We start from the raw sequence: 110,708 nt of genomic DNA on the forward strand, positions 1-110,708 counted from the left end.
GCTGCTCCAAAGGACCTTCCACACAGCCAAGATCCCAATTCCCCCCTGCCCTCCACAGTTCCTTCACATTGAGAGATAAAGAATAACCTGCCAGGGAGTAGTTGGATGTAAAAACTGCTCCAGAAATTCTGCGCTTGATCTCCTGAGTCTGAAAATTTCGGATGAAAACTGCTTCATGCTTTATAATCCTTGTTAAATTTTCTTATTTAATTATAAGCAAACCTTATTTGAAGACTGCTTTTGAAGATTACTATTTCATTTGTACTTTAATGTAGTGAGAAGCAGTGGGTCTGCTGGGCTGAGCAACAGGCATCGTATTGACCCAAAATTTAACATGACAGTGCAAGCGTAATGAGTGCTTGTGACAGAAGCCAAAAACAACTGGGGAGTGGGTGGAGATGCCAGAAAAAAACAGGGAAAGGGGCAGACGGACAAGTGAAGATATACTTTAAAATATTTAATTATTCCAATGCTTTTCACACACACCTTATTCATCACTGTATGTATACTGGGTTTTGAACAATTGTTTTCCTTTGAAATTAATCACTCAAACTTTTGCACTTACACTTTCCATCTTAAGTATCTAGGGGTTTTCCAAGCTACCAAATAGGTTGCTGAGTTCAACATAACACACCTTCAGGAATCAGCGTGCAGTTTTGCAATTTAACGGTGGCTTTCATTGGGAGCAGGACCTGCACACGGCTTATATCAGAGAGGAAATCCAGGGCTCCTCTGCACACAGGGTGTCTAGAAGACCCTCCCATGTAATTTATACTCCTTATGTAAGTCTTTTTATGTAACAGGTAGAAAAACTTCCTTAAAACAAACATCAGATACATCAGTGATATTTTAAGTGTTGTAGGATCTGTAGCTTAAAATGCCACTGTCACTGAAATGAAGAAAAGTTCCTGTTTATTGCAGGACTGAATACAGTATGTTCTATTAATAAATATATATCTTGAGGTAATAGGGAAAAAAGAAGACTTTTTGCTATGTGCAGTAACTTTTAGACAAAGATTGTTTGGTGCAGCTCTTCAACATTTGTACTTTGTAAGAACTTTCCAAGTCATCACTACAACAAATCACAACACAAACACATTTGCAGGTCCACGTGTTTGGGCCAGTTAGTCAACAGACTATCATTGTCTTGCCCCCAAACTCTCCTCACCAACAGATGTTAATAAGCATCACCTATAAAACCACCTCAGACCTGACATTTGGAAAAGCACCGTGAACCCAGCAGTTGCACAACACATTTTTCTCACCAAGGCCCCTGTTCTTTTTTTGTTCTTTCCCCTTGCAGGAAATCTGAAAGATTCAAGGCCAGCCGTGATGAATCAAATGTGTTTCTGAAGCCATGCTCACCTCACAGCCACATCCAGGCCTGTCCCATGTCCATTCTCATAGTGCCCTGCAGAGGAATTAGAAGCAGCAGATCTAATACATCCAGGGAACCAAGATGGTCTCAGTTTCCAAGCGAGGCATGTTTGGCATCTCAGACAAGTGCAGCACACCTGGCAGCAGGTACCAAGTTCATGACTGCAGCCCCCCAGGCCTGCCCCAGGCTCAGCCCACCAGCACCACATCAGAGCATGGGGCAGGCTGAGTTCTCCCGCAGCACCAGTGAGCCCACAGGATGACCCCATCAGCTGTTACTAGTGCAGAACCACCAGCAGCTCAGGAACACTCATGTGATTCCCTCAAGACAGATCGTGACACTTTTTAGTTTGTTTTGCTTAAAAAAGCCTCCACCACAGACTAAGGTGGGGGGGGTGGGGAAAAACAGAGAGAGGTGAAGGAAGCAGTGATACCTCGCATCATGAAACTCCTTCCCTTCTGCATTTTCATTGACGGTTTAAAACATCTAGTGATGATCTCGTACAGTTTGACAGAGTGAACCCCACCAACTTCAGAACAGCTCTAACCTGAACCAGGCTGAGAAAACTACCTTCTGCATTTGTCAGCTTCAAAACAGCAATTTGTCAAAGCAGAATTTAGCAGTTACTAACACGCAGGTCAGAAGAATAAGCCGGTCTCTGGCTAGAGCTGACAAAGGAGATGGCAGCTCCCTCAACCACAGGAAAAACAGGGCACATGGAAGATGAGCTCTTTTTTGCAGACAGTGGGCTAGTAAGGAATGGCAGCAACCATACACCACCGGGAAAGCGGCATTCAGCTTTCTTACCTGTTCCTGTCATTGTACGTGCAGAGGAACCACAGAATCAGTGACTGAGGTTGGAAGGGACCTTTGAAGGCCCCTCTTGTCCAACCCACCTGCTGACGGAAGTGAGTAAAACTTACTTGGTCTCCCTGTTTCTCACACAACTGACATACAAGACTTGTGGACATAGGCAATGAAAAGGCTACAAAAGCATACCTGCAAAGGAGTTGCACTCACATTTATTTACTACTCCACTCAAGCCTAAAAGCTAGATTTAATATACAGTAAGGTAGGCAGACCCAGTTTCAAGGCGAGATAAGCAGAATGGTATCTAATGAACCATGATTACACAGAGCTCCACTACATCAGTATGTACTTCGAATCATTCCAAAATGGAGGGGGAAGGAACTGTACTTCTGCCTCTGTGCCAGTACAATCCCTCCATCCAGTAATTCCTCCTCTGGGACTACCTGTCAAGTTAGATCTTACCTGGGGTAAAAATGGGGTAAAAAAAGAAGGAAGCAGGCAATATAGGCAATAATGCTTGGGCACACGTGTGCTACAGATGTTGTCAGAATCTCAGAGGTGGAGGACTGCTGTATTTTCACTTAACCTTGTATTTGAAGTATCAGACAGTTACATTTCCAACAGTTCCTGCTTCTCTGAATGGATCCTCTCACATAAAGGCCAAGTACATGGTACATACAGGTGACTAACTATTTTTCAGACCACAAAATTTAAAGACTTTCACTAAATTTGGTTATTAGGACCAAAAGTTGTTCTAAGGTAGGACAAAAAGCTAATAGAAATGTCAGCATGTGTGTGTGTGTACTCACAGATGCTTCCCAAGATCCACGTTAATCCATTTGCCTTCCTGTTCTCCCCATCCCCTGATTCCTGAGTCTCTTCTGCTGATGGCAGACTGACCGACAACCGCTCATGAGAAGGTGCAGGGAGAGAAGCACAGACCAGATACAAAACTGTACAAAAAGAGTGTCCTGAAATTGGACACTAAAGTGTCATACCTACCTGCGGTCAGGCAAAGGAGTTGATTAGCCAAATTATGACAAAAGGCTTTAGAAAATAGCACATAAATGCTATTTTTCATGTTAGAAGACAAATTTTATTGCAATTCAGCAAATGAGCTACACCTGTAAAACTGTTTTGTATATCCAGTTCACATTTAATCTCAAATGGATTGAAATGTCACAGGAAAAATAAAAAAGGAAAACAGTACCTGGTTTAGTCATTATAATGTAAACTTCAAGGCCCATCCTTTAAAAATAAAAAAAAGCCAGTGATTTCCCCACATAGTAAAATATATAGTTTATAAGGTAATGATGCTTTATCTTAGTTTAACAGCCAATCTCTAGGTATAAAATAAAGAACTACAAATATGTGAAGTACATGTACAATATCTGCAAGTTTTTTCAAGTATCCCATAGTATCTTGCACTACAGACAAAAACCATTTGACAATATACAGAAAAAGTTCTCTCTGAATAGTTTCTCTGCAGAAATCTTAACATATTCATTAATTCAAAACAGATAAAAATATGGATCATCCAGCCAGTAGGTCCCATTTGAAAAATACTCTTTGTAATGGAAAAAGTTGTGGAATAGTCTTCAATTCACGAATATGTTTTCAGCTACAGAATGTCAGATAGTTAAAGTTTATGGCAGGTAAAGGCTTTTTTTTTTTTGTATAAACTTTTTGTAATAGTATTTCATTACATTTAAACTAAGTCTTTATTAATTTGCATTTTCTTTTTGTATAAAGTATCATTGTATCAATTCTGACAGTGTTAATCAATGAAGCATAAATAATTGATAGGTGAGAGCCTGTTCGTTTTTTTTTTTTCCCCAAATTGAGTATCAGCCTGCAAACATATTTGGCCAACTTAGCACTATATATTTAAGACATTATGCACTACTTACTTTTTATCATTGTATTTCTCTCTACAGAATGTGTGTGTGTGGTTTAAAAAAAAAAAAAATAAAATATATATATATATATATATATATCTTTTCCCATTAACTGTTACCAAAAAATCCAAACAAGAAAAGAGCATAGCCACATTAACCTGCACCTACCAAACCTGCTCCCTCACTTTAGAAAAGTAACAGAAAAAGGTTACCATAGCTCATTTCTGAACACAAAACACAAGGCAAGTTTTAAAAAGGGAGATGGTTTTACAAGCTCTAAAGAGTAAAAGATGCCGACTATACATTTGTTCTTGCACAGAATCATCCAATTCAGCAGAATGGCATAGGAGGAGCAAATGCTGGATCCTAACGTGATTCTGCGGGACCAGTGCTCGCTGCATCAGTGACACAAGTAGGCTGGTTCGTGGTAGGGATCACGGCTGCTACTGCAAACCAAACTGATCTCAGATGTGCCAGCCAGATCTCTTCCCAAAACCCTAGCACAGGCTACCACACAGCTATATTTGATAATCCAGTCTTCCTTGGTGGCCTCTGGATAAAACAAAACCATCTTTTTTTCCTGCTGCATTTCAGAACCTTCTACTGGTCTCTCAGTGGAGCAAATCCTTCCAGACTTGGAAGTCCATAGCAAAAAGCGCTTTGAATCCTAACGGGGTTAAGCACAGACCCCTGTGAGAGAAGCAGGAAGGGTCTGCCATGGAGAGGTCTTTCCTGTGAAAACAAAGCAAGCAAGGAACTGGGAAGATGAACTCTGCATCCTCCTTTTGCAGCCCGACAGCCAGCACACAGGCTGCTGTCACTGCTGGGCAGCTCCGTCCTCATGTGCTGCTCAACAAACCCACCACTGGGGAACCAGCAAACCCTGGCCTGTGTCCATCCCAGGCACCACCAACTGTCAGAATTGAGGCCAAAGAGATCCACATCAAAGCAAGCCATGAAACCAATGGTATTGTTCCACACTAAGTGAACTTGTGTAAAAAGAATAAAGTAAAAAACAAAAGAAAAAGAACCATAATTCAGGGTTAATTACCTCATGCAAGATAAAATTAATCTATACTTAATACTATGAAAGATACAATTTTAACACAGTCAAGTAGTCTGTTAAGGTCAAAATAATGAATCCAACCCTCCGTTCTTACATAGACATATCCCCTGTGTAATACACAGGCCTAGTAAGGTCATTTTAAATGTAGCTGAAAGCACTGTAAAATGGTTGGGGGGGTTACTATTATTAATACATAAATAAGCAATTCAGGGAAAGCATATAAAGATTATCCCAACACATTAAGTTGAATATGTGAAATTCTCAGAATAAAGTGTATCTGTTCTCTTTTTGCTCTTCCAAAGCTGGGAGGAAAAGAACAAAACAAAACAAAACAAACCAACCAAAAATAAAAACAATAACCCAAACCAAAAAAAACAACCAACAATAACAACAAACCACCACCAACCTGCACACACAAAATAGTGTGAAATGCTCCTGTAAGCTCCAGACTGTGAAGCAATTCACACCTACCCGGCATGAGAAGTGGCTTGGACACTGTCCTTGCATCTTCCTAATGCTACTGTGAAATCAAAAAAGAATCTTGCTCTGACAAGTAGTGACAAAGGAACATCTCAGTTTAATAATGAAATAAATAGGACAAAAGTTAAAATAGTCAAAAATTTAATACATGTGCTATACTCATAAATTATGGAAATAAGACTATCACAAGATATGGCTAAGCTGTAGGTAAAGAAAAGGTGCTATAACATTGGATGAACTGAAGAACTTGGACTCTGCTTCTCAAAAGAGGGACAATACTGAGATAAGTTTATACAGTGGAGACCTCTTAAACACATAGCCCTGAATTTCTGTACAGTAATTTGCGATGCTGTTCTTAAGTCACGTATTAATTCCAAAGAGATTTTTATCAGAGGATTCAAATGAACAGAGATGTCCTTAGGCATTTGCCAAGTTCCAGATCTCCAATAAATTAAACTTCCAAAATGTTTGTGTTTTATTGTAGAAGTGGACTAAAGCTTTCTCTGCTAAAAATAAAAGCATCCCAAATGAAGCAGACTGTGACAACAGGACCCAAGACATATTCATTAAAAGGAAGAGAAAAAACCTGACTACTCACTGTCTTAGCAGAAAAATTAAGAAATCCTTATATTTGTTAGTAAGGTATACCATTATTATTTTATGGGGGCGTAAACATCTTTATTTAGTCATCTGGCTTTTGGGGAACTCATGTCCCTCTTTATTAGCAGTTAAGAGAATTACCAGCAGCAACCCCGTCCCAAACTTCAAAAGGCTGGTTCAAGCGGAAACATCTTTGAGTTATGAACAATTATTCCAGGTTTTTAATTTAAGTGGACTGCACTGTAAATTCTGAATTGCAACATAATACAGCTAGTTGTATCACAGAAGATTTTTTTTTTTTAAAGACAAACTTACAAAACACAATGAAGGTTAAATAAATAAAAAGCATCTGTTAAAAACACCCTTAATGTCTTCTGTGCAATTACGTACCAATATGAAAAATATTACTTTGATCTCTGCACATTTCATGGTTCAGTCTCCCGGATTTCACTAAAAATAATACTGACAACAAAAATAAAGGAAAAAATGATTTGTTGACAAATCAGTGCTTTGGAGCCATTAAAAAGCACACATCAGATTTGTAGTTCCCCTGCAGCAGAACATGACCCAATACATTAAAAATCAAACATTGGTAATAATGTTAATATATAAAATATTAGTTTAAAAACTATAGAATGACCTTCTCAGCAGAAATGGAGTGTATACATTGGGGTCTATGACACACAGCATATCTGAAGGCAAGTTCACAGAATGCTGAAAGGCTCACTGCACATTTTCTATGGCAAGGAAATACTGCAGCTTTAAAATAAGCTGCACAATACTCATCTCTATCTCTTTCACATGAAAGTGTGTAAAAAGCAAATCAGCAAATAAACTCTAAAATAGATTTATACCAAAATCCTCTTTTTTACATTGAGTTTACAGCTTCTATCCATTTGCCTGTACTATTTTTTGGAGTTTCCTTGAAGAAAAGTCAAACTTGCATTCTAGGGCCATGAACAAGTTCACGATACAATGTACTGGCAGACAGAACTTTTGCATACTAACGAGATTCACTCCTTGTTGCTTTTTTTTTTTGGAAGATAGTTTTTTTTTTCTGTGGGACAAGCAGTCAAATATCTATTCCTTTGACTAGAGATGCCTCCAGCGTAATGTTGAACTCCTGCAAGGTCTGCAGCACTCGAATCAAAGAATTCACAAGGGTATGATCCTTGATCAGTGCTATGTCTTCATACATCTGTGCTGTGATCGGGCAGTCTGCGAGCAGGGCGATCCAGTGATGCAGAAGGTGGTCTCTGACAAAGTGGCCATTTGCAATTTGGAAATAAAAATAAAGCTAAGTTAATTTCTCATTTTCACTTAAATTATTTTTCTTCTTTGCCTTCTAAACAGACCTCTTCCACATGCTTTTACAAGGTGGGAAAGAGGAGTAAGTTTAAATAGAGAGCATCCATGAGAGACGTGTTTCTAGGCTTTCCACCCCTCACGTCAAAAGATACAGTTCCCAGGAGGCCTGCAAGTCCCAAGCAGGCCCAAAGTCACAAGTCTCCTCCATTCCCTTGGTGTCAAGAGGCTTCCTAAGTGGTCCCAGCTTCCCTCGTACCATGAGAAGGGAAGGGGAATTAATCCAGCCACAAACTGGAGAGGCCTTACTGATGGATGGGTTTCTATCTTCCCACCTTAGCTGTACATGAGAGGGAAGTCACTCACAACAGCCTACTACCCTCCTCTGTCAATTCAGCTGCTCAGCTCTTTGGGATAATGGGGTTTGTATCTCAGATTTCCCACATTTCACATGCCTAAGAACTCAGCCAGGGCATGGTTCACTTCATCCTTCTTTAGTTATATCAAAGAACTGTGTAATTAACAATCAAACTGCACAACCCAGCAATTGTTTGGCTTTATCTTACTAATGGGCAACATCTTTTTATAATAATAATAATAATAATAATAATAATAATAATAATAATAATGGTTCTTTATACCTGGCTCCAAGACACACCAGCATCTGAAACTTGCCATCCTTCCCAATGTTTCTAGGGGTGTTGTTGATAGCAGTGATAAAGCGACAGAAATTCCTGGCTCTTGTCTGCCAGTTCTCTTCTGGGACCAGTTCATTCTGCTCCAGGGTCTCATAGTATGTTTGTGCTTTTTCTTAAAAGAACGGTGGGAGATAATGAAGCTTCATCAGTGCACATAGCAGTCCTAAAATATCTGAAATATCATTCTTCTGTGCTTGGAATAAAATAGTTAGGCACTACAACCTTCACATTTAGATGACTAAATTTAATACCACCTCAGTATAATGCTCTCCCCATAAGCATGCTTACAAATCCATATGGCTGTCTGATGCATGTAGTGGACAGTTGGTAAATCAACAAAAGTGTCTGTGTTATGGAGGGGGCAGTTGAAGTTGAAAGGCCTAGATTCAAAGCTCATCCATGAATTTCCCAAATGATTACATCTAGGCATTTTCTCTTTGATTCAGTCCTGTGTTCCCTGTATGTAAAACTGGGATTCTGCTTCCTTCCCTCTGAACAGTGCTAAAGAGGTTTTAGTATCTACTGATTTTTGAGATATTACAATAAAATGATGGTATAAGGAAGAGAGTGATGTCAAAGTGCCTAATTAAAACACAAACACTATTAAAACCAATTCATTTTCTAAAAGGTGTTTGTGTACCCAGTTGATTTATTCAGCTCTATGTCCAAGGACCTAGACCATTGTGTTAAAAAATTATGCTTATAACCCGTTTATTACAGTGTCCATTAAGTACCAATAGCAGTAGATACATCTGTTGTGCTTTATAAGGCAGTGCAGCCTCTTAAAAATGTGATCTAGTGCTTTCACTATGCTCAGTTAAGAACAAGGTTACTATATGCCAGTTTACCACCTTATTTAACTAATTCTTCTTCACTAATAAAGTTTGTTTTACACTATTACTGCCAGAAGCACAAATTCCAGTTACTGTATTAAGTACAGTGACAACTTTGTCAGAAGACAGATGTTCTTTCTTTCACCAGTACAAGGAGGTAAGAGCTCTCATGGCAATTCAGCTGCCAAGATGCCTCCAAGAAGAATGCTCTTCACACCAGCTGAGATACAGCAGCAAAGATAAGGAACTTGGATGGATATGCTTTGACATCACAAACAGGCTCTGGTACGTCTTCCTCACACTTACCTAAAAAGTCCCAAATAAAGACGTTTTTGAAGAGTCTCGGTGATTTAAATCCATGCTGAAAGACTTGCTCAAGAGCTGAAACAAGTCCACTTTCTCCACACAGCAACAGCGTCAGACTGCCTCTCTGTTGAGCACGCACAGAAAACATGCACAATTACTATCTCTGTTTGGAAGCCTGGGACACAAGTGTCTCATGCTTCTATTACTGAAATCAGCTTTCAAATAAATAGATGCCCAAAGTTACAGTCTACCGTCAAAGCGGCTCCAGACAGAATGACCCAGTTCTCACAAGTCAAAACTTTCTTGGACTTGCTAAGAACAAGGCTGAAGAAAGCAGTTTCAGGGTCTTGTCATCACCAAATGAAGCCACCAGAAAGGCCAGGATAAAGATCATGAGCATCTTTTACCTATAATAATGACCACTGTCCAGAAAATTAAGAAAATATTTTCCTCTTTTACTGAATAATAAAGATCACAGGTCCACTGTAGCAGGTGCCTCAGATTGTTTGCTTATCAATAAAAACAACATTTAATGCCATTTCTAAACCTCAGGAAAAAAAGCCAAGTTTCTATTTAGAACATGAACAGGCATAAAAACCTACCCAGTACTTCATGTAGATACAAAACGTCAGTTAATCCAGAACAACTAAACAGGAGGTAACACCCTTGACAGTGGTGTGCGTAGAATTCTCAGTAGAATTTGACTAATAACACAGTTTCCAAGAATGTTAACATGTAAATTAACAGAATGCTCCACTTAGAAGCAAAACAGAGATACCTGAGGATGTACTATTCCAACGGGGTAGTCTCAGTGTCTCATTTTTGCTGCACATAAGGAATGTTCAAACAAATGGCGGTTCATTCAGTTTAGTTATTTCTGTTATACATTTTCCAATGCTTACTAATAGGAGTTTTAAGACAGGAGTGCCACTATACAGACAACACAATTCCTCACCTCCTTCTCTGGCTTGTGGAAATGCTTGACAATGCCATTGACAGCTTCACCAATAGCTTCTTGTATCTGACCAGTATTTAACTCTGCAAAATACAACAATATATCCAGTAACTTTGCAATGGCTTTCAAAAATGTACCTGTGCATGAGCAATAAGGTATACCACAAAAAAAGAAAAGGGCATGAACCAGTATAACCTACGCTGTTAGTGAAAAGGTGCTGGACAATGGATAATAAAAATCCAATTCTACTTTTATATACAGTGGAGGAGGTAGAAATTGAAATGGATTGTTTTTATATTGAAGTTAACACTGTGACATTTCAACACAACAACAGCTGGAAAGGGTTTTTTTGCGTATCATGTGACTTTTCAGACTGGGGCCCAAAGCTAAGAAAAGATGTGCTTTGTTTAGGACCACCAAACCTGGGCACCCTGGAAATACTTCCTGTGGTAGTTTCACTGTAAACCCAGGCATGCTTGAGAGCAAAGTAACCACCTGATTTATCTGGAATAAGACAACCGCAGACCAGTGATCTCAACAGAGAAATGAAGTCCGTGACCAGAAACCACTAGCAAGCTTTTTCATTCCTGAAGGATAGAGACAGGACCAGCAGATTTCTACCTTCCTCCACAGCATTCATTCCACAGATGAAAGACACAAATACAGAAAACTAGGGAAGCTAAGCACTGGACCAGGAGACCAAAGACATCTTCCTTCCGTCCTTGGAGACTTTCAAAACTTGAGTAGACTGAACAGGTAGCTCAGGATTGTAACGCAGAAGTTAGCTGGGCTTTGAGCAGGGGTTTTCACAGGTCCTCTCCAAGCTACAGTTTTAAAACACAAGAAAACCTACAGTGCTGTTTGCAAGCAGTTCTCCTCAGGTGATAATGCAGAACAGTATGAGCCAGGACATCCCCCACCACTCACTTGGCTTATTGTTTGGTGATATAGTGACAAATCTTCTGATCATGCTTGGTGACTGCTGCAAAGGAGGGGTTCGGCACTGCCGCTCATCAGCTTCCGTGTGGGAAGTCAGCAACTCTCCCACCAGGATCCTCTCCAAGCTGCCATCATCCATTCCCTTGCCAAGCCACCTTCCACAGGGAAACCTAAGAACATAAAGGAGATATTCGAATCAAGACCTTCAACTCAGATTCAATTCCATTCCACAGACTTTAAACTGCAGTTGCATAAAACCCAAATCCTGCTAGTATAGTTATAAGAAATACTTCACTCATCTAGCAACAAAGTCTTGGTTTTGGCATTTGCCAGCAGAGGGAGCAAAAGTAAAACAGCTTTGCAGTTCTAAGTTTTGTGCTAAGTGTCACACTGGATGATCCGCAAAGCAAACAGTGGCAGATTTTGTCTCGTGTCCCGCACGTAGCACATGATTTGAGGGCTGAAGAGAAAAAAGAGGTAGAAGGGGAAGACCTACAACACACTATGGATGGGTTGTGAAATACACTTTTGCTTTCATTGCAGGCCGGCCAAAAAAAGCCTCCAAACATAACCTTAAGTGGCAAAACACCAATACATCTATTGAAATTGGGATATTAAATCAGACGTGTGCTCACTTGCTCATTGTCACTTTCTATGAACCAATGTTGATGCCAGTTTAAACAGCTTAATCAGAAAACTGAACAGCATTCAAAAATAGAATCTTGTCTCTTAATTTAATTACAAACAGTCATGGAGAACTGAGTGGACTTACCAGTTTGTCATCAACATGAGCCTGACAGTTTCTTTAAACAAAGGACAAGGCATCAAACTACGCTGTACCTAACAAATAAATTTAATTCATTCATTTTCTTTCACTATGCAAACACAGGTTTCTAACACTCATAAGTCCTTGTGTTCCAGCTTCTGTCCAAAGGTCTCTCCTATAACACATAGAACACTCAACCTTAACACAAAATACCACCCATATTTGGTAAGCACCAAGCTCTAACTTGCTATTTCTTCCTTGGGCTCAAGGCAGATTATTTTTAAGATGCACAACGGTCAATTCATCTTCTTCACCAATGTTTTGAGGCTAGACATGAGCATCTGCAAACTGAAAGCTCTGTTTAATTTTGTAAGGATCATGACTTGTTTAATGCCAGAAGCCAAATGACCTTTCTATGCCTTCAGGTAACGGCAGCTGTAGACACAGCGTCCCAGGAGGTAAGACCTTTCTAATCAAACAAGTCCTACTGTGCCAGCTCCCTGCAGAAATTCTACTTACCCAACAGGAAATGTCAGGATGATACTTACTTGTAAGTATGCCCTGTTATTTCATTTCTGACCATAACATATTCCACTAGCCACTTGGCGTACAGCCCTGAATTATCATGTCCTATTTGCACTGTGGTCAGTTTTCCCAGGTTCTGGCACTGCAAATTAAACAAAGAGTTTGTCAGAGTAAACTGAGAGAGACAGGGAATCAGAAACATAGTTTTGCTTTTCTGACTGCATGATTGATTCTGGGCTTTTTAGTGGTAGATTGCTTTGTTTTGTTAAATACTATTCTGATCAGCAGAGATAATATCAGTTGAACTACATTTTTCCATTAAATTTTACCCAACGTGCACACACATAAAAAAATCAGAGCAGAATGACTTCTTTGTTTTCAACAGAAGAGGATATGACACCTCCAGCCATTACAACAGAAAGTTATACTATAAAGACAGTCTTGTCCATCCTTGCACTAAGGATCTGTCAGTCATTTTGCTTTGCATGTTATTAAACATAGATCAAATTTGCTATGTACAGGCACAGGAAGAATTTGTAATTCACCACATAGACTAAAGATATGAAATGTATGGCAAGATGGTACAGCTAGAGAAGAACTTAAAACTGAACAAACAGAACATCCAAAGCATTTTTTTGTATCAAGCAATACAAACCTCAAAAGTCATTTCTAATATATTCCTGGGAATCTGCAGGACTCCTGTTTCGCCCAGTTCTCCCGAGATACAGATCCAAGGATTGGCTGTAAACATTGAGCCACCAAGTTTCTTGCTAGGAACAATCAATATATGGTATGGTATCACTGCAAACACAAGAAATAACACTTCAAAAATGAAGAAGGGTAATTGTGTAACCTCTTTAATTGAAGAGAGGCAGGGAAAGATAAGTCATAAAATAATTCTGCAGTACCATGAAATGTTAAAACAACATCAGCGCTGCTATTTTAGTCATGCTAACACTTGTACACCAAGCACTGATTGACAATCAAGAAGTGCACACACAGCAGTCATTAAGAAGCAGAGCTGACAGAGAAACACTCAAGTGAAAAAAGAAATAAGCATGGAATAATGTCTTCATATGAGTATAATAATTTTTCATTCACCAGCCTCAAAACATGTAATGAAGATGGTTACTTGTCCCCAGCTGCAAGACAAAGACAGAATATTCAGGTGTCCAGGACTACACTGTAACTCAGCACGCAACTCAACGCTCCACTCCGAACTGCCTGCATTTGCGTGTGCAGGCGTGCACACTACGCAACTAACACTGATTCCCACCCAATTACTAAGCAAAGCCTTTGTTTGCAGGGTTTGCTTGCAGCTAAACAAATTCAGTGAAAATATGTTAGTTATAATGCTGCAAGCTTCTCTGTACCATGTTGCTCTCGGTTATATGCTAAGACTTCTTGATTTTAAAAATAATAAAAACTTTCCCCCCTCAACTGGCACCACACATGCTCAAACGCCTTCTGGTCCCCTGGTTTTCCAGAGACTAGTCCAACACGGTATCACCGGAGCTACAGCCCTTCCTTGACTCAGGAGGCACGTGCTCCTGAGGAAGTGCGTGTGCTCTTCCATCACCTAGTGCCGCAGGCACAACCCCCTATTAACCAAACTTTTATAACAAAATCCAATTATCTGCATGGTCACTGTGTTTCTTGGCAATCTGCCCTTCTTTTATAGTGCATAAATAGATTACAGTCACGGCTTTTCCACTGAGGTGTTTAATACATTTTTCCCTCAATGTCTCCTCAGCTGTCAGTGCCCTCAAGAAAGCATTTGGTGGTTGGATTTTCTTAAAAGCTTGATGCTTGTAGCATTTAAGAATGAATTAAAATGTTTCCCTTTTTATTTTCTGTGCTGATAGTCTTAAAGTGACAATTTAACTGCATCCAGCAGACCAGATTTTAGCATTGTCCAGAACTTGCCCACGAAATGAAAACCCATTTTGCTCAGACATCTGCCTGCTTTGTCTTTCATATACACATATATGGATCATAACATACCACCAAGGGTAACTCTTACCCTGGGGCCAGAGGGCTCCTTTCACAAACCCCCACCCCCAGTTTTACATGAGAATTCTGTAACGCATTTAAGCATCAGCAACAACAGGTTAAAAGTTTCTCTAGGGCATCTGTTTTTTTTTTAATTAAAAAAAAAGTACTTAAATGTGTTGCAGAGTTCTGATGCAGCCCTTATTTTTATCCCAAACTCAGACACAAGCATATTGAAAAGTAGGCTAAGCATGGAAAAGGGCAAGTTTTTTTGTTTTCTTTTTAACTCCTAGCATGTGTTAAGTTAATATTTTTACCTTGATAATGAATAATCCATACTGTTTTGTTCAGTACGGTGCAAACAAAATTGCCACAAAATTTTCAGTTGAGAACTCTTGCCCAATTAAAAGGATTCAAGCTATATGTTTTACCAAATTAGAAACAAAAGCCTTTACTGATGCACAGAGACACTACTGCCCACCAGGGAGGATTGCAGAAATAGCCATACAACATACACAGATGGACATCAGGAAGAAAGCAGAACAATTACGTTTTACATTAAGGCGTGTTGGTCAGAGCTGCTTAGAATTTTGGATAAGGACTCCACCAAATCTGGAAATCAGAGTTCCAGGGAAAGCAAATACTCACAGATTGTTGTGAAAACATTGGTAAAGCAAAAGTAATCAACAGCGTTGAATGACAGGAGATGATACAAGAATTGTTCTTTCTCATCATCACAGCGCAGGAATGCATAACGCTTGTAGAGTTTTCTGACAAAGCAAAACAAATAATCTGTCATAGTAACAAGATCCATTCAGTGAAATGTTTTCTATTGTGCATATTTATTAGGTAAACTATGAAGAATGTGCAAGTGATTACAAATGACAAGCGATACTGGTAGAGCCAACAGTATTTAATGTGCCAAGATACGTCAACACTCTGCAAGTCTGAATTCTCCCAAGTGCATCAGTCCAGTACTTCACACTATTTTCTACCCCCCAAAAGCAAGGTTTGGGATGGCCTTAGGGTCTTCTCCTGCCTCCTGTTCCTAGGGAACAGCTTCACTGCACACAGCTCCTGACATAAGTAAAATCAGAAATATGCAAAGGTGGCCCTGCTACTGGGTTGCAAACTCTTTGCTAGGACTGGAACACCACACAGAACTGTGGCTTCTTTTAAGTGGGAATATCAAAAGATGTCTCTCAGTATCTGTCTCTCACTAGTGGAGACACTAACACCTCTGCACACTGTAAATGGAAACAATCTTATATACTTATTGCAATGACTCAAACACATTAGAGAATTTAACACTGCAAGACTTGGAATTGAGAAACCTTGAAAAGAATTTACAATCTCAACCTTTCCAAGTGCAAATTTTGACTGGAAAATACTCCTAAATTTACTCATTTGTACATAGCAACCTCCACTATTTTTGTTAATTATGCAAAAAATAAATAATGCTAGTGTTGGTGAGCATGCCAAGATACATCAAAATCGAACTGACGCTATAGGAATATTGAAGACATCATGAATGCATGAATGAGGTGTTAGAAATGCTGACACAGCCATGGATAGGTTGTTCCTGCCAGGAGGGCATCCTGACAACTCCCCTCCATTTCAGGTATCAGTTACCAAAAAAGTCAGCAAGTGACTCACAAGCCAGAAATTTGCAAAACAAATCAATGATGATTCACACACACACATATTCTCACTTACATAACAAACATAACACTAGAGACTGACAGGAGATGTTCAATGGAAATAAAGACACTGATGAGCCTGTAGCCACGAGAGCAACAAACCCAAAAGGTCTCATGAGTGACTGTGTCCATGTTTCATTCGAACAATCCGAATCACATATTTAGACAGCCTGTCCACAACGGTATGTGCTGTCCTGCCTTTTCAAAATGTAAGATTTCTCAGTCTACTTGTGCACATACAGGTCTCAAGGGAAGTGAAGCTATGGGATTTCCTTCTGTTTTCTAACTCTAGTCCCTTTGCAGACTAGAAAGAAACCAAACTTGTTTCAGTTTTCTTATTTTTTTAGCAAATACCAAATGAAGAGTTTAATCAAAATATTTGCTTCAGAAACAGTTGCTTCAGAAAAGAACAATACGCAATCATGTTAATCGTACAACGGCAGAAGTCGCACAATGACTTTGAGTACATCACTGAATGTGGCACTGCTTCCTCTAAAAACAAATGAAGAATACTTTAAACCCCTACTGCCTAGAATACCTTTCTTCAAGTAGGATATCTAAATATGCAACACAAAGCACATAGGATTACAAAGAATTGATGTCATTCCTGTGTAAGCTGCTCCTTTGCTTGTCACCTTTATTTTAAACATATTTTTGCTGCTGTCTCACTCTGTTCTAGGGAATCAGAATGTGTGATAGATGAACAGTGCATTGGCCAATGGTAAGAAAGTGCTTGTTCTCCAAGGCACAAGCACTGCTAAATTTAACCTGATCTGGACTGTTGACTTCACTGGAGAGGCCTAACCTAAATGTAGAGACACAGGTAGATTTATTAGCTGTTCTCACTCTGTCCTTCAGCTTTTTATTGCTCATTCTTGGAAGGCCGCAGCTTCATCAGAAAGTCCAACACAATTCAATATGAGGCAAATCTCAAATAATTCACAGTTGGGGTTCAGGGAACTGGGGGAGGGATGTAATTTCTTAGAAGGTGGTGTGAGTGGGAGGAGAGGAAAAGAACAATAGACAGCAGAGGTTAAGCTTTCTCCAGAAAGAAGTCTTAATTAAAGCTGATGACAATTAGTACAGCCCATACAAAAGAACTTTTAATTTCCACAGAGCTAACTGTATATACAACCTTATCAGCAATACATTTTTTTTTCTGCACAGGTTATGCTAAATAAACCTCAAATTGTTACTCCTCATACAATCAGTATTAAATATGGCCTGTACTCTGACTTGTGCCACTATTTACAAAATAATTCTTTATGTTTACAAAGATAATAAAATGCATATGTGCTGTGGACATCACTAAGTAAATAGGCCCTTGTGCTGACCATTTCTCCTTTTGTATTTCAAAATGTGTACTTACAAGAAGCACTACCACTTGTGACAGAGTTTAAGCCGGCAATATTTGGAACTCTCTCCAGGTTTAAGTCCAGTTTTCACTCACATGCCCCTCCCCACCCACTTCACATACTTCTCCCATTTTCTTCCTATAGGACAATTACTCTTCAAATAGTGTTCTGGGTCTCAATGGTTGCATTTTCTCATAATTTATTTATGACTTCATACACAAGGAATTGAAAGTCACATATTTTGAAATGTTCAGGAGAAGTAATAAAAAAGAAAAAGTTGATCACAATAGCAAACATTTTAGTATTAGAACGCAATTCACCTTATGTTCTTAAGCAGGCTATAAATGCGAAAACTTTACTGTGTAGAAAGGACAAAGAAAGCTGAGACACACTCATTTTGATCTAAGTATGTAGACAATCATGCTCAGAGAGATTTAGATGGAAGATTTCAAAAGATCACCAGATCTCGTCTTGAGCTTTCTGCCCCAAAATGAAATGCAAGAACCGATCATCACAGCCCTCCTAGTCACCTTCAAGGTACTGCATGTACCCCATTCATCTACTCTCTTAAACCACACCAGAAGTTTCTTTCAACTGCATTATTTCACTTGGCACTGAAAGGAGTTACAAGAAAGTTTCAGATCTGGAGAGTGAAGTGAGAAACTAAGGAACAGTCACTTTGAGTCACACTAACAACAACCACAGAAGCACACCTGGTTGTGCCTTCACACCCTTCATATCATGACAGAACTGCATACAAGGACTTAAGCTTGACTTTGTCATGCGTTGCAAAAACATACAAACAATCAAAGGAAAAGAAAATATCCCACACGGTTACAAAAAGGGGGCCAAGATAAAACTTGACTCAGCAAAGGAGTGGTGTTTGGACTTACACCTTATTTCATTTAATCCCTAGTAAATTTTGAAGATTTCACCTCAAAGTCGCACATAGTCTACACTGACAAAACTTATTCTGTATCTGAAAAATCCCAGCATTGAACCACAACTCCCAAATAGCTCATACACAGGCAGACACACGCACAGAAGGCTGGTTTGTTCTATACCTTTTGCACACTGCTGAGCAGATGGAAGAATAGGCACTTCTTGGTTTTTGAAGTCAAACAACTAAACAGGCTTAATTTTTAAAAGCTTTGCCCAAGATAAACCATCTTACTTTGTGAGTTCATGATCTGAAAGCAGCTGTTTTAAATGCCTAGAGAGCAACTTCTTTTCCATGGAGAGGCGAACCCAGGCTCTGGCCTTGCCAACATCTGTTTTGATCTCACTAATGTTCTGGATATGCCTGAAAAGAAACAAAAATAAAACAAAGACAATGCTCAGTATTTTCAAAGTGTGACAGTTCTGTTGAACCAACGTAGGCGAAAGAAGGAATTTTGCCAAGAATGAAAAATATCGGACAAACTACTGGAAAAAAGGGGCATAATCACCTTAATGTTCAGCAGTATCTTAATTCTTTGCATATCTAGCTGAAAAAGAATAAGAGCCTGAAAAGGAAAAATCTGCAATGCAGTGCCCTATTTACAAAATTCTAAACCAGGCCCATTGCATCATATGATGTAAGAATCATTCTGAACCTTATCACTACAATAGTTATGGCTGAGTGCTCTGGAAAATTAAATGCTGTCTTTGCATGCTCAGTAGTAGCTTTTCTTGCATACAAGACACAAATGATACGTTTTGAAAGAACAAGCATGTCCCTTGAAAATCCTCAGTTCATTCCTCCCCACTGAAGAAATTAGATGTTGGTAAGGAAAACGGAGGAAAGAAAAATCCTTTCAAAGTTAATGTACAAGTTCTGTATATTGTTCTTGGATGTATTGAAAAGAGGGCATTGAGAAGTTACAGTTTTATTCATACTACAGTGCTCCATGCTAGATAAACCCATTCTTTAGATTAAACAAGTTATTGAAGCTGCTTTCTTCACTGAGAAGCAAGAATGAGCTCAGAGCTACGCAACCAACTTGGTGATGACTGAAAAAATACATATGCTACACCTACATCTCTGTGGAAACAAAACAATACAGAACACTTACAAAAAGATGAAAACTGTGTCAGGGTATTTCCATAAGCTAGTAGCTGTGACAACATAAAATCTCCTCAGTATGAAACATGTTTTTGTAAAGGTCAATGAAAAGGTTGCAGTATACACTTTTAAAGAGGGCAGCAGGTTCCTTCCCACATACCCCTCCTGACACATGAAACAGACTTTTCCACATGGTAAACACTACACACAGCAACAAGTATGCAAATCTCACAGGTTTTCTGTGTTGGTTATAACAGTTTAAACTCACCTCATATCCTGGATGAGAGAGATTCTAAGAGGTGACATGGCTGGACTGGTATCAGATTTTCTCCTTTCTGAATCAAGAAGGATTCCTAGACTCAGAAGAACAGAATTTCTTGTTAGTAGAAATCCATCTAAAGGTTTTTAAATCAATAGTAAAAAAGATGAATTAACACCAACTTGCACTCTTGCATTATTGACTGCTCACCACTTAGTGAAGATATTGTGGCATATTTCCACTTCAAATGACACAAAAAACTAATATGCTACACAGACAGTAATGCAGCTCAGCACTCATTGAGCATTAACAGATCAATGAGCTTAGATTCAGCTTAAATTGGGATGACATCAAATGGCTTGAGACATACACTAATCAAGTATTCTTTTCTAAAGACTATTTTATTTCTACATAGTAAAACTGACTGGCACTGTTGACACCAGAAAACAGTGTTCAAGATGTTTTACTCAGTACACCACGTCATATGTTTAACTGATCTATCACTTTGCAAACTCTTGTAACACCACTACTTTTTAAAATAGCGTATTTTGGAGTTGTTTAAACAATAGTATTACTCCTATTTTTCAAATACACTCTAGAATCAAGTTGTATATTAAATACAGTCCCTGTCATCAATCCTAAGTTAGAAAGCATAAAAATGATGGCAACTTCAGTCTGATATGCAAAAACACTACAGACCAAGTAATATTCAGGAGACCTTAACACTTCCCAAATTTTTTTTTTTTTTTGATGCTTACAGGACCATGTGCATGTTAGTAACGCTCAGCTCTTTGCCTACAGAGGTTCTCCGCCCCCTCTACTCTGTCCTGGTGAGACCACATCTGGAATATTGTGCCCAGTTCTGGGTCCCTCAGTTCCAGAAGGACAGGGAACTGCTGGAGAGAGTCCAGCACAGGGCAACAAAGATGATCAAGGGAGTGGAGCATCTCCCTTATGAAGAAAGGCTGAGGGAGCTGGGTCTCTTTAGCTTGGAGAAGAGGAGACTGAGGGGTGACCTTATTAATGTTTACAGATATATAAATGGTGAGTGTCAGGAGGATGGAGCCAGGCTCTTCTCAGTGACAATCAGTGATAAGACACGGGGAAATGGGTTCAAACTGGAACACAGGAGGTTCCACTTAAATTTGAGAAGAAACTTCTCCTCAGTAAGGGTAACAGAACAGGCTGCCCAGGGGGGTTGTGGAGTCTCCTACTCTGGAGACATTCAAAACCCACCTGGACGCCTTCCTGTGTAACCTCATCTGGGTGTTCCTGCTCCGGCAGGGGGATTGGACTGGATGAGCTTTTGAGGTCCCTTCCAATCCCTAATATTCTCTGAGTCTGTGAACTTTAACAAAAGACACCCACCACCTCCACAAACCCCTTGTTCTCTCCAAGGTTATCCTGTATGCCCCCATGAGACACAAGATGTAGTGTTTAAAAATTACACTAATAACCTTAGAAACAGGTTATCAGTGGATCTTATGTGCAATTATTTTTCCTGCAACACTTGATATAATAAAAATTAAAATATGTTTCTTCAGTGCTTTTTGTATTCTTTAAAATGTCTTTTTCTTTTAAACAATAAGCTTACTGTTTAGTTGTTTTTCAAGAGAGGATGCAGAACTTCAGGATGTACAGCACAATTTTACAGGCTTGTACTTCTTCACCACCCCCATCCATAACATAATAGGCTTTGCCAGTCATAAAGTGACTATGTGTCATGTGGAGAACAGTATATTGGAGCAATCAATTTTAAAGTCTATCTTCGAAACATCAGACAATTCTGGTATCTGTTTACTGCAGTTGTGAGATACCAGACCAAAACAAGTGGGTTGAATCCAAACTAGCTTATTTTTCACAAAATATATTTAGACAATCCACCAGGTCCATATAATTCTGTACCGGATAGAATACTTGATTCAGTTACACTGAGTGAAGGGTATTTTCAAGGAAATAATCTCACCATCATGCAAATTTGCAGGCAGTTTTTTATCATCTTCTGCCAGCAGAAGCCAGTCTTACCTGAGGTACTGAAGCTGCCTGATGTAGCTTTTCTCTGTCTGTTTTCTAGGTAGTGTAGCAGATGAGACCACAAAGCAGATTTTCCCTAAAATTTAAAAAAAAAAAAATAGTTAAAGAAATTGCTATCAGCTGAATTAAAAAAAGAGGTTTAAATCATCATTGAAAGTATCAGCCATAACAAAAACTTGCTTTCAATGTGTTTCATCCTACAAAGCCATTGGTAAAAAACCAAAAATTAGATAAGTTGGTGGTGCTCAGGAGCTGTAAAGAGGTTAAGAAAGAAAAAGCATGAGTCAAACTACTGGGATTTAATGTTTCTGGTAACAGGAGAAAGTCAATTGAACTTCATTTCTCATAGTTCGTTAACATGACAAGAAAACATTTAAAGGCTTGTAAAACACTAGGTACAAGTAGAGTTCTAAGTCTGAGGCTGTAACCTGTACAATATGTGTTTCCCTCCCTGCCTCTCCAGCAGTGAAATAACAGGGATACTCAGCCAGCCTGAATAAACCATCTTACACCCAGAGCAAGTCTTGTGCATCTGTTCCCTTCAGGGTAATTCAGGGCTGTAGGTGCACGCTGTTGGTTTTCACAACCAAAAAAAATCCCCCTCAGTTTCATCAGGCAAAGGACTTGGACAATCACACACACAGTAAGAAAAGACAACCCAAAACACAAACAGGAAAACAAAAGCTTTTCAGCAAGAATACTCTAACACTCCACATTATAAAACCAATTCAAAAGTTAAAATTTAGGATGTAGATCAATCCATCAAATAATGCTGAAAGGTGCACCTTGCTCATTATGTTGCTTGCTTAAACTTCTGGTGGCTTAAAGCAGGGGGAGGAAATATTTCACTGGGAAACTAAAAAGATTTTTGTATTCATCCTAAAATATTCTGCATGATAAATCAAAAGCTTGTAAAGCCACAGAAAGGCAGTAGTAACTGAACAGGGGCTCTCCAGCACATTAACTGGAATTACTTACAGAGGAAATTAATTAGCATTACTTATCATCCTCAAATTATTATATTAACTTGAAATTGCAGTACAGATTTAGCGATTCTGCATTTCAGAAAAGCAGTCATATCATAGAAGCCATATTTTTATTTACAACTTTGTGCAGAAAGAAACCATGACTGGAAAGTAACAGCTGTCAATTCAGCACCACCAGTGCCATTTAAAACCATGTCTGTGCCTGTCTGGAGGTGCAGCAGTTATGGTTCAACCCTGAATTTTTGTTTTCAAACTATATTTAAAAATTTCTAAACACTTCAATCCCAAAGCTCACTACAGTTGACATAAAGAACTAATGACCATGAGGGATTATTCCAGAAATTGTATGCCTCCAGAAGATAAAGTCTAGAGTGTCTGTAACAACTGTGTTGAGAGAAATTTATTAAAAATATGCATTCAGTGGTGAAGATATAAAAAAAATCCAGAGAAGCTCAATGCCTCATATGTGTGTATGTGACAGATACAACACCAAAAGCCAAAACAGCAAGTCTTACAAAAACATAAAAAGAGAGCATGAAAAATATCAACCATGGAACAATCACATCCAAAGTGGGATTTCTCTCAATAAACACACATGCACACACAGTCTAGTGTTCAGCGACTGGCTGCCATGGCAAGGAGAACCGCAACAGATCACATTAAGCAGCAAACAAAGGATCCTGGAGCAAAGAGATGTCAACAATCATGATGAATGTAAGAACTCATGCAGTATCTATCTGCCCGCTTCCTTTACTATCATGTTACTCTCCTTTAACTTCACCAAATAGCAATGATGATGCAAGCTGTATCTATAAGGGAAGGGAAAACAGCCTAAGGAAAGCAGTGGGACAGCGAACGGGCAAGGGAATAACTAAGGCCTTCTGAAAGTTCAGGCTACTTCAGTCATTAGACTCTACATCCAACAACTCTCCTTGCATCGCTCTGGGCAAAGGAAGGTGTGGATTTACTGTGCACACCGATGAATCAGTAGGTAGCTAATGCAGGACTATCAGGGCTCATCAGCGGGGAAAAGGTAAAAGCAGGGATCAGTGGAAGGAAGGTAATCATCATTACCATGGTTAATTGAGAAAGAAGAGTCTTCCTTGGCTCACAATTGAAAAATAAAATCAATGTATAAAACAGAAGGCTTTTGCATATTTAATAAAGGCCAAAGCACACAGAATTGGTTGTGCTTTTTTTTTTTAACTGCGGATCATGAGATACACTGCACTTCCTCCATCAGGCCTCTATTATATTCCACCACTGTATTTATTCCACCATTCAGCACTGTTTGCCAACATCTGCAATCAATCAAAGCATTAACCTTATGGAGGGTTGGCCGTCTGGTGGTCTGAAAGGCCCAAATCTGAGTTGAAGCAGAGTATAGTGATGCTCTGTCTTCTAAGACGAAAGCAGAACAGCTTCTATCCTAAGTGATATACAAGAGGGAAGGGAGAGAATCACATTATAAATCTTCACATAGAGAACTTCTATATAGTTTGAAGGACAGCAGATTTAAACACTGGCGCTTGGGTGCTGGGAACAGAGATACTGAATTACAGTTTTCTGGATTACATACATTTATTCTTTTTTAAAAAAACAGAGGTTATAACCATCACTGTTCTTGCTATTCCTTTGTACAAAGGAGAAGGCAAATGCCTTCCAAACTCCACCTAGTCCCACAAGTGACTCCAAACAGAAGAGCACAACAAAATTATTAATTTCATATGAAAAACAACACCTCTAACTAGTGATCTTGTAACATCACTTAACTATTCCTACATTATTCAGGAAGAACTAAAATAGCAATGGTTTTACTCTTAAAAACTAAATTAGCCTTTGTGAAAACAAAGGCCCCATATCCATTGACAGCATCGTTAGCATGTGCTGCCTTACAGCCTATGCAACTTCAACAACAAGAGTAAATAGTTTTATTTACCATCCTGTAAAAACAAACAAACAACACTCATCTTCCAAGAAGTCATCTGTGGAACACATCTACATGCGCACTTGCACATACACCAGAGCAAAACAGCAGAGACAACAAGGGGCCAGTAACTGACATAACAAAGGCCAGGGGGACAGACACACAAGTATTTAGCACATCTATATACACAAAACAGGTACCCTCTGAAAACAAAGAGAGGAAGAGCTTAACATGACTGTAGGAAAGTGCACTCTGCAACATATAGGAATGTTTGTTCCTCACCTGTTTGACTTGCAGACCGTGGCTCCATATCCTTTCTAAGAGGTCGCACAGACTGGCTATCAGGGTATTCTCTTCTACGCCTGTGATATTCACTTCACCATGACCTAGCTCCACAGCTTCTCGACCCATTTTTTCAACCAACATCCTCTTGGTCTCAAAAAGGACAAGGCAAACAAGAGTTAATTCTTTCCACAGGAACCTCCAAGATCACTTACACTTTTTAAATGACGAACAAAGAAGGACACAATAGCAAAGATGTGGCAGAATAACTGGATGTATGCAGTATTTCTGAAGTCAGTGCAGGACTGCATTTCTTTTATCCCTGTTTTTCAGGCCATGGCAGCACCAATGTTGATCACTTTACAGCCTCTCCTGTCTCTCTAACAAGGCTTGCAAATGGGCACATAAGCCTCCACAGAGTTACCCCAATAAAGGGAACAGCAGGCCACACATTGACAAGCTGGAGGCCTGGCGGTGGAGGCCCTGCAACACAGGCCTTGGGTGTTTTTAAAGCCTGGGGAGTGCTGGACTGGGACACTATGTCCACCTCCTCTCAGGGGAGGTGAACATTCACAAGTGCTTCCAGGTAGCAGGTGGACATGTCATTCCTGTGACACCCTGTTCTGTCAGAAGGGTATTTGCATTTAAATCAAACCCATTCTGGAGTGCATCTCTTGAGTTTCCTGATGAACCACATTCTCCTAAATCATGCACAATCTCATACTGGTCAACAACAATCTCACCAACTCTTACAGAAGTCTCCCAGTCACAATATATTCATCATATAGCTACCTCAAGGGAAAAATGACTAGGGAATCAGTTCTGCTCATCTCTTACACATTTTTGCATCTTTGCTGCTATTCTAGAGTAGCTCTCAAATGAGTAATACTCCCTCAGGTACCTAAGCACAGTCTTGAGATTAAGAACTCCAAGTTAGTCTCTAGCTTCTCCTCCTCCTCACCTCCTCTGGTAATTTCTCTCTCTGCTAACAACAGACTCACCACATTCCCTAGAGTTGCCTTCCCCCAGTGAAATAGCCAAGTCTCAAGGACTTTCACTGTCATTTGCCTCTATTAAGAGAAGGGGATTATTGGACAGTTTCATACATACAGAAAACTAAACTGAAATCAGCAGTAGATGCATATACTAATCATGGTTCTACAAAAAGTTGTATGCAATTCCTATATTACCTTCACTGACTTCAGGCAAGAATGTGTCTACTTGATAATTATTCTCTTTAGTGTTAGTATGAACATTATGTTCATCTGAATTAAATGTTATTGTCAAATATATACTGGTGAAGCAAGCGTACAAACTAATGCCAAATTTCTTTGTTAAGTGCTTGAAAACTTAGGTTTCAGAAGTTTCTTAACTCACTTTCTTTAGATATGACAAAAGTTCCTGAATTTTCACCACAACCTCCTCTTTTGGAATAGTCACTCTTGTTGAAGTAGTATAGTATCATTAGTGATAACTGAAATACGCTATAATAGACATGGGCAGCGGGATGATAAAGATCCATCAGAATATTAAAGCTTTTTCTATCATTTCACATTCTCTATCATAAATCTGCTTGATAAAGATTCCACTCCTTACAGAATTTCTAAATACATTATCTCTTCATTAATTTCTCACTACCATGCAAAAGTCTTTATACAGATACCATGCAAAAATTACTATGTGGATAAAGCAGAAACAGATGGCAGAAGAGGGTGGTTCAAATGTATTGGCCACAAAATGGTCCATAAAGGATGTATATGAGGTGCAAGAGAACAGAATTATTCCCTGTATTACCTTATTTCGGCATTCCTTCAACAAGCCTTCTACAAACTTCCAGTTTGTTTGCGCAATTACCGATGGGGAGAGGTTAGACAGTTTGGGCTGCCGAATAGTGCTGCCCAGATTCCTGGCTTCTTGGATATACTTCTGTATTCGGGTAGAAGATTGACATATACAGATAAAAGTGCAAGTGAGACTACTTTGCCGAGAGAAAATGGTAAATTTATCTTTGTAACCCACCCCTGTGCAACAAAGAGGAAAGGACTGCATCCTCTTTCAGAAAAGGCCCCTTTTTTATCCAGCATTACATTGGGCTGAGACACTTAAGGTACTATTTCACTGGAGGTCAAATCCCTATTCACCTTGTCTATCTAGTGCTACAACACACACTGCTGAATAACAAAAACACAATACAAACTGCCAAGGATATTTAGATGCATAGAGATCCAATTACTCCCTCCTCCACTCTGAACAGTCCTGTTATTTTTTCATATAAAATCTAAGTTTGTAATAATTACTCAGATGGAGGCTATTGAAAGGGCAGACTGGCCTACAAGGGGACTGCAAGAAAACACTGCCTGAAGCTTCACATCTGAGGTCTATGATATGCCTGCCCTGCATTCCCACAGATCTCCTGTTTCTTACCCGCCCTCCCAGTCTTTCAGGAAGCTGCTGCAAAATGCTACTAACAGCTCTTGACTGTGAACCATCTGCATTTTTGAGCAAAATCATGTCTTGAACTCACTATACTTGAAAGAGCTTTTCTGTTCCTGTTACTGCCATCAAGGAGTTGCCAGTGTTTTCACCTCAGAGACAAGAATAATATGACAAATGTTTTGAAAGTCAGGTGATCAATGACTGATTGGGGCACAGCTAGCTATAAATAAGTGATAAAGTCCTGTACAGGCACTGACAGAATACTCAGGATTAGTACATATTTCAGATTAATTAATAGGTAGCTTCTCTAGCTTACACTGAATAATAACCAACTGAAAAATTAGTGAAGAGACAGATTTATGAAACATATGATCTTTGCAGAGAGGGAAAACCACAGCTTCTCCATCAGCCTTGCAGTAAAGAGCTATGACGTATACATTAAATTATGCATCTTTATCCAGAACTATGATTAGAGTAATATTGTGCATTGGACATACCAGATAACGCTCTGACACAGATTTTATAGAGGGCATGAAGGGCCAATCATGCTGGTCCCAGTCTAAACATAACTGCAACTGAAGCTCTGACATGGAAAAGTCCAGGTGCTGGCAGGACAAGTTGGTAGCAAAAAGCCAAGCAGATCATGTAAAGTGAAAGCGGTAAGCACATATGAAGTAACAAAAGCAAGCATGCAAAACAGAAAAGGAAGAAAGTGAAGACACAATACAACGCAGAACTTCCAAGCATTCAACATAAAAATAAATAAGTAATGAAGTGTTCAGTCATTGGATTGGTGTAAACTCTGCCCTCCACTGGGCACAAATATCTGCAAATTTAAAAGCCACTAAGTCTCAAAGCCAGAGATTTTTTGTTAGCTGCCCCAAACCTTCAATTAGTCTAAAACTCACAACACTGTACTTTGAAATCACTGCCTCCTGCTCAGCCTGATGCTCAGTGTTCATCTCAGAAGGGCTCCCTCCCCGTTCTTTCAGACTTAACAGGAAAGCCTCTGGTTCACCTGGGAGAGGGGTCAATGTCCAATCAGTGTTAGGTACTCAACAAGGTACAGCATAAAACCCTAAAACACCAACACAGATTATCCTGGCAGTTGGTACCCTCACCTGAGCATGTATTTGTGATTTTTATTCCTCAGAAATTATTTACCTCATGTGGCAAATAGGATAATCTCTATAGGATAATCTATAGGACAGTCAACTTGTGAAGAGTCAGCTACAAAACAAACAAAAAAACCCGGAGACTAGAGGTAGATTTTTGCCTTTGTAGTTACCTAATTGAAGTATCAGAAGTTTACATGTCCTAAACATCATAATTGTTAAAAGCAATAATGAGGATACAAATCAACTATTTTTCACTTCTGTTACTTCTAAGTAAAAAGTACTTTAGGAGGGATCTGAGCATATGGAACATGACAAAGCCAGAAACTACTCGTAGCTTTTTTTATTATGCAGACATTCTTCTACTACATGGTTATGGATGACACAGATCACACTATATACTTCAAGAAAATTTTAACAAACCGGTGAGAAAATTCTGGAAATGAGCACAATAGAAAGGCAACTAAACTCACTGCTGCCATAAAGGAATGAACTAGACAGACAAAAGACACTTGATTTTGACAACACTATCCTAACAGACACAAGACTACTTTAAAATTCCAGATGAAGCTTTCCTGAAGACATTTTATAAGGTAAAAGAATATTGTCCTCAATGAACAAGACACATTTAGACAAAAGTAAAGCTTTGCAGTTAATAAACAAAATAAATGAGTTCTGATATTCTAAAGCAGATTATTTTTGGAATTACCCGTAAATCAACACTTGGTGTAACAGTTTCCAGCCTGTATCATATGAATCAGAAGCTGTACTGTAATTAGTACACATCACCCAGATCTTTCAAATTCCCTTCACCACAAAGAATAACTGTGTCAGCTACAGAAGCACTGGTGAGAGAAGTTACCCGTTCAGAAGGGGGATAAATCAGCATCAGTCTGCGCAGTGTAAAAACAGACAGACCCAAACCTGACAAGTACGGGTGGAGTCACATTCCCACCTTAGCATGAGGGTGTGTGTCAATTTGCCACCTTAAGACTTCTTTTATGGTCTACAGAGGAGAAACTGGCATCTCCAAAAGGCAATGCTTCTGATTTTAGGATTAAATTAATCGCTCTCTGGAGGTGGTTACCTTTCCTCCATCAAATACACAAAAGAAGCTCAGGATGACAAAGTTATTTAGAGACAGGAAAGAGATGGCTAAAAACCACTAAGATAATTCCCACCTACCCTTTACCCACTTTAAAGTGTTTCATGACAAGTTTCCTGAGAGGGGGTAAAAATGGTATAACTTTTAGAACAAGCAAACTAAGTATTTTTGGTCTGCTAAGGACCAGGAACTTCATTTCTATTAAATACACGTAAGGGAGAGTAGAGGTGGACTGCAAGTAATTCTCTAGACATTTCATAAATGTTACAAAGCAGCATTTGGGCAATTAGAGAAAAAATAAAATCTCTATAGTTGAACAATTTTCACCTCTCTCTGATCATTGTCCAGACGCAGGTGCTCTGTGTGCTGCTTCTGTCTGTCCTTCCGCCTCCACTGTGCAGGAGCATTTCTCTTCGTCCATCTACAGATGGAGGAATATTAAGCAAATGTCAAGAGTTAGGTTAAGGGCGGTGACAATGGGGGAAATACTTATTGTATATTGAACACGTTGACATCAATTACATCAGACAAAGTGCAGCTGCAAATACACACAAAGGATCTCTGTAGAAGAATCCAACATTGGATAATCAAGGGATTTCAGAAAATTAGATCACATACACTTGCTCTGTATTTTTCCATTCTTTTATGATATACAGTTACAATTTACACCTTTTTCTTCTTCCTTCAAAGTTTTTATAAGAAGTTATTCTGTAATATTTGCTACCTCTTAACTGAGATCCAATAAGAAGATCTGCTTTTATATCAACAGTAATTATAAGTAACTCAAAGTACATCAGCTATAACCTCAAACATAAGCTGCTTTTGGAAGTCCAGATTTAAAAGAAGGGGGGGAAAAAAAGGGGAAAAAAAAATAATTGTTCTCACTTTAAAAAAAAGATAATGAATTGCCTTCTAGTATCTCTGCTCTAGTACAATTCTATAGATCTTGCCAACATCCAGCACCTGTTGTCCCAGCTTACTCACTTGTTGCTTGCTGGTCCGGTAGATAAAACATCAGACTGAAGCTTGGGAAAAAATCCAAGCTCGTATTTCCCTTGTCCAATTTTCATGTCCAGCAAGTGTGGGTGAACTGCAGTGTGATCTATTTTTGCTAGCCTTAATTCAATAGATTTCTCTGAAATAGTAAGAAAGTTGAGTTTTTTAAAGATGTCTTAATTAGGCATGTATCTATAATCACACATCCTCAACTGAAAGTGGATCTCAAATTTAAGAGAGGATGTGGAAGTTTCTAACTGACCCCAATAGGTACACTACTACAAGAGTGTATTAAACATCAAAGAACTCCCGTCAAATGTGACAAGTGATTATCTTCTTAAGCTTAAACATTTTCACACAAACCACGCAGGAATACAACTGAGTTCAATTATACTGTACATGAATTTAATCTCACTTCTCAGCTTCCTATATAACATTTAGTTCCCCACGAAGCTTTAAACTTCAGCTTTTTTGGTCTATTTTCAGGGGGTTTCAAATCATGAATTACTACTTCAACATAATGTCTACAACAAACAGCACTGTCTAGTTGTACTTTCTTAAGTGTCAAGAAAATGGTTTATTGCTCTTACCAGCTTCATCAATGGTTGTGCACTTTTGATACATAGATGTGCGTAGAGTTGGCGTCCTAACATTTAGCAACCTAATTTTATCCACTCTAGAATCAAATACTCTCAAAACAGGGTCTTTATCATCTTCGTCATGGCACATTATCTTATTGTCAATAAAAGATGCAAACATTTGGGTCTCCAGGAATCTTGAGAGGAAAGGCAAGTAAGGTTCAGGCTGGTCTGACAAGAAAGATGCCTAACAGACAAGAAGAGATAAGAGCGTTTGGGAGTCTGCAGAGAGAGATGCATCCACCAAAAGTACCAATTTTTCTAATCACAGATGTATTAAAGAGTGTTTTGGTGCCACTTAATCCCTGGTTTTATTATATATACCAACTCTATCTCTGAAACAGGCAGCGTATAAAAAAATCTTCAGTTTCACAACAATCTATAATATACAGTACAATAATCAAACCATGATTTTAGCATTTCCTTAATTTTCTAAAAATTTCCACAGAATCCCAGCAAACTACAACAACAGTACTGCAGGTGTGGATATTATGTACTTTGGCTGGGCTCAGAGCTTATGAAGTTGATGAGAATCTTTTCATATGATTTGATGGGAATCGGATTAGCATTTTAGCAGGCAGTGCTGCAACATAATCTTCATCCACATGAACTATCCTGCTGACAAATATCTGATCTCCAGTAAAGAGGACAGTAGTAAAATGTAAATAACTGGCTCGTGTGTTTCCCTAGAAAAAAGCTATGAATACATTTGGCACACATGTATGCAAGTGTTATGTGGGGTCATGGCTTTATTCATTAACATACTCAGCAATTCCTCTGGTTAAAAACAAAACAAAACAACAAAAAAAAAAATCACTTTCACTAGTAATACTTGACCTTAATGTAGAAGTTATGCATGAAGTGAGGTTTTCTAAGCTATTTTTCTACAGCAAGCTGATTTTTTCTACAGTATCCTTAAAGAATTATCTTTATCTCTCTAAGTGTGTGTCTGTATATATTTTTCCATATATTATACAAGACATGACTTTTCTGGGAACACTGACATTTGATAAATAAATAATTGTTTTGACAATACTGTCTTCCATTTTATGGCCTAATAAACAAAGTCTTAGGTTTGAATACTGGTTTACTTTTTACATTGACATATTTTCTTATTAAAACTTACTTTATCAAAGTTTTGCATCTGTTCCCTGTTTGTAAACCAAGATTCCTTGTCCTGACTGGGTTGAATGACAAATACTTCATAATCTGCAAACATTTGTGTAAAGCGGTTGGCAAAAACTTCACGGATTTGAATGTTCAATTGGTAGATCTTGAATTCTTCTTCATCACACTGAATTTTAAGATCCTTTTTGCTACCGGTCTCCTCTCGCACCTCCAACTGAGAAAGTAAGGGAACACACAAAAAATTTGTATTGTTGCTTTTTCAGTTATTCTAGGTATACAAGATCTTAATTTGCCATTCAGCTGCTACTCAAGTCAACATCCCAATAAAGAAATATACAGTTTCAAACATTGTAATAAAACAGCAACATAAAAAAATCTAGAAAGAAACCTTTGTCTATAAAAGTTCTAATTTCAATAATAAGCCATAAACTACTTTAGTACTGGTTGCACTGGATATGCTTTAGATTAAAAAAGGATAGGTAATAATCATATACATGCTCACATATGCCACATACTTAATTTACTTTCTTTACCCTTTAATCACCTGTATAGGCTTTTTTGCAGGCTTCACCACTCCTGCATATTAGACAGATAGATTTTTCTGTCTGGTGTAATACAAGTCCAGGTTTAGTATTTTTACAGTTTAATACATACCAGCTTTCAAAGGAAGCCAAAAATGCGCAATAAAAAGAAGCTGTGCATCTCTAGTAGCCAATTTCCTGCAACCTAAGTCCTCAGGTAACCTAACTGCGTAACACACAATTCATCACTACACAGCCCAGAGTGATCTTTAACGAAATAAAATGCATTTTCAGTTAATATATGCGCTAGGGTTTATGAAAACAGCAATAAGGGATTCAGATACCCAATTCATAATTAGTTTTGAGAGGAACTGAGCATCTAGGAAAAAAATCAAAGCCACAAGCACTCACGCACTAGTTTGATTACACATTTGCTACCCTCTTGCCGTTATTAGTTACTTTAAGAGGTAGCGCAATACATAATTAGGCATAACACCTAGAGCTTACAAGATCTGCACAACAATGCAGTCACTGCAGCTGTCCTGTGCTTCTTAAAGCACCTCGGTTGCAGCAGCCCAAGGGTGGCTTTAAATGCCACCCTGCAGCCACATGCTCTGCTATTCGGTCAGTTTTTCTCACTGCATCCCATCAGTAGCCCTTGGCATCTATATGTTCCTCACTAACTGGCTATTTGGCACTGAGCAGGTTTTTATTTACATATTTGAGAAAACTGACAGTCATAATCGATACATTCCAATCATCACAAAAAAAGGCTACTAAAATGGGACTTTACCATGGAAGAGAGTACACAGTAGATAAGGCATGTGCAGAAACTGACAATAAATAAAAAGACCTGTACTTTTCCCATCAATTCCCAATCCATTCAGCAAAAGAACAAAAGCTTCTTACCAATTTTCTCCTGAACAAGAAGAAAATAATGCAAAAGAAAAACCTGAGAAGAGGAACACAGCTGATTTAAGCATCTAATCCTGTCTAGTAACCAAATGCTGCTTCTTGTAACCCCCCAGCAGCCCCTCCCCACGAAGCAGCTCTCCTCCCCAGCCTGCTGCAGGTCACACAAGTTCTCTATCTCTTTGGTCCCACCTGTACCCTGAGTTACAGTCACACAGGTTGGAATCAGACTCAGCAACAAAGAACTGGTCAAGATAATTTAAACATGCAAGAAATAAAACCTTTTGCTGAGAAAACCTCCACTTCATCCACAAAAGCTAAAAAAAGCCACAGTGGTCTTTCAGGTAATACATTTTATTCAAAAGTGCCATCACTTTTTTTCCCCAATTCAGGTTGCCCAAAAAATCCAACCAGGGTGACCATGAGCTGTGCACATTCACTTGCTGGGAATCACTAATGCACTTTAGAACATCTACCAGAAAAAAAGCATCACAGTATCCCTATGGTAAGAACATGATATATTATACAAGCAAAATTATACATATTCTACACACAATGAGAATAAAGACACCTACAGAAACCAAGACTGGATTCCATCTTCAGGATTATCTGGATGTCAGTTTTAGCCACATAAATCATCAGAAAGTGGTGTGCATTTAGAATAAATCTTAAAACCAAGAATAAACAAAGCAAGGTGTATTTTTGAACACATTATCTTGGCAACAAAACACTTGGAAGATAGGCAAAGGTTTCCCTACATACTGTGGGTTTTAACCCCACTCCCTCTCTCCCCCAAGCTTGCCCTTGTCTCTACAGATGTTCACAAGGTTTGCAAACACGTTAATATAGAGTTATTTCTAGTGAAGACAGACAAACTGAGTCTTTGGACCACGACTTTAGACCACCTGCTACTGCAGGTCCAGTGAGAGTGTAGATAATTTCATAGCTCACCTTTTCTAGGCTCACGCCTGTTCTTTTAACAAGTGCTTGGAGTCTTGCAATAGTCTCATTTTCCTTGAGCAGCTCATAGGAATTCAAAGGCGATCCTGCTATGTTCCCATTTCTTTTATCAGAAACCAGGTCACATGCTCTGAGGCTCTTCATCTTGGAGGCACTTTCACTGCAGTGAAGGTTTCCCTCGGGTGGAATTCCAAAAGCTGTTAGTATCTCTGAAATTTCCTGAATGAACTCGAGTTTATTTGGGAACTGGGGTAAGTCTTCTGGCAGCTCGATGAAATGGTTGTCTACATCCACAAAGCACAGGTTAGCCTGGGATTTAATTTACAACAGGATACCATTACAATATCACTAAACATAAGGCTCACATCTTATTAATCTTTGGGTTTTGTGCTTGTTAAAAGATTCAAATACATTTGCGTTTGTTTGGTTATTTTGTAAAACATATTTGCCCCAACCATAACAGAACTGGTTGTTTGGCTTTGAAGCAAGCAGCACCAGGACACATTTCCAGGTCTTTCAAGTAGGTAAATAAGAAACAAGATGCATTTTAAAGTCATTTACTAGGTAGGAGAGTGATTGTAGCATATACTAGGTACAGATGCATGAATTTTTTCATACACATACAGCTAGATTTTAATTACAAGATATTTGCAATGCTATTTTACACATATGCATATGTAAGCAGGGGATTGCTTGTTGCTCTGATTATCAGCCTGCTCCTCTAAGAGATTTGGCAAATTCCATTCTAAAAGGTATAGCTTTATTGCAGCTTCTGCAATATCAGTATCATCTTGTTTTGTAAGCAACTTGAGAACTAATGTAATGCCTTGAATTAGTTTAGAAGCTTGTTTCCAAGTGGAAAAATGGAAGAGGCAAGAGGCAAGAGGGAAAACCACCCATGCAGCTTCCATAGCAACATCAAAAGAAGCTACACACCTTTCAAGGATTTACCTCACCCTATATTTGGTGAGGCAGGTTTCCCCTTTCAGCTTCTGTATTGCAAACTCTGTATCAAATGGTTTCACAACATTACATAATTACATACATCAAAGCCAGAATCCCATTCATGTGTGAAATCTGCTTGAAAAGTTAAGTATACAGAAGAAACTCCGCTCTTCTGTAGAAGCATTTCAGTTTTTCTTCACAGCAGAATTAACACAGACTGTCACTTCTCTGTTTAGTCTTCCCAACACAAAATCCCTTCACCCAGATTATGGGGTTCTTCCAACCTAGTTTCATTGCATTATTCTAGGAGGCACACCTGAACTCAGCTCTCACTACAGCTTTGCAGCAAAAAAACCACATCAAGTCATGCGAGCTAACAGATCTCCAGTTATTCCTTATGATGAGGTGCAGAAGGATGGAAGAAGAAAGAAAAAAAGAAGAAAAAAAGGGAGGACAGAAAGGGGGGAAAGGGAGGCCAGAAAGAAAAGAGATTAACCTCATACTGCATGAATGAATGACAGATGACTCCAGAAACCAGAGCAATGTACACAAGCTGGGATCCATCAGTAAGGACAAAGTATTTGCAGTAGGGTTTTGCTGTGGGACTGATCACAGGTAGACCAGGAAAAACTGCCTGATGAGATCTCTTCATTTGAAGTGTTGTGAAAACAGAAATTTAATACTTGTGACAGATTTAGCTCTCTTGGCGTTTCTAAAGAAGAGAGTTAGGATGTCAACTCCTTAAAACACAAGCATCTGTTGTGTTTAATTTCTTGAACTTCAACATTAAAATTAAAAATAAAGAAAATTGTAATTCTTAAAGCAGAACTCCACTGGACACATTACACTAGATTTGCACAGAACTTTGCATTAAAAAGTCCAGTTTTGCTCCACCACAATATTACCCATAGTTACAAAAGTAAAGTAGAAGAATTCCAGTTCTCCATTTTGTGACATTTTAGCATTTCAATACTTGGATTGATTTCTTATGCTCAAAGGAATGCATATAAAACAGTTTAGTACCTCTTGTACAGATCCTTCACTGTAAATTAAATCACAAATTGAATCAGGTGTTGCAAAAGAATCCAAGGTCAATAAGAAGTAGCAAGACCTTGATTCTGAAACAGCTTCTGGTGCACCCTAGAAAAAGTTTTTATATTTTAAATAGAGTGGTTGCCGTTGTTTAGATTCCCCTGTATCAACACTGCTCAAGCGCAGGTGGTGGCGTGTATGCCTGCCCAGCAAAGCAGCTCCAGCTGGGGACGCGCACAGATGCATCTGCCTCTCCTTTAAAGCAGCATGTGGCACAAAGAGACACTATGGACACAAGAACTCTCACGTTTCAAGTTACCACGTGAATTTAGGAACTTCAAGACTTCCACTATACATAGGGTTGTGTGATGATTAGGAGTCAAGTGAGCTCTTATTTATCAGGAACACTGTAAGCACCTCAAGACATGAGAGAAATAAAGCCTTGAAACTACACACAATGCCTCCCAATCAGTGCTGAGGGAAAAACAAAACACGTTGAATTTGTCACAAGCTGTCTGCAAAATAGCAGGACAGACTCATTAAGAAACTCTTAATTGTATTGTTCAATTGTATTACTTCCTTTTAAATCTCTCTTTAATTGATGTCATTCAACTTTCCTGCTTTTTTGGATTATTTTACCTCATTACAGATTCTGCAGAGAACATCACTCTTGGCTAAGTTTGGTTGTACCTAAAAAGTGCTTGTCCAAAAAGCAACCAAATGTTAACCTTATAATGTAGAGATTCTAGGCTTCACACTGAAAATAAACTCCTTGCCAATGAAGAAAAAGCCAAATTTAATACTTGTTAAAATCGCTTCTAAGTATCTGAGCTCATCTGGTTAATTCTTCCACCAGTTAAATATCCCCTCTGCAGAGTTTCTCTTTAAGAGTAATACACATAGTTTAAAGACTCTAAGCCACTAATGATGATTGCTTATCATGCTACTTACTATTTATTTCCCAGGATTTGCCCTATATAGAAGCATAAAAAAAAAAAAAAAGCCAGTGTGCAGCAATACTCTAAAGAGCGTAAAGAATATTTCTGGGGACAGTCTACACTTATTCAGTGCCTGGCTAATAAGCCACAACATCAAGGACTACCTAGAGCACCATAAGCAAAGGAGATGCAGTAGATGGCTTTAGCCTCCCTTAACTTAGGGAGACTGAGCTCATCCTCAAGAACCACGTAAGTACTTATCTGAAAAAAGCCACGTTACGCAGGGAACAGATAGCAAAGACACCTCACTTCACACACCCTTCAAGAGGTCCCAAACCAACATTTTTCTGTAAAACTGAAATCCCAAGTAAATAAACCACCAGTAACAGACACCATAACAGCAAGTCTCACAATGCTGCTACACTACAGATCCAACAAAAAGGAATACCAGTAAGGATAGAGGGGTCCCCTCCCTTAAAAAGCAAGAGAAATTAAATGGAACTTATTTTTAATGAAATCATCACCATCCAAAGCAGTTTGCATGGTGAGCAAGTACACCAAGTTAAAAAAACAAAGGAGGTCTTTGATCACAAAGTTTTACTTGTTTTGTTTCTGGAGGCAGCACAGCGGAGTGAGCTGTGACCAGCTCTGTGTGCCAGCCTCTATGGACACACTGACCATCCGTTTGCACATACAAAAGGAAAATGATACAAAGACAAGATACTTAGCAACATGTGTAAGTAGAGATATAATTCAAAGAGCATCCTTAAATTAGTCACTTGGTATGTCAGTCTCTAGAACAGCTAAATATTCTTTTATTCATTGCGGAGGTATCTATTTCTGGCCAAAAGAAAACCTCAAATAGTTACACACCACTTAAATAGCAGATTGTTCCAAGAGAGGACACATAACATCAGGACACAAAACGTTCTCCTGAGACACTACACTAAGCAACAAAGACGTCACATCCTAATTTAAAAACTTGTCTTTCCCATAAACTTTTATCATCACAAAGAACAGGGTGTCCAGGTGAAAGTCTCACAAACCTTATAAATGTGGATGCAAGTAAGTCAGTGTTCATGTATCTGATGCCAAAGCCTGGTCGCCGAGGTCAACAGCACAAGTTTCCATTGGCTCAGTAGGGCCTGGACTACACCCATCAATTCCAAAGCCAGAGCACAATTGCAATTCTTTAGTTTGACCTCAAGCACAATAAGGGACAAACCCTAACACAGAACTAGCAAGGCCTGCATCAAGCCCATATCCTTCCTTTCAGCTCTATTTAAAAATGTAGAAGGAAACTATTTTGGTTCTGTCAAAAGGATGTCTAAAGGAGGAATTAACATTCACTAATAATGAGTAAGCTCCCTACCCCACTGACATCCTAAAGAAAAAAAATATTATTTTAAACATTAATACATAATTACATAGTATGCAAATAGATGCCCACATCAATTCGGAACAGTCAGTTCTGACAGCACAATCACCACTACTTAGATTCTCTGCGCAGCCCAGGTGCTCAAAGTGTAGCTCACATACAGGTTTTCACATCCCCTCCTAAACAGTCAGACTGAAACATGGTTCTGAGTTAAGGCTCCTACTTGAATACAGCATTGAAAAACTAAAAACCATGCATTTACAGCATGTATCATCTTTGTGCATTAGGTCCCAACCTTGCAAATAACTACCCAAGTAACACCCAGAAAACATGGATATGCAAATTTATACACATGGCTGCTTGTGGAAAGTGTGTTCACAGTGGTCCTAAACTCTGAAGGATGCTCCTGGGCCATTCCTGTAAGCAAATGGTGGCCCTTTGCGTTAATTCTCAGTGGTACTGTTCTTCCTGCCAACCCAGAACTGGTGACTGAAAACAACTTACAGCTGCAGCTTTCAGAAACACAAATTTAATTGCTCAAGTGTCTGTTTAACACTGAAATACAGGCAAACATAAAACTGAAGTCTGTCAATAAATGTGCAGTATTATCAAGGTTCTATCACTCCAGCAGATAGCCTGAGAACGCATACAAAGCAGTGATTATCTTTCAAAATAATTATCTTGGCCAGTCTGGTCTAAATGCGTTGGCATCAAGAGGAAGAAAGGCTTTTTAAGTGATCTTTCTTATCTTCTAAAACAACGTAGAAAAATAAAAACCCACAGAATTTGTTAAGATTTAGCATCTTTTTAATGCTTGAAATAAAAATACTGTGAATATATCTCTGTCTTATATTAGAAGAGAACAGGATTTTAGCTTTCCAAATCTTTCAACCTTTCTAAAAGAAAAAGCTATTGCCCAAGACCCTTGGGATCACTTCATTAAAAACAAGGGTTTTTTTTAAATGAGATACTACTTTTGTTTGATTTATTATAACAAACAGTGCCGCAAAACCAGTGTTATTTTCGCTCAAAAGAATTTCGATTTCCACCTTTCTCCTGCATTAGAGAGTATGGAGATGTACATGCAAATCCTGTAGCATGAAATGGCCCAGATTAATTTGCTTGTTAAAAATGTATTGCTATAGCACTGCAAAAGTTTCTTTAAAAGGAAATTCAAAGACACATCAAAAAAACCCAACTTACTTTAGTTCTTGCTCAGTTTATGATCTGCAAGAAAGCTAGTTTAACCACTTCTTTTTGATCAGTTTTACTGATAAACAAACCACACTTTTGCCAGCAACATTTGAAACAGCTACATGTTCTTCCCTTCCCCTTTGATTTCTGCAGCACCTTCTTCTAGCACCGCGTGTCCCATGCACCCCCCTTTTTCTTCTGAGCTCCTCACAAGCCTCTGATGCAGCACACAGTGAAACCACAAGGATGTTCAGACATACAGAAAGAGCCCTCAACAAAGCGGCAATACATATAAGAACAAGCTTAACTTTATGTGCACCGTGTCACCGACACGTAGAAGCAACTCAATCCCATAGTAAGCCACCAGCCTTTTCTACAATTTCACTGAGCCACAGAGTCTGATCTTCATGTCACTGGTGAACTCCAATGAATTCTCCATCAGGTGCTATTTTCTGATGTAACCAAGGGATAGTCTAAACTTGAATTTACACAGATAATTTGCTGAAGATTAATGATCATCTGACAAAGCAATAACTTGTAGGATACAGCTGGGTTTCCATGCTTCCAGGGTAAAGCATTCCTTTAAAGCACCAAAGGTGACCAAAATCTGGGAGACTGCCACCGCAAGCAAACCAAAACAAGCCCTATGGTATGTGTGCAAGACGAAAACCTGACCAAGTTGGGACAGATAGTATTTTCACATACACTACCCTAGAACACTTCAAGCAAGGCAAATTAGTCTTTTTAAAACTTCATTATAAAACTGAAATCACAAAGTCTACAGTGACACTGAGGCATCCATACTATGCTAGATAAAAATATTATATTCTTCCACAATGCCCTTCAACTGAGAAGCACTAACTAGATTTCCTATCAAAGCTCACTTCTTTGGCCCTTGTCTAAATGAGATATTGCTTTCTTTAACGACAGTTGTCCCATGTATCCATGTAAATAGATTAGCAACAGAAATGTAGTTTATGCAGTTTCCAAAGACTGGGTTTTTTTTTTTTAAGAACTCAAAATAAATTAGAACATAGAACAGCTCTTTATACACCCTTTGTGATAAGTGAGGAAAATTCTGATACTTACTATATCGATGAATCAGGAGCCTAGAGGCAGGACTTGGAAATTAAGTTCCTCACATAACCCAGATGATTTCATAAAAGATCACATACATTCCAAATTTCGGAGATAAGCAATGTTAAATATTAATATCCATTTTGTTACTGATGAAAAATTTGTCTTTATTGAAATACAAATAATAGAATCCATACGTCTTCTACTGTTGTACAGCACAACATGTTCTGCATGTTCCGTGTTAGTTGCTATGTCAGGAATTCAGTATACAGCTTCTCTGGCGCTTTAAGTGATGGGTATCTGAAAGCCCCATCATAAAGCAAAGTAGTTTTGAGATGAGCCTGTAATCTCCAGTTCTAAATATATTAAAGCTGACTGATTAAATTATTCATACCAGAAATACTGATCCTGACCATTAGTTTCACTTAGTGAGACCAGTACACACTCTGAATTCTGCTTTACATTTTAAAACAGTACGTCCACTTCTTGTTGCAACAGCAGGAGGGGTTGGAGTATTTCTGTTTGGTTATTTATTTAAAATAAGCCCTCTACAACAAAAATCTCAACAATAGAGAGCTCCTGCTCTTCCTAGTCTACTTTGCCTCTCATATAAGCAAATCTATTGATACAGGATAACTTCTTAGTCATCTTTGAAGTCTCCAGCACATGTTCAAGACCATTCCTATGCCACAGCTACATTCCCAGCCTGCAGTGCCAGGGACTTCAACAGTTCACAAGAAAACTTACTCAGCAGTAACTACCAAGGGGATTTCTCAGACTAAGTCACACTCAGCATGTACAAAGCTTTAAGAGCTCACTCTTAGAATATGAAAAAGCTGAAGCTTCAGAAGGCCAAGTTTTAGTCCTTCAGCAAATGCCATCACATGTGCACGTTGCTGCCCATATCTCAGTCCTGCGTATCCTCCCCTTGCTGCCCTCCCAGACAGTTCTGATCTCCGCAAGATACAATCAAAAATCTAATCCTCCACATTCATGAAAGGCTATCTGTAAAACAAAAAGTAAATTGACGTGCCAGATGACTGTTTAATACTACTTTGATTTCATTTTTAACATCTGAAAAAAGACCATCTACCTTACTTTAAACCTCCAAAGTAAGCTGATAAGACTCTCCAAAATAATTTACCTTTTAAATAATTGAAATATCTATTTGAAATTATAATATGTTTATGTAGTTGGAAATATTACAGTGATTTTAAAATGAGAAAATTCTTTACAAAAGCAGGACAGTCTTTTAGAAGCTTGTTACAATAGTGATAACACCCATGGTGCATATTAACATGCATATCCACAGAAGCATTTTACTTTACCAGCTATTCTGTCCAAAAAGTATACTAACCATATTAATTAGGCCTGTCAGTACATCCAAAATTCTGTAAAAATGTAGTAAACCAAAGCAATAGTCTGTTTTCATGGCAAGAACATACACTACTCTGTTATTAATTATGGCAGTGCAAAAAAAAAAAAAAAAGAGAGGGAGAAAAGAAAGAAATCAAAAGACTGAATAATTTAGTTTCCACAGAAAAAATAACACAGTTTGAAGAGAATTTTCCTTTGAACTTGCCAGGAAAAACAAATGAAAACTATCAGCATATGGATTTGAGAAAAAGAGCAATGTTGGCATGGTGACCAGACTGGAGGTTCACAAAAATATCTTGTCTTTAATTTCACGCAGCTTTTTTAGGAAGTTTTTTTTGTGTCAAGCTATGTTGCAGCACTGCCTGATAACAAAATTAAAAAACACCATCACAAAACCCTCTGCCTGCCACACTTTTACATTACTGGGAAAGCAGATAATAATAGAAGAAAACAGACAACCAGAGAAAATGGCAGAGATTAGAGAATCCTACCAGCGCCTGTAAGTAGGGCGTTTGCCATGGTTTACCCAGTCATTCCTGCACAAAGTTACACCTACAAGTAAACAGCCTCTAGCAGAGGCCAACGCTGTTGTTCCATGGCTAGTAACTCTGCAAGTACTTGCTTCCCAACGGGCCACCCCACATAGGTGTCCTGCTTCTTGACAACGGCCAGCCAGACCATCCTGTCAACACTCAGCACTTTCTACATACAAGAGGAAATAAACTATTCAATGGTGCTCAAGGAGAGAAGTCACGCGGCTGATGGACGGAGCTGCCTCCCGAGCCAGGCAGACGCCGAGCACCTGACACGTGTCCCCCAGGCAGCTCCTGCAGACATCTCCTTTGCTACCTCAGGAAGCAAAACCACTCTTGGTCCCCTGATCCTCACCACCAGCTCTTAAACTTGTTCTTGGCACGTTCCTTAAAAGAATATTTGTGGAGTGAACAGTGGGATAAAGTAAATAAAAACATCTAAGCAGTTTGAACGTAGTTCAAGCCCCACATACGAGTTGCAGAACCTTTACACACTGTTTGCTTCTCCTTCATGCAGTGGCTGGTGTTAACAGAGTCTCACTACATGGGAGAATGTCCTGAGCACTATCCCAATAGCACCGGTTTGGTCAAGTATATGCTGACATTTTGCTGCAGACTGAAGTATGCATTCTACAAGAAAACTGGAAATAGTTTTAGTGCAGATACCTGAGAGGCTGAGTCCACGTAAGCCAACCCCAACTCAGAACTGCAGTGCAGGGAAACCCAACCTAACCCTGTGCAGGAAGGAGCCAGTGCTGAAGCCGCTCAGGCTTTGCTCACTCAGCACTCCACTGCAGCAGCTGGGTGGCCTTTTGGCCACAGTCACGGAATTCACACTGCACTTTCTTGCGTTTCCTAGTACTACAGGGCTAAGTTTTGCAGCACAAAAATGTTCTTTCTGTAACCTCACTGCATCGGTACCTGTAAAATCACAGTTTAAAATTTCCGAAACAGAGGTTTATTTTTCTATTTCACCAGATTTTCTTCAGCATTTCCAAAATAAAGAGCTATCCCAAACCAGAGCCAGCAAGAACTTCACAATGGCTGTTACAGTTGGCACTAGTGTTTTGGCTCATTCTTCTCTTCCCTCATAGTCATGTACAATATTTAATCAATTGAGACAAGCTCCTCTCACCTCTTGAGGAAGTTCCAGCTTAGACCTGTCATCCAGCCCATTAGAGTGCAAGCCCATGAGGTAAGGGACAGGGGCGTCTAGAAAATGGAGGAGGGATGCTGGAAGAATAGGAACATACACATGCTGCCACTGAAATGGAAACATTAGTGCTGTGATGGTCTCTGCCACAGTCATCAGTCTCTGATAATCTGAAAAACATCAAGAAAAAAAATATTTCTTTCACAAACATTTTTAAGTAAATGAATTTATGTTCAAGAAATGAGAACTTGCTTTAAAACAGAAACCACAAAACCCAGTACTAGCTGAGTGGCATCGTAATGAAAACCCAGACTTGTACACCTAAGCACATTTTGCTGCAACAACAAAGAGAGCTCAATGCAAAGTAGGTCATTCTACAAGTCATAGGGAAATGAGCAAATTGAGTCTTAGCATCCATTAAGTCACCCTCTGCTACCTATACGATGATTACCAGGAACACCAGTTTGAGTATGGAAGCAGTATTGTAATCGGCTAAGAAACACATCGGAAATAATTTCTCCGTTTTCTATGGAAGCCTTGGATGAAACCCAAGGCATCTGGAATCTCCAAATAAACATTTTTAAAAGAGTGATTGAATGTCTATGAAGTATGCTGTATGGCAGCCAACCCAACAGTGCGACTGAAATAACTATGTAGAAAATAAAAGGACCAGCTTCATTTATCCTTTGCCATGTATGACCCAAGTCTCAGTTCAATGTAAAAACAATTCATCTCCTAGAATTTACCAGCAGTGCTAAATGCCCCTGTGCATCACACATACCAAAGGATCTTTTTATCCAGCAGCTGGTGACTAGAGCTGTTAACATTGTTGTACACTGGGCCAACACCTCACCTTCCTCTCTTATAGTACAGAATCATCTTTAATGGTTTTTGATACCTATGCACTGTAAAGGAGGAGGCAACACCAGATGAACTTGGAGTGTGTGGTCTAATACAACTGCTGAAACAGTCAGACTGCTTTCGAGCTGCCAGGGTGGAAAGAGTGTAAAACAAGCTCACAACTAAGACAATTCCTGCCTTTAGTCAAGTTATAAATATATTAATAGTACAAACTGGAAACATAGGATGCTTTCTTTTTCATGATACTGCAGCAATATCCAATTCCAGCCAAGAAAGCGGGGGCAACAGGAGGAATGGGGAAAAAACAAAACAGCATCCTTCATATGTGTGGTGAGGTGTGGGGTACACATGCCCTAACATGTTCATAAAACTACAGACACTATCAAATTGGCAGAGACACTTGAATGCACAGCTTCAGGTGTTGAGGTTGCTGAAGCTGCTGCGCGCTGTAGCAGAGCAGATGAAACCTGAAAAAATAACATCTGTTCTAAACAAACACTCTGGAGAAAAATTAAGCTTAGCCATGTACTTTTTGAGACTATTGCTTTATTTCTGTTCTTTAGCCATCTTCCACTCAGACTTCAGATAGCAGAAGACAAAGAGCCAAGAAATTCAGTTCCTAGAGTTCATTATTAACTTTGTTTGAAGACAAAGCTACAGAGTTTGGGGTCTGCAAGGAGTCCCATAACCCAGGAGAAACTCCACACAGGTTTTGCAAACATCAGGCATAATTTCGAAATCTAGGCTTTTGATTTTTCTTTTCAGATCAAGCTCTGCTAGTGGAAAAGGTTACTGCACAGAGCTACTTATCATTGCCTCACAGTACATCTACTGTGACTGAGGGAGCCTACAAACAAAACAAGCAAGAATAGCTTAAACAATTTTAAATTTTTGACAAAAGCTTACTGAAGAATTTAGGAAACACTCAATGAACATCAACAGCAGCGCTCCCCCATTCTGCCAAGACACCAGTTTCTGCCTACACAATTACTTATTGGTTTGCAGCTTTAATCACAGCCTGACTGCAAAGAAGTGATGAATTAATGGTACGCTTCAGGAAGAAGAAGAATCTATTCCATACCCTATTTTCTTCAGCTTTAAAAGGAACTTTAAATGTAGTCACAGATACACAAACATTCCAGCTGGTTCCTATTCAGCTGTTTATTTGAAAGAACAAGTCTCAGAATAGAAACAGTGTTTTCCTACTACACAACACCCCCTGTCTAAGCCTGCTGGCTAATTTAAGTACAACTTCTCTCTCTGTCATTAAGCTAACTTTATTATTAGCCTTTCAAATTAATTACAAAGTAACATCAATAATTCAGAATTTCTATCCACTTAGCAGCTACCTCCTGCAGCCAAGTTATCTGCAAATGCAGCTCTCTGACCCTGGATATCCACATCACTTAAGCCATTCCCAACTATTTGGCCTGCACGATCATACCCTCCAAGTAACACTGACTACATTCTGCAGGCTTTGTGCATGTCAGGAGCTGTTGGCAAAAGGCAACAACAAAGGCAAGAAGCCTGCACACATAAACCAAAACAACTTCGGTGTTTTATTAAGTTACATCTATCCTGAGAGGGTATGGAGGTTTTTTGGTTTTAAGAAAGAAGAAAGCAGCACACTGCTAATACCAAAGCATTACATAAGATTTTAGAAGAATAATAATAAAATTAAAAGGGGAAGAAGTGCTTCAGTAGTGGTCTTGCTCTTGTTTTTGAAACCAGAATATGCTTATTCTGGTGCAAATGACACAGAATCACTGCTAGGGGAAAAAAAAAGACGACATACCACTAATGTGCTATTAGTTTGGAAAGTACTTAATTAATCACTGTGCAAGGAAAAAAAAATCCACTACTTTTTAACATGACCTCTTAAGAACACAGAAAAAGGCTTAATTGTTCTTCTAACCAATCACTGTAGGTAAAATATGTTATCCTTTAAAGCAGCGGGTGTCAAACTCATTTTCATGGTCCTGAAATCCTAAAAACTCCTTTATACAGTCCTAAAATTACATTTGGCCCTTTGAAGGCAACCATGAGGCTGCTGTGGCTCCCAGTGAAAATGAATTTGACACCCCTGCTTTATAGTGTATATGAGAAGTTACTTGCACTAGCATTCATTTATATCTAATATATTTAGGCATTTTTGTTGATCTGTAAAAAGAAAGTAAGCCCAGGAAGGAGAAGAATTAAGGGATCTTGGGTCTACAGAGAGAGGAGCAGGATGGGAAGAAGGTGCCAGCTCTAAGAACCATGGTTCCACCTCTCCATTCTCACATCCTACTACAAGTCTATCAAGTGCCTACAGAAATTCTCTGACTTGGCCAAATTTAAAATCATTACATGGTCACATTCCAGAATATTTTTCCTTCTAATCTTCCTACTTTATGGATTACAATTAAATACTTTCGTATTTGTCAAGTAGTTTCCATTCCACATGCAACTCCCACACTGCTGCTTTAATGTAGAGAGGTGCCCCTACAGTGGTGGACCACAGATGACTTTGGTATGGTCAGAAACTATATGGATAAACCAGAAAGATGGGCTGCTTGCCAGGGTTAGGCTTCTCTTTAACCTGAAGGGGAAAAAATTATGTACACAGTCCCTATGGAAAGGTAGCATGCAATGCAGTTGAGCCACAGAATAAAGCCCTGCCTGGAGAGTTTGCCTGAGGCATGCCTGTTCATAGCTGAAAGCATGGTGTAAAAGAAACATTTTTCAACAATTTTTTCTGAGCACAGGCTTTCAGTATTTCAGATTCCTTAGAGAAAACACAGGTCACTTTAATTGGGCCTTTTACTTCAAAAAACCTGCAACTGCAGTAAGAAAGAACTGCGGTTAGGAAAAGCAGTGAGTCCAAGTACTTCCTGCTCATGTTAACTTGTGTCCAACAGGCTGATTGAAGATGCCTGCACCAAGCGGCAAGTTTCCTAAATCACTGGAAGCACAAGGAAATGTCCTACATGAGAGATAAGAGTTGAGCAACATGGGACTAATGCTGCAAAGAAATAAAACTAATAGTTTAAATCTCCAGAGTGAACAAAATATTAAGCAAGCGAAACAAAAATGGGGAGGAGTGATTCAAAAGCAAAGCAGAAAAAAATCCTTTATTTGTACTTCAAAATGGGAGCGGACAGCAAATACCCAGAAAATAAAAACTGTTCAAGATCATAGTCTGTGGCAGTGGTGTACTACATTTCTCCTTTTATTGTTTTTAGCTCCAAGCAGATTTCACAGCTGCCTCAAACCAGTGCACACTTTTTAGAAGCGCTCTAGGTGCTCTGCAGAGATAAGGAATAGGTCTGTTTCACAGATACAAGAGCAACATAAATTGCAGGAAGGCAAACCAGCTCCCGCAGAACAGCGTGGTGAGGGTAGTGCTGAAGGGCTCCAGCACCATTGTCTCTGCCAGTTCCTGGGCACTGGCTCAGCACCAGGAGCAGCTTCAGATTCTTCACTGTCTCGCAGGCACCTGCATTCCTCTAACCCTTTTCCAAATGGGAGACAACTCCCTTGAGGTCAATCAAATCAAGATATTCATACATTTGGCTTACACTGATCCAAAACATACAGGCTGTGCCAATATAGAGGGACAAAAGAAGCATTTCCAGATGCGTGAAGTCAGAAATATGTCAAAGGAATCTTAAAGCAAAACACATTCACTGCCAAGTGAAGTTACTCCTATTCCAAGGATTAACTGCAACTTATGATGCTAAGTAATTTATGTCAAAATGGATTGCATCTGGCAGCAGAGCTTTGTGGTTGTTTTGTTTCAGTTAGGGGGGGTGGTAGGGTTTTTGTTTATTTGCCTGTTTTTTAAAAAAAGCCAATCTCACAAGCAAACCCTCTGATCCTGACATGTACTGTTCTAAATCTAAATCCACCCAATAAGTATTGCAATCTCATCTGACCTAAGAGAACCAGAAATTACCCCAACCAGCTCAACTGTCACAGGTTTGAGCACCAAGAGATTTAATAAACACATAGGACATAAAAACAAACAAACAAATTTATATTCTTAAGGACAACCTAGGCCTCACATTACTGCATGTGCAAGAACGTGAACAAGCCCTTACAAAAGTTCAAGCAATATCTGACTCCATGTAGAACTGATTGCATTATTACCTGTATCTGCACTAAACATTCCCTGTTTTACAAACAGCAAAATCCATGTTAGTGGAGCATACAGAAGAGAGAGTAGAATGTATTAGGAGCATATTCCAGTTAAAGAAAATTTAAAAAAAACACAAAAAACTAAACAAACCAAAACAAAGGAAGGAAACTGGTAAGTAAAGGTATAGACAACCAGAATCTCACTCAGAAGCTTCATTTTCTTACTGATATCATCCTCTTAAGTGAAGCAAGCAATTGCCTTACTAAAACATTTTTCGAATCATTGCCATATAGAAAAAAAAAAAAAAAAACAACATAATATCATTGTTAGTAAAGACAAAAACAGAAATTACAGAAAGAAATTGCCTGTCTAGAACTTCAAAATACTTCACACTCCCATTTCAAGTAATATGAAAATAATGTGCATGAGTATCAAGAGCATTTCAGAAAAGGAGTCTTCGACTTGGCTATTGGCAATGCCAGCAGTAGGTAGTAAATTCTGTTATCAAGTCACTGGGAGCTTTGAAAGTGTTCTGAGTGTCAGAGATTAGATCCCTCAGAAAGTACTTAAGAGAATCCACATTTCAAAAAACCTATGACTACTGAGAAGGCACTGTCATAGCTGGGTGGTCAAAACTGAGGGCCAAAAGCCTGTGAACAAATAACTAAAATTATTCTTCTAGTGAAAGAAGAGTTTTCAGCAAGAAACTATAGGTGAGAACATGACAGAGAGAAAGGACATATCCATCAGGTGCAACACAGGCCAGCTCAGCCAAAGCTTGGGGTGAGGCGGGGGAACAGTGGACAGAAACTGTCACAAAGAGCCAGGCCCACAGGCCTCCAGCAGCACGGATCCCTTTGAATTCCATATGTCTGGGCCTGCAAACAAGAAACTCAAGTGTTCCAAAGCTATTTTAAGCTTCTTTAATTAGCTACTAATCAGACACTTGGAAAGTGTCCAAGAAAAAAAAAACTTGAACCTATGAATATGACTGGGAAAGAGAATACAGAATACGGAAGGTTTGTCCAGAAGAGAGCTGAGTTCCAGCCCAGGAGAAAAGAGCACTTATAATGTGATGGCCTGGAAACAGATCAGGGAACACTGTTCCAACATGGCAATGCATGCGTTGCTCTTCTTGTGGTGCTTCCAAGCGGCCAGGCACACGTGGTCCCACCACAGGAGGGTCTCGGGCACAACCACATCGAGCACAACTGGGCTGCGCTCTCCTGACGGTGGAAGAGCTGATGCTTGAAGCTTCCACTGGTGGGACTCAGAGATCCACATAGAAAAACTCACCCTAAATCTCAAACATATGAAGGCCTAATCCATTTCTGAAGAAACCATGGAAGTTTGTCTTCTAGGCAAGATTTTTCTATGAACAATAAGCGAAGTAATTTATTTTTTTAAATCCAAGAGATTATCAAGCACAATAAGGTTTTTTTACTGTATTTGAATTACTGTACAGTCTCTCTCTGGTGGTTAACAGTGTTTATATAATACAATGCAAGAACTGTGACTATCACCCTGCTGCCATTTTACACTTTAAATCATTTTGACTATACACACAAAATCCACCTTTGGCTTTAGTCTATGCACACATGTCAACACACAAACATCTGTATTTCATGCTAATAAAAGAATGTTCCTAATAACTGCAGATTGTTTTATAAATAGTTACCATTTTTATACTATGTATTTCAGTGACAGCTCAATGTAAGAAAACATCAAAACCAGATTTCAGTAACACCACCAGCTATCCCTGGATTTGTCTTGGGGTATTCCAGGCTTCTTTACCATTACTATAAAACAGTGTTCAAAATGCAGTCTGACCACTTGAAACCACACCATTATGGATGGGTGAGTCTGGACTAACATTAGCCAGTTTGGCACAAAAAAAAAAAATAGTAGAAAAAATAGCTTTTGGCATAACTCCACATACTCTGTGTTAAAGCAACAGTATGCAGAGTAAGAAGCCCAGAATTCTCAAATTTCAACACAGAAAATGGATACCACTGACACATTACTTATTGATAAACAGATGTATTTCAGTTTAGCTGCTGTCTATCCTCTCCAAAGCAAGTTTTATCTATGTGACTTCAGCAATAATTGTTTCAAGGTCTTAAAAGAGATTTGGGATTTAAATTCAGTCAATTTTTTTTTTTTTCCAGGTAATTTTATTTCAAAATATCAACTGAAATGTCACTTTGGGTACTCCAAGAGCAAATTATATTTTCATCGTTAATTCTTCAGAACCATATATAATTAATGTCTTCTCAAAACTCGTGGCTAGGTCAGCAGAAATAGGAGGGAATTCAGCTGGGCAGCTGGAGAGGAACATGGGAGAAGGCATAGCACTCTAGCCAACAGCACAACATTCCCAGACAACAATAAAGAGGACAGTCAGACCATGAATACAGGAGATCATGTGAAATTGCAAAGTTATAAGCTTAGGTGTCTAAAACCAGGAGCCAATACCATGCTCTCTCTGCAACTCCAGTCCTTTTCTCTACATTAAAACCTGCATATAGATCAGCCTAACTGCATTAGCATGCTGTCATCACTTTAATGCAGCTATTCTGTTGTTTGTGTGTTTTTTAAAAATTCAAGAAACAAAAAGACCTTGTTTCGGTACAACTACAAGAAAACAAAAAACAAGTACTCACGCTGTGAATAAAGCAGTATCTGAAATTCCAAGAGGGCACAGGTGAAGAGTTGAACCACATTTTCTACTCCAAGCAATTCGAAAACTTCTTTAACTGGAAAATCAAATAATGGTAGTTCGCTGGTGCTTGGCCTCTGGCAGATAATTGGTCCATAAACACCTGAAAATTTTAATGACCTTCCTGCTGGAGGAAGAGGAACCTCATAGAGAATATTGTAGATGTAGCTTTCTAAAGGTAGAGGTGGTGGCTGAGGTGAAGTCACTGCTTGGTGAAGTTGCTCTAGCACTTTCTTACAAGCTTTCATGAAAGACATTGGAGTAATCAGACAAATGCACTTTGAGACGTAGAGCGTGTCTCTGCTGATGTCATAGGAGTTAAAACGCTGTAGCTTTGAAACAGAAGTGCCATTGCAGTCTCCGGTGCTGCTGCAGCTACCTTTGTCATTCGTGGGGGGAGTATGAAGAATGTCATACTCAGCATTGTGCATGTGATACAACGTCTGCATTGCACTGCAGATCTGTTTGCTAGTAACCTCCTCAAAAAACGTGAGAGAAAATCCAAATGTCCGTGAGCCATCTTCACGAGTAATAATAAAAGAGTGGAACTGAGGTTCTCTGGAATCTGCTTGTGTCTTGAAAGCAAGCCCTTTAGGCATACACAGCTATAAGAAAGTGGGGAGGGGAAATAACATCAATTAAAACACACTTTTCTCTCTCCCTGCCCCCAGAAGCATTGGTGAAAATAGGATTTAGAATTCGGAGACTGCCATTCACTTTAAACTCTATTAAGTGTTACACCTCTGTACAATACAGTAATATGCATCTAAGTTGGAAAAAACTAAAGGAACATATTAAAAAGGCTGCATGCAGGTTTTACTTGAAACTCAACCATTTTGTTACCAACCTCAATGGGTATAAAATAAAAGAATTCAAACTTGGAAAAAGGAAAGTATTTTGGTCACTAAGACCAGAAATCTGACAGAGAAAAGTACAATATTTTATCTAAACTGAGAAACCATACCTCATTCCGTTAAACAGAAAAATCATGCACAAAACATTCATTAATTGCAAACTAATTTATTTCTCTATCAATTATTTAGAACATAACAAAAAAGTTGTAAAAGAACAAAAAAACTCTCCGAGGGACTTACCACTTACATGTTTTAACTTAATTTCCTTTAAAAAAAAATCCCAACTAAATAAAAAGGCCTTTTGGGCCTGCACAATTTAGAGAAATTCATTATTATTCCCAATCTAAAACAGACATCACACTTTCTTGCCAAGGAAAACACAGATGAATGCCTTCAATTATTAAGGTAGTTTTTGCCTTAAAAACAAAAGCCATTAAATGATACTGACCATTCCCACTGCATCCTGGTCAAAAGGGTTCCATTCAACATTCTCAGGATAGCGAGCAAGAACTTTGGATTTAAATGTGCGTCTTAAGGGAGTCTGTTCAAAATTCTCCCCTGCAGGTGAAATAAAAATACAGAAGTAAATGTTTCATTCTCTTTTTAAGCTCAAACAAGGACAAAAAGCAGGACATCAGCAGGCAGACGCGAGGATAAGTGAATTAAGCACACACTCCCTCTAAGAGAAACAGAAAATGCAAGACAGTTAGTCAGCATATAATCAGACTGTAGATATTAGCAAGAATTAGCATTGTAATGTTTCTACATCATTAAGTATCTGTGCTTTTCCTTAAGCGCAACTATCTTGTGATTGTGGTCATGAGAGCAATTCTCTAAGCTGCTCTTCAGGTATTTCGCATTCTTGTTAAAGCAGAGCTAAAGCTTCAGTTTCAGTGGAATTTTGTTACTGAAGAAAAGCACAAATAGACAAGATGCAAAGATGATGTAATTTTAAGACAGCCATACAAATGGCATCACTAATTTCTTCTTCAAGACTTAGAAAAAAAGGGTATCCACCATCTACAAGAAGTTAGCTGTGAAGAGAGAGTCTAGAAGGTTAAAAGATCAAGAACCACATGAATGCTCATGAAGACAGGCTATCAGATGAACAAAAATGTGCTTTTTTTATCCCCACTTTTTCCTTTACCTTCTGTTGCACTGGAAATGAAACGGCTGGCACCATCTCGGGTTTTAGAGGCCTGTATATACTGGCATAAAGCTATATAACAAATAAAAACAACACTGCATTATAAATTTCATACTGTCGACTGTTGCTAACACATACCACTAAAAAGTACGCAAGTATTCTATACAGACTTAGCATGCATAAGAGATAGTCTACTCTCCTAATATGCTTTTTACACATATACAACTTTATACAAATTCCTCATTTCAGGTACATATTTCTTGAAGGAGATGATCAGTATGTAACAGAATATAGCTCATAGCTCCTGTGTACACAACCAGAATGCTGATGCAGCAACAGGAATTAGCCACTTGTTCCATTAAAGTTTTACACACTGAACTATAAAATACTCCCAAAGAGCACATGATGAAGCTAACCCCAATGCCAAAGACCATTTCAAGGGCTTTAGAACTACATGAGTTTAAGTGGTATGATCCAGCTTTTCCCAGATGCTATCCACACAGTACACTGGCTGATATAGTCTTGTTCGTAGGCTCTCAAATTTCCTCTAGAGCAATGATTGTTCATGTTGATAGCAGAGAACTTCCTGCAGTAAATCTTCTGAATATGTGTAGTTGCTTTAAAAAACAAAACAACCACAAATGGGCACAACTGAGTATCCTAAAATAAGCTCAGCTATATTACTGGAATGCAATTAGCTAAATGAGCATGCAGCTGTTGACAGCTGCACTAACAATCAGACACAATTGCGTGAAATCATATGCTTTAAATAAATCAAACTATTTCAGCAACACCTGCAAAAGAGAAAACACACTTCAACTCCTCATTTGTTTTCTTACATGCAGCAATTACACGACAATCCAAATCAGTTTCAGAATTGCTTGGGTTTGTTCTGTACTTTTACAGTAATATTTAAAGTTTAATTACTAAGCCAGTTTAAGATCTTTATTTTGTACATTTAACCTCCACAAAGTAGCCATACACAGAGAGTTATAGCAATGCCTATAAAGAGACTAAGAAACACATTATACCAAACAAAACTTCATTTCCATGAAATGCTTAAGAAGTCCCCTGACAGCTGAGAAGTTGTAACTCTGGATTTTATTTAAACTAAGTCTTAAATATTACCTCAAACAGGGAACTAATCCTGAATCAGGACCTAGGACAGGTCTCACAATCCCTAAAATAGTCACATCTAGTTTGCTAATCCTCTGGGTTTTAGCAATGATTTTCATACAAAAGCACTCAGCTACATTATTTATTACTTTGTTCAATAATATAATTTTTCAGAGAAAAAAAATAATATTTGGGAAAATCTGAAACACATATAAAGAGAGGGATAGGAAAAAAAAGAAAGAACTACAACCTTATTGGGAAAAAGCAGTGTCAGTGACATAAAACATAAACAAGGCACTTCTGCAAGAGCTGAAAACAATCTTAAAAGATTAAAATAAGCATTTGAAAAAACTTCCAATCTCCCAGAAAGAGAAAGAAAAACGGACATAATGCCACATCTCCAGCTACTGACACAAACATACACCCAAGAGAGTCCTCTGTAAAAGAGGTTTTAAAAATAAGTCAGGAGATTTAACACACCTACTGTTTTCTATATTTGCATCTGTGCAGATGATGTAATGTCAACTTTTAGATAATTGAGGAAAAACCTCAGACATTTACTAAGCTGGTTTGTTCCTGTTATTTTTGCTTCCACATACGTATAAGGGAGAAAATACCTGAAAGCTAAATTTTCTCGTGAACTTGGACACTGCACACCACCATCACTGGGTTCACCTATGTCCAAGGTCATGTATAGTTTGGAAATATAAAGACATTTCTGAATCAAAGACCTTTTCAGTAAGATTATTTCTATTGCAGAATACATTATGCTGCTCTTCCCTTCTGATTAAACAAACAAACAAACAAAACCAACACCACCACACCACAGAACACCACATAACACACCAAATGGATGCTTATATATTTTAAGAAGCCTTGCCCCATCTCCTCCAAAGAGACAGTTGTCCAACAAACACTTGAAGTTTTTAGAGCTGAAGTTAGTCTATATTTTAATGAAAGTACTGAAATTGATTTCGGAAACACACCGAATCCTGATCCAGACAGAACCATAAGGCAACACTTACATGCCTTCCTGTAATTCAAACAACTCAGCTGTTGCACAGACATTGCTCTTGCCAAAGTGCCTCCATATTACGCTTCTTTTCTAGAGCCACCCAGCTCCAATCGCATATTTCTCGTGTTGACTTGCATGAGTGTGATGCTCATTTTCTCTTTGACAGCAGCACAGTTTTCCATCTTTTGCTATCTCTTTTTTTAAGAACCTTCAGGCTTCTAATACAGCAAACCACTGGACCTCAGATTGGGCAATGCTGCTTCCAAAGATACACACAGGGCAGGAAATCTCAAGCAAGAGCTCACCAACAACATCTGGAAAGTTCAACCCAGGAACAGAAAGTGATTTGTACAACTCCAGGACACTGGTCACCCTCTTTTCTTGCCATTATGACTAAAGAGCACCAGCAAGTAGGCAAAAATAACTCATGGTTTCAAGATCTGTCTCTGTGCCAATTGGACACCTGATTAATTTGGTACTTATTGAAGTGGTTCTAATAAAAACACTGAAGAGAACAGCAGGTTGAACAAATGCAGGAGACACATCCATCAGCAAAAATGGATGAAGTTTTATTGTAGAACTGAGAAAATGAAGATAAACTGATAAAAATATGATGTATCACATCAGTTTCAGAGTGAGTACAGCTTCTCACAGTTAATGACTATCAAAGAACTGCTATCATCAGATTGTGCTTTTCATAAGGCTCCTCTCCTCTAGCAGAAGTGATGGCTAGAAAGTACTTTCCTTATTGATCAATACAATAAAGAAGTCTTTTAACATTATTTCTCTGTAAATACTTTTTTTCTTTTGTGCAAGTTCCATGTAAAGATTGTTTTTTTTTTTTTTTTAGTAGAACACAGTATTTCCTGCCGAAAACTAAGGAGGCCTTTTAAACATGTTCATTGATTCTCACATTATCACTCTTCATCACAACATAGGAAAAGCTCTATAAAAGCGAAGATACAAACCACCCCACAGACTACCAGCTTTCTATTGATTTGGGTTTAAAGCAGAAACAGTAACTAAATAGCTACAACTGTAAGAGTATTTGTCAGGAACTGTCATGCAACATATAAAATGAATAAACATACAAAATTCCAGCAGAAAACAAAACCAAAAAACAACAGGAATACCTCATGATGTTTCAGACCAACATGCTTCTCAATATCAAACCTTCAAAATAATAAGAATCCCACTGCAGTTTGTAATGTAAATAATATAATAAAAGCATAACGAAACATCATTTCACTAGGCACTGTACAAATCCAAACACCAGTTTACAATGAGACCTGGTGCTTCCACCAGCAGAGGAATGGCAGTGAAGCAGAGAATCTCAGAATTTCTTTGTCATTGGAAAACACTGCCTGTGATACCCCACCCAAAAGACAGTCAATGAAATGAGTTGGAACAAAAATAGCTAAGGAAGAAGGGGTTAACAAAGATTAATGTTTCACTAATCCAGTTTAACCCACGTCCACAGTTTAATTAGGAATCCTCCAAAACAGAAGGAAAGCAAAGAGTAAACCACAGACAGAGAGGTCCTAAACTGGTGCATGAGGCCGTAGCAGACTTTCAATAACCTACAGGGGTAACTGAGTAGCTCCTGAAGCCATCAAGACCCACAGCCTAACCCAGCTCCTCCTGCGTGAGGCAGAGCCCAGCTCACACCAGTCTCAGACTGCAGTGGGTATGCTCCATACTGACCAGATTAAATCTCACAGGAGATGCAGGTGATTCTCCAATCCCTCCCTCCCATATCTCTTCAGTGAACTGAACGAGATGGACTGTATTGCATATATAAAGGAAACAACAAACCTGCTCAGGATGACTAAAGAGTTAAAACACATTACATTTCGTTGGAACATAATTCAAACCAGCCCCTTTTCGCAGCTGTGCTGGAGCTCACACCATTCCTCTGCCAGTCATCTAATACAATTTGCAGTATATGGAATCATAAGGCCTGACAGACTTCCAGTTCTAACATTATTTACACCACCTTAAATGACGCTGGCCTACAAGCCTCTAATTTGGACTTCCTAATTACAAGTGCATTAGAACAGCTAACACGTATACTCCAAGTATCTGACGTTTTAACTAACAACTACACCGCGTTTTATTGAGTGATACCTTACTGAGTCACCCAATACTGAACATAAGCCGTATCTCAATGTAGATTTGTAGTGCACGCTGGCAACCTCCCTGGCTCTCATTTTTGTGCTCCTCCCTGCTCTCACCTGTATTACTTTTCTTGCTGCTCAACCTGTGAGCTGAAGACAGCTGTGTCTGTGTCTTGGTCTGATGAGAATTAGGATTTACAAACTCAGAGATACTACATGGAGTTTCCAGCCTGTGCAGGGCAGCATTCCTTTGGAAGGATCTGCATGAAACTATCCATACCAAGGGGTAGCACTTTTCTACAAGATTATACACAGAGAAAAAATACTAGATACTAGATATGATATAAATACAGATACTAGAATGAACTAAAGCATTCCTCAATTCGGTAACCTGCAAAACACTATCTACCAGGCTTTCCTCGGCTTTGAAGGGGAATTTAAAAAATGAATACTGAAGGTCTAATTTTAGCTCTTTCCTGATTTACCCAGAGAAAAATCTGATTCACTGCCTTCTGTATTCCTCTTCAGGAAAAGGAAAAAAAAAGTCTTTCCAACACAGTAATAAGAAAAATGGCTAGATTGGACAACTTGCAGTTTCAATTACTTATGATCTCCTCCCTAATATATAAAGAATTGCAAGTTTCAACTGAAAAGTGGATTTACTGTGAAAAAGATGAAAATTTGAAATCTCAACAAAAGAGGAAGATGAGACTTTTTTAAAGGGCTAGAAAATCAGACTTAATACCCTGCCTACACAGACACACACCTTCACTCCATTCCCTTCCCTTTTTTGACTATGGCATTTGCAAAGTTCTGTTTACAAGCTGAACCACAGGGTAGTGCAATTTATCGTTGCTCTCACTATTATTAGCTGCATCTAACCATGCTAAGTAGTAACATATTTCCTGTCAAACCTTCATATGTATTCATGAAATAAGCTAGACCTGAACGGAAACCTCTTGACACATACACAGTAAATTCAAGCTATGCCTGCCAATCATACATGTCCTCTCAGGTAGCTCACAGCAACAGAAGCAACACACATCCAGATGGACTGATTGCAAATTTCTAATGCAAATTCCCAATAAAACTTTAACATGACGGTAACAATTCAATTTTCCCTGCTGAGTAGTTTGTTTCCTTGTCAGTATGCTTATAACCCTAGATTTTTTTTTATCTTCAATACATCAATCATTCTTCTTTGTAACCCACAGCCTGCCACAAAAAGGTTCTACTCATGTAATAAAGTTCTATCTAGTCCACAACAGTAGTGTGTGGCTTAAGTTGTCCTTAATTAGAAAACGATAATTTGATTTAAAAAAATGCTAGGGATACTTTGCAGACAGAACTTTTTAAAACTGAATCACGGCATTTAGTATATGCTGTCAATTCAATCTTTGGTTTTAGTTTGTACAAAGTGACTAGAGTGCTGCAATTCTAAAAATCATGCAAGACTAAGAACTGTACAGGAACTTCTCCCTGCATACCAGACAGAACAGAAGTTTTTAAGCAGCTGTTTCAGCAAGCCAGAAGCAGCTATCCTAGTTACCAGAAAAAGCGTCCGATAAGAAAACTAAACAGTTGCACGACACTGATTTTGAAGAATCATTAATACTTCCATTTTTGTTTGTTCATTGAGTGCACTGATCTGCTCAAAATAATTACAGAACAAAGACAGCCAGAAAGCTCTACTGATTCTGATTAAGTTGTTTCTTGCTTTCACTCTGCCAAGTGGCTTCTTTCTTTAAATTCTTGTCGTACAGCCTGTTATTAACTCAATTCATTTGGTCTTTGTGTACATTTATTGTATACACTACATCTTCAAATAAAAAAAATATTAGATAACATGCAATCCAAACATTATATTTTACACTCTTACGGGAACCTTTTAACATACAGAGGCTGTATATGCAATTCCTGCTGCCACTAAAATTAATGTCTTAATGAAGTAAATATAAAACAGCTTCAACATGGTACTTATTGCTGTAATTAAACAAATGAATTAGAACAATGAGAGTCTGTACCAGCAACAGAAACTATGAGCTATACACTCAGGGCAGCTTTCCTGTACTATGCAGCACGCTGGAGAAACTGAACTTAGGATTCAGAAGACACTATAGAACCCTATAGCTGTACCCTTTACCTCTGCACTTTCTACATCACAGTTCAAAGATTGTTGCAATGGTGGGAGTCCTGGGAGCCTGAGACCGAGCTGACCGTGAGAGCCAAAGAGCAGAGGTTTTCCCAAGTGTGGGTTGCAAGTCAGAAGTCAGCCAACAAGGGGATGTGAACAGTGCATGAATTATAAACACTATAGAGAGAACAGCCTAGTTCTATCCTGCTTTCAATTAAATATATAATAAAACACAAAGCCATACTTAGGTGAAAATGGACACTGCAAGACATTGTGAAAACAACCTCTCTCGTTCTTGGATTCTGGGTTAAAACAGAGTAACTGCGATAACGTGCCTGTCAAAGGGCCTAATACATAAGAAAACAAGTCTGAATTGTTTCCAAAGATAAAAGAATTACAGCAGTCCACAACACATTTAGAATTAAGTTAAATTTAAAACCATCAGCTGATGTCATAAATAGCAGCAGATTCCCAGTTCAGCCAGCAATCCTTCTCAGTACACACAATAAAGCTACAGGTACTAAGGTAACTATTGATGTTTACCAAACATAAAATTATTCCAGTGCTAAAATTCATGGCCCAAGTCTAAATGAAAATAGTTGGCTGGCAAAGCAGATCGCATGCATACTTCTGGAATCCACATGCAGAAAGAATGAAAGTATGAAGCAAATGAGAGCAATTTGGGTGGAGGGCGTACTGTGGGGAAGAGGTGGTGTGCACACTGAGATTTAAGGACTTAATTAGTAAAACTAGCAGATGATCAACAGTTTACTTGGTTACATAGTAAAAGCAAAGACAGGTGCTTAAGATGCATGCAAGCATGGAAAGACAGTCTAGACAAGAATCAATATCTTAAAATCAAAGGCAAAAGAGTTCAGTTAAAAATAAGACTTGCCATATTTCCACTTGTCAATGGAAACAGTCAAATACCCTATTTCCAAGTCTCAAGAGCCAAACCGGGATAATCAAACAAGTAATTAAATTATATGGCCTGTACCATACTCGATGTGAAGTGAGATGGCAACCTGTCGATTCATTCTAGCCCTTAAAAAATAGACAAGAAACAAAAAGCAATATCCCCAGACCTAGCCTTCTGGAGAACAATATCATTCTGATTTTTCAGAACTCCATTTTCTAATATTACAGAAAAGTCCTTTTAATACATACCTAGAAAGCTATTAATATGCTAATAATTAGCCAAACTTTATTTTAAAAACAAAAGAGTAAGCTTCTCTGATTCCTGCTTTAACAAATATTGAACCATACATCACTGGATGGGAAAAAAATCTACAATTAGAAAAGAAATATGTCAAATTTGGCAGACAGGAAAGAAATTCATTAAACAAGAATTCTTGGAATAAAAACCATGATTCAGGAAAAGCTGCAGCTGCCAAATCTGTAAGCAAGCAGCCACTCCATCAATGGACAAATGCCTTCAGATTACGACTTGTTTCCTTCCTTCCGGTTCCTCCTCCTTAAGCAGAACTGCATGTATTTCTCATTAGAGGGGACTCTCTTCCCCAACAAACCTCTTCCTCGAATATACACAAACAAGAATTCTTCCCTTTTATTCTGAAACATGTAATCCCTCTGTCCTGCACTTCTAACCCTTCTTCCCCCTCTGGCAAGACCACCTGGCACAGTGCAAGCTGAAGTGGTGGGTTAGATCAGATAATTTGTTACTGGAATGATGAATTTAACAGTTTTTTAAGTGGATCAAGCTATCCATATGAGAAAACCTCCAGGATCACTTTTATTTTACTACAGCATTGCCGTTCAACCAGCTGGAATCAGGGGTTTCATTCGCTCTCTCTAGCAGCTGTCATTCCATTGGATTTGCAACACATCTACAACCTATGATTTTCACATCTGGGACTTTCTCTAAAAACTTCTCTATGCAAGTTTCTGTTCCACTTTCCCTGACAAAAGAGCTCAAAGGCAAAGGAAGTCCAATGTCTGCCTTTCTAAAACAAAGGTGCAAATACATGTTATGGATACACTGCCGTCTACTCAGGTGTCTATCTTAAGTGCAGCTGAACAGTGTGTTGGGTGGGGCGCCATCCTTCATCTCTAACAGTTCAAGGACTTTATTTAGAGGAAGAAAATAACCAGAGTGATGAAAGGAGCTAATTTTTATTTGGCTTGTTTGTCATCTAGAGAATCCAAACTTGCTTGTAACAATCCCTTATCCCAATCCCATAAGAACATCTTCCTTTCACCATAGAACATACATTTGAATGTTCCACAGACAATACAGTTCTTGCTACTGCGTCACTAAAAAGGTGAAAAGGACAAAGAGACAAGTTAACCCTAATCTGTCGACTGTAAAAGATCCTGTTTTCTTTTGTTTCCCAGAATTCAAGAATTGTAATATGAAGAACCTCATTGTGAACAAAAACAAACAAACAAACAAACAAGAGTTTATTTCACTAACCGGATATTTAGTGTAAACTAATAATCTCTTGATCATCCATTGCTTCAATAACAACTTCTTCCAAGCCTTTTATGGCAAACGAAAATTTAGGCATTACTAGATTTCCACTCATCATTTAAGTGTCAGCATTCGTCTAGCTGATTACAGAACACACTGCCACACACACTCTGGAATAGTTTCAAATGCTGCAACAATGAATTTAAAGCACCACAGAAAAACAGCTGAGGACATCTGCATTCTGTGATTGTAAGGTCAGGAAACCAAAAGCTTTTGTTTTCATTCTTCTGGTACCATTTCAAGGGAGGCGGGAAGAGGTGGGGCAGGGAAGTGGAAGAAGAAACCATTAAGAATCTAAGGCAGCTTTTTAAAAAACAAACAAGAAAACCTCCCAAAATGTCCCCGGTTTGCATCTTTAAGATCATCCTAAACCTCTTTTTTTTACTACTTTTCATGTAACACAGGAAGGCAGATGGACACAATGTATTTCAACCAAGACTACCTGCCACAAATTTTCAAGGAAATGATCCTAAAAACCAGAATTGTTTTACTAAAGTACTTTTCTGCTTTCACCACAGGGGAAAAAAAACCAACAACATCAACCCACACCAACAAAACAAAACAAAACAAAACAAACCACCACAAATATTTAGGTCTGTTTCCAACTAAACACCAGAAGCAGCACTCAAAATTACAATGGCAGTAATTTGGGGGGGGCATGTTTCCATTACACAATAGATCTGAAATACACGCAACAGAAGACACTAAGAAAGGAAAAGGGTGGCTTAATGTCAGAATAGATCACAATTCTTTTACATGTACTAGAAATACGAAACAGAAGTGAAGACAACCATATTTTAAGTCTATTTAATATAGAAATCAGCTGTCTTCCTGGTGCCCATCTGAGATTGGCAGACCCAGTGAGACAGCTTCAGGAAAGCCTGAGCAGACAGAAGCACAGACAACCTCGGGCCACCCTCCTGAGCCACCATGGATCTCCTTTTACAGTGACATGTCTCATCCAGCTAAATGTCCCCATTTTTGCACTCCCATCGCCTTCCACCTCTGAGGACTGATGGAAACATCAGCATAAGGACCAAATGTTACTGAAGCACCTGTCCATCTCAGCATATGAATACTGTGCAGTATGTTTCACTTTGTTACCCGACCTTTGAAAACAGTGGTTTGCAGTAATGCGCATTAATAAGTACTGCCCACCCCTCCAAAAACGCCTTGTATGAAAGTCATCAAGGCACTTGACAGGTTTTTATTCTCTTTTTCAAAACTAGAAAACTAATCAGATGACCTGACAGTTTGGTCAACAGATATGACAAACTCTGAAGTTTATCTTAGCTCTGACTATATCCCTCCTTATCATCTCACCAACCACTATTCTCAAACTTTGTTTCATTTACATGTACCATATCAAGCTTACCTTTCCTCTTCAGAAGGCATGGTTCATATTTGGTAAAAAAAAAGTTTTCAATATGAAAATCTGATTAGAACAAGAAGAGCTAACTCTAGTACTTTTTTATTCAGGCCTGAAAACACAAGTCCAAGTTCACCACTTACAACTGTGTATCACCCCTTTGTTCAAAGTCATATACTAAGATGATGGTTCATGGTTCCACAGAACCAAGATTATTAGTTAAATCCCTTTCCTGGTCAAACTTGAGGAAAACAAAATATTGTTATATATAGTTTAAACTGTAAAAGACCTTATATGAAAAAGCAGGGGAAAAAAAAGACACCCAAATAAAAAAAAAAAAAACCAAATACGAACACACATACACCCCACCACACGAGTATCTTCCAGGGCACACTTTGTGACCCACGCATAATAGACTCAGGACTACTTGTGGAATGAATTATCAAAAGAACACTCAATTCACCACTGGATACATCCAGATTCCTTCATTTTCTAAGCTAAGGTTTGGCCACATTTCTAAGGCCTCACCTCTGACACAGCAGCCATCCTCAAGGCTGCTAACACACGGAAGGGTAGACCTCTGTGTAGGGAAGGTCAGTTCATGGATCCCAAGCACAGTTAAAGGGGAGATGTGAAGCCTAGGACATCTACTCAATGCTCATTGCCTGCAATGACCTTGCAGCGTTGAAGTGACCTTCCAGAGCATAAGTAACTTGTGCCCTCTGGATTCCAAACCCCGCAGAGATCAGGTCAGTGTTCTGCACAGCATTCACGTGGATTTTAGCCTAAAAATATATTGAATATGGTCCTCAATGGAGCTGTGTTTCAAGGCACCTATGCCAATTTGATCAATGGCTGCGCTTTACCAACCTCTTTCCTCACACCAAGGCCTGGTGCTCCCTGGAACCTGATGCACTGAACCACATCCAATGGGACCAGCTAGTCCTCATGCAAGGAAGGAGGCAACAGTTAAGGACAGGGAAAGGGAGATCACGACAACCTAAATCTCTGCCAGATTCACTCTCAGAAATGACCAAGCTACTGATAAATAGAAATTTTACCAGCAAAACTTGCTAAATACTTATTTCACATTTCAGTCTCCCAGACCACACACATAAAAGAGCCAGAAAGGGACAGACATGACAGTCTTACGCTGGTTAGAGCTGGCACTGACCATGTTAACTTAAGGGACTTAGCCCTCCTCAATACAATTCTGATGACAGCTCAGTAGGACAGTGCTGGGCTTGGGAAGCAAAATTGCAAAACAACAGCTAGTAAGGGAGCTTGATAAAAGTAGCAAGTTAAGGAGGAGCAAGTAATATATGCAAATAGCAGAGTAGCTCATAAAAATGTATGGCTGTAGAAGACGGAAGCAATGCACAGAGCAGCACATCGCAGCAATCTCAACATCTGAGCACAGAGTTTTGCAACACTGAGTGCAACTGTAGACACAAGCAGCAGTAACTGCAATCGCAAAAACACTTTTCCAAACTCACCTGAAGTCATGCTGAAAGAACAGCTGTTTCTGTAAAATCAAACTTTTTTCATCACTCAAATACTGAAATGTTGCTAGATTTGAAAATGAAAAGGCTCTAAGACTGCCATGTTATCTGTCTGCAGATCAGGTATCTCCAAAATGCAATAAAGTTTCTTTCTCAAGATGCTTCAGTATCGATATGTAAATGACTCAGTACAGAGATATACATTTTACCCAACAGCAGTTGATCATACAACCAGTAAAAATAATAATAATAATAATCATCATCATCATCAAAAAGGCAATGCTCCACACTTATACAGGAAAGTTTGAAACTAAAGGTCTCTTGCACATCAAACCATAAGCAACGCAGCATTTTCCTGGAAAGACTAAGAAACAAGCCTTGAGCAGAAGCACTCCAAGTAAATTCTTCATCATTCATCAGTTTGTGCTGGAATGCTTGATAATATCTCCGCGCAATAATATTTTAAGCCTCCCAGGGCTGCAAACTTGACTGCAAACCACAAATCAAAACGGGTTGTCAGGAAACTCTGAGAGGATAATTACTGCACAACACACATCAGTAAGTAATTGCTTCTGACATTGTCACTTCATGCGTATTATTTCTGCTACATGAGCCCTGCAGGTTAGAGGGAATTCAAAAGATAAGTATGAAAAGTCATTACCAAGAACACTCAAGTAGGACATCACTAAGTCAAAAGGCAGATAAAAACAGTTGTAGCGTTTTGTATTATTTGTGTAATAACTACAGGATCAATCATTGGAAGATTCAGGAAAAACAAAATTGTTTTGTTATTTGCATAGGGCAGAACTTCCCATACAATCCATTTAAGATGTGTTTCTTTCTTGCAAAAGAAACTGCAAAGAACATGGTGCAAAAAACCCCAAAGGAACAAAAAGCCAAATCAACCCATCTTCGTATGCCTTGCTTTAATAAGGTAAAATTCCTATGGCTTTTTAAAAAAGGCTTCAAAAGTCAGACTTGTAAACTTTAATTCTTTAGACACTGCTTTAGCAACTTTAGTCTATTCTCAAACCAAGAACATGTCACTTCTATGCTCCCCCACACTTTACCTAAGAGCCTTCCAAATAAGTCAAATTTGTAACTGAATACTGAAAGGTAAAAGAATAAAGAGTTTGGGGGGGGTTTCAAGGGCATGATTCTGTAAAGCACACAGCTCAGTTCTACCTAAAATACAAATATGACAATCACAAGACTGGCATTATGGAAACATAACCCAATAAACTGTGACTTCAAATGTAGTTCAATAAAGTACAGCTGCTTCCCCCTTACATCAGCTCTCCCACTCTTTATTCTACAGATCAGCTACCCTAGCACGTCTGCCTCAGTTCCCAAAGAAACAAAAGATCTTTTTGGCACTCAAACATGGCAAACAGTTCCAGCGTCTTGGGAGAAGATAGAGGGGGAAGGGAGGAGTGGAATAAACTATTATCTGGATTAAAATGTTTCACATGTGCCAGTGTAAGTCCTGCCAAAGGTTGTTGCTATCTGCTGCTCATCCACAGTGACCTGTGTGAAAACCGTGTGTGGTCACAGCCCTGGTGCTCCTGGAGAGGCCCCCCACAGGGTAAACACCTTGGTTCACAATCTCAGAGAAGCAAAGGAACTGAAAAACCTCCCTTTCAGTCCCAGAATGAATCCCCGAGGGGAGAGGCACACCATTAGGGAACTGTGGGAAGCTTGTACCAATAACATCCATGTTATGGACAAAGAGAGGAAGCAGGGGGGAAGAAGAAAAAACAAAAAGCCCCAGAACCACAGAACACTTCAGCCTTTGGAAAAAATCAAGCAAAGGCTCCCACCAAGGAAATTCACCTCTGCAGCAAGCATTGGTACTACCACCATAGCAAAGATAGAGAAATTTAGGGACTATTTACACAAGGAATAAACAGTATTGCAGAAAAGCTTCACTGCAAGAATCACAGCTGCCTCCAACCCCAAATGCGATGTCTTAATTTCAAGATAAAAATGCTCAAAAGAGGAAAATACAAAATGGACCAAATGCCAGTCCAAAAATTGTATCTGCTAATTTAAATTAAGCTGGCTATTCTTCTTCCTCCTCTTTCCCTTTAGCTACCCCTCACAAATAACTTTGAGGCAAAATAAAAGCCTACAACTATTTAAGCCTGTTGAACCTGGGAACTAGCACAGGTGCCGATAGCAGCATTACTACATGGACTATACCACACAGGAAACTACAACGCTAATTCTAAAATACAAAACAATTTATTGGTTTATATATGTGACAAATGCCTTCCATCATTTCATCACACCCATATTTTTTAAAAGTTTATATTGATACATAAGGCTGTTAAAATAAACCCTACCAACACGAAACATATGAAGATAAACTGTTATTTTAAATCTGAAGCCAAGAAAATAGAAATATAATGACACTTCAATTACAGACAGAGGGATGAGGCAAGACAACTCTTCTATTTTGCTAGTGAGAAGAAACACTTTATCTAGTACCAGTTTGTCAGATTAATTTTGAGAGGAGCCAGGTGAATACTATACACCAGGTATCATCTTCCTTTAGAATTTCACACACCAGCGCTAATAAAGTGGCTGCTGTGCCAGTATATAGATGCCTGACTCATAATCAGTCCTGTTATGCTACATAATCTATACACACACAGAACTTGCCTCAACACCATTAAAAACAAAATACAAAAAAAAAAAAGGTCTGAGACACAGAGTGATTTAAATGGTATCACATCGTCATATACTAGAGCGAAAGGAGATCTAATCTGGACTCGGAAAAGCCCAAGAGGGGTGTCTACAAGGAGGACATTTCCTGGGCACATGGGCTTCACCTAGCACTCATTTTCATCCTCCTGTAAGGATGAAGGTCATGAGCAGACAGACAACTCAAAGCGCCATGATAAGGATCTTGGCAAAAGAAACACAAGTCCATCTACTGAACAAATTAATTTTTGGGCCAAACCTTAAAAGACCAGGCTCAAACTGGGAAGAAAGGCAGAAAGAAATACAGGTGACAGACTAGTCACTGGCCTGAGCCTTCCAGAGTAAGATTTTTTTTTTAAATAATTATATTATTAAATCATCAATCTTTTCTTCAAAGATTATAAGCATTTTATCTTTTTTATTTTTTACACTATTTCTCCTTTGTAACACTGTTATTTCTGAAATAACTATTATCATCTTTATGATATGACATTCAAGACTACTAAGGCATGTGCAACAGAAAATCTTAGTTTAGAAAATGGTGCCCAGATATTTGGGTCTGAGTTCTATATTTTGTAACGGCAACTCCCAGACTACAACTACACATAAACGTAATGCAATGGCAAGTACATCCTTTGTTTTACGACTCCATAATAAACTATATTGACAAGTCATTGTTAAAAACTAACACACCACAGAGGAGGAAAAGAAACCCAAATCTTTAGTGAAAAAGAATGTAGAACAAAAACTCCAATAGTTCCATATAATGCAAGTATTTCCACCATTATTCAGACAACATCTAACTAACTCAACAGACAAGGGACTCCCATTCGAAGATGAGATGAGGCATGACTTCATTCTCATTACCTTTCCAGGGCACAGTCATACAGCCTAAATTAAGAAATCCTATCATAATGCTGCAGCGTTATGATAAGTCAGATTACACACAGAAGATTTTTGGTAGTTGATGTATTTCATGATTCCCTGGTGGACATCAAGTTGACCGTGAGCCAGCAGTGTGTCCTTGCCCCAAAGAAGGCAAATGGTATCTTGGGCTGCACTAGTAGAACATTGCCAGCGGGTCGAGGGAGACGATCCTTCCCCTCTGCTCAGCACTGGTGAGGCCACTCCTGGTGCGCTGTGCTCACTTCTGCACCCCTTAGTACAAGACAGACATGGACATAGTAGAGAGAGTCCAGCAAATGGCCACAAAGACAGTTAAGGGACTTGAGCATCTCTCATATGAGGAAAGGCTGAGAGAGCTGGGACTGTTTAGCCTGCAGGCTCCGGGGAGTCTTATCAATGTATATGAACACCTGAAGGGAAGGTGCAAAGAGGACAGAGCCAGACTCTTTTCAGTCATGCCCGGTGACAGGACCAGAGGTCATGGGCACAAACTGAAACATAGGAGTTCCATCTGAACATCAGGAAACACTTCCACACTGTGAGGGTGGCTGAGCACTGGCACAGGTTGCCCAGAGAGGTTAGGGTGTCTCCACCCTTGGAGATATTCAGAAATCATTTGGACACTCTCCTAGGTAACTGCCCTCATGTAGCCCTGCTTCAGCAGGAAGGTTGGACCTGACAGCCTCCAGAGGTTCCTTCCAACCTCAGCCGTACTGTGATTTCCTGTATGAAGGATATGTAACTGTAACAAACTGTTGTAGAGTACTTAAGAGATTTCTGTCATCACTTCTGGTACATCAACACCACCAGGAAATGTGGAAATGAGCCTCAGCTCCTCTCTTGTCCAGCCAGTTCAGCAACTGACAGTGGAAGAAGCTTAGGCTTCATCCAGTGTTGGTTTTCTTGTTGTTTGTTTGTTTTGTTTTACTACCATCTAGTAATTTTTTTTCTATCTGCTTTAATAGGTCACACAGTGGGAACACAATTATCAAAATAAGAAAGGATGCCCTGATAACCTGGTCACTTGAATTTGGAGATTAAAAAGCCCTGCAACAGAGAACATGCTATCCTTAACCCATGCTAACTAGAAAAATACAGTGTTTCTTACTATATTAAAAGAAAACAAACATATATACGTGTGTATATGTTATAGTGTGCATTTTCCATCAGTCAGTCAATGTTTTCAGGAAAAAGTGTTACAGCTATGCTATTTAGTAAGCTTCCAACATACAAAGGAAAAACACTATCAGAGGTGTCTCTTCAAGCAAAGTAACTAGACTGAGCATCAATTCATGATCTTATGCTTCATTTATAAGTCTGCGGAAAACACCGTGTCATCGATACGAAGGCTGAATACCTAAAACACACGATTTCATCAGCTGGGCGAGAACAAAGTGTGCCGGCAGCATCCCCGGGGGCCCTGGCAGCGCCCGCCGGCTCCCTGCGGCGCTGGGGTGGCGATGACATCATGCCAGGCCGGGCTCCGGCAGCCCTGACGCAGGAAAGCCCTGGAGAGACCCGCCGTGCCGGCCGCGCCGCGCGGGGACACGTCCCGCTCCCCAGCCCTGCACCCACCGCGTGAAGTGCCAGCCCCTCTCTTCCAACAATGGACACTTCTGAAGCAAATTGTTTCAACAGTACGAGGATTCAGCATCTATTTTTCAGCACAGAAATAAGAAGGAGGGGGAAGAAAAACAGCGCACAATAACCCTTTCATTCAAACAAGAAAGCCATCCAGGAACTACAACGTGGTTCAAAGCTTTATCCAAAAGCCACCGAAATCAACAGAGGCCTTTTCCATTTATATCAGTGCAAACTGGAGGAGGCTATAACCTAAGACACAATTTGGAGGCATTATCAGTCACAGAATCACGCATTTTTAATAATACAACAAACTCAAGAAAAAGCACTGGAATTCCAGCTAGCTCATACACTGTGACGTTACCACAATTTTATCCTCCTGCCCCCTCTTTTTTTAAATCCTTTCTTCAAGTCACGCAAAAAACAGTCTCCTCCATAAATACTAAAACATATTCCCACTCCCAAAACCTACACCTTGTGAGAAGCACCACATTATGGCATCATGGTAGAATAGCAGAGTCCAAGATATATTGCACGCTATAGTTTTGCATACTATAGATGCAGTCCTTGACTGGGAAAGCAAATGCAGACAGAACATCATGCTCCAGCTTTCAGACCTGCACACTCGGACAGAATATTTTTTAAAAAGTCACTGATGTCTTCCAGTTTCCTATTAGATAGCCAGCTCAAAGTAATACACTGCTGGGTTTAAATTAAATCATGTGAGAAGACTTATTCATATTCCTATCAAGATCATGGAGTATTACTGAGCGTGCCCTGTAGCCCTGTACTATGTTACACAAATACAGAGTAGATGAATAACCAAATTAACACCAGACACTGTTTTCAATCTAGAAACGTTGTTCACTTGTGATTTAATCAAGAAAAATCTGTGGGACCTCACAAATCCTTCAATTAAATTGTATTGCATTTTATTCTCTTGGATTTCTTAAATTAAACTGATGCTGTAATTTAAAGTGCCATTATAGAGCAGACCTTTATGCTGTATTCACTCTTTATGCCTCCAATTGTAGTCTATAGTTATTTTAACAATAGACAAAAATGAATTATTTTAGAGGAAGGTACTGCTCAGCATGAGGAACGAAATTTTGTTTGAAGTAATTAAAAGAAAATTGTTAAAATTTCCATCACAGCCAAAGTTTAGGAGAGTTCAACGCAAGAAGCCATTTCTAATAACAGAAATTTCAATCTGCAAGAAACAAGTGTTGGGGGAGGAGTAAATACAATGGGGGTGGGGGGCGGGAAATAGGAAAAAACATATCATTGGTCAAGCTCTGAGTTCAAATACATTAAATAACTATTGATGTTAAGTCAGGTTTTTACCACGACCTTCCTATAACTTTCAGAACAGTTAAAGATACTAAGCAACAATCTAATTTAACTGAAACCAGTACAGTGAAACTAAAGCTGGAACAAGGTGCTGCTAAAACAAAGAACAGATTTTTAACCTTAGAAACAGAGATTTGAAACAGTATTGTGGTACAGACCAATATGGCTTAGCTGTGTATTTGGTGTGAACACTCTCATCTAACAGAGTCATTACTTCCTAACCGATTTCTTTTTCGATACTGCTGGAAGAGAATTCTTATCCTATGCTATAATAAAACTGAATACAGAACAAGCCAAAAGTCTTCGCTTTCTCTCCAAAATAGGATTCATTAAGATTACCTGCGTCTTTCAAATGTCCAGGAGCCTGACTCAAAGTTGACAAACACAACCAAGCTCCAAGAGGAGCGCAGTAGATCGCTGTCGAGACCGAGATGATCTAAAACACCACCACAACCCTCACTTTGAACAGGCCATTTAAAAACAACACTTTGTTGGGTTTTTAAGAAGTTGGGTGCACTCCTACAGACACCCGCTTGTGCACAGCCGGGCGTTCCTGCGCGGCAAGCGCTCGGGCAGCCGCTCGGACCCCCGGCCGCCGGTGCCGCCGGCGAGGGCACAAGCGGCGCTGCCCGGGGCGGGGGGCGGCGGGGGCGCCGGCAGCTCCCGGCAGCTCCCCCCGCAGCGCCCGGGGCCGCCCGAGACGGCGCCCGGGGTCCGCGGAGCGGGAGGCGGCCAGGCCACCCCCCACCTCCGGAGCTGCCATCCCGCCGCCGCCACCCAGCCGACCGTCAACGGCCGCGGCCCCACGGCCACTCACCGGAGAGCTCGTCCGGCTCCAGCCCGGTCTCGGTGTCCAGCCCGCAGATCACGAAGTAATCGGCGAAGCGGCCGGGTGCCGAGGAGCCGCCCCCGCTGCCGCCGCTCATGCTGGAGCCCGAGGGGTGCGCGGGGTTCAGGGGGTGCGGGGCCGGGCGGCGGCGGGCGGCGGGGCTGCGCCAGCTGCGCCAGCTGCGGCGGCCGCCTCCATGATGGAGCGGAGCGGGCAGCGCCGCACGGCATTGTGGGTACAGCCCCCAGCTGTTCCCGCGGGGGGGCGGCCCGGGCCGGGAACCGCAATGCTGCGCATGCGCCCTGCGCTCGGGGATGACGTGATGCTGCTGCTCCGGCGGGGGACCAGGGGGGCGGTATCGCCGCGGGGGCTGCTCGGCCGGTGGGCGGCCGTGAGGGGTTGCCGTCAGAGCAGCGCGGGATAGACAGCAGCTCCGCTCTGTGTCGCCGGGCCGGGGGTCCGCGGTGGCTGAGGGGCTCCCCTCGGAGATGCTCCGCAGCCAGGGAGAGGCTATGCCCCCCCCTGCCGTTGGCGGGGATGAGGAGCCTCTGCCCCCCCCTGCCGTTGGCGGGGATGAGGGGGCTCTGCCCCCCCCTGCCGTTGGCGGGGGTGAGGGGGCTCTGCCCCCCCTGCCGTTGGCGGGGGTGAGGGGGCTCTGCCCCCCCCTGCCGTTGGCGGGGGTGAGGGGGCTCTGCTCCCCCCTGCCGTTGGCGGGGGTGAGGAGGCTCTGCCCCCCCCCCCCCTTGCCGTTGGCGGGGGTGAGGAGGCTCTGCCCCCCCCTGCCGTTGGCGGGGTGAGGAGGCTCTGCCCCCCCCTGCCGTTGGCGGGGGTGAGGGGGCTCTGCCCCCCCTGCCGTTGGCGGGGTGAGGAGGCTCTGCTCCCCCCTGCCGTTGGCGGGGATGAGGAGGCTCTGCCCCCCCCTGCCGTTGGCGGGGGTGAGGGGGCTCTGCTCCCCCCTGCCGTTGGCGGGGATGAGGGGGCTCTGCTCCCCCCCCCTGCCGTTGGCGGGGATGAGGAGGCTCTGCCAGGGGCTCCTCACCAAAGCACGTTAGTGGTGGTGGTGCTTTGCGAGCACATCTGGATTTAGGTCTTTCCCTGTCGCTTGACAGCTTTTGATCCCTGCGCCCTGAAGGCTGCGACTCCAATGGCTGCTGGGACTCCACAGCTTCATGGAGCAGCCATTCCCTGCAACCGGCCCGGGGCCTTGGGGGAGGGAGGGTGCCTGCAGGGGAAGTGCCTTTGGGATTGTTGGTTTTTTGTGAGTTTTTTTGTTTATTTTCTATTTGAATTAACATCACAGACATAACTCTGAACAGTTGGGCTTGCACAGCTGAGTGAAATCCGCCCCCCTCCACCCCAGCATGGAAAGGAAAACTCCTGGTGAACAGGTAAAGAAGAATGACTCCAACCAAGCTCCTGAGGGACTGATAACACGTACCCATGCTCTGGGCTGAGTGTGTCTTTCCACTGACCATAGGGGCACCAGGGATAGCTTTGTGAAACTGAAGTTAGGTCTGTAAGTAGTTGCCCTTTCTCTCCTCACTTAGTTCTCCACTTGTGGCTTTCACATCATAACTCTTCCCAATCTTGCAGGGCTTATAGAAGGAGAAATTTAAACTTTTTAGGATTATTATCCAAGGCTGCCCAAGTAATTAAGGTTGCATCCATAATGCCAAATTAATTTGGCACCAATCTAACTTAACATGCTATTGAGCATATTGTGCTGGTTTGACTGAAAGTGAGTTTATTTTCTTCATGCAGTTAGAAATCTTTCTTTTTCATAGCTAGTGTGGTCATTACTTAGACTTAGTTTGAGAACAAGAAGATAACGCCCCAGACAGAGTTAATGTTTTTAATTGTTGTTGTCTGCCAAGGACTTTTTCTGAGCGCTCTGCCCATAGGTGTGAGGGAATGGGGGTGGAGATGGGGCAGAGCTTGACTGACATCCAGACTGATTAATAAGAGGATTCTGTCTTGCTAGTTCAGGTTAAACCACTTATGAAACTCCACATATTTGAATTTACATTGCCAAAACAGAGAGAGTTCTTTGCAGGTGCTAGAACAGCACTTCATTGTCAATGTTCTACAGCCTTTTTCAGTACAATAATTGAGTTCTTATGCCATTTTGCCCAGTGAATTGTGGAGAGCTTTTCCACCCTTCTGGGAAATAGGAAAAACTGTAAGAAGCACTGGTGCTATTAGTATTCACTTAAGATGGGATTGCTCACAGAATGGATATTGGTGGATATTCACTGCACAGAATGGAGTGAAAGTGTTGCTTAGATTTGGTTGACGGTTCTGACAGTTCAGTTTTAAACCACTAGTGAACCTGAGGGAGATATTTCAATAAAGATAGCAGGATAATTAGGAGCAATATTAAAGTCTCAACAGTAAGCATACACATTTAGGTTGAGTCTGCCTGGTGGTTTGCGGAAGTCAGCAACAGAGAACAGAACTACCTAAATCTGGTTGCTTTTATTCTGCTGTGTTCTCTAGCCTTTTTTTGCACATTTTGCTGCTCAGTCAGCTTTCAGTGTCGCAAAGGACAACATATTCAGCATGTGGTAAACTTCTTTTGAATAAGCCTGAACTGTAGTTTAATGCTTATTAACAGAAATCATAGCCTGAGCATAACAGGAGGACTTGCAAGAAAGGTATTGCACAGATATTAGCAGTTTGGTTTTGTTGGGTTTCTTTGTTTGTTTTTTCTTCAAACAAAGAGTAAAATGGGGAAATAAAAAATTGTTCTTACTTGCACTTTGACTGTTCCAGCGACAACCATGTACTTAGAAGATTTAGCAAATAAAGTTAGATGGGCCAGTAAGTAAGCAGGGAATTACCAAAAATACTGCTGAGCAGCACTATCTAAAAGCACACATGCCTTGCTATGTAATGGGTTAAGGGACAAGAAATATTTATTAAAAGGAGTCTCAGACTAGGAAATTCAGACTTGTTTTGAATTGCCTCAAGAAAGGAACAAGAGGGGAGGAACTGCATGAACCAGAAACAACAAAAAAATTAAGTAAGAAAGAGTCACCACAATTTTTGCTGTGGAAAGCTCATTCATACTTCGTCAGATAAATATTCAGCTTTTCTAGCCAGCTTACAGCCTGGTCTCTCTTAAATCCAGGGATCCAGTAGGTGTACCCAGGCAGCTGGAATACTCTCCATTTTGTCTCTTTTCCATTTTATCTTCCCCCTGCCTTGATTATTTCATTTCTGAATACTCTTGCCCAGTGACCACAAGCAAGACCTGTGACATCTCATTCAAAGGCCAGTAGCTTTAATTTGTCCATCTTCTTGAGCAATGTTTCCATCACAGGAAACACCAAAAATATGGCAATTTTTTCAGAAAATTTTGTAAATTGCTTATATGTCCCTGAGTAAGGCATTGACACTCTGCATTAAGAATTCTTGAAAGTATTCTTTATGATGTTGAAGAAAATCTGTAAAATTGTGAAAACTGTGGAAACAATGACTGTTTAGCCAGAGAATCATAAAGCTGTATTAGTAAATAGGAAGTGACTTAAAAGATTCATTGTCTTTGGCAAGACTACCACTGTTGATTCAGCTGCTGTTTTCAATGACAAAAGACTGGGATTTTCAAGCTCAAGCCTTAAATCAAAGAGAATAAAGTATTTTTAAAGGAGTGAAGGCAGAACTTAATGTGAACATATCTTGATTATTCCTCATACTAGTTAACTCAAACTTATTTTGCCAAAATCAGAATAATTATTATTGGAAGAGTTTATTTAATAAGCAGTAAGAAACCCGAACAGCAAGTTACAGTTTTATTCAACACTGCTCAGAGAAGTAAGTAAGTCTGAGATAGGGTATCTGCCTGTTTTCTGTGCAGCTGTTTCTCATGATGAAGTAAGTTCAGAAAGGTAACAGAGCTCAAAGCAGCAACAGATCACTACAGTTGTCAGGCTGCTGATTGGATATGATGTCTTTTAACTACTTTGATTATGAAATCTACCTGGATTCTTTAAAAAAAAAAAAATGTATATATATATATGTATATATATATACACACTTACCATTAAAGCAATCCTCTCCAGTCTGCAAAACTAGACACTTGGCACTGGCTGCGATTGCTTAATGACAAGGCGTTTAGTGTAAGCAACACCCATGCAGCAGGTATCTGGAGTATGGCCTGCACACCAATCGCCTGACACACGTCCTCCCATACCAGGGCACAAATCGTGCAGAATTTTCTGTTTTGAAGATTATCTACAGAAAGGAGCTTTTATGAGGCCTCTCGCATAGTTTAACACCAGTCATTGATCTTAGCTCTCAGTCCAGACCCAGATTCTTCCTTGGGTACTATAAAACAATGGAACATGAAATATTACACTAGGTGGAATATGTTCAAGAAGAGGAAAGGGAGAAATAGTATGTTAGTAAACATTATGCTTTTATTTATATTAATTGCCATTTTTTAAAGGCCATAACTTCTTTCAGTTTGGACAACCTGAAGCTATTAAGGACACCAGCTGTGAGTTACATAGAAATGTTTCTCATTGCAAGACATCAATTGGTCATGAAAATAATCAGAATAACTAACTTATCTTTGAGGGAAATTTGAAAAACTCACTCTGGATCCTGCTCGCCTGTCAAAACTTCTTTCATTTCCCTTGTGACATTCTCACAATAAAATATATGGTTCACAAACCTCACACTCTTCATGACAGAAGAAAAACTTTCTATAATTTGACCTGTATTTTCAGCCTCCTAGGGGAAAAAAAATCCTATTTTGTAATCTTGCAACAGAGATTGTCCCACATTAAGAAAAACTGTTCATATATTTGAGGGATGCTTAGACTTCCCCTTTCTGGCACTGGCTCCATAGTGGGTGCAAAGGAATGGATAGGCACTCACATGGACAGGATTTGTTCACTGTGCTGAACTTAATTTTGAATGGAGGAATTCCACAGAAGGTCAGATTCTTGGTGTTTTAGCTCGCACAATTCCCAGAGTTATCACTGCACTGTCATAGCTTACAAGAATGAAAGAAAAAAATGCATGACTAAGGAACAGAAAGAAATGTATTTCCCCTTTTGTTCCCTTTTAATCTTTCTAGTACAAAACATTAGAGGTATTAATTTAAATCCCGTAGCAACAGCTCTCATGAAGTCTGTTGGTTCTTACATTTGTAAAAACATACCTGCAGTAGCTGCTGGGTGTTTGAGTCCTTGATCAGCTACCTGGCTGAGTCAATTCTGCTGGTGGTTCAGTTTAATCCAGAGTAAATTGCATGGTATGAGGCAGGCAGCATGCTTCAGTTCTAATGCAAAGCAGAGCAATCCACACTGCATTTTAGTTACTGTAATAAAGCTAGCTTATCACAGAAACTATATATGACTGATATTCTCAGGAACAACACAAAAAAAATCTTCAAACTTACTTGACAAAAATGTTTTGACTTTGCAAAACAGTATAGCTCACTAATATTTTACAGAAAGTCTTGTCATTTTTTAAACTTTTGCTTCTCTTGTCTTAACCTTATATCCAGAATTCATTGGGGGTGGGGGGGGAGCAAATTATGCAAATGGTTCTATTTAAGGAGATAAAATAATTTAGACCCAATAGCCTTCCAGTGCAAAATATAAAAACTTTTTGAAATTACTGTTGTATGCAAGAAATTGAACTCAGATGGAAAAGGAAGTAAAGTTTACCTAGGTATTCTGAAATTAAGGCAGAAACAGAATGAATCTCATTTACAGACATAATCAGCTCAGTTTAATTTTTAATCAGTCATTAAAAATACCATCTAATAAGAACTCATCCCTTTTAAACAGGTTAATAAAAAAATAAGCTCAGTGGGAAGTTCAGCATGCTTCACTGTACTCAAAAATACAACGTTTCTTGTTTTATATCATAGCTTTACTATCAAATGGCAAGAGACATTTAGTAATGATGTCATGCGCATACCAGAAAAAAATTCCAAAAGATTAACGGGTCACCTAACAGCTCAAAATTCCTTGCAATTAAAAAAAAAAACAAAACAAAGCTACCCCTTCCTGATTTTCCATTGTATTTCATGGTAGACACTTTCCTGTCAAAATGTTATGGCTATGTCTTGGATCACTTGCTGGATTCCCTAAAGAAAAGAGCAGGCTAGTACAGTATTCCACAGCACAGTGGTTTTCCACAAGGCCTTCCTTATCTTCACACCAGTCAGTAGTACTCATAGGGCAGGAAACTGCCTGAGGCTCTTGGCAGCTGAAGATAAACACAGAAGGGACAGGTTTAAAAAAGGCAAAGATTTTGCAAAGGGAAAGAACCATATTTTCAACCTTTTTAAGGTCTTAAGGCTTTTAGCCACTATGATGCGAACCCAGTCTATGGCTGAAACGCAGCTGTTTTTTCAGTAAGACAGGCTGATCCCACTTAGAGTGAAATGTAACTCAGTGAAAATGTCAAGTGACGGTATGATTCACATTAAACTAAAACATAGTTTGGTTCCTTCTTTAGTGTCAAAGTTCCACCAAAACGTTGGCTTTATACAGAATAGAAGGGATTTTACAACAGTATCTGTTATTGACCAGAAACTCAGACAAATTTTGAGAAAAGCCTCTGGACAATAAGTAGTAGGTAATTTATTCTGAGAGCTTATCTGCACAAAAAAAGTAACTATGCAGAAACACAGGCTGTAAATCTACAGTGACTTCACACTCAGTAGTCCAGGGGATACTTGCTCACGACACCTAAATTCACACTCAGGTTTACCATGGAATAAATCCCTTGGGTAGATGTCCTCTGAGATTATAACCACAGCAATAAAAATAATCACCGTTCGGTTTTAAATGCCAATAAAATACACTTCTAGAGTAAATTCTAAATAACGAAACAACTGCTGAAGCTAAATGATCTTACAATAAAGCTGCAAACAGAAGTTATATTAATTCATTTACCTATGTAAAAAATACCATTTACTATGCAGCTCAGATTTAAATAAAGACAAATAGTGTATCAATAATATTTACTATATATTTACATGTAATACTGTGATGAAATGAAGGAGTCAATTAGCATGATGTTACAAAAAGAACAAAACTCTTTAAAGGTACCAGTACCTTTCACATTATCACATTTATGGAACTGTTCTCTTACATCTCAATGATGTATCATACAATGAGTTGACATGAGGATACAGACAAATAAACCCCTGAATTGGAGCATATGGTAATGTGTCAACTCCCATTTCAGCAAGATACTCCAGAGGCACAACTTAAAGCTTATAAGCAGCACTGGTTTCAGTAGGATAAAACTTATATGCACACCCCAGGTCCTTGCTGATCAGGGCCTCATTTGGTGGGATTCCACGGACAATACAACAAACCACAAGAGTTATAAGCATACAAGGGGATGTATCATATAACTTATTCAGTGAATATATATACTTTTACTTAAAGGTGAATCATAGCTGGCTGCCTATTGCCAGTTACTGACTAACCAGACAATGGAATCATCCTTTCAATTTTAAATACATTGACACATGAGCCTTCTGTTACGTGATGCTTTGAACGTTATTTGGAATCAGCTCTTTAATAAAAACAGCACCAATTTGTGTATGTGACCTTTCTAGCTAATTGAGCTGCAATGGAAAATTTTATACTCTTTACATATTGCTTGAGAAATGGTAATATTACACTGCTTAAAGTCATACTTTTATATCACTTTTATATCACTGAGAGTTTTCTATAACCATACAATCATTTTCTTAAATTGGCAGGATAAATCTATGCAAGTGAAATATTGACAAAATAATCAACACTAAAAAAATTAAAATTAGAACTTGAAGTCATAAGCCAGCCACAATAAAAAAATCTAGCCTGCTCTGTCCCTTCTTATATCCTCTTCCAGAATTAAATTGTACAGAGGACAAGAGGGAATGATGTGACACTTTGCCTTTGTTAATCCAGTTAATAAAGCAGTTAGTAGGTTCAAGTATTTAAGTCCACAGAGCACTAATAAATAGAAGTAAACAATCAGGATGAGAATGAATATCATTGTACTTAAAGTACAGCAAAAAACCTTTATTTCTGAGTGAGCACCGTTATTATGCTATTATTTTGGAACTAAAAAATTGTTGATGAGAAATGTAATCAGACCAGATCACATGCAAGCCTACAGAGAGTGTTACAAAACTGCACTGAATAATTAAGGTTTTTTTCTTGCAAGTTTTAGAAAGCATTATCTGTGGTTTATGTCTACATTACAATTTTTGCTCTGCAGATAATCAGAGCAAAATGTTATATCTGTGTTTTCACTTCCCTCATCCTGAGGGCCCCACAAACACCCTCTCAAAGTAAACCACTTATGGTTTGGTTACAAAACTATATGCAGTACACTTCTGAACACAGTTCCTTGCATTTTAGAAGGTGTTCATTTAAAGACATTCTTATCAATTACAAGCCTCCCCTTTAATTGCTTAAGATCCAATAGAAAAGCAAATGTACAAATATCAGAAGTGCTGATCCTGAGATGAAGTATGGGAAATTCTGGTCCAGTTTGATCCTTATTCAAACTTCTGTTTCAGTTTCTTCTGGAAGACAGCTGGTAGGATGGAGAGGATGGCTAGAATCATCAGAACAAACACAGAGTTCCAGGAAACAGCTTCCCCTGCTGTCGTAAGTTGGTACAGCGTTGTTCCTGCCTTAATGGCTACAAAAGACGGTGGTGCTACACCTGACGCGGGGAATTAAACAACAGCTTGTTAGGGTGAAAAACTGGAAAAAAAACCCAAACAAACCACATAAATCAGTCATCTAACTTTTAACACCAAAAACTGCAGACTTGTACTTTTTTTTTTTTCTTTAAAGAGGGGTGTAAAAACACTTCTCAAAAGACCTTTCTTTATGCCATTTTTTATACTTCTAACACCAACTCAAAAACAGAGGACTAGGAAAAGATAATAATCTCTGTTCATTATACTCTGCAGATTTCAAGTTGTCTCTCTATAAACTGATTTAAGTTCATAAAGGAAAAATACAAATTATGTCCTAGCCAGATTACAAAGTATTTGTAAAAATATACCAATTACAAAACCAAAGTTTTAGCACTACATTAGTTAAATTATGAATTCCCTCCTAAGAAGGTATGTTATGATGAACAAAACAGAGTGGGAAGGGGAGAAAATCCTTCAGATTGAGATCACATACATCCTCACACAACTATGCTGAGCTCAAAATATAAGTTTATAGAAGTATTATGCAGTGGACCAAAAAGTTACTAATAAAGTGTTCATGTAATGTATGTTTCCTTAAGCAAGTAATTAAGCCTGGGCTCATTACCTCTCATCCAGTACATCAGAATAGTCCTGACTATTAAAATCTTTTGATGGTATAAGCCACACACATCGGAAAGTACAAAAGCAATATTTTTGTGTAAACTTCGCACCGCCCAGTAGGTGGTGATCTCTGCCGAACAGCATGTACTGTCTGATGCAAAGAATATCCCTTTTTCTGGCTACCCCCACACTGCAGTTCACTAGCCAGAATTCTTACCTAAAAAAGTGCCAATGAAAAATACTTTCAATGGCACATTAATGACAGGAGATGTTATATTGATAAACCAGTTGGGAAGAAAAGGTGTTATTCTCAAAAATATTATGTAGTTAATGAGGTGTTCTCTGTGTCGTTCAACCTGCCAAAACAAAACCAATGAAACAAAATCAGTAAAATTATCCCTGCCTTGAAAATACACAATGATTTTACTAGAAGAGGTTTGTTAGGGGATTTTTATGTGTATCTTTTGTAGACATTTACAAGTTGCAAACAAAAAAATCAGTTAAACAATGAGTGACTCAATGAAGAGTCATCAGTGAATCACCTGTTAAATAGAACTGAAGTTAGTCTAGAAATACCAGTCTATGGTAGAGCGTGGTGATGATGTGTCTGAATCAGCCACCTTAAACAGCAAATAAATAATTTGGCACAGCAGCACACCTAACCCTAACTTTAGTGCAGCAAGCCCTGCCTGTCTTAACTGTAGCCCAGTCAACACGGCCAGCTTGCCATCATATTTCTAAAGCTTCTGTAGGAACTATCAATGAAGTTTGTCCTCAACTCATTCTGTCTTAGCTCATAATCAAACTTGTAACACTTACCCAGGTCATGGCTCTGAAGTTTATCAGGTGGCTGCTGCCAACAGAGTTGCAAAACCTATCTACTCATACATGAAAATGCCTAGCATTAACATTTACCCAGGCGCAACCACAATAGCCCCAACTTTATTTACAGTCTTCATTATATTCTCAAGTCTAGCCCAGCTCCTTACACTAGTACTACAGAAAGCCTTTTCTCCTTCCAGCCTGGCTTGGGCACATCAGCCCTCTCAAACAATAACTGTCACCTCAAACCAAGTTATATGGATAGCAAAGCACTCACCACTTCTGGCCTCTCCTGGCAGGCCTTCACTAAACCTAAGCCTAAACACTGCATGATCATATGGCCCCAAACAGTTGAAATCAAACCTGGTCTGACTGCAATTCCATCTCAACTCTCATGTAGCAATTCACCCCAGTCACAACCCTATTTTTCCTCCAACTTTAGCTTTAACTGCAACACTAAAGTCAGTAACCCTGCTATTGTTCAGTAATACCACTGTGGTTTTTTTAATCTTAGTGAAGGACAAATATTTAAACATTAATTAATCCCACATATAAAACATCTTAGCACTCGAAATGCAAGCATGACAAGTCCAATTAACCTGGAAACAGTGAGATATGAGCTGCACATATAATTACATATGTAGTTCTACTAATGGAAATAGTAACCTTTTGCTACTCAGCGAACAGCCTCAAGATTATACTGCAATATTAAGCTTGACCTGGGTCAAGGGTCAAAACACTACTATATTATTTAATAAGGTCAATTGTCCCAGGCACAGCTCAACATCTTATCTAGTGACGAACAAGTTTAAGATATTTTTATGCAATTCAAAAATCTTGACCGGATTACAGTAATAAGTTGTGCTTCATACTTGCAAAGAAAAAAAAAAATCTGTTTGAACATGTTTGAGAGTATCAAAGCAAGAGACATGAGGTCAAATACTAATCACACTATGATTTTGTACTGCAAAAATCTTTAACTTCAATTAACTTCAATTAACACTTGCTGAAACTATTACCAGATACTGTAAGAGAAAGTTTCTAAATGCTCCAACCACAATAACATCTTCAAACCAAGATTTTGCAATTAGACATACAGCTACAGGTTTTCTTCCCCTATAAAAACACAATCCCAGCTTTCATTAGTTCTGATGCTATTACTTTAAATTGAAATTGGAGAGGTTTCCTATTGACATTAGCTAAACTGGAGGGGTTATCAGTTGCAAACTCTTCCTAGGTAATAACAACTTCCTCGCAGGAAATACCATAAAATCAGGAATACTCCCCACTGTTTAAAGACACTCAGAGAAAGTAACTACACAGTGTCAGAAAGGAGTAAGAATCCATTCTTTGTAACTAGACACATAAGCACAAGACCCCCTAGTTTTCCATGCCATTCCACTATACATTTTCTGTCAAATTTCAGCATCTCTAGAAACTTTACCTGTTCTGACCATTTTACTGCTTTTTCTGTTAAATATCTGTACACAACAGGACGTCCCACTAGGTATGAAAGCATATAGCAGAATGAAGCTCCAAGTCCTGAGCACTGGGGGAAAAAAACAAAACACAAATGAGTAGAAACGGTTTACCTTCTATCCCTACTAACTAAACCACAGAGCCTGCTTCTATGTGACCCTTCTTTGAGGCTGAAGGGCTTTCCTTCTGCAGCAGGCACACACCCCCTATGAATGTTATTGACCCAAGATGACAGAGGACAGTTCCTTTATTTGCAAGGCATTTAGATTGCAGAAGCAGACAGTGTTGATTACTTATCAGTTAATATCAAGTGCTTCTGCAGTTCTGTTTTAAGATTTTTGAACAGTGAAAGTTTTGCAAATAAGGGGCACAATGGCATTAAAGAGATTCAAACTTGGAAATTCGTCACCTTGGTCCTCAATTTTCTCGTTCTTAAAAACTAAGGCTCATTATGACCGCATCTTTTGTCCATGATATTTTGTGAAGGTTGTCAATAACACATTTCGTATCTTAAATTAAGCTTTGTGGATATTTAAGCCATTTTAAAATACATGTGTTCTGTAGCATGATAATAAAAATTGAGTCATCTTGTTCTGAAATTACATTTGGGTTCTGGTGGATACCAGACAAATTTAAAGTAAACTCTGGCTGATTTACACTCAGAAAATTATTAATAAAATTATTAAGAAAACTTGGATAAACTGTTTAGTTTTTTTGATCATCACCCAATGCTACAGTGAATTTTGTGGGTAACACCATTCTCACAACAGAGATGAATGAGAACTCATTAATTCCTCAAACTAAAGTATACCCCATTTCACTCAGATTCTGACCATTTCAAACACAATTCAGATGCTTGGTTGTATTCCAAATAGATAGAAATACACACCCTCACAAACTGTTTTCCATACTTACCAGACAAACAAGAAATAAGGCCAGCGGAAAAGGATAAAGAAACCCTGACAGGATACTGAGAAATATAGACCCAGGAATAGCAAACGTTTGTAAGCTGGATGCATCTTAGTTAAGGAAAAACGAAATTAAAAAGCCACCAATTCTTAATTTTATAAGCAGACAAGATACATATTACAATTTGAAAACACATAAATAGGTATAGCCTCTAAAGATCTTTACCTCAAAATACCATTTGTATAGTAGCACAAGAAGCCCGAGCATAGAGAAACAAGAAGTAGATTTATCATTACACATACAAAAATCAGTCACTAAATAATAAAAGCTGTACTACATTTTTTTGTTTATCTGTGCCACAATTGACACTGGGGATTTATTGTGACATTACAGAAAACACATATTTCTGATTTTACATTGTTGACTAGAAAGATGCAGATGTCAGTTATTATCTCTTAAAAGTTCACAGAACTGTCAGAGCCCATAACTACTGGGAGTTTCATGGAAGACTGACATTTATGAAGGCAACTACTGCTTCCTTACAAACAGATATGGTGCAATTGCTAAATAACTAGGATACATCATCATAATTTCAGCCAGAATTTTTCAAAAAGGCAAAAATTAAGTTTCTGCAACATACGTGAACAGGCTGTTGAGCTTAAGGCTCGCTAGGCATACTTGAAACTATGATGTAATGCCCCCAAACAGATATCTTATGAAGCTGCACACTATTTTATCTGAGTTGAATTGATTGAAATATCAAAAAGCCAAATAATCTCCCTTAAATTCATTACAACCAGAACAGCTTTTTCTAAGAAAGTGACAAAGTTCTGAGATAACTGTAACATGATTCTCAACTGATCACAGTCTACTGCTGAGATCGTAAGTGTCGTCACATCAGCTGTTATAGTAGTTCAATAAACAGCCAGTTCTGTTCTACTTCTTGTTAAGGTATAAACTAATATTTTAATTCTCTTCATAAATCTATTATTTGTGAACTACATTTAAAAAGATTGAGCTAGAGGATAATTATTAATGGCACATTCAGCACTGATTTTTCTCAGTTACAAAAGCCTTCTGCATTAAACTATGAAACAGACCTCTTCTCAAAGTTATTAACCTTCAGTTAAGAGTTTCAGTTAGGAGTGTGTTTAATGATTAATTAATATATTCAGCACTCAAGAAAAAGAAGTCAACACAGAACACAGGTAGCCTTTGTGTCTCCCTAGGCAGAAAGCACTTTTTGAATGTGGGCACTGCAGGGATCAAAGAAAGCTCAAAACACTTTCCTTCAGAAATGCTGTAAAATATGCTGTAAATTACCCTTATATAGCACTTTTGAACATCTCAAGGAAGAGCACTGCACTAGTCAGTTTTCCTTGAGAACCAACAGTAATTTCTAACTGGCAATTCAGTTTGCGTTTTTAAAAGTTAGCATGAGACTAAAATGAGACCAAGTCTAATATCAAAGCTAAAAATATTGTCCATAACAGACAGTCAAGGTGAAGCTGCATGCAAATTCCCAACAGCATTTGCTACTATACCTGCATTCATCAATTTCCTTCTACTCAAGGCTTTCTTACAGTACAAAAAGCATACTGAAACACATAAGAAATGGTTTTAAGTTCGAAGATGTTAGAATATTTGTGTCACCCATGATCAAGAATTTATCACTTTGTATTTTTCAAAGAAATATGATTACATGAAGACTGTCTTTAATATCAGAAGAAGGATACAAAATATACGTGGCAAAATAAGCCACTAACACTTGAACATAAAATGTGTCCTTATATTTGGACAGGACTTTTCCCAAAGCCTTTGCATCGTCCATATCTCTTGGAACCTTTATACATTCTCTTTCTTCTCTGGGGAAAAAAAAAGGCAAAAAAAAAGCAGGAATGGTGGTAAATAAAATCAAACAGTATAGTAAAATTACTTACTGAATATACAAACAATTAGATACACTACATTACTAAACTACAACCTCAGCAAACAGACCACATGATTATTGTTGTGATCACGTTCTCAGATGAATACTTAATATTTACAGTGTGTTTTATATCAGAAAAAAATCAATTTTAGGCATTTGCAAACCATTTTTTAAATTCATTACAATAATCTGTTTCATTTCTAGGACTCTCTTTTTCTTACCAAGTAGTGATCAAATAGAAATAATTACTCAAACCAAACACTGGCAACCGAACAGCAGTCAATGTTTCAGCCAAAACCAACTGTAACTGCCTCAATGCTAGGGTCATAACATTTGAAGTGCAGCAAAAGCAGCAGAGCTTTATCTCGCAAACAAAGCTTTAAGAGCAAAATCTCATGTCACACCTTAATCTGGTGCAACCCTGGGCAGCACAGTTGAGTGTCCTCTCTTCCTCTGTATCAGACTTAGTGATTGGACTGTTGCAAACTGAACTTGTTGAGCAAGTTAATCAGACAGAAAATTAACTACTAAAAGAAAAAAAGAAAGTTGTCAGCAAGCAGGCTTCCATCTCGTCAAACTATCTACCTCTTCAAGACAAGTACTAGATGCAACAAAAATGAGAAAAAGAGAACGTGAAGCTTAGATATGAAGGAAGAAGGATGTCTCCTCACGACACCCTCTAGTTATACCAGTGCACAAGGAACATCTCAAGGAATTGTGCACAAGGAATTTTAAAACAGCCCTACCCCTAACCAGGCATGTTTTGGCTCTCAACTGAAGAAGGTTAAGAACATAGTGGACTACCCTTGCTAATGTGACAGAGGGTATCTTTTCAAAATCTGGTATCTCAGCTGTGCAGCAGAAACCCTAGGCCAAGTACAACTCTGTTTACACATATCTTACTGGTTAGCATTTCAATTTGAGCTTTGTATCCTGACACTCTACGTTATAAACTCAAATTCCCTTTTTAAAAAAATAAGGCTATGTCTATAATTAACTAATGTCAGTTTAAAAATAACTTAACCCCATGAAGGCTCCTGTACAATTTCATACTGAATGAAAAGCAAACAAATTAATCTCTCCTGACATACTTACTCACTAAGTTGTGGGAAATTTTTATATACCAGGAACATAAGGAAAGCAGCTGATAAGAAGATGGACACTAAAATAAGAAGTGATGTCCGAGCTGATCCACCTTCTGCCTGAGCTTTCCCTGAAATTTAACAGAAAGGAAGTTAAAAACACAACAACAACAACTACAAAAAGAAAACCCTCACATCTCACAACAGATTTCAAACTTACACTTTAAGGAAATGTTAAGGTAAGCTCTCTGTGGACATTATCTTCCCACCAATTCTTTCAGTAACATATGCAACACATGGCTCACATTCCCTGAAAGCTTCCAAACAAATCTGAAGTTCTTATACTGGCAAACATCCCATAGAAGTTCTATGATCCATAATAATTTAAGCCTCAGTTAATAAATACATTTGTAAAGAGAAAAAAACAGAGCAAAACTAAGGAAGCCATACATAATTTTCCTTTTTTGCCAGAAACCTTCTGCCAGTCTAGTGTACTCGAGATTTAACTTGAAGTTAAATCTTCAGTATGTACAACGCAACTTTGAAACAAGCTCATTAACAGATTTTGGGTTTTTTTCTCCTAAGAAAGAACACCAGGCAAACCCACCAGCCAGCTAGGTGAGACACACGCATTAGGAGAAAACATATGTAAACACACACACCAGCCTGGCATATAAAGATTACCATTCTCAGACCTGGGAACTACACATATTTTATGCTCACATAAAAATCTTGAATATGTCTATAGAAGTTTTTATTAGCCTTTAAATTCTTGTGTAAAGGAAATAATTAAGAGTGCAATAAGTGACAAAATAACATTTTAGGCCTCTTCTATACTTTAGATTTTAGCAATATGACCGTATATATGCAATACACTGATTAGCACAAATGGAGCTATATGCTCAGAAGAATTTTAAAGACAGAAATAAACAGTAAGAACTCTCTGCATCCACACTAGGGTGTGCATGTATTAAAACATCCTCCTCAGACACTGCTAGGCTAGCACAGCTTTGCAGGGAGCATCAGTCTTGGTCACCTGCAGAACACAAAAAATGCCAAGGCTGTATTTTGAATTGTGGGTGCCAGTGGCATGATTACAATGCCAACATTCGAGTGGGTCAGGTCGCTCTGCCACCTGACTGTTGTGAAACACAGCAAAAGGATGATGAAACCCACAGACAAAACGCAGCCAGCTGGCCAAGCTGGCAATTTTACTGGCTTCAACGCTTTTTTGCCTTGAGGTCAGCGTGATCCCACAGGTGTGCACTAGCTCTTCTAAGGCCAAAGGAGGAGAAGGGAGTATCCATGTATCAGCTACAAGTGTGAATAACTCAGCAGTGGTTATTTTAATAACATTTTCTCCAGAGACAAAGAAAAAATAAAACCAAATAATAATAGCAATAATAATAATAAAACAACTAAGAGAACGCAAATGCAAAATACAGCAAACTGCACTTCCTGACACTGCCACTTTCTGTACTGCCATGATGTGGAATAACACACGAACCCACGCGTGTTTCCTCATCACGTGTAGGGCGGGCAGCTGCTCCATTTCGGAGGGCAGGGGCTGACAGGCCCCGCGGCGGGAACCCGCCTCACCGCGCCCCCCCCCCCCCCCACTAGCCGCGCTGAGGCGGCCGCGCTGCCGCTCTCCCGCCGCCCGGCCCGGGCGGGCGGTTGTTTGCCCGTTGCCAGGATGAGGTCGCGCACCCCCGCCGCCCCAATCCCCCAGCACCTTCTAGAAGCTGCCGCTGCTGCCTGCCGCTCTCCGCCGCCGTCCGCTGCGCCATGGTTCCGCGCTACCCCCGGGGCTCGCCGGCCGGCGAATCCGGCCCAGGCCAGGCCTCGCCGGCACCGAGAGCCGCGGGAAGGAGGCGGGACCGGCCGCTCCTCCTCACCCCACCGGGTCGCGCTACCGCCCTCGCCGCCGCACGGCGCATGCGCCGCTCCGGCGCGCCGCGTGTATGAGGGGCATTACGGGCTTGCGCTTTTCTGCTGTCATATACGGGACCACGTGTTGGGCTTCACGTCGTGAAATTAGGCGGCGGGTTAGTGACGGTGCATACGGTAACGCCTCCTGTCGGGGGAAGTCCATATGGATATATACGGTAATAAGCGGTGCGCGGTGCCCTCTGAGGGCAGCGGCGCCATAGCCCGGTTGGAAAGAAAGGCTGATCGTTCCTGCAGGGCAGCAGGATAAAACCTCTCGGCGGGCTTGGTTTACCTCGGTAATGGCGTGAGGCCTGGGAGCGGCTTTACAGCTGTGGATGGGGCTGGGAGCTTCCCTCACAGAGAGCGCGGCGAGAAGCGCTCGGCCGTTGGGGCGGTTGGGCCCGCGCGCGCCCCGCGGTGGCGGCTGTGGCGGGGCTGGGCGGCTGTGGGGCGGAGCGGCGCTCACCGGGGCGCCGAACAGCGGTGTGTTTTGAGGAAAGCTTATTTGCTTTTTACATTTCGTTTTTTAGTTTTTTTCGAGCCGGTTTGTTCCTCACTTTCGAGAAGAAAGCTTCAGTGCGCAGTTTCAAATTTTTTTGCTCTTTCGCGGGAAGAAGGAAAGCTCCTCTAGCTGTCTCGGAATTTTCTTAATGTCTCTTCCTGTCAGTCAGAAGGTTTGAAATCACCCAGAAAAGCCAAAGCATAATTTCCCAGTGTTCACAGATTCCTTGGCATTCAAGCCGTGTCTCACCTCGAAGCACCTATTTCCTCATACAATCTTGGCCATAGGACATCTCTTAACCTTTCAACTCTCCCCACCAGCGAGAAGCATTACAGTGAATGTTCTCCAAAGAGAACACTGAAACTGTGCAGCCAACACCCATTGCATAAGCTTCTGAGCAGACTTATTGGCTGAGGGAGATAGTGTGTCACTCCCTCTCTCCTTTTCCAGTTGTATCTACTTATAAATCCCTGGCCCTTCTTCAGGGTCTTTTTCTAGAAAGGAGACTCCAATGAAAGAGCTGGACATGGTTCTAAGATTAACTTCAGCCTCGTTTATCTGAATGCTCTGGCTGCTGCTAACTTTATGCCATGACTAATCATATATTTTAAAATTGCTTTTACAGCATACAACAACTAAGCAGTAGAATTTTGCAGATTGTATTTCCTGAGATCATAGATTTTTTGGTAAAGCAGTGAGAAAAATGCAGTTCAGCACACAGCAGACCTCTTAAAAGCGTTGCTTTATTGCTACACTGTACAAAACCCACTTGTGTTACAGTGTAAGTGTATACAGGAAGTTGATGATTCATTTAAGATTTAAATAGTTTAATATGCTATTACCAAGTACAGCTCCTGCCAAATCCAGTGGGAGGAAATAATCCAATCTATAAATTGTGATCTGACTCCAAATAAAGCTTCCACTCATGAACAGATTTCACATAAAGCTTTAATTTACTCAGTTTCTTACATTTAAAATAAAATTATTTAAAATTATTTCTTTAAATCATGTAGTTCACTCTTTTAATATTTTTAATTGTTATTTCAAAAATGCTAGTGCCTTGAGGAGCCAGTCAGGGCATCAGTGCCAGATGACAGAATCCTTTATTTTTTCAAACCCTTTTCAAGTCTTTACTAGCAAGATAAGAATTGCTGACACGGGAGCAGATTGCTTTTTTTTTTCCCCTCTTGTAAATGCACATTATGTTTGTCATCTCTCTTTGACTATCCCATTGCTTCTGGTACTCCAGGTAAAATGATTCAAACACTGGGACTTCTTTCTTGTCTGGATAACTTCTGACAAATATCAAATAGCTACTAAACTGAAGAATGTTGGAAGTAAAATTGCAAATCAGATTATTATGCAGAAAAAATGTTTACCAAGTAATCCTGGAACAGAGTAGGAACAGCACATACTGAAAAATGTAAATAAAATATGTATGACAATTTAAAAGCTGTAGAGTAGGTTCTATATGCTGCGAGGGCTATTTCTTATTTTGGCATAGGGGTTTGTATGGTGGAGCATGAATCCCAGTTTGGAATGTTTGTTGTCCAGTAATCGCTCAGAGGCAACGAGTCAGGCAGAGCCTGCTTCAGTGAGTGTCTGACTTCTCTTTAACCTGTTCAGTATTGCGTAGCCTCCGCTGTGTGCAGGTAACCTGACAACACAGGTTAGGCTAACATCTGACTCTTGCTGAATTTTATGTGGTTCCCATTGTCCAAGACACCACTGTAAGACATACAACAAACAATTACAGAAATAGAAATTTTCTCCATGTTTCGGCTTCTATTTAGTACAAGCACATGGCCTGCAGATGGTTCTCAGGATGCTGATTCTGCAGTAAGCTCCTTGTGTTAGTATATGTCTCATTAAAAATAGAGAAGGTAACTCTAATCAACTCAGTGTTATGGAGTTCCAGCTTTCTGAATTGCTGCCAGGGTGAAATTTAAGGATTCATTAACTAGATCGCTTTGAAGTTGAAATATACCACATAAGTGGTATTTGTTAGACTGGATTTTCAGAAGACTCTTAGACTGTCTGTTTTATGCTGTTCTTGGTTCCCCTAGCAGTAGTACTGCTGTTGTGGATGTGTTGGCTATTTTACTAAACTTTGAAACGGCCAGTGGTGTTCAGTATCTCTGACAATTTAAATAATCCTCTCCAAAGACATCCGCACCTAACAAATATCAGCAGAAACTCTGCATTCACTGAGAGAAAAAAAGAGGGATGTTTCTGAGGAATGTTCCTTAGGACTCTGTCTGTAAATAAAATACCTCAGAACCTCTATTTAGAACATTGAATTAGGTTCATTTACTGGAAAGAAAGCAAAGAATGAAAAATACCACCATGAGCCACATCCCTTATGTGTTTAGAGGAGATAGAGCTTTGGCAAGTGGAACTCTGTGAGCGATCAAGGAAACTTTGACACGTGGTTGAGATCAGCACTGCCAGAAACACACTCGCTTCGCAGCGTACGGAGAATGATAGCTGTGGACTGAAAATAGATTTACTCTCATCAAGTATAAAGTGTCCCCTATACATAATGTATAACTTCATAAACAACATAAAATCCCCTCTGTCTTTGGAGCTTCTTTCTAAGCCCTTCCTGATACAGAACATATGCTGCACAATATTTGTTCAGCAGAGAAAAAATGATGGAAGTGCTCTGGTCTCCAGTTGGAGATCACTCAGTGGCTTTAACAGTGGGAGCAGCACTCTGTACTTGGAGGCTATAGACTGAATGAAGCAAGTACCCACAAGCTTTATATGAACCAGTTTTTGGAAAATATACTGTGAACTCTGAATATTACTTATTTCAAATTATATGTAAACCAAAAGGAAAAATGCTTTTTTGACCTTCTGGAGAGAAACAAAATACATTGACAATCACTGGGGTGGCAACTAAGTGGTCAGCTATATGAAGTCACTTTCTTCTGTGGGTGGTTGGATGGAATGTTTTATTTTTATCAAATTGAAAGAGCTGTCTTCCCACAGCACAAAAACTTGTGTTTGCTGCTTTTTAAAAATGATACCTAGATGGACTGATGGAGCACGTGTCACATGTCACATGGCTGAGTCACTGACACTGCTGATGCTTTGTAGACTGACTCATGCTAATTGTCAGCAAGAGGAAGGAGGAAGAGAAACCGAGAGTGATCCTTCTAGCTGAAAATTATCAAAAATGGGAGCATTGCTCAAAAAGTAAATCATGCGTATAATTTGAGAAGTGCAGATTTAGAAACCTTTTCTCCTGCTTTCCCCTATTATTGTTGTCTTTATGACCACCACAAAGAAAAACACGTTGTTTTAACATTTTTGTTATGTATAAATATGGCAAGAAATTACTCTCTTCAACTAACAGTTTAAACTTTAGAATAAAGCAGTTGATTTTGCTTTACACAGAACAGGGAGCTACTTTGCTGGCATCTCAGGCAGTAGCTTGCAAAAAGAAGTTGTAACAACCTGTGCCTGCTGTTGCCTTTGGAGAGGCTGAATGCTGTTCCAGCAGAAATGCATGCAGAGATGCCATGATTGGTCACATCATTCCTTACGTGTCTTGAAAAAGACTTTACATGGGTGCTTTTTTCCTGATTCTTCTTCGCTGGCCTGGTTAGGATCAGAATGGACAATGTCCGAAGTCTATGACTACTCAGTGTATTGTCTTTCGTTGGCTTTGAGTCTGTCATGGCTCAGTGGTGGTGCCAAGTTGTCTCTCAGCATGGGTGCTGTGTGTGGCATGTGGAGGTAACAGTGACTTCCCCAAATACAACAGTAATCCCAAAGAGAGAGGAAGTACATTGCCTGAACCAGTTCAGAAAGGAGGATAGCCAGAAGCCTTGCACTTCGAGCACAGATGTGGAAAGAAGGTGGCAAAGAAGAGGCTGATCCAGTCATTCTGAGGTAACTACAACAGATCTGTAGTATAGCAGTACATAGATGCAATATCCAGGAGTCTGCTGGAGTTTTCAAAAGTTTTGAACAAAATTATTCTAGCAGATCCATTTTTAATTGACAAAGGAATTTGTATTCTGTGGCAGATGCATCTTTTTTATTCCAACTTTGCATTAAAAAATTATTTACAGTCCAGTGAAACCTGTATCTGGGGTGTAGGTGTTAACCAGTGGAGTTACACCATTGTAATTCTCTGAGTCATGTAGGTGTTCTTGTTATATTGGAGAAAGATTTTCCCCAGCTTCATTTATTACTTGGGAAGGAAATCAAGACAACAAAATCAAATATTCAACTACACTGATGTAAGGGGTAAACTAATCTGAAGTATACATGGCCTTAGTGGGCTTTTTATTTTGGGGATTTTTTTTTACCAACTTCAACAAATTTCTTTAAAGATGCTATCAGTATAGTATATGGATATTGTTCCAAGAAGTTGGCATTAATGTAATTAAAGCACACCTAAATTCATTTAGCTAGATGGATGCAATGTTCATACATAAACAAGCTTTAACTGAGCTAGGGATTTTTTGAAGAGTCCACTTCTCTTCAGTTCTCCTTAGTATGGTTTTGCTACAGTACAATTAAAAATGCTTTCGTACTGTGTAAACTAAGCAATACCTGTCAGAAATTAAACCTCTAACATTTATTTTATTGTCACTCTATCCGAATTCCAATTTAAACCAAATAAACCTATGTCCTTTGCAAGAAATTGAGTTTGTGTGTTTTGATGAGCTCATACTTTCATTATGATAAAGAGTTTGAGGATGTAACTGGTGAATAAGCGTCGGCACAGAAGACAAGTTAGGATGGAATGTGCTGATTAAAATGAATAGAAAAATGTCACCAACAAGTGAGATAAATAGAAATAAGCACATATTTCTAGCTGGATAGATGTGTTTGTGTGAATGAAGGATTAGAAATATCTCAAAGCCAGAAGGAAAGGTAATGAAAGCTTTTATTTATAGTAGTCAGTGCTCAAGGACAGAAGCTGAAAATGGAATGAAACCGTGAGAGCAAAACTTGTAAGCATTAAAATGAGTTGAATCTGAACTCAGGAATCATAAATGTTCAGATTCATTTTTCTCCTGTTGTTTGATTTGGTTTGGTTTTTTGTTTGTTTTGTGTGTGTGTTTGTTTGTTTGTTTTTGCAGAAAGTATGTTTCTTAAGTACTATTGTTCATTTTATCTATGATTGTACATTTTATGTCCATACTGTATATATGTCCATAAAATACACTGTACCCAGATTTATGTACAAATGTACAAAATGCACATTTTTAATAGCGTGTACATACTTTCATTAATGCTTAATTAATTAGAAAAAATAGTAAAAGAAATAGCCAGATTCTCAGTTCTGATACGGCTCTTGTTCCTAATTAATAGTTCATAGATCACCTTAAATAGCCAGCCACATTTTAAAATATATATTTACATATTCATATACAGTGTATATATATTGCTTGTATCAAGAATAGTGTGGTCAGCAGGTCCATGGAAGTAATTGTTCCCCTGTACTCAACACTGGTGAGGTCACACCAGTGAATCCTGTGTTCAGTTTTGGGCCCCTCACTGCAGGAAAGACCTTGAGGTGCTGGAGAGAGTTCAGAGAAGGGAACAAAGCTGGTGAGGGGGTCTGGAGCACAAGTCTGCTGAGGAGCAGCTGAGGGAACTGGGGCTGTTCAGCCTGGAGAAAAGGAGGCTGAGGGGAGACCTTATCGCTGTCTGCAATTACCTGAAAGGAGGTTATAGAATGGAGGGTGTTGGTCTCTTCTCCTGAGTAAGTGAAAGAACAAGAGGAAATGGCCTCAAGTTGCACCAGGGTAGGTTTAGATTGGACATTAGGAAAAATTTCATGGAAAGGGTTATCAGGCATTGGAACAGGCTGCCCAGGGAAGTGGTGTTTAAAAGATGCATCGATGAGGTTCTTAGGGACATGGGTTAATGCCAGCGTTAGGTTGATGATTAGACTTGATGATCTTGAGGGTGTCTTCCAACCAAAAGGATTCTATGATTCTATTCTATGATTCTACATATTGCATGTCCAATGGTGTGCATGAAGTGGGGAAAGAAACTTTTCTGGTTAGTCTGCTCATATACTATATTTGAATGCAAGAAGACAGGAATTAAGGGTTATTTTGTCTTGCTCCAAATTAAGAGTGAAACATACCCTGTAATAAGCTTATGCCATCCTCAACTAAGGGCCCTGAAAACTCTCTCAGGTTCCTTAAATGTTGTACCAGCCTTCAGAGGCCTTACTTTTGATTTTTTTTTCCCTCCTGGACTCAGAAAGCACTTTTTCCAAAAAGTCAAAGCTCTTACTAAAAATGTTATACCAGGAAAATAGGGAGTTCTCATCACAGTACAGGGAATCTCAAGTGTCCTCCTGACAGAAATAACTAAATTACTGTTTGTAACAGGAAGAGGGCTGAATGACTCCACCTCACTCTGTCAATTCCCTCATCCCAATTCTTAGTCTAACCTACAGCATCTGAGTTCTGGCAGTGGGCTCAGGCAGAAAATACGTTAAAGAGTTCAGCCAACATCACCTCTTTAAGATAGGTAGCAAGGGAAATAAAAATGTTTGCAAACCAAGAAAATCTTCCTGGCACGTTATTCTTGCTCAGTGTCTCCTTCAAAGCTCTCTGCAGGCACCTGCAAAGTGCAGCACAACCCACATGTTACGGAGCTCAGCACTGTAGAGGGAGGCCACACAAGCTGCAGTCCAAATTGCCAACAGATAAAAGGGAGGCAGCACAAGAGGAGAGCGGGCACGTGGAGATGCAACAGGCATCCTTGCTTGGCTCAAAAACAGCTGCACAAGATTTCAGCCATGTAGTGCTTGTCCGCAGGTGAGGTATTTATAGTCTGGTGTTTATTACTTGTGATAACTATCACAGTTGTAAATTTCTGTGTAGAGAATGTATATGTCCTTATTCTGGGATACAGCCAGTAGTCATGATTCATACTTAATACTAGGTTAGGACTAAATGTAATTATTAAATTTAGACCTTGTCTGCAGCTGAGTTTATACTAACATAGCTGAAAATTCAAGTATTCCTTCAAAGGAGGAATAAATTCCTTCAGGGATTCCTTCTAATTTGTAGCAGTAAGGTAGCTGAACATACCTGTCTGCATGGCAAAAGTTTCCAAATCTACGTTATTCCATGCTGATAAAAACACTGTCTTTAATCTGATTACAGACCCATTTTCATTTCTATGTAGATGCCATTACATGTTTTTTCAGACCGATTTTACAGATTCTGCCTCTACAAATGTGGAATTAGTTTCAGCTCAGTTAAACTGAGGCTTATGTTATATATTGGGGTGTTAGCAGAAGTTCTGTCTTTTGATTCTTGTGTCCAACCATAACCTTTTTAAACTTTTTTATTTTTTTTCCCAAAGGTCCCTAAATGGTTTGAGGTTTTAAACTTTTTTTTTTTGAGGTTTTACCCTTTTTTTTTTACCCTTTCCCTCAGAAGTTGCAGGACTGCATATTAAAACTCTTATTCCCTTTAGATGGAGTTTTCTGTGAGAACTTCCTGCCTTTCTTGCTTCGCGGGAGCTGTTTTTGAGAATTCAGGGTGACTCCGTCACCACCTCCCTCAATGTTGCACAGTCCAGGGCAGCACATGCTGCCATTGTCCCCTATTACCTCAAGTTGCTCCATTCCTGACCTGCTAGGGAGGGTGGTGAATCACCGTAGAGGGGACTAGAACCTACAATAACCTGCTCTAAGAGCCCAGCACCTTATCTATTAGACCAGTGTTACTGTCCAGCCGTATGGGCCCATAACATGCCTTACCTGGAAAGCCTGGGGTTCATGTGAAGATAACCCGCAAAGATTGTTGGCCTGCTTCAGGCCACCTCCCAGTATTGAACACGTACTGGGGTGTGTAGCTTTGACAGTGTCTAATCTGCTGGAGTAATGACAGAAATTAATGCTGCAGAGTGCAATCAGGTGTTTTTAAGCTGCTTTTCCCACTATCCTCACAAATGCCCAATTGGAACCACTGGAACTCACCAATACCTGACTGATCTCCTTTTGCTGTCAGGTTCTCGAAAAGCTGACAAGAGGTCAGATCATTTTAACTGTCTATTGACGTTTCCTTTCTGCGTTTTGCTTTCTCATTATAAGTAGGCTAAACAGGTTACACTATCATGAAGAAAGCTTCCATTTATTCAAATTTGCCCTTAGTTGAGGTCCTTGGTTTGTCCCCTAATGCTAAGAAAAAAGCTAGAGGAGAAAATGTGTTTTTAAAAAACAATTTAAACTAACAAGATACAGAGAGTAAATGCTGTGAAAGATAAAAAATGTGAACTTGTTGAGAGCTGAACAGAAACCAGTTCAGCTTCCTCATTTATTCTACAGCTCTCTTGGAATGTGGTCTTTACACAGCACGCCACTTGGCTACCTGAGCTGGGTTACCAGCAGAAAGGGTATGTCAACAGCCAATTGCCTCATGGTATTGCAGCATCAAATGGTTAAATGATCAGCGATCACCGTCCATGTCGCACTCTGAGTGCAGTTTTAATCATCCTTTAGTGTTAAGTGGTAAATGCATTTGGCTTGGAGAAGGAGGAGCAAATCAGCAGTACTGGCTCATGATTTTGAAAAATAGGCCAATAAAGCATAAAATTAACACTTGCTTCTGTGTTAGGGAGGATTTGCATGTTTTCCCATTAATTACCTAAATAACAGAATGACCTTAGGCAATATGACCCAGATTATGGCAAGCATGCCTGGCAAAGGAGAAATTATAAAGACAGAGCTTTTCAGAAATGCTGAGTATCTGACTTCTGACCTCAGCTTCTCTGAAATTCAGGCTCAGAATGTCTCAATGTAGCACTGTGTCATATGATACTGTGTTCCATGGGGTTTATGGTCTGGGAATGCATTTCTCTTTTACTTGGTAAACAATGTTCTGTCACACGGGATACACAGTTCTGGTCTAATGGCAGAAGCAGCCTCTTTTATGTGACACAAGGCCTGGCACACCATGCTGGGTCATGAATGACATGGTGCTATGAGTGACAGGGGCACTAGTTTACTCATCCTTCTTGCAACCCTCATGAAATCATCAGCTTGAAGGTCTGCTTCTTTTAGTGTTAATTCTGAATCTATTCTCATCACTAATGTACCTACAAATCACAGCAGGTTGGATGGCCAAAGGCATTCACTGTTCATACTCCGAAAGTTGTTTTCGTCGCTGAAGAGGATCATTGCAGAGACATTAACTTGGAAAGTAAGTGTGTACATGTGTGCGATAAGAAGGGGAGAATATGTAGTTCATCACACAGTCATATCAATGCAGCAGCTCTTTCTCCTGCTCACAATGGGCCACTTCACCCATCACTGGTGCACAACATACAGAGTGACCAAACTGGCTGACACTGGAAGCAGTGCCCCTGCCCAGGAGAGACAGCGGGTGATCTCAGAGTCTGTCAGAAAGCACCTGCTGTACAGAAATACTGCAGGAGAACAGTATGGTCATGTTGCTGAAGGTTTATTTCTGCAGTTTTTACCAATTTGCACTGGAAACTTGAATGAAGATTTTCAAAATCAAATGTACCTTACTTTTCAGAATTAATAATTTTCAGATTTAAATAGCCTGACCAGCAGTTACTTCCAGTTGTCAATGAATGGCTGGCTGGTGGCCAGCAGGCAAAAGAATGCAGGTTGATTGATCCTTTGCCTTATTTCCAGTTGTTGATCAAGGGTCTCACAATACCTGAAGAGAGGTCAGAATTTCTACTTTGATTGAAAATTTCTTCTGTCTTAGAGGAGGAAGAAAGGAAAATTCTGGGATCTTTGAAAGTGGAGACCAGACAGTCAAAAATTTGGAAAAATGACATAATTGTTAGACACATAATTCAGGAAGAAGATGTGGAACAAAAATTCCAATAGGGAAAGGAAGATGGAGAAGTGTGTTCAGGTAACGTGAGAGTGTAAAACAGATTGTAGAAGAAGGATAAGAAATGAAAAAGGAAAAGTAGGAAAACCTGTTATTACTTTTTCAAAAAAAAAAGGCAAAACTTTAGTGAAAAAGTTTAGAACTTCTAAATATTTCCTATATTGTAAGGAGTCCCTGCAACCTTCAGATAAATTGCATGAATTGCATTTGAGATTAGGAGAGAAAAAGTTAACAGGATGATTTTTTTTGCTGTTACGATGTGTTTCACAATTTAAGAATGAATCATCAAATCAGAATACGTACAAATGTCATGCCATATTTTCTTTTGGTTTGCTTCTTCTGTGAGATTCAAACTGTCTGCAGCAAGAGTCCCCAGTATTTCTCCTAATCAGGCCTCTAAGGTCTAAGTTCTTCCAGAAAGTAACCGTTCATAATGAATGGGCTGATAACCAATCCACAAGAAACAAACCTTTCACCCTTGCTACATGCAACCACACACATAGTTTTTAAGAAATATATTCAGGTCATCATTAAACTAGTATTCTGCAATGGAAACTAATTAAAATTCAGAGCAACATGAAAGAGTTCAGAATGTGTTTTATTGAAACATTTTGGAAAAGCTGCCCATATTCTGAGAAATTAATTGCTGTACATGTATTCCGATGGGAAATTATTCAGCTAATTGAAAAAGCTAAAATATGACTGATAGCACTTACTATTGTAGTAAATTAGCATCCCAGAGTAAGTTGTTAATTAGTATTAGGGATTAAATGGGGCGGTCTGATAAGTATAGACTGTTTTCATTTATGGCAGTTCTGTGAAGGAAACCTTCAATTCAATCTTGAACATTATACACCCAGTCCTAGACAAGATTCCTGTTGAATATCTTGGCTGAATGCAGAAATTGAGATCTACAAACATCTGTGATAAGGACATTTGCACACTTTTGCTACTGCACGCCACATTAGTACCTTTTTGAGTGTGGGCAGACTATGGGATTGGATTTTTGGCCCACTTCCTAAAACAAAATAGGTTAAAGTCAATGACTGCAGAAAAGAAATGTCAGATGCTTGTGTAAGACATTATTAATTAATATGACGTAATAATTTCTGAATAAGCAAGGCTACTACAGAGAAAATAAAAATAATGCAAAGGAAGGCTGATAAGCGGTTTCATGAGAACTAAAAAAAGCTGTTGTGCCATTATTCTGTAGAAATCCTTATTGTAGCTGAAGCAACATACTTGCTTTTTATGTGGAATTACTTGCTGTACTGGTGATACAATTTCATGCAAATACTTTAATAAACTTTCAGCTTGATTTAGCTGAACGTAATTTCATTATTTTACTTTGTCAACCCAACAAAAACATGCATGAAAATTCATTTCACATACTGAAGTGATGAATCCTGCTCGGGAAAGCCCAGGAGTAGAAGAGCAGAATGCTGGCAAGCAGGAGCCAAGGAGAAACAAGGAGTGCCCAGGGAAGAAGTTGACACAGCTCTTTGTTATCATGAGAACACAGTATTGCCCTGCATGCATCATTCACATACCTTCCAAAGGTGAAATGAGAGGCAAGTGTTTTCCATTTCATTACTTCACCAAAACATGTGGAGAAGAACGGAGTCTTGTTCAGCCGAAGACACGGGCACTGGCACTATGGTTCTCCTGTTTCCACACACAGTCCCTGCCTTGCCGTTGCAGCTACAGACAGGAGTTGGCGTGCAGCAGTCATGACGTGCGCTCTTCCTGCAGGCCAGCCTAACTGAGCTAATTTTAATCTCGCTGTTGGCTACCTAGAGCCTGGAAGCCACAGGAGTGCGAATTTCTGGGCCAGCTCTGTACTAACTCAGCCTCAGTCAAAGATAATGCTGATACATTTGGGCTGCTGCTCATGCAGCAGCTACTGACGATAAAGCTGTGTCCCCCATATGTTTATATGTCATATGGGGGCAGATACCTGGCAGTAGCACACGCCCTCTGCATCTCACCCACCTATTATTCCATATAAAAGGCTACTGGTGCACCAGCAGCCCTCAAGAAACACATACCTGTGACCACAGGTACAGTATGAAGTTGTATAATATCCATTTCATTGCTTGTTTTAATATCTGTATTTCTTTAGCAATTTACATATAGGTCAGAAGGTGTCCTATGTTTACAATTCCTGGGCATTATAACTGCTTTTGTTAAATAAGAAAATACTAGTATTTAAAGCAATATAACCCAATAGGAAACATATTAATCCTATTTGGACAGCAATAGTGAATTGTAAAGACTTGCAAAGAATAAGCAGTATGAACCACCTAATAAAAGTGCTAATCAGGTAATATCTAAAGTGCAAGTAAATGAAGGAAATTAGAATAATTTGGTTTTATTAAAAAAAATATATTTTTAATACACTCAAATTCTGATATATATCTTTCTTCTATCTAGGAAATACGTATCATATTTTTCAACCCTAATTTTGTTATTTTTGACTCATAAGCAGCTAAGGCTTATGATCTATAGAGTTGTTTCTAATACAAAAATAATTTGGTGAAGGAGTAAGGTACTTTCATTAAATCCTATTTATTTTAAAAATACGTATCAAAAGTTGTGCTTCGCTTAGTGTAGCAGGAATCAAACAGAAAGGGATAATATGTTTTTTTTTAGTATTTGTAAGTAAACTTTCCAGATCATCTGCTGCTCACAAACTCTGTATCTACTCTTAGTTTTAATCCCAGTCAGCTGTGAGCACTTCCCTGCCTGCCTCTGGGTATTTCTTTGATGCCTTTATTATGATTCCTCTCCAACAGACAGAGAATTCACCAAGCAAAACTCAGTCTCCTTTATTTGTAGTCAGGCCCAAAGAAGCCCACTTGGCCACGTAGCTCCGATTCTTCACCAGCCCTGTGTGGGGTCTCTGCTTTTAACACAGTTCTGATTATTTCAGCTATATATTCCATAAAGAAACAGAACTGGTTTAAATTTTTTCCTGCATGAAAAGCTTCCATCTACCTACTTCCCCTGTATTATGTAGAAACCAGGGATCTGTATTCTCAATTTATGTTACTTTTCTAAAAGAAAAAAATTGTTTACATACCAAATGGGGAAGGGAGGAGAGACTATACCTAATTGCCTGGCCTAAATCTTAAAATTTTGGCATAGAATGGATTTTAAGGATATCTGTTTGGCATTGCATGACTGTCATCTTGAACTTGCTATTTATGAAAATTAAAAAGGAAAGTTTTAAAACATTCAACTTAATCTTTTATTTAAAGATAAGCAATTATTCATTATATTGACATAGTAGTATACATAGCTGTCTTCTCAACTTTAGAAAGGACAGAGGGAAAGGTAGATCTGAAAAGAAGAAAGGAATATTGTACTGTGCCAGCAAATATAAAATGTCTCCTTTTATATAATAAATATATAATAAAACCCAAACGTGCAATTAAGACTGTGGTCATCACTACAGGTCAATCATATTTACTAATTTCTTATCCTTGGTTGAATGTTACCACAGCCAATTGATGTCATTCATATTGCATAACAGACTTCTTGATCAATTTCATCCCTTTTACCTCTACCGCTTTTCTTATACCTTCTTTTCCTATATCACCTCCTCCTTGGATAAACTTTTCCTTTCTTTTCCCCTTTGCTGCCTCCACATTCTTCTGTCTCATGTGCTGCTCTCACTGCCACTGATGACATTTGCACTGCTCAGCATCTGTGGAAAACTGCACACCCTAAATACTTACTGGCAGTTTAAGGTGCTTGAAGGAAACGGAGCTTCCCAGCACACTGGCTTGTGGTGTCATCTCACAGCACCATTGGGAACTGATGGCCAAGGGTGTGGTGGCCCTGGGCACACCAGAGGCTTCTCACCATGGCCTTGACCACCCCCAGCTGCTCCATGGCCTCCAGCACTGCCAGGACTCCAGTGGACTGCCTAGAACTGCACAGACTGGAATGAGTTAATAAACTGAATGCTACGTTATGAGATTACTAAAATTCTTAATGTGCGCATGTAGTTCCTTGCAAATGAAAAGCTTTTCCAAGTGCTGAGAATTTATTCTGAGTGAATTTTTAATATAATAAAATCCTAGTCCTGTTCTGCTGTACTCGTTATTTAATCAATTTAAATGGAAACAGGATATGATTATAAAGACTAAAATTATTCTAAACTGGACTAACCTGAACTCTCTGTCTTATTAAAGAAAAATTATACTTAAATAAACAGCTTAAATAAACAGCTCCCATAAGCCTCATTTGAACACATATTTAATAATACAGCTGAAGTTACAGCTTAAACATACTTCTGTGAAGTTTCAGAAATGTTTGCCTGTTACCCAGCTTGAACATTTTCACAGCTATTTTTAAACAATTGCAGTTTATTGCTGTGTCTTGGCTGTAAAAACTGCATTAGGAAACTTGTGTTTTATAAATCAGCATCCGCTTGAACACTAAAAAATCATGGATTCACATCCCTTGTACTTAGATTTCTATAGTTTGCTTCCTCAACATTTCAAGTCCACATTACATTTGATCCCTAGATGTCCATTTTAGGAACAATCATAAAAAATAGATGAGCTCGGGGTCCTACTTAAGGAACACTAAGGAAAGGACATGTTTTCTTGCAAATATAAAAGCCTGCCCGTAATGCACGTAGAGAGAAAGCATTCCTGGAGAACACAGTGATCACAGCCACTATTCTGAGGACATGTTGTACTCACGTGCAGCAGTTCTGTGATCTTCAGCATGAGTTTTCACTTCACAGTAATACAACACATTCCATTCAATACATTTGTTAACTTCTCTGCTTCTGCAACTGAACTAAAAACACAAAAAGAGCACAAACTGTTAGTGCCATCTTAGTGCCACAAGTACCAGTTACTCTCTCCTGCTCATCTCACCTGGGTGTCACAGATGCACCATTCTGCAGCTTTGTAAGTTCAGTATTTTCCCCAAGGGCCATGAAATTCAACATTTTTGTTCACAGAATTCACCATTTTCTAATATCCAACATTCATTATCTGTATCTATGTGCCACTGTGGCTTATCTGAAACTGCCTCTTTCTGCTTCGTTCTCGCTGCATGAAGGGAAGTAAACTTTTTGCACAGTTTGGCAGCGGGTAGAGTTCCAGAGCTGGAGAGGACTCCAAACTGTGATCAGGGAAAGCTAAAAGCATAGATGCATATACAAATATAAATGTACAAGCTGGAAAACTGTGCAGCTGGGTTAGCTGGACTTCCACTTTGTGGAAACTGAGCCTTCAGGAGCAGATACATCGAACATGAAAGAAAACAGCAAAAATCAAACCATCGTGCAGTTTGTGATCACATCTAGCCCAACATCCTGTATAGTACTGGTAGTTCAAGTTTTATGCATGTATTCTTTAATAAAGCCCTAATCTTGTTGTTTTGGCTGAAGCACAGCTTCTGTTTTTACTAAAACGTCTTCCAGAACAGCATCCAGTCTCAGAAGATGTCGAGAGACAGAGTACTGATTACTCCACTGGGAATTTGTTTCAGTGATTCTCTAGTTTCATCTGTTACACATTTGATCCTGTTACATCTTTCTTCACTAAGAGCTGTTCAGTACCCAGTATTTTCTTCTTGAGGAGATACTGTCGTTCTTTTTTCCCAGTTTGCTGCCCAGAGTTAACTGTCAGAAGTAAGAATTGATGGGGGAGTCCTGCACCTTTGAAGAGATGTTTATAAAAAAAAGTTCGAAGTCTCATTTTTCTGAACTCAGAAGAATAATACATCAGAGTTGTATGTTTTGTTTTTGGTTGGTTGGTTGGTTTGTTTTATTTTGTTGTTTTTGTTTTTTTTTTTTAATAAACCATTGGTCTAAAAGCTCTATAAAAGCTCTATCTCCTTGGCACTTACTCAGGACCTTAATATCATTGGCTCTGTTACAGTGACTGTTTCTTTGCTGCTTCATCTCAGCATTTCTACTCTTGTTGTCCCACTTGCATACACTTCCACCAGCTAAAGACCGCATCTTGTTTTCAGCCTCTGTCCCCTGGGAAAGCTGTTTGAACACGGAGTTTAGCATCCACTCAAGCCTTGCTGTCTGGCTGGAGGGGGTGGGGGCGGCTTGCAGGTTTTTTTGGGGAGATAAAGCGACTATTAAGCTCATGGCTACAAAGAGGAGTTTAGTGGCTTCTTTACATCCATCCCAAACAGAATTTCAGCAAAGTTTACCTTAGGGGTGAAGCCAACTCCCAGCGGACTAGGGGGGATTAAAGGGAGCTGTGCGAGCACAGGATGGGCACGTGATGGCATCTGCTCTCCTGGCTGGCACAGCCTTGGAGCAGAACTCTGCAAGGAACGTCCATTACACTGCCCACTGCATCGCTGCTTTATCTCATCATCATAGTAGTGACATACAGTAATCAAGACTCCTCGCTAATTTTGTCTTAAACCTAACTTGGACATTACAAATGTATCTCTTCAGCTCAAATAATTTTTGTGGCTAGTTTATACATGCCTGTTTGTAAATACTTGAAAAACATAAATGCTAGAGCTGGGCTCTGGCAATGCAGCATGTGTCTCTCCAGCACCAGAGGAAGGGACAAATCACTTCCCCACTCACCCTTTTCAGATCCCCACTTTCAACTCAAAGATTGTGCCAAGTCTTTTGCCACAATGTCCTGCTGGGAGCTCATGTCAACCTGTGTGCCCACAGTGTCCCTGACAATCCTCTCAGCCTACAGAAACCTGCCTGCATTTTTCTGTTCTTAAATGTAAAACTTTACATTTGGCTGCACTAAAGTGCATTTCTGTTTGTTCCTCACGTTACCAGCTTGTCCCATCCACATAAGGCTGTTTCGCTAATCTTAAATCATCCTCGCAAATGATCTGCAGTGACTTTATATTTATTTCAAAACTGCTTAAATTCCAAAATAGCAAAGAGTCAGCCAGTGGTATCAGTAGAAATCCAATAGAAACTGGTCCCTTAAATAATCACTTGTATCACTTTTTAACTGAGAACTGTAATTTAGCCAGTTCTCAATCCCTTCAATGTATGCTCGGTGTTATAGTCTACTACAATATTTTAAAGCAAAGAAGACTGTTTATTCTACAACATTTTCCCAGCCAGACCAGAGAACCCCTCAAACAATTAATTGCCTTTATTTGACAACTTTACACTAAATTATGCTGACTATCATCAGTCTTGGTTTATATCTGTATCCTGAGCTTTTAAGACTATTATAAATAGTTATTTGCAAACGTTGCATATTGGCACAATATTTCTGTGCATACTTTTCCTTTCCTATTTCCACCTTTGATTTAGCAGGAGTAGCTCTGCGATAGCTTTGGGAGCTGGTAATTCATCTGCTCACTCCATGTCCAAACTCATTTGGATTTACAGGCTTGGTAGGTACTTTCACATGCAAGTATTCTTTTCCAAATTGTGGGTTGATATTTTGAATGCTGTTGATGCAGGAAAACGCTGTCTTTGCCTAGCTGGAGTCAATTTGGCTGCTGTCAAATCTGTTCCAGCACAGAACAGCTGACAGCAGCGTTTATCAGGTACTGCCTTTTTTGGAACATATAGATGGCATGAAGATTTGTGCAAAATTTTTTGAAAGATCTAGTGAAAACACCAAAACTTTACAAGGCTCATGAAAGATCTTTGATAGCTGCACTCCCTTTATACACAATTTTTGACTTGTAGCTTTTCATTTACCATAAAGAGAATGGTACCCCAGAAAGGCATACGTGCTAAGCAGTGCTTTGCAGTCAGCTCCAAGGGAATATACCACTTTATTAAAGCTGACAAATAGAGTCTTTGTTATCGTTCCAACTTTCCAGGGAAAATACGAATGACTGCTAAACACAAGACAGTCTCTAAGAGTTTATCTTCAGGAGTAATTGCAACTGATTTGTATCCAATGTTTGAGGCCTGTGCAATACCACATCTGCCTTTTATGAGATAATTCGAGAAGCTCAGTTCTCCCACAGCAGCCTGAGGTTGTCTAGAAGTGTTCACACACAACAGAGAACATTTATCGGGCAGCTAATCTCTGCAGCATGGATACAATTTTTGCTGTTCTGAGACCAAGAATTTGATAAGGCTTGTCTGGCTAAGGGACACATTTCTCTCCAACGATAACTCTAGCAATCTGAAATCTGATTTTAAAATTACGTCTTATATCAACACATCTGTTGCATCTTGCAAGATGTTTATTTTTGCTCTGGTAGGATATTTTTTGCCTCCTTTGTTTGCTAAATAGTTTTGTCCAAGGTCCTCACTAATTGCTGTCCTGTGATGTCTAGGCTTAAGTCTCTTTTGTTCTGCTAATCCTATACAAAGAAAGTATCTGACAGAACTGGGTGTATTTATTTAATCCAAATAAAATCTCAGTGTTCAGGATGCCACAGCTCACCATCCCCTTATACTGTGTTATCAGCTGTCACCTGTTGGATTGCTCCATTCAAACTACTAGTATGTGTCTTCTTTGACCTTCCCTATTCCATCTCCCTCTTTAACGTGAAACTACCCATGGCAAATGTAGTCCATCAACAAATTGTTTGGATTTGTGATAAAATCGTTTTTTAACATTCTGGATATTTCCTCTTAGTGCTGGTGGCACATCTGTGTGAAATGTTCATCTTGACTGAATCTTGCGTTTATTAATTTATGTGAATCATTTATGCAATTAATCCTGCTGTGAGGTTAGTTGTTATTATTTCTGGGCAAGCAAAGATTCGAATGCAAAACATCCTTACGAATGCAAACATTCCTTGACATACAATGTCTTTTTCAGAGTACCCAAGACTCTGGACAATTGCTTACATATTCTTCTGTATAACTTTTTTTTTTTCCTCCTCACTTTTGTATACAAACAGTAACAGCTCTGGCAATAAGCTTCACTAGCCACAGCACCTCTGCTGACCATGGCTCATGTCCCATTGTGCTCTTCTTTGCAGATCTTTGTATATCTGACAAAGAGTATTATGTACAACCAGCACATCATGAGTCCTTTGTCTTTGAAGTACTTACTTTTTCTTTTTAGAGAAGATATATTCTGTTCCATAAGTTGTTGGCTCAGCTTAGCATCTACACCCTCTCTGGTTAGAGGCGTTATTGCTTTGCTCCTCCAGTACAAAGAGCATTGAGATTTGATCTTGTCATCTGTGCTGTGACACAAAAGCATGAAAAATACTTTGTTGTAGCGTTTTTTAATGGTATTGAACCTGCAGTATTTTATATTTTTCTACATTGTGGGCAACATCTAGAATTGGAACGTGACTGCAGATCTGGGCAACTTATATATAGAAGAACATCCCTTGACATCATGTCCTGAAATTATGCTACATTACCACTTGCGTCTTCTGGGTCTGTAGAAACCTGGGCGTTCATAGCTTCTTCACTGTTTAGTTTTATAAACAAGGCACTCATTTTCATATTTGCAATAAAATACTCAACACCTGTGTAGTGTAAATCAGTTTTAAATATTATGTAAAAAAAAGAAACAAACACACAAACCTAAAAAAGCACATAAA

At 39.4% G+C, this 110,708-nt stretch overlaps 2 protein-coding genes across 8 annotated transcripts; both read right to left on the minus strand.

The window, feature by feature from the left end:
* Nucleotides 1-5,709: 5,709 nt before the first annotated feature.
* DENND5A (DENN domain containing 5A) lies at nucleotides 5,710-73,605 on the minus strand. 6 transcript variants are annotated; one of them, XM_082059055.1, is made up of 24 exons: nucleotides 73,382-73,602; nucleotides 54,278-54,349; nucleotides 53,579-53,688; nucleotides 52,221-52,881; nucleotides 44,559-44,746; nucleotides 34,941-35,258; nucleotides 32,555-32,770; nucleotides 31,381-31,615; nucleotides 30,779-30,929; nucleotides 30,122-30,215; nucleotides 26,933-27,064; nucleotides 25,139-25,291; nucleotides 24,254-24,358; nucleotides 21,935-22,019; nucleotides 19,919-20,003; nucleotides 18,781-18,909; nucleotides 15,200-15,321; nucleotides 13,215-13,360; nucleotides 12,583-12,701; nucleotides 11,257-11,438; nucleotides 10,330-10,412; nucleotides 9,375-9,498; nucleotides 8,179-8,347; nucleotides 5,710-7,488 (listed from the first exon to the last, which is right to left on the minus strand). In XM_082059055.1, the coding sequence occupies exons 1-24, from the start codon at nucleotides 73,488-73,490 to the stop codon at nucleotides 7,305-7,307; spliced, it is 3,972 nt and encodes a 1,323-aa protein (XP_081915181.1). In that variant the 5' UTR covers nucleotides 73,491-73,602; the 3' UTR covers nucleotides 5,710-7,304. The 6 variants fall into 6 exon arrangements, with proteins under 6 accessions (XP_081915181.1, XP_081915182.1, XP_081915183.1 ...); XM_082059056.1 differs by lacking the exon at nucleotides 54,278-54,349; XM_082059057.1 differs by lacking the exon at nucleotides 24,254-24,358.
* A 5,520-nt stretch (nucleotides 73,606-79,125) lies between these two features.
* Nucleotides 79,126-90,852, minus strand: TMEM41B (transmembrane protein 41B). Of its 2 annotated transcripts, none has more exons than XM_082058691.1 (7): nucleotides 90,646-90,852; nucleotides 88,924-89,041; nucleotides 87,635-87,763; nucleotides 85,905-85,998; nucleotides 84,955-85,059; nucleotides 82,906-83,044; nucleotides 79,126-82,087 (listed from the first exon to the last, which is right to left on the minus strand). In XM_082058691.1, exons 1-7 carry the CDS (start codon nucleotides 90,698-90,700, stop codon nucleotides 81,918-81,920), a joined length of 810 nt encoding a protein of 269 aa, XP_081914817.1. In that variant the 5' UTR covers nucleotides 90,701-90,852; the 3' UTR covers nucleotides 79,126-81,917. The 2 variants fall into 2 exon arrangements, with proteins under 2 accessions (XP_081914817.1, XP_081914818.1); XM_082058692.1 differs by lacking the exon at nucleotides 90,646-90,852 and adding an exon at nucleotides 89,131-89,191.
* Nucleotides 90,853-110,708: the final 19,856 nt, after the last annotated feature.

This window comes from Streptopelia decaocto (genome assembly GCF_964273445.1).
Source record: "Streptopelia decaocto genome assembly, chromosome: 7".
Lineage (NCBI taxonomy): Eukaryota > Metazoa > Chordata > Aves > Columbiformes > Columbidae > Streptopelia > Streptopelia decaocto.

Excerpts from the sequence above, each read along its gene's own strand:
- TMEM41B (XM_082058691.1), bottom strand. The coding sequence starts at position 90,700 with ATGGCGCAGCGGACGGCGGCGGAGAGCGGCAGGCAGCAGCGGCAGCTT. Across the intron at positions 87,764-88,923 it reads AATTTCCCACAACTTAGTGA|AGAAGAAAGAGAATGTATAA; the intron begins GTAAGTATGTCA and ends TTTTTTCCCCAG. Across the intron at positions 83,045-84,954 it reads CAGTAAAATGGTCAGAACAG|GTTGAACGACACAGAGAACA; the intron begins GTAAAGTTTCTA and ends TTGTTTTGGCAG.
- DENND5A (XM_082059055.1), bottom strand. The coding sequence starts at position 73,490 with ATGAGCGGCGGCAGCGGGGGCGGCTCCTCGGCACCCGGCCGCTTCGCC. Across the intron at positions 20,004-21,934 it reads AGGCAGCTTCAGTACCTCAG|GAATCCTTCTTGATTCAGAA; the intron begins GTAAGACTGGCT and ends TTCTGAGTCTAG. Across the intron at positions 8,348-9,374 it reads CTTTATTTGGGACTTTTTAG|AAAAAGCACAAACATACTAT; the intron begins GTAAGTGTGAGG and ends CGTTCTTTTAAG.